The 144179-nt window shown below is 35.8% G+C and overlaps 3 protein-coding genes and 1 long non-coding RNA gene across 9 annotated transcripts; 1 reads left to right on the plus strand and 3 right to left on the minus strand.

Annotated features, from left to right (window-relative positions):
• Window positions 1–1289: 1289 nt before the first annotated feature.
• Window positions 1290–11842, minus strand: LOC131159876 (vacuolar-sorting receptor 1-like). Of its 2 annotated transcripts, XM_058115072.1 has the most exons (12): window positions 10875–11842; window positions 9540–10232; window positions 8800–8888; window positions 8621–8690; window positions 8453–8536; window positions 7764–7840; window positions 7577–7658; window positions 7154–7236; window positions 6936–7002; window positions 3203–3331; window positions 2668–2774; window positions 1290–1664 (listed from the first exon to the last, which is right to left on the minus strand). In XM_058115072.1, exons 1-12 carry the CDS (start codon window positions 11167–11169, stop codon window positions 1566–1568), a joined length of 1875 nt encoding a protein of 624 aa, XP_057971055.1. In that variant the 5' UTR covers window positions 11170–11842; the 3' UTR covers window positions 1290–1565. The 2 variants fall into 2 exon arrangements, with proteins under 2 accessions (XP_057971055.1, XP_057971054.1); XM_058115071.1 differs by lacking the exon at window positions 7577–7658 and having other exon boundaries at window positions 7154–7275; window positions 7733–7840; window positions 10875–11768.
• Window positions 11843–18062: 6220 nt separating this feature from the next.
• LOC131159877 (uncharacterized) lies at window positions 18063–28946 on the plus strand. Of its 2 annotated transcripts, XR_009137880.1 has the most exons (4): window positions 18063–18285; window positions 26830–26896; window positions 27964–28306; window positions 28440–28946. It is a non-coding gene; the product is annotated as an uncharacterized LOC131159877 (long non-coding RNA). The 2 variants fall into 2 exon arrangements; XR_009137879.1 differs by lacking the exons at window positions 27964–28306; window positions 28440–28946 and having other exon boundaries at window positions 26830–27136.
• A 17171-nt stretch (window positions 28947–46117) lies between these two features.
• Window positions 46118–51120, minus strand: LOC131160930 (uncharacterized). The gene is made up of 3 exons (XM_058116802.1): window positions 51109–51120; window positions 46873–47111; window positions 46118–46600 (listed from the first exon to the last, which is right to left on the minus strand). The coding sequence occupies exons 1-3, from the start codon at window positions 51118–51120 to the stop codon at window positions 46348–46350; spliced, it is 504 nt and encodes a 167-aa protein (XP_057972785.1). The 3' UTR covers window positions 46118–46347.
• Window positions 51121–61145: 10025 nt separating this feature from the next.
• LOC131159878 (uncharacterized) lies at window positions 61146–94272 on the minus strand. Of its 4 annotated transcripts, none has more exons than XM_058115074.1 (5): window positions 93869–94272; window positions 87195–88125; window positions 86657–86752; window positions 86373–86509; window positions 61146–61512 (listed from the first exon to the last, which is right to left on the minus strand). In XM_058115074.1, exons 1-5 carry the CDS (start codon window positions 94096–94098, stop codon window positions 61350–61352), a joined length of 1557 nt encoding a protein of 518 aa, XP_057971057.1. In that variant the 5' UTR covers window positions 94099–94272; the 3' UTR covers window positions 61146–61349. The 4 variants fall into 4 exon arrangements, with proteins under 4 accessions (XP_057971057.1, XP_057971059.1, XP_057971058.1 ...); XM_058115076.1 differs by lacking the exon at window positions 93869–94272 and adding an exon at window positions 93454–93716; XM_058115075.1 differs by lacking the exon at window positions 93869–94272 and adding an exon at window positions 88508–88630.
• Window positions 94273–144179: the final 49907 nt, after the last annotated feature.

Raw genomic sequence — 144179 nt, forward strand, 5'->3', positions numbered from 1 at the left:
AATAACTTACTCCAAATGGCAATGCCCTATTTTGTAAATTATTGGTTTAAGTAGACGTCCGGATTAGTAAGACTTTGTGATAATGCGTCTTGGGCGGGTTTGATTTTGCGCACAGATTAATTCTTGATTTATCAAAAAGAGGCTGTGGGTGGTAAAAATTCCTTTTTCCAAAGAAAGCTCCAAGAAGTTTTTATATTCGTATAAAAAATATTTACATTTAATATTTACGTTTAGAGGAATCCTTCAGCCCTAGAGAGAGGGAGAACTAATGGTAATGGGGCCCAAGTAGGCTTAGCCCACCAGTTCGAAGGCCTCTGGTGCAGGCTCAAGATTTCTTGGTGGTGTAAACTTAGAAAGCTTGTGGATAATTCCATGATATGATCCCACTTTGTATTTGTTTGTTTTGTTTTTTCCCCGGTTGCTGAAATTCAAAACGGTGTGTAATTTCATGACTATTATTAGAGTAGATGGTTAATCCGCAATTGTATTCCCTTCCTAAATCAATGATGACCCAAGTTCAATGTTCTCCAAGTCCATTCTATTGATCAAACCCTTCCTGTAATTTTATGACTAGATTAGATTGTTAATCCATCCGAAACTCCCAACCATTCCTTCTCCTAAGGCAGTGTTTTCTGAGTGCACCAAATAACCAAACTTCATCCTATTCTATTGATTAGTTAGTCTCAAGGTTGAATTGGAATCGCGATTCCTACCTGATTGTTTTCCAATGTTCAGGTACTACATATTCCTTTGGAATGAGCATTCCCCCTCAATGGAATGGGCGTTTCACTGGATTTTCAAAAGAACGACCATTCCTTCCTCTTTTCTTTTTACTTAAAATTTTGTTCATTCCATACCTCTGTTCCGCTCGAGGAGAAGCAGCAGTCTCGGCTCTCTCTCTATTTTTGGGGTAATACTTTTGTACAGACATTATGGTAAACTTCAAATAAACAATACTCCATTCTAGTTTTATTACATGCTTCATTGACATTTCATTTCAATCTTGGTTCATAATTAAGCCAAACATTGAAATGAACGTTTCATTCCCCAGTTCCATTTCTACAAGGATTCTATGCTCAAGTCAACCCCATTCCTCCCTCGATTATATTCATCAAACCGAACAAGCCATAGTTTGCTTCCACTTCTCTGGTTTGCTTCTTCTCCTCTTACCAGAACAGCAAAATCTTTTCTTTAATGCATTTCAGTCCACTTAAAACAATCACAATCACAATCCCGCTGACAACTCAAATTTAAACCTTAGGAGAGAAGGTTGGGGAATTGGGATCCAATTCAATCTTAAAACTACATCACATAGCAGCCATTTATCAGTTCCATAAACTACAAATTCTATGTGCCTGCATAATCCGATTCATAATTTACATAAACTGATGCACGAGAAACAAACTTCCCACTTCAAAATAAACAGTGTAAAATGCCCAAGAAAAAAGAGAAAAAGCCATTACACCCTTTACCAAAAAGTGGGGATATCAATTATGACCCTCAAATCTCTCTCTCTCTCTCCAATTGCGGGGGACAAGCATTTTGTAACACAGCGGTGGGCGCTTTCAAATATCACCATGGGAAACATGGTTAGGAACCTCTGCTTGGTTATCCAATGGCATGTACTGCGCCATGATTGCCCGTATTTCTGAATCCATGTATCTCTGCAAACAACGCACGGTAATGTTAGACCACAACATGCTGAAAATTATCAATCTTGCAAACCATTGTTTTTTCAACCTGCTCACACAATTACTAAAATAAATATGAATAAAAAATTGATCCCCTCAAATGGATAATTTAATGTAGTCCATGAAAGATCTGGGCACTGTTGATCAGTCCTTCGTACTACAATCAGAATTGATGTCATCTCCAGTGTTAGAAGGTGAAGAACTTGGAAATAAATATGAAGGCACAACACAAAGTTAATCAATGAGAAGCATTATGTTCCAATGTCTAATAGAATTGAAGCTTAATTTTACTTTAGAGGGCTTCTAAGCCCCAAATCTCCCAAAGTACGTACAATTAACTGGTTTGCAGTGGCCTGACATTATACTCATCCTGACACTCACCTTCTTTAGTTTATAGATTTTAGTCTGTTTTTCCAATCTTTATGGCTCCGCTTAGAACTTGAAAAATAATAAGAAAAGTAAAGAAAAATATAAGCAGATAAATTTTTACATTTTTGGTCATTGTAGAAAGTGAGGACAATAAAATAAATAATAAATATACTTTAGATGTCATTAACCTTTGATTTTATTAATTTTAAATCATGTTAAACAATTTTTCAATCTTAATAGTATTTGACACACAGAAAATATAATGAAAAATCAATTTCCTTCTTTCTTTTTTTTTCGTTTCCTTTTCTCAAGAAAATTCTGTGACCTAACTGGAGCATAAGAATAAAAAAGTTTTCTGTTCTTTTTAAAATTTCTTGCTCTTTTAGCAGTTCAAAACAACATTTTACTAAATAATGGGATTAAGGTGTCTGATAACATTCACATAAACAATTAGTTCATAATTTATCTAATCAATTAAAAAAAAAAGAGTGAATCAGTAAAGTTCAATCATCAGTATACCTCAATTAACATGAAATCTATTTAAGGGCATGATGCAAATAGCACCAGAAATATCTAAGACATTAAAACAAGGATAAAAAGAGCCTACCCGGATCCTGTACTTGTAAACTGCATAAGCCCCTACACCAGCAGCAGCCAAACCAAGAATTATAACCCAAATAAAGCTCCAGCTAACTGCAGTGTCAGCATCTTTACCTGCATCATTCAAAAGAAAGAAAATCAACATGGGCACAAAAAAGAAAAAATTGAAAATTGGGACAAAAGGCAGGTGAGCAATAACAAGGGGAAGTCAACTATACACCCAAAAAGGTAAAAATAAAAAAATCAGGATCTAGTGTACTGCAAAACTTCAATCCCAATGGCTATAATTTATCTTATAAGTTTAAGAGTAAACCAGAACAGCGACACTCGGCCAAAGCCAAACTCTTAACTAAGCCATGCAAATTACCAGTTTTAGCTGTTCTTGCCACTAGTCTTTGATGCAAACCTTGTATTTGGTTATTGGGACATGGAACAAGTTCAAAAATAAAGGATTGTGTGTTCAGACATTGTTTTAAGAAGGTTTTCCATTTTCTACCAGGGGTATTCATCGAAAAAGAAAATAGTGCAGTAAGGATACTCACTTATACAAGTGTCATGCTCTCGCATATATAATAAATTTCCAGAACAACTGCACTCATAACTGCCCCAGGTGTTCTTGCATTTGCAGCCTCGGCATTGACAGGCTGACTTATCTTTGCACTCATCCACATCTGCAGCACAAGCACCCCCCCACCCAGCGGCAGAGAAAAAAGGAATCAAGCTTGGGCACAATTGATAAAAGAATACAATAACTGGTTTAAAATTAATTATCCACTCACATAGCAGCAGTGCTCTATACCACACATATTAGAACATGAATATGTTGAAGGAATGAAAATCTGTGATTGACAAAAATATTCATGAATAAAAAAATTCTATAGAACTGCAAAAGATCTGGACCTAGTCATGCTATTACATTATAATAACAAAATTGTTCCACGCTGGCTTCCTGTCTTTAGGCTTGTAACGACAGCAACAATTAACAATATTTTGTGCTCCTTGATGGACGAATCCTCACTATCAGTTGGTTGTTATGACTGATTCAAATTGTTCTTTGTGCTTCATTGGTTTAGAGTGCACCACCTTGATCTCGACTCACTCATACTATGGCTCTGGTGGATTCCCTTAACTAAGCCACTGCCTATGAGTCGCCAGCTCATTCTTCAACAGACACCTGGTCAGAGCTCTGGACCCCTAAGTTTCTAATTTTAATCATACAATATCCAAAAGATGAAGCAACCTGAGGTCCTGAAGTACAATGCCATATCCTAACCTTTTAAACTTGTTTATATGAAAAGTACTCTAATTTTTTATATAAATATCATATTTGACAAAAAAATATTCCTTTTTCTTTAAAATTGTGTTAATACAAAAATACATTTATAGTCTTTTATGGGCTTACCTAAGGCGCTGATGCTATTATTATTATTATCCCATCCCTCAATGAAACAAATTTTTATCCTACATGAAAGGAACCTTCCTATAGGACCTTTATCAAGGAGACAGCCACTACAGCATTAAGATTTTAAAATTTTTTTGTGGGTGTCAAATTGAATATCTGAAATTAACTTAAACATCAATTAAGGAAAAAATTCTTTCACCAAAATGATCATTCATCATTCCAAAACAAATGAATCTCATTATTGGTATTTCAATGCAAAACTAAGTATATAAACTTAAATTATTTCACTGCAGTTATTTAAAGAGTACATTTGTAGTTGATTGTTATTGAAGTAGTTCAACATTATTAGTGCCACTATCTAATAAGAAATAGACTTGAGCATTAGGCAGGGGTCAGTAGCACGAGCATGCATTGTCCAAGCCCATCCATTTATATTTCTAAAAATATAGGAAAATATGCAAAATACATATATAATATAATACATAAAAATGAAAATGTATATTCTATACGCTTGTTTATTTTACTGTGGAAGGATTGGGCTAACCTGGCTGCGGAATATATGCCCAAGAGACTCCACTTTCAAACTTACGCTAGTCACCAAGGCCTAAGTAGAAATAAAATGATTTCAACAGTTGAATATTATTATATTGAAAGGCCAATTTAGGCTTTTCATTATCATCAATTGAATTGTGAAATCTAGTAAGGAGGAGGCATCAGTGCAAAAATATAAGAAACCTTGGGGGAGTTGTATGCACTTCACTCAAAATTCGATACTAACGTTAAAATTATCTAATTTTAAACAGTGGCAAACCTTTTTACCAAAATAGCCCAAATTTATCATGTGAGTAAAAATTTAGTGGAAGAAATCTATGAAGAAAGAGAACACCTAAAAAAATGGGTAGAGCTAGAGAAACGAAGAGGAAAAGGTAGAAAGTTGCTGCATAGAAAAAATAGTCATCAATTTTTAATATATTCAATAGCTTTGATTGCATGATTGAATAATAGATTTTGTCGGAAGGATGACTGTTTGGTCATGCATATTGAAGGGGATATTGTTGATAGGCAGTGATAATGATACAACAAATTAATGACTATTTTTTCTATGCAGCAACTTTCTACCTTTTCCTCTTCCTTTCTCTAGCTCTATCCATTTTTTTAGGTGTTCTCTTCCTTCATAGATTTCTTCCACTAAATTTTTACTCACATGATAAATTTGGGCTATTTTGGTAAAAAGGTTCGTCACTGTTTAAAATTAGATAATTTTAACTTTAGTATAGAATCTTTGAGTGAAGTGCATACAACTCCCCCAAGGTTTCTTATATTTGCACTAATGCCTCCCTTCTTACTAGATTTCACAATTCAATTGATGATAATGAAAAGCCTAATATGGCCTTCCAATATAATAATATTCAACTGTTGAAATCATTTTATTTCTACTTAGGCCTTAGTGACTCGCGTAAGTTTGAAAGTGGAGTCTCTTGGGCAATGGTATATTTGGCAGCCAGGTTAGCCCAATCCTTCCAAAGTAAAATAAACAAGCATATAGAATATACTTTTCATTTTTATGTATTATATTATATATGTATTTTGCATATTTTCCTATATCTTTATCTATATTTTTAGAAATATAAATGGGTGGGCTTGAACAAAGCATGTTCATGCGACTGACCCCTGCCTAATGCTCAAGTCTATTTCTTATTAACTAGTGGCACTAATAATGTTGACCTACTTCAATAACAATCAACTACAAATGTACTCTTTAAAATTGCAAGGGAGGTAAATGCTAATGTCAGAAATCTCAATTGGAGGGGCAGGCTTGCAATTTATTCAAAATTTCCATAATTTTGAATTGAACCAATAAAGGCAATAACATAAAAAAATATATTAAAACTATGTTTAAATAATATAAACAAACAATGTTTAAATAATATAAACAAACTAGAATATAATGTAAAATATGAATAATCTACAACTTATATGTTTTTATTTTTAATTTTAGCATAAATTTTGTTAAATATAATACCTAGAGCACATGACCCATGACAAATCGAGAGTCAGAAGGATAAGACGCACGCAACCTTACCTCCACACATGGGTAGGCAGTCTCCATGACTTCAACTTGTTACATTTTGAGCGTGAATATAACACTAATACCATGGGTCAAGGCCTGCCCCCACAATTAACTATTGAGTGGGAGAATTATGCAAAAAGGTTTAAATGTGTGCGCAATAACGATTTTCATTGACAAGTGGGAGCCATTAAAATTAAAAGGTAAAACATATTAAAAGAATATGTCCAAATATTAATATACGACAAATTCTACAAATTGAAACCACGGGTTCAAACTCAATTTTTTTTCCCTGCAAGTATGAACATCTCTCCAAAGAATTGAGTAGTAATTAACTTTATTAAAGCAAAGATCAAATTTACTTCTAGTATGGAATTTAAGTTTCTTACATAAATAATATTAATCCTTCTGTATATCATGTCATTCAATCACTGATTAACTACTAAACTTCAGATAGAGCATCCCCAAACCACAAGGCTCCCCACTTTGTGAGGGTAGGGGGAGGGTGCCTTGTTTGGCCTATACATGATCTTTTCTAGCTCTCTATTTGTCAAATTTACTATTTAATTTTTTTCCCATGTATTGAGAACTACACATGCAACTCACACACCTCAACTAGTAATAATAATAGGTTAAAAAATTATTCAAAACAAAAGATGAAATGAGAGATCTAGCAACAACAGGCCACGTGTCCTTGATTCCTAATTGAATCAGTGTCTCATGTCCCTGACTATCATGGATGCAAGATTACAACAGAGAAAACAATAATGATGCTTCTGGAAATACAAGAACAAGTACACAATACCTTCACAAGAATGGACCCCATCACCTCTGAATCCTGGTGGACAATGGCACCCCTTTGAATGGCCTTCCTGAGCAATATATGAGGGAAACAATTAAATCAGTACTCTCACAATGCATGAGTGAGTGAATGTGTGTGGTGTGTGTGTGTGTGTGTGTGAGAGAGAGAGAGAGAGAGAGAGAGAGAGAGAGCAAGTAGAGGTTATAGTTTGAACAACTCACATTACAAGCAGAGTGAGTCCTACCACCTTGAGTCTTCTTCCAACAGCCTCCATTGTTAATTGCACAGCGTAAAGCTCCAGAAGCTGTTAAAAAACAATAAACATGATTTACATCAAAACCATCTATATAAGTCGTAAATGTAGATAGCATTTCTTCACATAACACGGTTCTATGATTTTCTCTCCAATAAAAGAGTACCATGGGCTCTCACATGTTCTCGTGCCTTAGCCTAGCCAGGGGGAAATAAAAAGAGTCCTCATGCCCTAGAGTAGAGACCAGCCCATGTCTCTCCAGTTTATTTCAATTACTGATTCAAGCATCAAGCTGCAGGCATGATGACCTACTGTTTCTTTGCAGGAATGTGAATTGTGTTATGTGAAAGATTTAAACTAGAAATTATTATTGTTTTTATTGAATATTTACCTTCACAATGAGAATAACCGTCGCCCACAAACTTCACACCTTGGACAATAGGGCATTCACACACTCTCCCACGAAAAGTATCCTAGAACAAAATTTATTCCTATCAGATAAAAGTAGGATGATCTTGAAGCCAAATACTCACATAAAAAAAGCCACGTTGAGAATTTTTTAACAACATTAAAAGAACCTTGCATGCTGTAACATTTGCAGCCTTGTCTTGCCAGCATCCACCATTGTTTTCCATACACTCATTTGTTTCCATATCTGCAAAATAATTTATTAAAGAATATGAAATACCAACACTACAAGAGTCTGCAGCCATCTCAAACGAGTTGATATAAAGCGCCTACACATGAAGCTCCTCATCCTTGGACCCAAAACCAATATGCCCTGCTGAGAGCTGACATATCTAATTGGTGTGTTAAAAATGTTGCCCTGGATAATTATTAATTAGAACAGAATGCCACATATAAGTCGCAGGTACAATAAAGTAACTATTCACCCAAAACCAATATGGCCTGCTGAGAGCTGACACATCTAACTTGTAAGTTAAAAATGTTACCCTGGATAATTATTAATCTGAACAAAAATGTCACATATAAGAGTTGCAGGCAAAATAAAAAAAAATAAAAATTCACCAGTGTAGTGAAAAGCAAAGATGGGTTTGGGATGCAAAATGATAGATAAGAGATGCAGGCACAATAAAATAACTCTATTCACCCATGCTGCACCTGCAGTTCCTGTAACTGCCCAAAGAATGGCCCACATTCTAAAACATTCTTGCAACAGAGCATTGATTGACATCAATCGGAGAGATTTTTTTTCAGGAGCAACCCTAATATTGAATTTTAAAAAATAACACTCATAGATGATTACCTTCAGTTAAACAAATTGTAGGCTCAGTAGTCTCTTGGAAACCTGCACATATGGCTTTAAGAACAGCTCCTTTGTCCAACTTCCCTGAAACCAACCAGAAACATGAATTAAAGCTGCACATTCAAGTAGTTACACAGCATCTGAGATCTTCAACATAGCAACCCCAACCTCTATATTGTCTGTTGTTTATTACAAGTGTAGGCAATATAGTCACATCTCCGCGGGAGCCTTTTCCTATCTGAAACCCGGTTTGCAAGAAGAAGATAAGCAACACAATAAACAAGTAGTACTGATGTTGCCATAACAAGGTACAAGACATTGAAAACAGTGTCTCTGGGGCACCTAACCTGTGCATCCTGTTCAGCTTTAAGGACTGGGTTTTCCACATCTGCCTCAGGGTCTCCCACACATTTTTCTACCTCCTTGACATCAAGACCTTCAAAAAATCATGAGAAACACACAACCTAAATTAACTAAAGTACATAGATTAAATTCATCCTTACAGTGATTACCAACTGGATCATCAGAATTCAAAAAAAAAAAAAACACTCAATGACAACAAATTAATATTGCTTCCTGTTTTCCATGTAAAGACACAAAGATAAAAGCATGCAATAATTAGACGGCATGCATAATATTGGAATTCAATACTAAAAAAAAAATAAAGGTGAATGTGGGCGAGACTTAAGCAAGACAGATGCGGTGATTGCAGGGAAACATCAAGAGTTTCCGAACTAATAGTTGACAGTTTATTTAAGAATAATTTGAGAAGAGATTTGGGAAAACATAAGTTTGACAACCAGAATTAACCAGAATATCGTAAGCTTTCCATTCAACCCCAAAACAAACACATGTTTTCAAAATTATAATAATTTATGAATTGTTGATATAGTGTGCAATGAAAGCAAACAAATTTGTAGACGTGCATTTGGAAGAAAGTACTAACAAAATGTTTTTTTTTTTTTCTTCAAAAAAAGTAAAGAATTTTCAGCACCTCTGAGCTCTAACTAACATGGAAAATCTTGAAAAAGTGCATCCATTGATGTACAACAAATTGAAACATCCAGAAATATAAACTTTAACCAACCCAAAGAATGTATGACTTGTTCAGCACACTCTTTGTTGTATTTCTTCTCTTTCATTGGGCAACGGATTGCAAAGTCAGTCACATAGTCCCACCAAAGCCAAGGCTTTCTACTTTCATTAGCCACCTTAAAAAAGCAAGCTTCGCGTAAATTTTGAACCACAACATCCTTCCCATCATACCCTTTACTGAAATCCTGCTCAGGATCAGGAGCACAGTATCGCCCATGGTTGATGCACTGAGATTTGCATTGTTTGCTTAAAATAAAAGCTTCTGGGCAGTACCAAGTTATATAATGTGGAGTGAACAGTGTGTAACCATTCCGCTCAAGTATTTGGGCAGGCCCTTTGAAGGTCTTGACAAAATCAATCTGGCTGTCGCATTTTGGACCACACTCATCATTACTATTTGTCCAGAGCTCATACTCAACCCGCTCATCAGGATGAGGAAGGGATTCCCTCCAATCCAGATTGATGTTAACCATCTCCCCATTAGATAAAGCCTTCTTAATTTTATCCCCAAAAGATTTGCTAATAAGTGCAGAAGGAATCGAGATCTTTTGAACATAATCAGCTCCTGCATTTTCTTCTTCGGGGGTGTCCATAGTGATCAGAGGTTCAATCTTGTCATCTGCAACAAGAATAGCAGCAGCTCCAGCTTGTTGGGCATTCCATGCCTTCAAGGTGAAGTAACAATCTGCCAAAACGAAAAGCTTCAACATCGTAAGATTTTTGAAAAAAAAAAAACCAAAATGAAAACATATTGGAAAATCATTTAGATGCAGATGCAGTCCTCAACAAAAGTTCTAGCAACAGCTGTAGGGGGGCATCATCATAGCCGACCAGAAAAAAATAGTGAAACACCCAGTATTTGGAGAGTTTCTATCAGCATCTCCATTCTAAATTCTATCAGTTCTACCACGTTTATCATTTCAAGAAATCAAAGTATTCAAACGATCATAAAAAACCCAGAGTAATTTAATTTGAAGAAATCAAAAGCTGCTGAAGTTTAAAACCGAATAAATGAGCAACCAAACAAAGTATTAAATTATCATGCTTAAGGATTTCAGTAATGAAGACACCAGATTCTTCTGGCAAAGTACACATAGCAATAGTTGCATCTACACAAGTAAATTTTGCAGCAAACTTATCACCATAAATCAGATAGAAAAAGGATGAGGAACTAAAAATAAAGAAAAGGATACGAAACTAGCAACCATATTCTGAAAATTGTAATTCCTCAAAAACTGAAGTATGTATCAAGGAGCGAGTTGAACAAATCTAGTTAAAACAGGAAGTAGAAACTACATTTTAAATGCATGAAATCGAAGAAGCTCACCTCCACGATCGATGAGAATAAAGACCGGAAGACCTCCTGGTTTTGATTTTAAGGAAATATCAACGTCCTCGAAGTTCTTGCATGCCTTCTGATTGGCTTTCGGGTAAAGCGCCGTCCCAACCATGGTTCCTCCATACTGAGGAACACCGAAATTACCAATCGCACATTCATACACATCCCTCAACCAATCCGGTGAAGTCACTCTCAAGCTGTTCTTCTCCACCATGAACCTACCCACGCAGCACCCCCAGAGCATGCACCAGACGCACAACAAAAACCCTAGCTTTTCCCTCATCTTCCCACTCGTTTCACTTCACTCAGCAGATCCAAGGAGAAAAACTCAGATCACGGACGCACTGAATTTGATCCCTATACCCTCGAAAACCTCAATAACTAAAAAACTAAAAGGAAAACTCAGGTACCACAAGTAATTGCTATAAATACGACCCCAAATTGGAGCAATTGAAGCTTTTCCTCCAAACAGAAACACGATTCGCCGAGTACCCAGATCGAAATTACAATTGAAAAAGCAAAAAAAAATACGTTTTTTGGCGTGTAAATTTACTGGGTCCTCAGCTGAAGATTGACGGATGGTTGTTTGTTGTTTGAAAGAAAAGAATCGAGAAGAAGACGCAGAAAGAAAGTTCAAACAAAGATAAACGTGTCAGTTAAGTTCAGATTCCAAGGTTGAAGTCTATTAATGATAAGAAGAAAATCTAAATATTTAGGTTGCTTGGGAGCCCTATCAAAAGGGAAATAGGATCAGAAGCAACTCCCGACTCGTCTTCAGGAACAGTGGAAGATCTGAACCACCATTAATGAAGGCTTTAATCCAATTCTAACTCCGCTGAGTCTCTTTTTGTCGCGATATCATCAATTTGTCGAGATAATTTTGTGGCAGTGATGGACGGACGGCTGCTATTTGATTTGATGAAAAAATGGGCCCCATATCTTTAACAGCTGCGATCAAGTGGCGAAGATGCAGCTTTCGTATTTTATCTTCCCTTCCAAAAGTCGCAGAGTGTGGACACCGGCCTTTAGTGCGCTGGTCCCACCCCAGAGGACAGACGTCTGATAAGGTGCTATCAGCCGGCCACGTGTCCCTGATGCATGACAGTGGGCCCAGATTTCGCCTCTATTATGAGAACGTGCAGCCGCGTGCAGATTATCCATCACCAATTTCTTCTTTTTTTTTTTTTTTTTTTTTTATTTTTCCAGAAAAATAAATATTTGTTTCTTAAGGGTTAAGATAAGTTTTTTTTTTTTTGGATTGAAAACATTATCCTCCTCGCTTACCAACTTGATTCTCTCTTTTATTTTAATTTTTAAAATCCCTTCAATATATAAGATAAATTTATTATTTTTTTAAAAAATTCTTTCTAATATCTTTATTTTAATTCATGATAGCTACATTGCCGGTCAAATAAATAAAGTCAAGTTTTGAAATTATAATGGGTTGGCCGAATGCCCTATGGGGTCGGTAATAATGACTCTTGCACATTCATGTGCGCTGAACAGTGTTTTGAACAGTGAATTCGAAATTGCAATTGAAAATTTGAGTTGAAATTTTAACGTACACTATAATTGCACAATTGTAGTAACTGCAATTGGCAAAACCCCAAACAGTAAAACCAAGCTCCTTAGTGACATTCCGTCGAGCACTTGGAGCCCAATCAGCTAAACAATCCACACCATAATCAAAACAAACAATAACAAAATCACCGTCGTCAATGGTAGACATCTCTTATATCTCAATCTCAAACTTCAATTTGTCATTGCATTCACAATCCCATGTCAAAAAAATCCAACATGGGACTCATGGATTAACTGGGATACAATTGAATAATCTGAGTTTATAGATCCCATAGATGACACAGACGACATGAAAATAGTCTGCGAAATCTATAACACTACACGTTTATCTGTAGTTCCCTTTGCCGCAAATGATCGAATACTTGGTGCATACACGTCCAAACTCTTTGAAAAAAATCCATCCCGAGCCTATTTCGAATCCTAACTGATATTGAAAATACCAAAACTCACATCTTTAATCCCAATGAAATCAAAACTGCGAGAACCTGCCGAATTGAACATGTAACGATCCGAAGAATAATAGTATTTAAATAATAAAAGAAAGGGAATTGAAAATAGAAACAGAAGGAGGTAGTTGACTTTGTTGACGAACGCGAAAAGTTCGTCGACGACGTTGCATTTTGGATGGGATAAATCCGAGAAATTTTCTAAGCCTCGTTGACGAACATAGGGGTTTCTTCGACGAGGGTTTATCAGGATATCATCGACGAAGTTCCGTCTCGTCGACGAGAAAATCTGAAACCACCACGACGCTCCTAAGAAATTTCTCTACAAGTCCGCCAGAGGGGATCGTCGGTGGGGCTGAGTTGGAGAACATCCAAAATTTAGGGTAAGACTTTCTACTCAATATTTGCCTATTTGATAGTTATAGAAAGTGTTGTATGCGTAAAAATATTGAGCTTTAGTTTTAGGGAATGTTATTTTCAGGGTGTTGAACAAGGAACCCTGTGGGTGAAGGAGTATTTCTCTTAGGGGCTTTTCAGGACTCAGGTAAGGGGATAAACTAAGTTAGATGTTTTTATGAAAATTATAAGTATGATTTTATAGCATTTGATTTTAGAGAATATATATATATATATATTCATTATATTGAGAAATACTGTTGAAAACAATACCATGTTCTGATTATACAAAATACCCATTTTGTGTGGCATGAGTAGAAATTATAATGAAAACTTTTTTTTGGGAATATGATAAAGATTTGGATTTGTATAAGAGAAAATCGGCGTACGAGCCAAGATTTGTATATGTTTTGCCAGCGTACGGGCCGTGCTATGTGTATGATTTTCCCGTGTACGGGTTGAGCTATAGATATATTTTGCCGGCGTACGGGCCGTGCTATGTATATGAATTGCCGACGTACGGGTCGAGTTATGGATATGATTTGCCAGCGTACGGGCTGAGTTATGGATATGATTTGCCAGCGTATGGGCTGAGCTATGGTAAAATATGAAATACCAGCGTACGCGTCGATAATTTTCATGATATACGTATATATGCAAAATGATATGATTGATTTGATAATTAATGATATGAAATATCCATGTATCATAGTTTCAGTATATGTTATATGATATCAGAACCTGGTCGGCTTGGTCTAAGCTAACACTTGCACGGTACTGTTGCTATGTGTCCATGGTCATCATGATCATGATATTTGTGTTAACGCCGCTGTACGGAGTGGTGTGAGATTGGATGGTCGATGTGGTTTTTGAGAAGTGTGTGAGTGCCCCTGGTGTACGGACCAGGTCTGGCAGACCCACCAGATTTACAGACTGTACTTTTGACTTGACAGTGGTCGGCTAACCATTGTCAGGTCCCGCCTTTGGCCCACATAACCCAGTCATGTGGGGGTAATAAATGACAACAGTCAGTTAACCTACTAGGATTGTTTTTGTATTATTATTATTATATGAGATGAAATATGTTTATAAAAATGCAGTATGTTCTGCTATGCTATGATGATATATATGTTTTCCCAGATATGACATAACAGTTTACTAAATATGTTCTGTATGGTATATGTTAAACACGGAATACTTATGTTATCATACACTAGTATTAGTTTATCTCTCTTACTGAGAGGTGTCTCACCCCGAATTTTATAAAAATTTCAAGAGCCCTTGATAAGAGAGCGGGTAAAGCCCTGCTGATCTAGTACGGTTGATCTGCCCTTCCAAAAGGGTAAGTGTTTTGATAGGGTTAGATGTATTTTGTGGGATGGTCCTAAGATATCTTTTGGGTTGTGTACTGTGTGTATATAAATACAGTGGTTGTAGTACCTCTGGTATTGTAAAGTATGGTATAATGAGATGTATATGATTGTATGTTTCCTATTGCTTAGACTTCTGCTATATGTTTTGATATACCCTTGGTACTCACTAGTCCATGTGGACTATGATCTGCTGAGTTTTGTGATATTGTATTTATATTATGGAAAAAAAATATGGAAATTAAGCAGGTCGTCATAGAACAACCATCCCGATATCATAAATTACCAAAATGTTACTGAAGATATAGCCCAAAAGATATGCACAACTCAGTAGGAAAAGAAGAATCGGCCCAATTGATGAGCAACGCTCGTGAGGCCAAAAGATTGCTAAAAAAATGAGCACAACTCATTAGGTAAGGAAGAATCAGCCTATCTGATGAGCAACGCTCGTAAGGCAAGAAGATTGCCAAAAAAATGAATACAGCTCATTAGGTAAAGAAAAATCGGTCCAACTGATGAGCAATGCTCGTGAGGTCAGAAGACTGTCCAAAAAATGAGCACTGCTCATTATACAAGGAAGAATCGGCCCAACTGATGAGCAAAAATCGTGAGGCCAGAAGATTGTTTGAAAAATGAGCACAACTCATTAGGCAAAGAAGAATCAACCCAACTGACGAGCAACGCTCGTAAAGCCAAAAGATTACCCAAAAAATGAGCACAACTCATTAGGCAAAGAAGAATCGGCCTAATTGACGAGTAACGCTCGTGAGGCCTAGAAACGGTCCAAAATATGAGCATAGCTCATTTGGTTAGAAATTGCAAAAAAAGAAGAGCACGACTCATTAAGCCACAAGCAGCCCAAAATGCCTCAAGAAAAGCTGCACGACCAAAAAAAAGAAAAAAAATAAGAACAACAATTACTCTTAAACTTTGGAAGTCAACTTCAAAAATTTGAACCTAATGGGGGACAACTGATATACCTCAAATATATCACCTACCTAGAAAAGACCAGAGCGTAGCATCATGAGGGCAGTTACTGCCCAAGTCAATCGCTTGACTAGAGCAATTGATGCCTGCCTTATAATAAGCAGAGCGATTCACGCCCGCACCATAACTCACCAATAAATGACATTACACCCTTGGGTCAATCTCCGTCACTATAAATTGGGATTTGGATGAGGGGTTAAAGTATCTCATCCTAGTACACTTTACTGTTGCATAAAAATATCTTAAGCCCATCCCTTACTTAGGCATTGGAGAGGTCCCTCGGAGTTCACCCCAGGTCCTCCAAGCCACTTTTATTTGTTTCTTTTCAGGTGGTTGTGATTAAGGGTCAATTCATGAAGACTGTTCAATTTTCGGTTGCAACCTATACTTAAAAAATTGAAAAGAATCAAATCCTTTCTACTCTTTTTATAGAGGCATGAAAGTTCTTCCGAACCTACAAGTTTGCAATAAATTTTTTATTTAAATAAATATTTTTTTATATATTAATAAATAATATTTTATAATTCAATAATATGTTTTTTAAAAATTGTTAAAAAATATAATTAATTATTTCCTATAAAATATATATAAATAATTTTTTATAGTTAATAATATGCTTACATGCATTATCTGTTACTTATATATATATAATAAAAGGTATGGCAGTAAATAGTATTGCAAAAAAAAAAAAAAAAAAATATTGCAATAGAATTAGATTTTGTATTAATAATATTTTTTTAAAAGTAAAGCTTTTCATGACTTATAATTGATACTTCCTAATATCAATTTATAATATTTTTTATAACACTAGTTATTGTTGTTGCCAAAAATTAAATAGCTTTTATTGAACTGTCATTCGTTCGTAACCACCTGAAAGGAATTAAATAATAACGGCTTGAAGGATCCGATGTGTACTCCGGGGGGTGACTCCAATACTTAAGTTAGGGAATGGAAGGTTCAGATTGCAACAGTAAATGAAAAGTAAGCGAGAATGAGATGATTACCTCCTCACTGGATCTCTTTTTATAGTGGGGTAGGCAAACCCTCCTTTAACTTGACATTTATGAGTGTGCCATTATGCTTAGAGGCTTATAGGTAACTTAAGGGAAGTTATGCAAGACATTAATAGTAGCTCTCTCGTAATTGTACCATTAAACTTAGGGGGATTATTGGTAATTTAAGGGCAGCCACGTGAGACATCAAATGTTGGTTTATAGCTGTCCAACCCTATGAGCATTCCTAACAATTTTGGGCATATCGGTTATAAAATTAAAAAAAAAAAAGACATTTGATTTAATTAAAACATACAAGGTATAGTTTGGATGAAAAAATCGATATTATTATCAATTAATTTAAGAGGTTATAAATAATAATAATAATAATAATAATAATAATAATAATAATAATAATAATAATAACTCAAAAAATCAACAATATTATTAATTAAGTTAATTGTTTCAAGAAATCTTACCTAATATTAATTAGAAATTTTTTTTGCAAATGAAAGTTAATTTTTGCCAATTTCTTATTTTTAGCTAAATTCTATTCTCTAACTTAAGAAACTTCCAAAATATACAAAAAGTTAAATCATTTAAAAACAACTTAAATAAAATGTACAAGTTTTAAATTCTCCATTTCTTCACATTAGTTGTCTACTTATAATCTTTCCTATTCTCTTCTCTAACCCACTCACTTTAGTTAATTATTTAAATGTATTTTTCAGCGTTTTTTAGCGCATGCTCATTCTTTTTCGCTTATATATATATAAATTAACTTTTAAGAACACATGCTAAGTGTGCTTTTCATAAAATAATTATGAGTAATTATTTTTTTTTAAACTTTATATTTTACTTTGAAATGTCTTGAAATTTTTAAAATCAAATGAAAAGTTAAATTGATAGTAACTATAGACCACTTTTTTTCTTTATAGCATGTGGCCCAATTCATTATGTTGCCATCCTTAAATACATAAAATCATTTAATATAAAACACTTAAACCCTTTTGCATTAATTGAAAAATTTTAGATTTTATCTAAAAGTACTTTGAAAATTTTTTAGAAGTCATTAAAACTTAAATGAGTAGAAACTATCTTATATGTCATCCTCTTGTCATTTTCTTCCTTGATGGATGTGGTTGGTACTAAATGGAGTTTCTTCCTATTTAATATTTTTTAATATAAATTATTTAAAAATAATTCTACATGAACTTTATTTTTTTTCAAATTGACGTGTCTTAAAAAATGATGGTCCATCCAATGTATATTGAAAAAAAAAATATTAGATGAGCCATCTTTTTTAATTGAAGGATGATGTGACCGATTAAAAAATGCTTAGACGAAGTAGCATTTTTAGTACACGTGACTGATTAAAAAACATTATTTCATCTACCATTTTTTGAGGTGAAAAACGCTATTTGAACCAGGGTTTTTTTGTTGGTTAAAAGTTGTCTTCTTCCTTCCTCTCTGCGCGCACGAACATGAGAGCCAAGAGGAAGAAAACTTGAAAGGGCGATGGTGGAGGATCTCAAGTGGTAGCCGGACGACCTTTTGCAAGTGACCGTTCTGCCACACAAGTACAAGTTGAATGTTGGGAGACTATTATTTAAGGAACGAAAATGAGGTATGTTCTCCTCACATCCAAGCTTGTTTAAAACCCTAGATTTCTTGTAATTTAAAATTTCAATCAAGATTTTGAATTGTTTGAAATACAAATTATTTTCTTGTATATTGAATTGGCTTAAATTGAAGTCAATTTATTGATTTGAAGTATCATTGTGGAACCCCCAAATTGAGGTTAGGGTTCTTTTTCATGCCTAAATTTTTCATGTATGTATGATGAATTTGTAAATTTTATCATCAATTTGCATAAATATTAAATTTAGTTTTAATTTTGAAGTCATAAGATTTGAATTAGAAGTTGTTTGTGTTAGGATTTTACTAAATTTCATGATTATTTGAATGTTTAATTAGTAAATGTATAAATTTTTTAGGTTAGAGTTGTATTTAATCTTATATTTATTTGAATATACAAATGATGAATATGACATTATTATTATTATTATTATTATTATTATTATTATTATTATTATTATTATTATTATTATTATTATCAATTTGCATGATTATTAAAATTAGTTTCAATTTTGAAGTCGTATGCTTTGTATTGGAAATTTTTAATGTTAGGGTTTTTATTCAATTTAATAATTATTTGAATATTGAATCAGTTAACGTATAAATTTTTGAGGTTAGGGTTTCATTTCATCTTATGTTTATTTGAATACATAAATGATGAATGTGTAAATTTTATTTCAATTTGCATGATTATTAAATTTATTTTTAATTTTGAAGTCATATGCTTTTATTGTGGCGTTTGAAATAACATGAGGTAGAAGATAAATCAAATAATTATAACCTAATTTGATAATTTGTATGATTGGAGAATAATTATAGCATTTTCATTTAATAAATGAATGGAGCTTTGACACCTTTTTTTTTTTGGATCAGTAAATGATAAATTGTATTGATCAAAATGGATATGTATATAGAAACTCTAAGCATACCCGTGAGGATGGAGGCCAAAACCCCCAAACAAAGAAACATCAAAAGCAATTACACTCAACCTAGGCATACCCAGGAACGCAAAGGCCAAACAAAGCTCAAATAGCAAAACCAAAACATTAGAATAAAATTCAACATAACGATCGACCGAACAAAGTAGAATTGACAATGTTCAGGCGACCGAGTTCATTTTACCCAACAATCCAAAAACTCAGTCGACCGAACCAGAATTTAGGAGACCGAAGCTTCTCACAAAAAGACGGGAACATCTAGCAAAACTTGACGTACAACTAAATGAACATGTGTATTTTAAGAGTATTATTAAGGAAAAAAATGGACAACTACTAATTATTAGGTAAGTTAGCAAATCTAGTTCCTTAAAAAAAATTTACTTTTAAAAGAACTAACTATTATTAACTGGAAATAAGCTTATATATTATTTAAAAAGAATAAAATTTATTTACACATCTCAAGTTTTTAAAATAATTGATTTGCATATCCTTTCGTGTTTTTTTTTTTTTTAAAAAAATAAAATAAAAATATGTAGCCATCCACATACTTTCTATGAAATGTTAACACCAAGACCCTCCAGTGATAGTTAAACATTAAAGTTTATGATTTTGCTTTTATTCACATTTGATAATAAATTGTAAATCACAAGTGGAAAAATTAGACCAATGTAAAAAATGAAAAATAAAATGTGGAACAATCTAAAAATCAATAATTGCGTAGAGACTTTGTTAAAACATCAATTAATAAAACATCAAAATTGGATCAAAATATATCAAGATTGGAGAAGTAAAGGATGCAGTAAAATAAGATAAATAATTGGAAAATAGAGAGGAAGTTAAAAGAGAGGATAAAAGTGAAGGCAAACTAGGGCTGAACGCACAATACTCCAATAGACTTTCTGAGAATTAATATCAAATCCTAATTATTTAAATATAATTATCAAATCTAAAAATTAGAGCAACACATACTTGTAAAATATTTAAACCATAAAATCATTAGATACTCATAAAGACCCTAGATAATCTACTAGATTATTAGCTTATACAATTGTATTATAAAATGATGCAAAGATGGGAAAAAAATCCTAGAAATATGAAATTAAAGATTGCCAAAAAATTCAAAAATACCAAACATTTTCATTAGAGGCCTTGAAACTCATTTGCATTATTAACCAAAAGAAGAGAGCAAAAATGAGGACAAAACTCAATTATAGCCAAATGTTCAATATTTAAATCTACCTCTCATGGTTTCATAACAAGCCTGTATATAGCCTTTAAGAGTACACCTAAAATTTGAGCATTGCGCCAAATAGTTTGCACAAGTCATGAAGTTGTTTAGTAAAGGGCATGTAGAAGATGACCTAGATCAACCAGTTAGGCAGTTAATGAGTCCCTATGTTTAGTAGGGTTAGCCTAGGGCTTTCTTCCTGCTCTAGGAGCTCATAGAGTTTACGTTTAAGTAAGGTAAATTTGCGAGTTTAGCAATGTAGATTGTAGGCCCCCAACTTAACCCTAGGCATGGATCATATTCCCCAAAGTTTTGGGAGGACTATGGCAATATTACTAAGAGGAATATAAAGAACAAATAACAATGAAAAATTGCATGAGACTGACATCATCATCCGAATTGGTAGAAGTTGAAGGGGTAGCCAAACCCTTTCACATGTCCAAAATTAACAGTAGAAACATAGGGTTCTATTGTTAGCATCAAACATTTTTAGGAGAAGGCTGAATTTATGGCTTCAAAACTCTCTAATGTATGTAGTAATTGGAAGTTTTAATTTGACTATAATACTACATTTTGGTTAAAGATAGACAGTATATAGGTAGCAACATTGTGTCAGTTACATAGTAATTGAAAGTTTAATCGGTGAAATTGGCTAATTTTTACTTCTATTTGATGATGACTATGAACTTAATAGTTTGGTTTAAAGTGTTAAATTTTGTATGAACTTAAGCTATAATACTAGAGCAGTTGATGGTAATAATGTTGATTTGAAGTTAAAATTAGAAGTTTTAGCCTCATATAGACAAAAAAATTGTCATGTGATGACATTGTAGTTTAGGATCATTGCAGAATATTAAGGGGGGAAAATAGTGCGTTTAAGGTTGAATTCATGAGCTCTTAAGAGACAAATTAGAGTATCATGTATGTATATACTGTGAATATGGTTATCTTGATATGTAAGATAATTGATTATAGGGCAACCTGATGCACAAAGCTCCCGCATATGCCGGATCCGGGGAAGGAGTGGACCATAATGGGTCTATAGTATGCAGCCTTACCTTACATTTTTGTAAGATAATTGATTATAATGAAACAAATTCTAAGAGTTAGGGTTTTGTGTTTCTCATAAATATTTTTCATTTCGAGAGTACTACTCCAAATGGCAAGAAGTTCAAACAGTGTTTCAGTGATTGTACTATTGTATATGGGGAAATAAATACAAGAGTGGATGAAGTTGGTTATATCACTCAAACAGTTAGAGCAACTCGAATTGGAAATATGGCAAAATTAAGCAAATTATATGACAAAATATACAAATATCTGCATATTGATCCAAATCAATATGTGTTGTGGGTTACTGCGAGATATACTATGAGGGGAAAAATGATACAATATTATTCTAGATTGTTCCTATGTAGGATGATTATGATCTATACATCACCTTAGACCCATAGAGCTCATGCCCTAATATTTACATTGTAGAATTTTATATCGAAATCATTCCTTAAGCAACTATTCCGGAAGTTGGTGTCATTGATAATGGGCGAATGTCGACACTTGTCGAACCATTTTTTCAAGCATAGGAGCACACCCAATTAGAACCTCCTTTACTACATGTATATATGGTGGGGACGATATGGCTAATGTGGATTTGAACAAAAGCCCAGGAACGTCATTTGAGCCGCCTTCTGATTCTGAGTACGACATGAATGAGAAGCACAAGAGTGTAGATGTTCCCACTAATTTGTATGCAATTGTAAACATTGCATTGGACATGGGGATGAGCATCACAAATTATGTTGATTTATAGGATGAGGAGAACGTCAAGCAAGAAACTGTTGAAGGGTTAAATGACTTCGACGATTATGCAAACTATAATGTTAGTGCGGAATCACAACCCTTCCTCGATCAAATGAATGATGATGGCCACAATAGATGGTTTGTGGACCAACCTCCAATGTACACTAACATTGATGTGGAGGTTTGTTGATGTAATATGTCAAGTTAAGTTCCTTGTGTAGTTTACTCATTGGGATGAGTCATTCGATTTGTGCAAGGGGATGATCTTTGACTCAAAGGATTAGTTGATAGCTACGATGTCTATTTATCATGCTCGAATGCACCCATGGCTTCTATATGGTGCAGTCTAACCCACAATTATGAGTTTCTAACTGTAAGGAGGAATCTGAATGAAAATGCAGATTGCGTGCCATGTTGCGAAAAAAAACATAGTCTATTTGAAATCACTTAATATACAAGATCGCACATGTGCTTGAATAAAATGCCATCGCAAAATCACAACCAAATTACATCGTCTCTAATTTGTGGAGAGATGATGACTATGATAAGGGGAGATGCGTATACTTCAATCGCTATCTTGAAATAATTTTTAGATTATCATTTTGGATATTCTATATTGTACAAGAAGGTGTGGTTGAGAAAGCGTAAGGCTATTGCTCAATACTTCGGTGATTGGTAGATCTCGTATCATAATTTGCCGAAGTGGATGGAAGTCATGTGTGTGCACAATCCTGGTACTATAGTTAAGTGGAGGTGAAGTAATATTCATGAGTATGAAAATTAGGCCATGTTCGTATATGTGTTTAGGTCATTTGCAACATCGATAGAGGGTTTCCTTCATTGCCCACCCATTATATGTATAAACGGTATACACTTATATGGAAAGTATAAAGCAAGCTTTTGATTGCTACGAATCCTGACGCAAATGAACAAATATTTCCCCTTGCATTCGGCATTGTACAAAAGGAGAGTTTTGACACATGAAATTGGTTTCTCTATTGTCTTTGTTATGTTACTGACAAAGATATGCTCTGCCTAATAACAAATAGACATGTAGGTATAATAGCGACCGTGCAACGAAATCCTAACTGGCAACCATCGTGTGCCTACCACCAATTTTGCCTTCGCCATGTTGTCAAAAACTTCAACAATAAAGTTGGAAATGTCATTCTGAAGTGGATGGTGGAGCAAGCAGGGAGGAAACATCAAATAAAAAGAATTTAATAAGTGGATGGAAAAGATAATTGTCGAATGTGGGCAATGGACAAAGTTATTTTTTGATCAAATCCCTTCTCATATGTGGACTTAATGGCACGACGGTGGACGAAGGTATGTGAACATGACCACTAACCTTATTGAGTGTTTCAATGTTTTCTTTAAAGGAGCACGTAGTTTTCCAATAACGGTTATTGTCTAGTTGACTTTTTTATCATGTCACCAATTATTTCAATAGTTGATGGGAGACAGATTGCAAAGCAATTACCACAATGAATGCATTTACTCCATATATCATGTTATGCACCCATCATGTTATGCATGGAAAGAATAAAGATAAAGACCACTAGACATCGGGTGACAACATTCAACTGATCAAGAGATACCTTTAGCACAACAACAATACAACAAGGGTCACATAAAGAAAACAATGTTCAAACTCTGAGCATCCATGAACGACAATGCTCAAATAAGAAGTGACAAGATTTAAACTTTTCTTGCTCCCACCTATTAACTGTATGTGCTGAGATACGATTGAATCTTATGAGGTTCATTGACCATTACTACAGCAATGCAGAACACTATACAACGTATACAACTTATTTCAATCCAATCAAACATCAATACTATTGGTCGGAGCCAAGTACACCAAAATTGTATGCAGATCTTGCTTTAGTTTGACACAAGGTTCGTCCTTAGAGCTTACGTCTACGCAATGAGATAGACGTAAAATAGGGTAGGAAGAAGAACATGTCTAACATTTGCAATGAACAAGGACATAATAGCACGAGGTCTCTGAGAAGGACTATAGTTGGGGATGGAGCAGACCTACCACATTGATACATCATCTCCTTATTATGCCAAGTCAAATCGACAACGTCACTATAAAAAAGTGGGAAGTTGACGTCAATAATCTTATTTTTAACTTGAAACCCGTAGGTTGTATGATTCCAATTAGTTAGTGATATGTATTTGCCTTTTCTTCTTTACAATACCGATCCAAGATTGATCAGTCATTTTGACCTGATGTTGGGTAATCAACATTACTCAACTCAAGCCTGGGTAGACGGTCATGTAGAGTTGCTATACTATCGTGGTGGCAGTAGTTCATGGAGCGACTTTTTGATGCAGATCAGCACATCATCTAGTGGATACAAGCATCAGGGTTCTATGACTTGTACCGTATTGGCCACATCGAGCTCGATTGACATCTAATGGCCGCATTTGTCGAGCGAAGGAGGCTATAGGTGCACGGGTTTTACCACCCCCATGGTAAGGCCACAATCACACTACAGGACACGACTATTCTGTCTTACCTTCCTATTGATGAAATACCCATCACTGGTAATACAAGTGGACCAGCAGAATATGAGCCCGACTAGTAAGGACGAGTGACACTGCATTGTATGTGCCACAATCTATTAGGAGTTACCTCACTTGATGCATCAATTTGGTTAAAACAAAAAAAAGTTCAGTTCGAACTAATTTTAAATAATTTATAAGAAAAAAAATATTAAATTAGGAAAAAACTCTACTAAATTTACATAAGAATTTATTCATGTAAGGTACTTTTTGTAACGACCCGAAGAATAATGGTATTTAAATAATAAAAGGGAGGGAAATGGAAACAGAAATAGAAGGAGGCAACATGAACGACATTGCATTTTGAATATAATAACTCGGAAAATTTTTACATAGGGTCTCGTCGATGAACACAGGGAGTTCGTCGACGAGCGCATAAGTAGGTCTCGTCGACGATGCCACGTCTCGTCTGCGAGAAGATATCGAGAGGGGTTTTTGGACAATCTAAATTTCGTTGACGAAGAGATTGGGTTCGTCGACGAAATTAGTTAAGGACTCATCAATGAGGTGACGTGTCTCGTCGACGAATCCGGCCCTATGAATAGTAAAAACTCGAATTTTTAGCATTATTTGGCACAAAACACTCCCTTTTTCTCTTTCTATGTCCCTCTCCCCTTCTCTCTTCGATTCTGACTCTGTTTCTTGTCGGATTGAAGATCTGAGGCTACCACGACACTCCTGGAAAAGTTCTTTGCAAGTCTGCCGGAACTGATCGTAGGAGAAATTGGTTTGTAATTCATCCCAAATCTAGGACAAGGTATTTTATTCAGATAATGCCTTCCTTGTAGTTATAAGAAATGTTGTAGGTAAGAAAATACTGATATTTTGTTTTGGGGGATGTTGTTTTTAGGGTGTTGAGTGGAGAACCTTGCGGGTGTAGGGTTAGAGTTTAGTGAGAGGTTTTTCAGATTTAAGGTAAGAGAAATATGCTATGCTAAGAGTTTTAAGAATGTTAACAGAGATTTCATAGATACATATATACCAGTTTATTATACAGTTTTACAGAATATGAGTTTTAATGTTTGTGTGACCTGAGTAGATATTTACCTGATGTAGAATTTATACAGTGTTTCAGCATATCATGTTATATATATATACAGATATTCACAGATATTTAACAGACATATTTATACATATTTTATTCAGTTCAGTATATTATAGTATTTACAGAATACCATATTTTCCTAAATGCCATAACACAGTTTATATAGACAAATTATACAGACAGTTTATAAAGACAAATTATATAGTTATAGCATCAAGATGCTACAGCCACTTAGATATTACAGTATTTACAGTACAGAATCATAGCGTTATGACTATTTTGGAAACATGATGAAAATAGCAAATATATATATATATATATATATATATATATATATATAAATGTACTTATATAGTATCAGATCCCTGTGGAAATATTACAGATAGATACAATTTACAGAGCACGGTACCGTTGTTATATACAGATAGAGTGCAACTACATATCTCAGATAGTGTGTCAGTATCGTCTAATCGTGCTCAGAGATTATGCAGCTCCCCAGAACGCTGGGTTGAGGGGGCCGATTAGACGAGGTAGCAGCTAGTCCTGAGCTTAAGAGTGGATGCAGTTTGGCCGGACTGAGGTAGTGTAGAGTATGATGACTTACTTGGAGGGCCAACTAGGTTAAGTCTCGCCTATGGGCCGCATAACCCTGTCATGAGGGGTCAATCATGACATGCAGAATCCCAGGGAAAGAACACAGTTATGTATATGTATACAGTTTTACAACTTTTATTGTATATAGTATGTTATAGCAGTATAAATGATAGAAAATTCAGATGATACAAATGTTTTAAGCTACTACATATGTGTTTGACAGTTTTGCCAGATCTTGAAGTTTTAAATATTATTATTATTATAGTTTTATAACTCGGTCGCCACACACTAGTAATAGCATATTTCCACTTACTGAGCGTTGACTCACCCTTTTACTTTACCACTTTTCAGGTGAGCCAGTTAAGTGAGTAGATCAGACTCGCAGATAGGGAGTTGACTTGGCTACTCTAGTTATAGGGTAAGTTTTTATGTAGTATTTTGTATTTTTGGGATAGTTGACATTGGAGAGAGAGATGTATTATGTAGTTATGGTTGAAAATACTGAATTCTGGTATTTTATATATATATATATATATGTATGTATGTATATGTGGTTATGTGATTTATTTTTTTTGCTGCATAGGGGAGCTCATTGTATTCAGATATTGAAGTAATTTGCTAAATTTATATATATAAAAAAATGGAGAAATTTTGAGGATGGTACACTTCTACCTTTATTTTTGGTTTTATTTAAGAGATTAATTACGAAGAAGATGCTAGATAAAGAAGAGGTATGAATTAAAATATATATATATATATATATATATATATATGAAAATTTGTTGTGTTCATTTTTTATTTTTGTTTATTAATAAAAATAAAAAATTACTCTACTACGATTAAAACTAGAAAAAGTTAATTGCTTTTTTATATTAAAAAAATTAATTGTTAAATCATGGATAAAATCAAGTTTTTACTGTAGGCTATATACTTTATTTTTTTTCTTACTTTCTTTAATAACTAAACATAAAAATATGAATTCCTTCATATTTTTATTTCTTTTCCTTAATATTTTCAAATTCGAAACAAAACTTTAAAATAATTCTATATGATTTTTTCTTTAAATATACTAACAATATTTGTGTACTTTTAATAAAGAATATTAAGCTCTAAGATTACATTTGGTTCATGGGATAGTAATATAACGAGAAATTTAGAATAAATGTAATAGCTATTTTTATATATTTTTTATTATTTAATCAACATATAATAAGGAAAAAATAGACATTCTTGGTTGGTGTGATTGTAGGCATGATTGTAGGAGATAATTGTGGATAAATAGTTGGCGTGATTGTTGGAGGAAATTACATATAAATAAATATTTCCGTAATATAAACCCAATCATCTTGTAAGAAAAAAAAAAAACAGAAAAATATACAGAATTTTTTTTTTTTTTTTCATTTTCTATGATGGTATCAGAGCAGGTCATAGGACCTCTAATTGATTAATTTTTTTTTTTTTCTATTTATCACCTCATCGACAAAGGCATTCTGGAATCGGGTTACGATCACAGCAACGACAGCAGCCGATCCTGATCCCGGCTCTCGATCACTGCAATGGTAGCAACGCAAACATGATCTACTTCGACGGCACCACGATCCTGAACAACACGTACTGACCCTTCAGACGCTTCGACACCTTCCTGATCTACCTCGACGACACAATGGTCCTCAACAACAAGTCCTGACCATTCAGACGCTTCGGCAATCCGGCCACCAGATCATTGCCGTCGCTGTCGCGACCACGCTTCGGCACCGATCTCTCTAGTATTTGCTGTTTCGACTCCTCCGCTATGCGTGACTCGTCTTCCTCACACTCCACTGTGCAGGTATGATTACATCATCAATCATTCAATTTAATAATTAGAAAAAAGGGGCACACCTTCTGCAGCAACGTGGCTGGATTTATACCCCACTTATTTTTTTTAAAATTTTTTTTCTCGTTCCCTTACCCATCTGTAGATTCTCTGACAATCGCAGCAGCTTTGCCAACGAAAACTACCCGAACAACCTCTCTGTATAGTCCATATCCAGAACAGAGTCCGAAACCAAAGGACCAATGCTGCCGGTGAAGATCGGCGGTTTCTTGACCAACTCTGAACTCTGAACTTCCAACCTAGAACTTGTCAACAACTAATTTTGCTATTTTGGAGTTGTTTTCTTGATAAGGTTTTATCAATGGAGGACACCGGCGACCCCGGCAACTCTACGGCTACCGACCATATGACATTCGACTCCAATGATTTCTCACACACTTCTCGACCGCGATGCATTAGCCCGGTGACTTTGTCACCTTCTCTCACATTATCTAATACTTTATTGGTTCCTCTTTGTCTCATAAGTTACTATTTGTTAGACAAGTAACAACAGACTTAAATTGTACTGTACTCATTTATTCTACTTTTTGTTTTTTTTTTAGTGTAACACCCTAACTTGGGTCTATCAGAGAGCACTACATCACTTCTCCTTCACCTGGACCAAACAACAGGGGAACGGGCCTTATCGAACTAATGACTGGTATAGATACCCCCATTTTAACCAAGTTACCCCAATCAAACCTAGCAAAGCAAGACTTAACTTTGAGATCTAAATGACTCGGAATTTTAAAATTGAGACCCTGAGTACTCGTGATTTTCATGAAAAAGAGTCGAGCCCTTTTAATCTCCTTTAGACATCCTCAATGGAGTCCCTATAGTTCCTAAAGTCACTATAGCCTAGGCTTCATTGTCCTTCAATTTCAGAGTCAAAGTCCTATTCTTTAAGCTGTATATGTACTTTCAAAAAACCCAAAATTAGTTCAGGGTACTCATTTTGATCGAAAGTGATCCTTTAAATTTTAGAGTTATCGTTCTCTATGATAGACCTGGGTCTTATTCTCCAAGTTTTCAATTTTAATATCAAAATCCAAAAACTTAGTTTAGAATTCATTTTTCCTCATAATGAGTCTAGGATTTCAAAATTCAAAAATATCATTTTAGAGTCCTCATAATGGATCGAGTATGGACATTTAATTCCAAAATCATTTGTTGTGGTCCTCTAAGATTTAATTTCTAAGCCCAGGGATTAGTCTTAGTTAATAGAGTCTTTTAAGTTTCCATGAATCTAGGAGTTCTCAAACCTTGAATCAAGCTTTCAAAATCTTAGATAGTTTGAAATTGGGTCTTAATTTCAAAATCAATTTGTGTTTAGGTATTAAAGTTATATCTTGATGACTGCATTTGTTTGGTTGAAATTGGTCAACTGGTTTGATCAAAATTGGTTAATTTATTTGGTCAAGATTAGTCAACGTTGGGAGTTGTGACTTAGGAAGGGGTACGTTAGTTGTTCAACATAGAGAGCACATGTGCACATACACACATAGGCATTTAAACATACAAATGGGAAAGTGTAGAAATATACAAGATAAAGGAATTAAAAATAAAATACACACAAGGGAATGTTACAAATGATAGTTGCACACAAGGCAACTTGGGAGTACATGTACATACATACCTCACTCACAAATAAATACAAAAATACACCAAAATTCAAATGAAAAGTTCCATGCCATCCACTCTGGGGTTGCTAGCTGGACCTCCCCAGCTCACCTGCGTATAAGGCAAAAATAGTCTATTAGCAGCTAGAATCCAAAAAAAATAAAAACAAATAAAAATACAAAAATTCAAAAAGCAAAAAACAGATGCTGAATACTCCACTCCCGAGCTGCTAGCTGGAAGAGCCCTGAAAGCCCGCCATTCTTGTAATGCCACCTGGATCTCTTGAGCCACCTGCGCACCAAAAGGAATTAGTTGGTTAGAAGGAATTTCAAGAATGGAAATGGAAATTCACATGCGCAAGGAGGAAAGGACACCTAGAAAGTAATATTCCCTCTCTGTCATTCCGTTATGGGGAAATTAGTGCCAAATGGGCAGCCCAGCCTCCCTATAAATAGGGAGGTTCCCGCACTGTAGCAGACACCTTAGGGAGCACAAAATTACCTTGTGAAAATGAGAGAGAGAAAAAAAAAAGCATACAGAAGCCCTGCAAGAATTGGGAGAGAGAGAAAGCTAGAAAAGCGAGGTTCTGCCAAGATAGTGAATCAAAGAGAGGAGGTGGTTTCTGCTAAGTTGAAAGCAAAAGCTATGCACCATACGGTTTGGAGAGCAGAGACAGAATTCGAAATCACTGAGATTTAGAGACTCAGAAGCAGAACTAGGGAGCCAAACACTTAAGTCAGATCCACCCGGAGCTTAGGAAAAGAAGAAAGGAGGAGTAAGAAGGAGGAGGTAAAATTTCTAAGTCTCCTTCCTATTTCTTTGAATTCATTTGATGCTAGATTGAATGTGAATTGAATGTAGGTGCCCTTCTCCCCTCTCGGGTTTCTAACCTGAGCTCGGAACCCAAACTCGTTTCATTGAACCCTTCAAACCAGACCATGTGACCTGAACCAGACTTGGATCATATCCCGAACCTATCAAACCCATCAAGACCTAGTCCATATTTTGAAATACTTAGCCCACATAGGTTTTAAGTTCCCAACCTCACTAACCCAACTTTTAAAAACAAGCCCATTACCCAATTTTGAAAACCGGCCCATTTCCAAAATCCAGCCAACCTTGTTTTAAAATATTATTTGGGCCGACCTGTTTTTAAAGTCTTTTGGGCCCTGTTTTTAAAAGAGAGTAGGCCGGCCCATTTTAAAAATCAGCCAGACCTTGTTTTAAAAAAAGAACGAGCTGGCCCATTTTTTTTTTTAAAAAAAACCCAAGCCTTGCTTTAAAAAAAAAAAGAGAGTGGGCCGACTCTTTTTAAAAAAAAATCAGTCAGACCCCGTTTTAAGGAAATAAACCAAAGGCCCATTTCCAAACCAAGCCCATAGGAACTCAAAACCAGAACCGGGGCCCATCTCTATGACCAAGCCCACTGAACCCTTAACCGAACCTAAGGCCCAATTTCAAAACACATCACTAAAGCCCACTCTCCTAAGACTCAGGGTCCATACGTGACTGAAGACCTGACACGGGCCAAAACTCCACCTAGCCCACTTACACGTCCGGGTCAGCTCGTAGGGTGCAACTCGGATACGGGTCGTTGAGTTGACTCGCACGAGTGCGAGTCAACTCTGATGCAACTCAGGATTAGGTATCTGATGCGACTCAGATTCGAATCATTGAGTTAACTCGCATGAGTCAACTTTGATGCGACTCACCAAGTGAAGACAAGCCTACTTGTCCTCACACTCTAATCCTGAAACCCTAACCAGAGTCATAATCAACACACAAGCCAACACATCACACACATCACCAGTATTTTTCACAACAAATAACAAACAAAAGAATTAAAAAAAAAAACATAAAAAAAAAAAATTTCTTTCTGAGGATCCCAATCCCTTTCCACCAAACACGAGATCAATCTGAGGTGTCTTGGATCTTCCTTATTTTTTGATTACTAGGATCTCAGGCCTCATTTTGGCCTGCTTCAGGGAAAGGAGTAGAGAAGAGAGCAGGGAGAGTTGTAGAAAAGGGGGAAGAATAGGGAGAGTGAGAGAGTGAGAGAACAGGGAGAGTGAGGAGACAAAAAGGGCTTCTGTCTGAGAGAGAAGAGAAAGGGTGAGAAATTGAGGGAAACAAGAGCAAAGAGGGTTGTAGAGAGGGTGAGAGAAGAGAAAAACCCTAGGAGACAGAGAGGGTGAGAGAGGAAACAAGAGGGAGGGAAAGGGGATTCGAGAGAATGAGAAGTGAAAAATTAATGGAAGGAAAAAATTGGGTTTAAGTATCTAAAGCCCCGGAGCCACAAGATTCGAACATGTGACATTCCATCGATCGTTCGATCGAAGAAAACACGTGGCTCCCTTGCGTGCGTCCATCTGCATTGCCTATGTCGCGACTGAGTCGACAATGTTGAATATTCAAATCCCTGCTTTCCCGGGAGAATCGACCAGGGTGCACAAAAAGGAAGACATGGGAGTGACTTGGTTAACAGCAACAATCTTCTATGCAAGATATGCTGCAAAATTTCCTAAACTGTGAAACAAACTTTGTAAATCCTAGAGCCTATAAGTAATCGCTATGAACATGAACTCTGAGTTCCCTTTCGGCCTCTCTTAGGTTAGTGAGAGACCTAAGACGTCATTGAGAGCCAAGTTACAGTAGGAGTAGAGTAGATTTCAATTCTTGTTTCGGTGTGTGCACAAAGTGTTTGACGGCCTGTGATAACCGGCGGAATTTTTATAATCTCCGTGTATATTACATGATCATTCTCTTGTTCCTTCTGGCGTTGGTGACAGACGTACTGAATACAAAGGATCGATCTTTTACTTGTTTTCCCTTTACCGCTTTCTTTTACATGCTTTCCTTTACAACTTTTGATTTATTGCTTTGATGAATGATGAAAGGTTTTAATAAGGAATAGCATTACTATTGTTTCAGTCAGGATAAGTAGTTGGCTATGGATACGCGGAGGTGTTCGTGATCGTTGAGATAGGGTATACTCCGATTCCCAACCGTGCTTTGGACAGTCGGTGCACCCTTTCTACCCTGTGCCCTCGAATGACCCTCTCCCGCTTTGGCCTAAGATGGCTCAAGTTAGTACTCTTATGTATTCTTGGTTGAACGTAGTCAGAGGCAAGAAGTACAGCACCTGGTTCATAATCTCAGCACTGCTTTGTAGGAGTAGGGTAATATAGTTTTTACTTGCTTTCCTGTAGTTGGCTAGATTTCACCAATTGCAAAATATCATCTTTTTATCTTTCTTTTTACACAAGGCACTAATAAGCTGATTGAGAAAAGGTCTACAATTGCACGGTTTAGTCCTTGTGAATCGACACCCGACTTCCCCACTTTCTACTGAACTTGGGAATAGTTAGGTTTTATAAATATTATTTTTGGTAGTTAATGACTCAAGCCTTGGCGAGCCTACTAGACGTAGGATTGGTGCCCAACCACGTAAAAATATCGGTGTTGATCTTTCTCTACCTTTCTCTTTATTTTATTTATCTTGTGCTTGATTTACATTATATATATATATATATATATAGTGTGATATAATTAATTGAATCTTGCCAAGAGTTTTATTTTGTCGAGAAAATCTAAATACATGAAAAGAGTCCATTCACCCTCCTTTGACTCTACGTACTCCGCGGGGCGTTTAACAATGGGCTCTTGTGTCGTTGCCTAAAGGAAAAAGGGAAGTGGGGTGCAAATGGGTGTTCTCCATCAAACACAAGGCAGATGGATCTATCAAACGATATAAAGCAAGACTGGTGGCAAAGGGCTATACACAAACATATGGCGTGGATTATCAAGAAACATTTTCACCAGTAGCCAAGTTGAATATAATTAGAGTCTTGTTATCTCAAGCAGCAAACCTCGACTGGCCGCTGCACTAGTTTAATGTAAAGAATGTCTTTCTTCACGGCGATCTTGAGGAGGAAGTGTATAAGGATATTCCACTAGGCTACACGACAACCTCAAGGACTAAGGTTGTGTATAAATTACATCGCACATTGTATGGACTTAAGAAATCACCATGAGCATGGTTTGGGCGATTTAACTTGGCAATGAAGAAATATGGTTTTCAAAAGAGCAACTGAGACTATACAATCTTTCTGAAGCATCAATTAGGTAAGGTAACAACATTGATAATCTATGTAGACGATATGATCATTACAAGAGATGACCTAGAAGAAATAGCAAGACTTCAAGAGCAATTGGCGACAGAGTTTGAGATGAAAAATTTAGGAGGACTCAAATATTTTTTGGGAATTGAAGTTGCTAGGTCAAAGCAAGGCATATTCCTTTCCCAACAAAAATATATCCTACATTTATTATCAAATATTGGATTACTGGATTGTAAGCCTACGGATACACCAATAATCCAGACTCACAAGCTTGAAGAATACCAATACCAAGTGCCAATAGACAAAGGAAGGTATCAGAGATTGGTTGGGAAACTTATTTATCTATCTCATACGCGGCCTGACATCGCCTATGCAGTAGGTGTGGTAAGCCAATTCATGCACTGTCCAAGTGAAGATCATATGAATGCGGTGATTCGGATTCTCCGATACCTAAAGTCTTCCCCTAGAAAAGGACTTATGTTATGAAAAAACAACCAATTGAGGGTTGAAGGTTATACAGATGCTAACTGGGCAGGAAATATTTTCGATAGAAAATCCGCCTCAGGCTATTTTACGTTTGTTGGAAGGAACCTGGTTAGATGGAGAAGTAAGAAGCAAAAGGCGATAGCATTATCAAGTGCCGAAGTTGAGTTCCGTGGGATGGCTAAGGGTCTATGTGAGCTTCTCTGGCTTTAAAGATTATTAACCGAAATTGGCTTTGCCCCAAACTACGAGATGAACTTATTATGTGATAACAATGTTACTATTGACATTTCTCATAATCCAGTTCATCATGATCGGACTAAACATGTGGAAGTAGATTGACACTTCATCGAACAAAATCTTAAGGCCACAACAATTCGATTTCCATTCGTTAAGTCCGAAGACCAGTTGACAAATATACTTACAAAAGCTGTGTGCAGCAAGAACTTCTGCAACTCACTTGACAAGTTGGGCATTAGAGATATATATGCACCAACTTGAGGGAGAGTGTTGCCGTGATTGTAGGAGGGAACTGTGGATAGATAGTTGACGTGATTATAGGAGGAAATTACAAATAAATAAATATTTCTGTAATATATATCCATTCATCTTGTAAGACAAATATATATATATATATATATATATATAGCATTTTTTTCCATTTTTTGTCAATTCCCATGGTAATGTTTGAAAATAATTATTCTTTATATATTCATTGTTATGTAATCATAAAAATTTCACATTGTTATTTCATTTATGCTTACAATACGGTGTTATTATATATTCTTTGTAATAAATTCATAAAAAATTTCACATAGTTATTAGTTTTATGATAACAATATAGGACCGCACAAGCAGGAAGCCAGGAAGGATGTGAGAGGGGTAGTTGCACCTCTTCAAGGGTAAACTTGTCATAAAAAAAAATGAAAAGCCTACTAAGACTCAATAAAAGCATTTAATCAAAATAATGGAGGGAATACGATGTCTAAATATTAAATATTACATTAATTTTTTTATAAAATAATAATACTAATTTCATTTCATAAATTACAAACGTCAATTAAAATGTTAATTAACATAAACATTAACACTTTAATGGAAATTTTGAATATTGCCTAATTAAAGATGAATTAAAATTTTTTGATTAATATTTTCTAATTTAAATTTAATTAAATTCTTAATTAAAACTTCATAATTAATGTCTTTAATTAATAATTTATATTTAAAATATTTAATATTTAAGTTACTTCAAAATTTTTAATCTTTTATTTTATTAATAATTTATTATTTTAAGTATAATAATAGAATGCGATTATATAATATTATTGGAACATTGCTGTCCAGAAAGTCAAAATAGTAAGGATAATTTGGTGTAAAAAGTAACATTACCATGGGAATAGAATTCTCAAAGAAAATATTAGGAACACCGAGCATATATATCCAAACTAACATCATTTTATTGCGTATATGCGTTTTGACTAAATTAGGTAGTTATAATTATTTTTTTGATTTACGTAATAGAATCATGTTGGTTAGTATATACGTATGGTGTATTTAATAATTTCTTATAAAACTTATCCATGAAAATAACTTGGAATTGAATGTCAGCATTTTATAAGAATTCTTTAATTTTTAAGAATGTGAATATTCCTATTGTTAGGAATATACGAACAAATTCCCGAAACCTGTGAGAAACAAATAGAGAAAGAATAATGCCAAAGAAAAATTCAATCACACGCACAAGACAATATTTACGTGGTTCGGCAATTTTGCCTACGTCCACGGAGTTGCAGGGATTTCAATATTATCAGGAAGAAAGCACAGAGAGTGTGGCGATACAATTCTCTCGCTCTCGCTCTCTCTCGTGGATACAACCACTCCACACCTAATCACCCGAAAGCACCCTTTTTATATGTTGCGCCTAGGGTTCCGTTCCGAATGGGCTCCAAAAATTTTCCTCGCCCCCGGGCCCCCACGAGTACGGCTTGTACCGCTTAGTCCATGAGCATTGCGGCTTGGGCCGTGTACCGCTTAGTCCATGAGCACTGTGGCTTGGGCCGTCGCTCCATGGACTAAGCCTTAGGATAGAAATCTCTAATAAAACAAAGGTCAGGTCGTCATCCAAATTAAGACACAATTAGACTCCACAAAAGCCCAACAAATCTCCCACTTGGAGACTAGTTCAATCACCAATATCAATTGCAATCCTCCTGAAAAACAATCCCTCATCCTTGCAACTCAACCTCCTCTCCTTAAGCTAGAAGACCAACTGAAGCTGCACACAGCTTCAGTTTCTCAATAGTAACACCCTTAGTCAACATATCTGCTGGGTTCTTAGATCCACATATCTTTTCAAGTATTACCAGCTTATCTTCAACAAGGTAACGGATAAAGTGGTATTTTGTTTGTATGTGTTTCGACTTTGAATGAAAAGCCGAATTTTTGGCAAGAAAAATTGCACTCTGACTGTCACTGTGTAGAATGTCCGTCTTCTGCTTCTTACCCAGTTCCTCTAAGAAACCATGTAGCCAAATCATCTCCTTTCCAGCTTCAGTTGCTGCAACATACTCAGCTTCTGTAGTAGACAAAGTAACAATCTTTTGCAAATTAGAAGCCCAAGATATAGTTGTACCACCCAAAGTAAATACAAATCCAGTAGTACTCTTTCTACTATCATTATCACCAGCAAAATCATCGTCTACATAACCCTGCAGTTTCAAACTTGGACCAGTGAAGCAAAGACATGTATCTGATGAACTCCTCAAATATCTCAGAATCCACTTTACTGCCTCCCAATGCTGCTTTCCTGGCCTACTCATGAATCTGCTCACGACTCCCACTGCATGTGCAATGTCTGGCCTTGTACACACCATAGCATACATCAAGCTGCCAATAGCTGAAGCATAGGGCACCTTGCTCATATGGTCCCTTTCTTCTTCTGTCTTCGATGACTGTTCCTTGCTTAGTTTGAAATGACTCCCCAAGGGTGTGCTCACTGGTTTAGATTCATTCATGTTGAATCTGCTGAGAATTTTCTTCATATACTCTGATTGTGAAAGCTTCAATGTACCAGTAGCCTTGTCTCTAATAATTCTCATTCCAAGGATTTGCTTTGCAGCTCCCAAATCCTTCATTGCAAACTGTTCTGACAATTGCTTCTTCAGATTATTAATCTCCTCAATGCTAGACCCTGCAATAAGCATATCATCTACATATAACAGTAAAATGATATAAGAATTGTCAAAGAACTTAACATAATAACAGTGATCAGCTTCACATCTCTTGAACTCAATTTTATGCATAAAGCTATCAAACTTCTTATAAGACTGTCTTGGAGCTTGTTTTAGACCATACAAGCTCTTTTTCAGTTTGCAGACTAAATTCTCTTGTCCCTGGACAATGAACCCTTCTGGCTGAATCATGTAGATGTCTTCCTCCAAGTCACCATGAAGGAATGCCGTTTTCACATCTAACTGCTCAAGATGTAGATTTTCTGCAGCCACCATTCCCAGTACCAGTCTAATTGTTGATATCTTCACAACTGGAGAAAATATTTATGTAAAGTCAATGCCTTCCTTTTGCTGAAACCCTTTGACAACTAATCTGGCTTTGTAGCGCTTGCTACCATCATGTTCGTTCTTTATTTTGTATACCCACTTGTTATGCAGAGCCTTCTTCCCTGCTGGCAAATCAGTTAGTTCCCATGTCTGATTCCCCAACAAGGAGTCAATCTCATCCTTCATGGCTAACTCCCACTTGCTTGAACTCTTGTCCTGCAAGGCTTCATCATAACACTCTGGCTCACCACCATCAATTAGCAGAAGATAATTTAAAGCAAGTGAATAACGCTGTGGAGGTCTAGTGGCCCTGGAAGATCTACAGACCGCAGCTACAGGTGTAATTTGAATTTCCTGTAATTCTACATTCTCCCTATTATCTTCACCCCTTTCCTGGACAGTATTTTCAGTCAACTCATCTAAGTTAATAAACTCAGAATTTTTCTGATCTATCGCTGTGACATCTGACACTACAGTTGACCTATCCTTGTACATAACCTATTCGTTAAATATCACATTTCTACTTCTGATGATTTTCCTGTTTTGTTCATCCCAAAACCGATAGCCAAATTTCTCATCACCATAGCCAATGAAATAGCATATTTTGACTTTGCATCAAGTTTACTACGAGCATTAGAATCAACATAAACATAAGAAACACAACCAAAAACTTTTAAGTAAGAAAAATTTACCTCTTTATCGCTCCAAACCTCTTCAGGAAGTCTAAACTCCATGGGAACTGAAGGTCCTCGGTTTATCAGATAAGCTGCAGTATTGACAGCATTAGCCCAAAAAATTTTTGGTAATCCAGCATGTAGCCTCATACTCCTGGCACGCTCATTGAGAGTTCTGTTCATGCGCTCAGCCACACCATTCTGCTGTGGTGTCCCAGGAATGGTCTTTTCCATTTTGATTCCATGTGCAGCACAATACTCTCTGAACCCTCCATCTATGTACTCTCCTCCGTTGTCCGACCTCAAACACTTTACTTTCAAACCTGTCTCAGTCTCAACCATGGCCTTCCACTTCTTAAAAGTTTCAAATACATCATATTTATTTCTCAGAAAATAAACTCATACCTTTCTGGTTGAGTCATCAATGAAAGTAACGTAGTACCTTGAACCCCCAAGGGATGCAACAGGAGAAGGACCCCATAAATCTATGTGCACTAACTCCAATTTTTCAGCCTTCGGTGTTCTGCCACTTTTCAAGAAACTCACCCTTTTCTGCTTTCCTAAGATGCAGCTTTCACACAATTCAAAATCAACAAACTTCAATTCCGGCAGTTTCCCTCTTGACAGCAGCATCTTCATCCCCTTCTCACTCATGTGATCAAGTCTGCGGTGCCATAAGCTTGTATCAGTATTTGCTTCAGCAACTGCAATTGTATCTCTTGGACTTGACGTCATGTATAAAGTACCAGATTTCTTTCCACGAGCCAATACTCTGGCTCCCTTTGTAACCTTCCAAGTGCCACCAGCAAACAACATCGCATGCCCTTTATCATCAAGCTGTCCGACAGAAATCAAATTCCTTCTCAGGTCAGGAATATGTCGTACCTTCTCTAGTAACCAAACAGACCCATTTGGCAGTGACATCCGGACGTTTCCCATACCCACAACATCCAAGGCTGTACCATCAGCCAAATATACCTTACCAAAATCTCCTGCTACATAATTATGTATGATTTCATGGTGTGAAGTAGTATGAAATGAAGCTCCTGAGTCCAAAACCCAATCATCAAGTGGACTGTCTACTGCAAGAAGTAGTGCATCCTGTACCTCTTCTGTTACAGCATTAGCGGAATCATCCTCACTCTTCTTCTTAAGACTTTTGCATTGTCTCCTAAAGTGACATGTTTTTCCGCAGTTCCAGCATTGTCCCTTTTGGCCAGGTCTGGACTTACTTCTGTTTCGATTATAGTTTCTGGATTTTAATCTACCCCGATCTGAATTTCGGTCATTACCTCTGCCTCTGGTCTCAAGATTTAGGGCAGAGCCGGATCTTGAGGTTTCGCCTCCATCTCTTCTGCGAATCTCCTCAGCCAGAATTAAATCCCGTATATCATTATACTTCAGTTTTTCCTTTCCAGTAGAATTGCTTACTGCCATCCTCATTGCCTCCCAATTGTTTGGCAACGAAGCCAAAACGATCAGTGCACGAATCTCATCATCAAAATCAATTTCTACCGACGATAATTGATTTGTGATAGTATTGAACTCATTCAGATGTTGTGCTACAGATGCGTTTTCTATCATCTTTAAATTAAATAATTTCTTCATCAGATGTACCTTGTTATTTGCTGATGGTTTTTCATACATACCAGATAGAGCCTTCATCAAATCTGCTGTAGTTTTCTCCTTCACGACGTTGTGTGCAACAGACCTGGACAGAGTTAATCTTATAACTCCCAGTACCTGTCTGTCAAGGAGTGTCCATTCCTCGTCCTTCATAGTAGCAGGTTTTTCTCCTAGAAGCGATAGATGTAACTTCTTCCCATAGAGATAATCCTCGATCTGCATCCTCCAGAATCCAAAGTCTGTGCCGTCAAACTTTTCTATTCCAGACGCCCTTCCTACTTCCTCTGCCATTGCTCCCACTCGAACCTAACCTTGGGCTCTGATACCAGTTGTTAGGAATATACGAACAAATTCCCGAAACCTGTGAGAAACAAATAGAGAAAGAATAATGCCAAAGAAAAATTCAATCACACGCACAAGATAATATTTACGTGATTCGGCAATTTTGCCTACGTCCACGAAGTTGCAGAGATTTCAATATTATCAGGAAGAAAGCACAGAGAGTGTGGCGATACACCTATCAAGTCAAATTTTCATATTAAAATAAACATAAAAATAAAATATCGAGAATCTTAAGGGCCCACTTGAAACAAGGGTTTTGATTTGAAAAAGGAAAATAAAAAAGAAACCTATTTTTTATTTTCTTTTTCTTCTATACTACTAAAAACAAATTCTAATTTTAAAATAATTAATTTTTTAAAAAATATATATATAAATAGCATGTAAAATCATATTTTTGTTTGTTAATTTTATATTTCTTACTTGATAATCAAATATGAAAAGTAAATTTTTTTTTTCATATTTTCTTTTCTTACTCCTAAATTTTTAATGTTCAAATAAGCCTAAAAAGTATTGGGAACTACACGTCACTTAGCTGAAAAAAAGTGGTCATTGCACATTTAGGAAGCAAAATTTTGGTAGCAACTTCACCACTTCCAAAAAATGACCCGTGCATTAATATATATATATATATATATATGCTCAAGCCTATCTTAGCTGGCTCTTCTTCTTGGGCATTAAAAAAGATAACACGTGAAGCATGTGGAGAGCATCTTTTGGTGAGTGTGAGTGAGGGTGAGGATGGAGACAGCCAAATGTGTCTGTTTGTCAACCAATATTTATTTAAGGCCATTCATTTATACAACAACAGAGTGGATGATGAGGATGGAGATGGGCCCATCTTCTCTCTCCCCCTTCTCTCTCTCTCTCTCTCTCTCTCTCCACACAAAAAACACACAAAAGAAAAGGGTCATCACGTAGGCCCATTGTCTTGACATTTCATTTTGAGCGTGGGGAAGAGGGCATGCTTTTTTAGCCAAGAATTTCTCTCCTTCATAGAATGTGAAGCAGAAATTGGATATGTACTAATGAGAAATTGAATTTATAATAATGCTGATTTGAGTCCCACTTACACGAGCTGTTTTTCATAAGATAAATTCGTAAAATTAATAGAGTAAAAGCGAGCACCATCTCATTAGAATTGGATTCAAGATAAATATTTGGTATCAAAGTCACCCTAGAGTAGGTACTATTATGGCGAACCAATCTGTCGAGGAGGGCGTTAGATGTTAGACAGAGTAGAATGTCACAACCCCACACATCAGATGCTTATTAGGAAAATATTAAACTTAAAATGTTGCTTTGTACTCCAATTATGTAAAACAACTTTTATAGGATAAACCTATGAAATCAATAGATCAAACGGGTAATCCCTCACCGAAATTGGAATCCAAGGCCATTCCAATTGCCCTCTAATGCATATTTAAATAATATACTTATAATAATTTCATCTGCAGTCACTCGTATATCGTTTTTCATAGACGAATATGATATAAATATTTTATGCACACACAAAAACTGGTCATCTACGTCACCCACTAAAGAGAATGCTTAACCTACCCCTCCACTCCTCTTTTCCTTTTGGTACTATTTTTTTTTTTTTAAAATAGTACTAAAAAAATGCATATTAAGTGAATTGTGTTTTCACATTTTAAATTGTCTGAACATAGTATTGAATATAGAGCACGTAGTCTTTGATTCTTAGTGGTGGGTTAAGGTGCATTTGTTTCCCAAATTAGGATCTTACAAGACTGGATTGAACAAGGATCAACCAAATAACACAATTAGACTAAATTGGCTATAACAATTAGCCTAGCATGAGTTCCAACGTCAACTATAAAGAACAGACAGTAAATTTTTTACCTTTATCTTTGATTTTTTTTTTCGCCTTAAGTTTATGTTTAGCTTGGGCTCGAATATCAGCTTCTTCACCATCAAACATAGGCTAGACCTAGCCACTCTTAGCCCATGAAAAAACACACCTTTACACCCGCATACAATCGGGAAAAAAAAAAATAATAAGCTTCTAGGAGGTTGTGTTGTACTCCGGAGTCTCCCAAAAAGACACGAGGCCGATCCCACTAGTGTCAGCCCCACAAGGGTCTTTACGGGAGACTACTGGATACAATCTCTTAGAAAGTCAACCAAACTCCTAATAGAATTTCAAAAATATCTCATCACCATAGTTTTAAGTGCCACTATCATTTAAATTTGTACACAAACTTGTCGGAAACAAAATATAAAAATATAACATATTTTTAAGATCTATATAGTTTCAAATTTATGTATGATATAGGCTGCTAGGCCGTGTTTGGAGCCATGGCTTTTTAAGTTTTAGATATTCATCCAAAATTCATGAAAATCTGAAAACCTGAAATTTATCCTCTAGGTTAAGAAATTCTACAAGAATAATGTTGAGAATGAAATTGGAACACTACATAATATAAAGCAGTTTTACTTACTAGGTTGAACTCACACAGCCTGCTGATTAGATTAAGAGAGACCCAACTAACAAATATTCTTGCATTCAAGTGCAGTAAGGCAAAAAATTTTCTCTTGCTCCCAAAAATTATATTTCCCAAACTAAAATTGAAAATAATATCCTGCAACTCCAATGAAACTAGCTATCATCATCGACCAAATTTCATCCCCATGATACCAACATCAACACTAAAAGACTAAACCCTAGCCCAGAACCCAGAACCAAAACCCAGCCACCTTTTTTTTTTCTTTCCCTTGAGGGTCGTCAAGGCATCCTGCAAGCTGGTTTGATCGTAATGCAGTTATGTAGATGTTCTTTTTCAGCTTAAATTTGCGGGTTATGTAAATGTTCTACATCCTCACTAATTCATTTGGCTTACAATTCTCTTGAGAGGACATGCAGATGAGTATCATCTACATGCATATCTGTATGATGTGTGCATTATGAGTGATTGAACAATTAGTGATAAGTATATCTTTATATATTGACTATTTTGCATATCTGTATGATGTGTGCATTATGAGTGATCGAACAATTGGTGATAAGTATATCTTTATATATTGATTATTTCATCACTAGTAATTTGATCATTCATGACAGACAAGTACCATACGGATATACATGCAGAGAATGTTGTTCTGCACCCTTGCTAATGAGAGAATCCTGGGCAAAGTGTATCTTTTGGTATTGTTGTAGGAGGAAAATGTCTTAGCAGAAGAATGCAAGTACCATATATGCTCCCCTACATCACTAAAAAAATAACAAAATAAATAACAAAATCAAACACAATAAACCCTGGAAGTGATAAAGATATGTATGCAATGGATGGTCTACTGCACCTCTGCAAAAGAGAGAATCCTTAGGCCCAAGGAGGTTTTGGGGTATTGGTGTTGAAAGAACATTTCTTGGTAGAAGAATGCAAGTAACATATGGTAACAAACACAACACCCACTGGTCATATGAACATAGGATGGTCCTATATACACCTCCTAAAGGATTTTTTAGTTAGTAGAAGAATGCAAGTAGCATATCTACTCTCCCCTCATCACCAAAAAAAAAAAGATGAAAAGAAAAAACAGGCACAACATCCCTCTTCATACAGGTATGCAAAGGATGGTCCTCAGCACACTGCAGAGGAGAAAATCTTTGCCCAGGTGTATTTTTAGTCTTCATGCTGCAAAAAAATTTCTAAGTAGAAGAATGAAAATACTATATATTCCCCCACCCCACCTCCCGGCGTCCCCAGCTCACAAACAAAATCACTTAAAAAAATGGGATCAAACTGAAATCTCTTTTGAGCAGCCATGATCCAACTGAGTCACTGACATATAAGATACAAATATTAGCATATCCCTACAAATATTAGCATATCCCCCCATGAGCCATGATCTCCTACTGCAATTGTCAATAACAGCAACCAAAAACAACTGAAGGAGAAAATTCAAGGACCAAAATGATTGAATCACGCATGAATTCCAAACCAAAAATCAAACACCACATCAGTTGAATTAATTAAGAAAGAAGAATGATTGAAAAAATGACATTGATAACAACATAAGCCGCTAAAGGGCGTGTATATTTTTATCACACCTGAAGCACTACATCAGACAATAGCAAGCAAAGGGGGATGCATCTCCCATCCCCCAATATATATGAGAAATTAGGTACTACGAAACATTAGTGAAAACACTGAGGATCAACAAATTGGTTTAGCAAAATAATTCCATGCCCATGGTAACATTGGTGCTAATCCCTATGCTATAAATGTAAAAATGTCCCCAGAATCACAAAGTTTGAAAGGCTTTGAAAGCTTTCATCCTTAGTGCAAAACGGGGGGACTGTTCAACTACCCAAAATGTTATGTCCATAGCATCCCATTCTCATGTTTGTTTCCAGACCAAAAAAGTTATGCAAGCCCCAAAAAGAAAGAGGGAAAAATAAAAGACTCAGACATGTTATTACCAATATGTCATTCAAAGGGAAATCTTAGAGCCTGTTCATTTGGGAAAACAACTTTCATTTTTGCATTTTTAATTTTTCAAAGAATTACAAAAATGCGACTGTTCTTCAATTTCCCAACATTTGAATAGAAAACCTGAAAAGCAATAAAATGTTGTTTTCCATCTTTTCGACATAAATTTTCAAAAACTAAAAAATAGGTGGCATTTTTGTAATTATTTGAAAAACTACAATTGAAAAATAAAATTATTTTACAAAGTGAACAGGCCGTAAGGTACTGCAAACAATTGACACCCAGCCAAGTATAATAGCTTACTACCCATAAGATATACAATGGACGACCTTAAAATTTTGTGCCTTGGTTTTTTGAACATAAGATGGCTTCAATATAATAGCTTATCAGTCATAGAGGTTGTAGCATAGGCAATACAAGATTATGTGAAGGCAGGATGAGGTAGTCCTCTTCTCCTTTTTGGATTTTGACCAGGAGGGTTAACACCCAGATTATGTGAAAATTAAACCTGGGTTGCACACTGACAGATGCATGATTTTCTTTAATCTTCATAGTGGAAGCTGTCTTAATTTTCCCTGCCTCTAAAAATAATCAATCTCTAGCTAGAATGTAATAAAGCATTTGCAGCCTACCTACTTATGTTCTGTTGATTTGACAGTCCATGACACCACCCATAATCTTGCACTTCCACAAGAGATTTTAAATTGCACAAAAACGCAAGAACAAGTCACTCGTGATACATATCTCACCCAAATAAAATCAAAAGCAAGCCCCTCCTAAATGCCTCAAAGCTTCCTTCAATACATCCGTAAGCCCAATGAAATAAAAGCATCCAAAACCAAGAAAATTAGCACTCTCTGACTCTCTCTCCCACATAAAATAAGAGAAGAATTTTCATTCAAAAATATAGTTTTGAAAGAAAATTCACACGTTTTCGCTCTGTATTACTTGCAAATCAGTATCTTACATTACTTCCAATGTCCTGAAATGAGCCTACAACTCAAAAAACTAAAAATGACAATAAAAATATAATCCAATCTCCATGAATCAATGAGAACAAATCCTGAACAAGCTTAAACTTGAGAGAGAGAGAGAGAGAGAGAGAGAGAGAGAGAGAGGGATGACCATATTGGGATGATGTCAATAGACATGCTTGTGGTGGTGATGGTGGTGGCGCCAGTCATCCCATCCAAAGCACTGCATGAGAGGGAAACAAGCAGCAAATAGGCATCGCCCAATCCCTCGGAAGAAGGAGGAGACTAACAAACATGGGCAACAATAACAAGGCAACAAGCCATCATCGTACGGTCCATCTCTTCCCTGGTGATGATGGTGCTGGACCTGCTGGTGATGGTGATGATGATGGTGGTGATGAACCATGTTCTTTCTTGAGCTAAAACACAAAAACCCAACAAATCAAACCCTAATTCTAAGTTGAAAAACCAAAAAGAAAGGTAAACAATTAAGCCCAATAGAACCCACAATGGAAACCCATGTCCTAGATAGTCCCAAACAGAAAAGACGAAGATTTAAATCCAATGCTCAAACACCCATGTGACTACTGTTCTTGAAACATAAAGTATGTAATCAGGAGGTGTTGGATCAAGTTGAGGGAATCGAAGCACATGCAAATTATAAAATATAACGAATGAATAATTATCAAACCTCTGTATATCTCTGCAGCCAAAATGGCGAACAAAGGTAAATGCAAAGCACAAGTTAGGGTCTGAAATCAAATCAGACCCTTTGTGAAAATTTGACCCAGGAGAAAAACTGCGGAAGAAAGAAGTTTGTACTCCACTTCGCAAGGAAGGCAGCTCCCCAAATCCCGGAAGGTAAAGGCCGCGAGAAATTTTCGCTTCCAGGATTCTACAACTGGAAGACTTTCTGGCTACGCGGCTTCCCTACGGCGTCGTTTCGCTACCATTGCAATTGTCGTTTCACTTCTTCCATTTTTTCCTAAGATTATTTATTTCTTATTTAATAAAAATATTTTATATTAATATAAGAATATACTGATTATCTGTTAGTTTAGAAAAATAATTTTATTTTTTATCTTATATTTTAACAAAACAAATTAGTTAAATTTTTTTATTTTTGTAATATTTGTATGAAATAAATGGAGAACAATAGAACATTATTTACTTATGGAAATATTATAATTTTTATATTTAAATTTTCAAATACTTATAACAATGACATCTTGTTTTTTGATTTTCTATATTTATATGAAAAAGTTAGATAATATTTTTTATTATTTTTTAAATTCTTAGTTCTTACCTTGTCATGGAATTCGAACTTTAAACTTTGAGAATTGAGTATCGAGTTTTTACCAAGTCCTCATTAGTTTAAAATTTAAGTCCAAAATTTATATTCCCAAATATTATCTTGTATAATTTTTTTAAAATTAAAAAATAAATTATTTTTTTCATAATTATTTTAAAATTTGGAAATAAAAGATTTAAAATTATTTTACACAACTAAACAAATTCTTTGTTTTTGACCCTTTTTAATACAAATCTTGAAAACTAAAAAAATAAAATATATTTTTATGATTATCGGCAAAACTATAAAAATGAAATATGAAAAATATTTTTCACAATTAAATGGTCCTAATCTTCTCAAGTGATTTAGATTTTAGAACAATTTAACTTCCATCATCAAGGCTTTTATTTGGACCCACACAAGCCCCCTTAATAATTGCGCCAATATTCCGCATATAGTGGAAATGTCACATTGAATTGAAATACATATAACTAGTTGCAATTGGTCGAGACTCACGCTATTTTTCTCTTTACTGTGGAAGCACTTTACACACTTAAATTCTTATAACGCAATAAGAAAGTGTTAATATTAGTTAATTGATTTGAGATCATTTTAAATTTATTAGTTGTGATCACAAACTATATGTGCCTTTTTATTTATTTTTTAAATAGAGAGTTAAAGAAAATAATGAAAGTTATAAGAATTTGTTCATATTTTAAATTAAAAATATTTATTAAATTACTTATATATCCATAATTTGTAAATACTATATGTATAAGATAGATTGTAAATTAAGATTATTTTTACAAAGATGATTGAAAAAACCACAGAAAAGATATAATAGCTATAACAACAACAAACCAAATCATTTTATGGACAAATATTTTTTAACAATTTATTTATGGACAAATATTTTTTTTCAATAAGTTTAGGACTGTTAAATCCTTACTCACTATCTTGTTCCAAATTATTTTAAGTTTACCTCTACCTCTTCTACTATCCGTCACAATACCTAATTATCGCTTCATTACTAGCACACTATGTGACTTAGGTTGTAAGTGTCCAAGTTGTTAGCATTGGTGGCTACATGTTCTAAATTGTCTTATTTTAATGATAACAACTCATTAGTGGTTTTAGGTAAACTTATCTTTGCATAATAAGTTATGGTAAGTGAAACTCAATTGCAAAAATTCAGTAAATTTGTAATAGGTTAGACATTATAAAAAAGGGGGAGAATGTTAGCCTTGGGTGACTACATCATCATGTTTTATGTTTTGATGATATTAACCTATTTGTTGTTCCTAGTATTTTCCATCTTTGCAGATCATGTTTAGTATATGTTCAAGTGGCAATTACATGAAGTACTAGATCAAAGGCAAAGATTAGACCGAGTAGATGTCGAGAAGGAAAGATCAAAAGGACACTCACTCAAAAAGGACTCAAGCACACCAAAGGAAGTTTAATGTTATATTATATGTAATGGGGTGTGTGTTTGAGGTAGTTTAATTTGTAGCTCTTGCGGTTTTGTTTCTTGTATGATTTCTGAATAAGAGTTGAGCAAATTGCATATGCATATTAGGGTACATGAGTTTATAGGATTTCACTAAAGTCACAAACTCAACATTTATAGTTTTCAAATATAAAGAGTTTGTCAAAAAGATCCTAAACTCAAAATATGTTTTCCAAAGGGACAAGTTTTCAACATCTAGGTTTTATAAACATTTACTTAGTCCCAATTTTGCCAAAACATGTTTTACATCCTAAAGCCTCTAAGATACTAGCATATAAGATACCAAAATGAGGTTTCAAATATGTTTTCATAAATAAGATATCTTATATTCAAAATAAATTTCATAAGAACAAGTTTAAATTATATTAGTGTTATAATATTTTACAAACTTGGTCCTGGTTAGGTTTAAAACTTCAATTATGCACCTATCAAATTTCCTGAATACCTTTCGGTATTTAGGACATAACATTTTCTAACAAAATCCAAAAAGGACAATCTTGGTATCTATGAAAAGTTAAGAAAAAATTCCACAACTTTCATGTTGCTAACTTTTTCTAATTTGGGACACTAGTCGACGAGTAGGGGCCACCAGTCGACGGGTGTGGGCCACTAGTTGACGAGTAGGGTAGACTAGTCGACGAGATGCATTGTGAACATCGCAATAACAACTAGAAAATGGCTAGTTTCTTTTGAGATTTGCTCCTAACGGTCCAATAATGGCTAGCTGGGGTTTTTGACTATAAATACAAGTCCATAGACTTGTTTAGCATGATTTTGGTGATTTATACAAGTTTATCGTGAAAAATATTATTTTATACAAACTCTAGGCACTTTGCATCTTTGTTATTCATTCACAAGTGCTCAATCTCTCTTGCTCATTTATCTTTTTTTTTTTTTATTACGTCAGGTTCCTCTCATCCCTATCGCCACCAACGGACACTCCCCTTCGAGGCACACAACCTGGTGAACCACTTGGTGAAGGTTCTTGGTGAACCACTTGGTGAAGGTTCCGTTTTTTGTAAAGGTTCTTTGTGAACCACTCGGTGAAGGTTCTTGGTGAACCGAAGGCTCTTGGTGAGCATGGTAGGGATTTGTTCCCAAGTGTAGGGTTTGGTACCCGAGTTGTAAGGTTTGCTCCGTCGGTGAAGGAGTTTTATCATGGATTGTGGAATCCTTGGCTTGGTGCTAAGGCGTGGACGTAGGCTTGGTGCTGAACTACGTTAAATCCTGGTGTTAAGCTTTTCTCTCCCTACTCTTTATTATTTTTCTTGTGCATGATTTAGATTTTTTATATTGTGATTTAATTGCTTGAATCTTGCCAAGAGTTTTTATTTTGTATAGAAAATTAAAATACGCGAAAAGAGTCTATTAACCCCCCTCTGACTCTATATACTACTAGCCGGGTGGGACGATTAACACAAATCATTTGAGTCATCCCTCCTTTATCTTATCTTCTATAGAAGTTACACCAACTTATCCTAAATATATTCATTTCTTAATTTATCTTTTTTACGTTATGCTACTCATCCATTTTTACATTCTTATCTCAATAATATTTACTTTTTGGATATGTTGTTTCGTAGTCGCTCTACATTCTGATTTATATAGCTTAATTGGTCTTACAATCATCTTATAAAACTTTCCTTTCAATTTTAATGATATTTTGTAATCCCAAAGCATACTCAAAACACTTTTCTATTTTATCCATCCTGCTTTAGTTTTATACATCTTCTTCAATTTCTCTTTTAGCTTGCATAATAGATCTAAGGTACTAAAATTTACTATTGCTATTGATTTCTTCATCATCGAGTTTAACTTTGTCACCGATATTCCTCCTACTATGACTGAAATTACATTTCATATTCTACTTGTCATAAAACCTCTAGATTCTAAAGTTTCTCTGCATATTTCTTACCTCGATTCTACTTTACTCCTAATTTATCAATTAAGATAATATCATCTGCAAGCAACATATATCATGGAACCTCATTTTGGATACTTTTAGTCAGTCATCCATTACTAAAACAAAAAGATAAGAGTTCAAAGCAGATACTTGATGTGAACCTATTGTGGTTGGAAATTTCCTAGTCTCTATACTTATAGTCCTAACACTTCATCCTACATACCATTAAAGACATCAATACAACTATTACATGCACCTTTTTTTTTTAACATCTTTTTTCTTTTTAAAATTTTCATGTTTCCACATTTTTGTGATGTTCTATACAAAATTCTTTTTATCTTTACACTTTTTTGAACATCTTGATCCCACCATTAATTTTATTTACTATTCGAGAATCTTCCTCTTGATTCACTTAATTTTTTTTTTTGCTATTTTTTTTAATAGAACTAATTATCCTACTCCAAAGAGTGTTTACGTCTACGCTATCCTCTATAGTTAATCAACATCCCTGATCATTTTTATCTTTAAATTTTATTATATTTTCTCCCTTTAAGTTCACCACCTAATTCTCTTGCACTAATTTATTTTAACCTTTCTCTTTCATTTTTTAGTACATACATCTAACACTAAAACTCTATATTGTGTGATTAAACTTTCACTTGGGATAACTTTATAATCCTTACACAATAAACGATGTTGTCTCTTAATTTTTTTTATATAAAAAAGATCTATTTGAAGGCTATTTAATATTCTTCTCCCTTCTTAAAACGAGTATTTATTGTTATAAAATCATATGACATGATGAAATCTAAAATCATCTCCGAGAGTTATTTTTGTCTTCATATCCATATCCTTCATGTGTCTTCTCATAATCTTTATTATTCATTCCAACATGTCTATTTACGTATGTTCCTATGAATATTTTCTTAGTCCTTGATATCTTTAATATAAGACTATCTATATTTTCCTAAAATTATTTCTTAAAGTTTTCTACTAAGCCTACTTGACGAGCATAAGCACTAATTATATTTATTATCTTTTGACCTAAAACCATCTTGATTTTTTTAATTCTCTCTTCTACCCTTTTGACATTTACAATGCTATCTATTAAGTTTTTGTCTATAATAATTCTTACCCCATTCTTTTATATATATATTCTAGTGTACAAAAGTTTAAATCTTGATTTTTCAAATTTTCTAACTTTCTCCCCTACCCACTTAGTTTCTTGAAGACAGATTAGATTAAAATTTTTTCTAATCATTGTATTCACAATTTCCATACTTTTATCCTAAGTGTTCCTATAGTTCAGGTTGCTAATCTAATCTTAATCTCCGGAACTAACTTCTTTATCCGCTCGCATCCAAAATTATGTGAGAATCCTCACATGTTGGACATTGCATTCAGTTGCCAATGCGACGCGTTGCTTCAAGACGACAACCTAGCCCATCGCCCACTTTTCATTACACCCGGATGGTATAAGTGCAATGCATTACTAGTAGGGAATGCCCCAATGAATAATTGATAACGATTCATGGCATATTAATTTGACAAATTTTACGGTAACTATCAATTACCTAACCTTAATGTTGTGACAAGATTAGGACAAAGTGCATTATTGGTGAATTTCGAAGAGATAATAGCTCAAGTTTGATTAAAAAAAATATTCTAATTAATTGAGTTTCTAGTTTCTGTTCTTTAGCTCATTTGTTATAATTCTATGTGACTAAAATTTAAAAAATCTAACTAGCCAATTGCAAACAAAGATTTGTTATCTTATTCATTTCCCCTTTATTTGTAATGAATTCGAAAAACTAAAATTTCTTGTTTGAATTTTAAAATTTATGCTTTCAAAAAATCTTAGATATTTTTAACTTTCAATTTACCCATTACTATATTGGGAAAAAAATTATCCCTGTGGTGCCGGACACCCCACTTGGGCCAAACACCAATACTACAACTATTGTTATTGAATATATAAGAAACTAAAGTAATGCAAAAACTAATAATAAAACAATAAAAAGAACAAGACAAGAAATTAACGAGGTTCGGTATGGAATTACCTACGTCCTTGGACACTGACGATCAATCCACTACTTCTTAATAAGTACAACTTTGAGGTGTGTTTTACAAATGGAGAGTTGAGCTCTTTATATAGTTTCAACCTCAAGTCCAAAAAACACTTCTCTCCAATATGGGACAAATGATACAAAAAATTTAAAATAACTTTTTATACCAATGTGGAACTATTCTACCAATGTGAGACAAAAAAATAACAAATCTTTACTTTGACGATAAATTCAACAAATTTTGTAGTTACCAACATTTTCTGGAGTTCCACATCATCGACGCCTTCCAAAAATATTCAGACTTGTAGGATATTGATAAAGTCCAAACAATGTTTGAACTTGATTGTTGTCACAATCTTGGTCAACATATCTGCAGGATTTTCAGTTGTAGCAATCTTCTAACCATTTCACAGCTTACCAATGTCCTTTAACCAAGATTGTACATATACCTGCTCACCATACTAACAGCTTGTGAAATATCAGGTCTAGTACAAACCGTTGCATACATCAGACTACCAACATCACTTGCATAAGGAACATGTGACATATACTTAGGTTCCTCATCTGATTTAGGAGATAAAGCCACACTAAGTTTGAAATGAGGAGCAAGAGGTGAACTTACTAGTTTTGACAGCTAAGACATGCCAAAACTCTGTACTACCTTCTTCAAATACTGTTTCTGAGACAAACTAACTCTTCCTCTCATTCTATCTCTGTGAATCTCCATGCCAAGTATCTTCTTTACTTCACCAAGATCTTTCACCTCAAACTCTTGATTTAACTGAATTTTCAACTTGTTGATTTCTTCCCTATTCTTTGAAGCTCTCAACATATCATCAACATACAAGAGTAAATATATAAAAGATCCATTTTGTAGTCTGCGAAAATAAACACAATGATCATGTTTATTTCTGATGTAATTCTGACACATCATAAACTAATGAAATCATTTGTACCACTGTCTTGGAAACTATTTTAAACCATGCAACGATTTACCCAATTTACATACCCAATTTTCTTTTCCAACAACCTGAAATCCATGTGGTTGAGTCATATAGATTTCCTCTTCCAAATCACCATGTAAAAAATGCAGTTTTTACATCGAGTTGAACTAGTTCAAGATCAAATTGCACTACCAAAGCCAACAAAATTCGAATGGAAGAATGTTTAACAACTGGAGAAAATACCTCATTATAATCAATGCCTTCCTTCTGTGCGTAGCTCTTAGCTACCAATCTATCTTTGAAGCGAACATCATTTGCATTTGGAAATCTTTCTTTCTTTACATAAACCCACTTGTAACCAATTGCTTTCTTACCCTTGGGTAGCTAGGCTAGCTCCCAAGTCTAATTCTGATGAAGAGACTGCATTTCTTCATCCATCGCTCTTTTCCACTTGTCTAATTCAGAGTTCCTCATTGCTTCTTTGAAAGTGTAAGAAACATTATCATCCACAACTTGAAGTGCATAGGCCACTATATCAGTATACCGAGCAAGTTTTCGAATTTCTCGTTTTGACCTCTGAGAAACAATTGATTCTTATTGCTGTGAAGATTCTCGAATTGAAATCTCCTTTTTTTGTACACTATTCTCCACCGTAACTGGAGAGTTACCTTGTGCAGTCTCATTTCTCACCGGGTTTCCCAAAATTGTCTCAACCTCCGCCTGTTATTGAGTACCACTGGCCTTTTCTTCAACTCGTGATTCCTTGCATATTGTTTTCTTCATCATCGCAAGTTTATCAAAAGTCACATCCCTACTTAAAATCATTTTTTTCGTCTCTAGAGACCAAAGATGATATCCTTTGACTCCTGCACTTATCCCCAAGAATATTGCTTTCTTGGCCTTTGGATCCAACTTAGATTCTTTAACATGATAATAAGCCATAGTACCAAATACATGTAAAGAATTATAATCACTAGTAGGCTTTTCAGACCATACCTCATAGGGTGTTTTTCCCCCTATTGCAGATGATGGTAGACGATTGATGAGATGACACGCATATCTAAAAGCCTCAGCCCAAAACCTTTGGTCAAACCCAACATTAGACAACATACATCAAACTTTCTCTAGCAAAGTCTGATTCATGCGCTTTGCCACTCCATTCTACTATGGTGTATCTCGAACTGTGAAGTGTCGAGTAATACCTTCATCCTGACATACCTTTATAAACGGGTCACTCGAGTATTCACCACCATTATCTAATTTGAGCCGTTTTGTAACGACTTGCTTAATTTACATACAATTTTTTTTGCTTTTAAATAATAAAATACAATATCAACATATCGAATCCAGTAGGTCATAAACAACATGAACCCGTGGGTAGCAAGGACATACCAAAAACACAATACGAAAGCCTAAGCAGCAGTAACATAAAATCTTAATATCATAAACATAACACCATTCATTTCAGTACCAGAGTTACTACATCCATTGTATTTATATATACATCCCAAAAATATTCTAAAGCCACTTCTTACCCAAACCATATGGCCTTAATAAAATACTTACCCTTCTAAAAGGGCAGGTCAGCTGAATTTATCCCGACGGAGCTTTATCCGCTCTCCTATTAGGGGCTCTTGAAAATTTCATGTAATTCGGAGTGAGACACCTCTCAGTAAGAGAAATAAACTAATACTAGTGTGTGTCAACATGAGTATTTCCATTTTCTATGTAAAATCATACATAAACATATCAGTATAACTATCTGTATCATATCTGGGAAACATATATTCTCATATCATGACTGAACATACAAGATTTTCATAAGCATAATTCATCTCATATAAATATAATACGAAAACAACTCTGGTAGGTTAGCTGACTATGTTGTCATGTATTACCCCCACATGACTAGGTTGTGTGGCCCGAAGGCGAGACCTGACAATGGTTGGCCGACTACTGCCAAGTCAAAAGTACAATCTGTAAGTTCGATGGGTCTGTCATACCTGGTCCGTACACCAAGGGCGCTCACACTTCTTAAAACCACATCGACTATCCGTCCTCACGCTATTCCATACAACAGCGTTAACACAATATCATGATGATCATGAATACATAGTATCGGTACCGAGCAAGTGCTAGCCTAAACCAAGCCAACCAGGTTCTGATAACATATAGTATATATTCAAACTGTGATACATGGATATTTCATAATATTAATTGTCAAATCAATATCATCACATAATTTTGCATATTTATATACATCATAAAATCATCGGCCTGTACCCTGGTATTTCATATTTTACCATAGCTCGGCCTGTGCGCCAGCAAATCATATCCATAGCTCGGCCCGTGCGCCGGCAAATCATATCCATAGCTCGGCTCGTATGCCGGCAAATCATACCCATAGCTCAGCCCGTACGCCGGCAAATCATATCCATAGCTCGCCCCGTACGCAGGCAATTCATATCCATAGCTCAGCCTATACGCCGGCAAATCATATCCATAACTCGGCCTGTACGCCGGCAAATCATATAAAATTCTCGGCCCGTATGCCAATTTTTCATTATAAAAATCCATATCTTTATCATAGTCCTAGAAAACAGTATTTCATTATAAATTCTACTCATGCCACATGAAATAGTTTTTATACATATTTAAACATATCATCTTTTACAGCAGTATTTCCCAAACATAAAGCATATATAAAAATATTTATTTTCCTAAAATCAAATGCTGTAATAACATACATACATTTTCATAAAATAATTAGTTTAGTTTATCCTCTTACCTGATTCCTGAAAAGCCCCTAAGAAAAACAGTCCTGCACCTACAGGGTTCCCCGATCAATACCTTGAAAATGACATTTCCAAGAACTAAACTTCAGTATTTCTACGCGTACTATGCTTTTTACAACTGTCAAGAAGTCAAATATTGAGTAAAACGCCTTACCTTAAATCTGGAATGGATTCCGAACTAGACCCACCTATGATTTACTCTGACAGATATGTAGAGAACTTCTCCAGAAGTGTCGTGGTGGCTTTAGATTGTCGAACCAGCAGAAGATCAGCCCGAAATCTTAAAGAGAAGTTAGGGAAAACGAAATGAAGAGAGAGAGAGAGAGAGAGAGAGAGAGAGAGAGAGAGAGAGAGAGAGAGAGAGAGAGAGAGAGAGAGAGATTCCCACAGGTTTTTTGGCCATAAAATGAAGGTTAAACATATTTATATACTAACCTTCGTCGATGAGCCACGTCACCTCATCGACGAGGTCAAGTAAACAATTTTTCGACGAACTCTTACCTCGTCGACGAAATTCAGAGATGCCCAAATCATTCTCTCGGTATTTTCTTGTCGACGAAATGCCCCCTCGTCAATGAGCCCCTCTTGCTTTCTCGTCGACGAACTCCTTGAATTCGTCGATGAGGCCCTACTTTCCTATCCCTTTTTCCCCTTTCTTTTATTATTAAATATTATAATTTCATCGGGTAACTACACGTTTAATCTTTCTGTCAGTTTGAGTTTCAACTAATTTTTTCCACTTAAGGAAAATATCACACACTTCATTTTTATACTTCATAGAATACACCCTAACTCTTTTGGAAAAATCATCAACAAAAGTGACAAAATAATGCATACCACCCAACGAAGCTGTTTTTGTGGGCCCCCATACATCTGTATGGATGTAGTCTAAAATACCTTCAGTATGGTGGATTGTAGTGCCAAATTTCACTCTAGTTTGTTTTCTCATAATGCAATGCTCACAAAATTCAAGTTTGCACATCTTTGCACCCTTTAACAAACTTCGCTTGGCTAATTGTTGCAAAGATTTTTTTTTCTGCATGTGCTAATCACATATGTCATAACCTGATTGTATCTGAACCTGCATCTTTCTTAGAAACAATAGCTGTTGAACTAATAACTGTACTACCTTGTAAATAATACAAGTTATTTTTCCTTATTCCTTTCATCACCACCAACGCACCTGATTTAATCTTTAAGGTTCCATCTTCCAAAGTGATAGTAAACCCTTTAGATTGTAAGACACCCAATGAAATCAGATTCTTCTTTAGGTTTGGAACATACCTAACATCAGTCAAGGTATTAATAGTTCCATCTTGACATTTCAACTATATTGATCATATTCTAGTTGTTTTACAAGTATTATTATTTCCCATAAAAACAACCCCACCATCTAATTCTTCAAAATTAAAAAAATCATTCCTTATTAGGACACATGTGATAGGAACAACCAGAATCCAAAATTCACTCACCAAAATAATGTGACGAAAATGTTCTAACAAAAGAAAATTTTGACTCTCTTCCATCATCATTGGCTATATTGGCATTAAAATGTGCTTTACCTTTATTCTTCTGTTGTAATTTAGGGCAATCTTTCTTCCAATGCCCTCTCTCACGACAAAAGGCACATTCATCTTTAGCAGGTCTCCCATGAGATTTACTCCTTTTTCTAGGCATACGACTATGAGAACGTCCCCTTATTGTTAGTGCTTCTGCTGTTTCCTTATGGACCATCTGATCCTTCTTTCTGCATTCAGTACTAATCAATGTAGTACAAACAACATCATAAGTAACTTTGTCTTTCCCATACAAAAAAGTGCTGGTCAAATGTTCATACTCATCAGGGAGAGAATTCAGTAACAATATGGTTTTATCCTCATCTTTTACCTTTTCATCCAAATTTAACAAATCGGCCAAAATTTTATTGCAAACATTTATGTGGTCATTAATCGAAATACCTAGTTGATACTGGAAGCGAAACAATTTCTTTTTCAAATAGAGCCGATTTTCCAGACTCTTGGTCATAAATGTATCTTCCAATGTCTTCCACAATTTCTTTGCAGATGTCTCCCTCATAACACAATATTTCTGATTTTTAGCGAGACACTAACGAATCGTACCACATGCCTAACGATTGATCTTTTCCCAATCTCTGTCACCCATATTTATTGGTTTATCATCCAAAGCAATATCTAGTTCTAACTAATACAAGATATCCATCACCTCACATTGCCACATACCAAAATTATTGGTACAATCAAATTTCTCCACCTCAAACTGAGCATTAGCTATCATCTTTGATAATGATGTCAAAGCCGAAGGGGTTGGAGTTCGTGTGGACAGAGTTTCTTCTACTGCTACACTAGTTTCTGTCATCTTCTATATATTCAATAACAATCAACAAAGCAAAAGGCCTAGGATGAATGGTACGTACCAACTGTGTCTACTCTGTTTTATTCTATGAAATTCCACTTTGACTAGGCCGACCTCTAGGGAGCGACTGAGTCACAATGGTCTCTGAGCACTAGCTTAGACAAGGTCTTTCTTAAGCATCAAACATGAAATCAAGGATCCTAACAAAGGAACACCTCCGTATCAACACTATTCAACATAACTCTGATACCAATTGTTGTGCCGGACACCCCACTTGTACCAAACACCAATATTACAACTATTGCTATTGAATATATAAAAAACTAAAGTAATGGAGGAACTAATAATAAAACAGTAAAAAGAACAAGATAAGAAATTAACGAGGTTCAGTATAGAATTACCTATGTTCTTGGGCGCTGACGATCAATCCACTACTTCTTGATAATGTACAACTTTGAAGTGTGTTTTACAAATGAAGAGTTTAACTTTTTATATAGTCTCAACCTCAAGTTTAAAAAACACTTCTTTTTAATGTTGGACAAATAATACAAAAAATTCAAAATAACTTTTTATATCAATGTGAAACTATTCTACTAATGTGGGACCAAAAAACAACAATCCCCACTTGAAAACGAATTACACTAAAAACAAATTACAGAAAATAAAATATCATCTAATGATCTAACTACTAATATTTTGAGGTAGAAAAAATATTTTTTACATTTATAAATACTTTAAAATTTTTGAATTAAATTTCAGGTCTTATGTTTAAGGCATAAAAAATTTTTAGTATCCATTTTGTGGCAAAGAAATTTCATTTTTTAAAGAGTTATAGAGAAGTTGACTAATTTTTTACTTTGAAAACATTCATATTAAAAGATGAAAAAAAAAATTCAAGTAATTATAAAAATGTCATTTTTTTTTCCAATTTTCTAAATTTATATTGAAAAAGATGAAAGAAATTATTTTATTCTTTTCTAGATTTTTGTGTTTGAGAGTATGAAATTCATATCATACACTTAATTTGCGTAAAGTGTGATAAGACATAATATATAATTGTATTAAGTTTCTTTCAAATTCATACAAATCCATATTGAGATCTCAGAACCAATGATCTTAAGATATTACTTTATATATGTTTTTTTTTAAAAAATTGAAAAACAAGTTTTCCTTTTTGTCTAGAAATGAAAAATAAAAAATTATTTTACATAGTCAAACAAGCTCTTTATTTTTTTACCTTTTAAATATGAATCTTGAAAATTCAAAATAAACTTTAATTTTTTAAATTCATTGAAAAACTAAAAATAGAACATGAAAAATGCTTTCTCCAACTGATGGCCCTTCGTATTTGAAAGGAATACAGATTTTCCCTTGAGATTTTTCTTTAAATTTATTTTTACTAATCTTATTTCTTATAAAATAAAAAAATTTCAAACCTTTTTGTATGCATATTTATATTTTTTTAATTATTAAAAAAATGATTAACCATTATAAACCTTTGTGTAAATAATTAGGATGTTTACATATAAGTTCGAATAAACATTTTGGTTGTATGATTGTATGTTTGGAAATCCAGAGTTCAGACTTTAAATTTCAATTGTGTAAATTTGAACAAAATGTCATACAAATTATATTAAATTTTATCTCACAAATTCAAATTCAAACTGAAACCCACACTCTAAATATGACCTAAGTAAATGCCCCTTCGATTGAACAAAATTCACCCTTCAACCATGGAATAAGTGAATAGTCATTCCTATATTAAATATACAAAACGATAACTTACTAAGAACTATCATCATAAAACAAATCACAATACAAAAATTTGTATTATTCCGCCATGTAGAATAAAAAAATAGGAATAAATATCCCTATGGTGAAATTCTTAAATAACCATTATTTATCTATTTAATATTTGGATCAATAAATTCTTTTACATTTTCATTTGTTTTAGGATAACAGTTTTTTGTTTTTTTTAACTTGTATAGGCTATCAAACTCCTATAGGAGAGTCGATAATATTCCTAGAAAGAAGCATTCGTCGAGTAACCTGAATATATAGATTAGACTTTAGAGACTAGAATGGGTTAAATTTCTATTTTAGTATTAACATTACAGTTCAGCTTTACAAATCGATGTATTCATACCGTGCTGTTTTTCCATAGTTGATGGTCACGTATCATTCACAGGCTTTCTGTACACAGAAACAGAAGTTGCACAACTTGGCAAAATCCCAGCAAGCTTGGCATAGGAATACAATTCTTCAGTACATGGATGGAGTAACGCTTCATTCCCGCTTATCCTCCTCGGCATCTTCGCTGAGCCCAAACTTAAGATCTGGTGCACTCGACCTCTCCTTCCTCTCCAGCTTAGCTACAGTCTCCCTGGCGACCGCTGTCAGTGAGATACCCTCCTCGAACTCCTCTCCAATCTCATCTGAGTATGCATACCTACAATGCCACACCACAAATTGGTTACTCTTGTAATCATAAAGTGCACAGTACAGTGATGTCTTTCATTCCTTCTCCTTGCTTTTTTCCTTTTCCCTTTCACACTTGAAGGGGTGTTTTGGAGAGGGAAAAAAGCACTCCTACTACCAACAATATACCTGTTATTGGTACAACACTCTAGTGGAATTGATTCTAGTTAACTCCTGTGAGCAGAAAATAGTTTATATATAGTCAAAGAAAATCGACTACATAAAATAAAAAAAATGTGAATAATAACTTCTGAGGGAAGTGTATTCCCTATGTCTAAACAGTGTGTCTATACTGTATAAATGGTCTCGTCTCGTCTCCCATATAATGATAGCATTCCGTTGGTGAGTTAATACAATGCAAGCTTCATACAACAGTAAGTAATGATGCATGTAAAATTATCAATTAACAATCAAGAAAGGCGAAATTCATATAAATAATATTCTACTCATACAACACTTGATAAACATTGCATTGTAATTATAAAATTAGTGCTAGTTCAGAAATTCAAGTAATTGTAATTATCAACCATTTTGGTAAGGAAATTCAGTGCCAAAAAAAAATCATAAGCGGGATGTGGAAAATGGAAATAGAACCATCACCTCTTGCTTTAAATATAATTGGAGTTAAAAAATTTTCACTTTTTTTCACTGTGTTTAGATAGAATTCATTTTCGTTTGCAGCCTGTAAGATCGAGTGCCAACTACAGCACCAAAAGTTATAGCTGACAGCAAGAGTACTACTACTCAAATCCCTTCTACAGTAACTCAAGCACCATGTTTCAATCGTGACTTGACATACACTGGGCCTTCATCACGTGAGCTCATTGCTGCTAGACCTTGTCCAACAATCTCCCTTGGCAGCTGCCCGTTGGTGCTCACATGAACTCGACTTTCACACTTTGAAGGACTACTAAGTGCTTGTTGCTATAATAGAAGTTATAGTTGATAGTGAGAGTGCTACTCATGCCTTAAACTAAAGCAGCCAAGGCCATGTTCGACTGTCACTTGACCCACATTCTGATTGCCCAAGTAGCAACCCAACAGGGTACACACCTTGTCATTCAAAAATTGATTTCAAATCATTCATATCAATTCAAACAATCAAGCGCACACAGTTTCAAATAATGCTACAAATGACTGAGCGAGGATAATAGGAACATAACTGTCTATGTGGGGCCCAAACACAGTGCCTACGAAGATCCCTCTTGAACTTTGTTCTAACCTTATTCATGATGAAGATCAAATTGCCTTTACAAGAATAGTTCTCCACACGGTCACACACGAGGTATCTAGCCTTGCACCGATGCATGGACTACCCATCCTTGTACATCCTCTCACCCAAGAACAAAATTTCACACATAAAAAAAACAAAGAAGCAATAATTCAGCTCAAGGACTTCTTGTCCAATTACAAAAGAGCTTCACTATGATAGATAAAATATAATAAAGCACAACAGAATTGAATAAGAAAATTAAGGAAGCTCAAAACTGAGTGTAGGATAAATTTCGTGCAATGATATTGTTAGAGGTTATATATGTCTTTTAGTATTATTATTATTGAGTGTGTTAGCATGTTAATTAGTGAGACTTCATAAGGGTAATGTTGTCATTAGAATGTATTTAAATTTGTATTATAAATAGAGGGAGAGACCTATCTTCAAGTCAGGTCATTCATTTTTAATCAAATCTTAACATGGTATCAGAGCATGATCCTATCTAACCTTATTTCCCTGAGCTGTGGCTGGAAAACACTATTCCCACAGCTGTTCTTCCCTAATCCACCTCAATCCCATACTAAATCACAAAACCAACCATATATACCCATAATCACCCCCCCGGGCAGGGGACGACCAACTCCACAAAACCCCATAGCTGGAGGGGCCCCCCATGCGCCAGCCAAACGCCGGCTGGGCCGACGCCACGCGCCAGCATGTGAGAGCAGTTCTGGCGACTTTTTTTTTTTTTTTTCTCTGCCATGTTTGATTCCTTCTTTAGACTATATTATCAAGCTGTTAGGCCAGTTTTTTGCTAAAAAATTCAACCTTTTTCAACCATGCACTCGCGATATTCCGTTAATTTTTGTGAAGGCTTCCTTATGACTTTTTTGGAGCTGTGGCAGCGTTCGTATGTTCAGTTGTTCAGTTGTGGCAGTGCTATATCCATTGGTGATTTGTTCACCTTGCCTGTGGTTGTGTCGGTGCTTCACATGGTTTGTGATTGTTCCAATTATTGATTGTTCTTCTTGTTTTTGGTGTGGTTGCTGTTTGTGAGTGCTGTGGCAGCGTTATATCCATCGGTGAGTTGTTCACCCCGTCCATCATTGTATCGGTGCTTCACATGGTTTGTGATTGTCCCGATTAGTTTCGATTGTTCTTCTGGTTTTTGGTGTGATTGCTGATTTGTGAGTGTTGGGATGGAATCCCAAAAATTTGTTTCCTACATCGCTGCTGCAAATAACAACTCAAAAGTTGTATAGAAAGAACTATGTTCAATGGTCTAAAGCTGTTCAAATTTATTTAGCAGGATTAGGAAATCTAACCACCTGCTCCGATTCGAGTCTTCTGATGAGAAGAGAAAAGACGAGTCGGTTTAGGAAGATGCCTTGATTGTTTTCCTCTTATGGAATTCAATGGAGCCACAGATTGCACGGATGTGTATGCAGCTAGATACGTGCAAGGAGATTGAGGATTATGTCAAACTTCTTTGCTCCAGTAACATTAAACGTATGTATGATTTATCTCAGGAGTACTTTCAGTTACAACAAGGAGGTAGGAGCATTGCAGATTATCTTGGAGAGATGAAGCGTATTCATGAGGAGCTTAACGTCATGCAACCTATAACTACCGACGTTCGTGAGATGCAGAAGCAGAGGGAGCAGATGACAGTTCTTCGTATTCTAGCAGGCTTGAGACCTGAGTTTGAGGCAGTTCAGTCCCAGATACTCAGTAGTGTCGAGCTGCCATCATTTGATGATGTCTATTCTCGTGTCCTTCGTGCTTCCTTTAGCACACATTCTCCCATTCTTGCATCTAGCTCTGAGAGGACAGCCTTCGCTACACAGAGTGATTCTAGTTCTCTACCAAACAATCGCAAAAGTTATCGCGGTGGTTTGAGTAGTCTTAGTGGTAGGGATGGATGAGGCAGAGGTGCTCCTCACAAGTGCACTCATTGTGGACGAAATGATCATAGTCTTGAGCAGTGTTGGGATCTTCGCACCAGACTTTCTTGTGTTGCTAATGCAGCCACCACTGGCTTCACACCTTTGGGGGCAGCCAATGCAGCCACCACTGACTCCTCACCTTTGGGGTCGAGTGGGGGGCAAAGTATTGTCTCTATGTCAGAGGAAGAGTATTCTAAGTTCCAGCAGTATCAAGTGTCAGAAGAAGCTTCTCTTCTCATTGCATCTCTTGCTCAATCAAGTAAGCACACAATATGCCTATCATCCAATACTTCTTGTCCTAGTCCTTTGATCATAGACTCTGCTGCCACTAATCATATCACAGGTATACCTAGCTTTTTTTCCACTCTTCAATATCCTGCAAATTTACCATGTGTTACGCTTGCTGATGGATCTACTACTGCAATCGAGGGAATTGGGAATGTAAATCCCACTTCTATTTCTCTTCCATCAGTTTTATATATTCCCAAATTTCCTTTCAATCTTATGTCCATTAGCAAAATTACTAAATCCATGCATTGTTCAGTGACTTTCTTCCCTGATCTGTGATTTTTCAGGATTTGAAAACGAGGAAGACAATTGGCAGAGGGCGTGAAGTTAGTGGACTCTATTTGAGCTGCTATCTCCTTCTACCGCCTGCACTACTACTGCCACACCTTTCCAAATTCATTGTTGTTTGGGTAATCATTGGAAAAGTTAAAATGTCTTGTTCCTAGTTTGAGGTCTGTGTTTAGTCTTGATTGTAAGTCTTCTCAGTTGGGAAAGCACCATCGTGTTTCTTTTGCTTCCCGGGTCAATAAACGAGTTGTAAGCCCTTTTATGTTAGCTCATTCAGATGTATGGGGTCCTAGTAGGGTCGTGTTCAAGTTGGGTTTCCAGTACTTTGTAACCTTTATGGATGATTATTCAAGAATGACTTGATTATATTTAATGAAATTGTTTTTGAGTTATTTCATGTATTTTGTGTCTTTTGTTATGAAATAAAGGCTTGCTTGAGCTAGAGAAAGAAAATGCAAAGATTTAGATTTTGTGAAATGTATAAGGGACAAGAATGATAATGTCTTAATTAGAGAAGAAGACATGAAGGAAAGGTGGTAGAGATACTTTGATAAGTTGTTCAATGAAAACCAAAATGAAAGATTGAACTTGGAAGTGGCAAATGAAGAGAATATTAAAAAAAGAAGATTTATTCATAAAATTATAATCCTTGAAGTTAAGATGACACTAAAAAAGATGAAAAGTGAGAAATCTACCGTACCAGATAAAATATCAATTGAAGTTTGGAAATGTTTAGGAGATAAAGGAATTATTTGGTTAACTAATCTATTCAATAATATTATAACAACCAAGAAAATGCCAGAAGAATAGAGTAAAAGTATGTTAGAACCTTTGCATAAAAAACAAATGCGACATTCAAAATTGTAATAACTATCATAAAACTAAGATTATGAGTCATACAATGAAATTATGAGAAAGGGTAATTGAACATAGAATAAGATTAGAAACAAAGATTTTAGAAAATCAATTTGTTTTTATGCCTGGGGGATCAACAACAGAAATTATTTATCTTTTAAGAAGTTTAATGAAAAAGTTCAAAAAAAAGGACTTGCATATGATTTTTATTGTTATAGAGAAAGCTTATGATAGACTACCTAGGGATGTGTTTTGGTGGGTAGAAAAGAATGAAGTTTGTAGTAAATATACAGAGATCATTAAGGATATGTATAATAAAGTAGTGACTAGCGTCAAGACCGTAGGAGGAGAGTCTAGAGAGTTCCCAATCTCAACAAGTGTTCATCAAGGTTCTACTTTGAGTCATTGTCTTTTTACTTTAGTAATTGATGAAATTACTAGGAATATCCAACATGAGATCCCTTGGTGTATGTTGTTTGCAGATGATATTGTGTTGATTGATGATAGTAAGAGCAGAGTGGAATCTAAGCTAGAACTTTGGAAAGTCACATTAGAGTGTAAAGGGTTTAGAATAAGTAGGAATAATTATATGAAATGTAATTTCAGTAATGTAAGGAGTAGCAACAGAAAGAAGATTAAACTGGATAATCAAGAGATTAATAACATTGATAGATTGAGATATCTTAGATCTATTATGCAAGGTGAAGGGGAAATTGAAGAAGATGTAGTACATAGAATTAAGATAAGTTCGGTAAAATGGAGTGCATAGGTGTGTTGTGGGATCGTAGAATACCCTTAAAATTAAAAGGACAAGTTTACAAGACGGCTATAAGGCCAGCTATGCTTTATGGTTCAAAATGTTGGGCAACTAAGAAACAACATATACAAAGAATGAAAGTTGTTGAGTTGCATACCTAAGGTGGATGAGTTGTTTAACAACATTAAAAGAAAAGGCAAGAAATAAACATATACACAAAAATTTAGGCATTGCATCGATTGAAAATAAGATAAGGGAGGGGCGACTTAAATGGTTTGAGCATTTAAAATGCAGACCTAGTAGAGCATTTTTGAGGAGTGAGCAAATTATGGTTTCTAGCATGAAAAGGAGTAGGGACAGGCATAAAATTACTTGGAATGAGGTAGTGAGGAAGGATTTAATAGCCCTTAATCTAATTGAGAAAAATACTCTGGATCGGGTGAATTGAAGGAAAAGGATCCATGTAGCCAACCCCATCGAGTGGGACTTAAGGCTTGTTGTTGTTGTTCTGAAATAAAGACTCAATTTGGTTTGACAATTCGAATACTTCAAAGTGATAATGCTAAAGAGTTTTTCAATGCACAATTCACTATTTAAATGACTCAGTTTGATATTGTTCATCACTCATTTTGTGCCCACGCTCCTCAACAAAATGGGGTTGCGGAGCGGGAAAATAGACATCTTGAAATCACTCGCACTTTACTTTATCAAATGCATGTACCTAAAGTGTTTCGGAGTGATGTTGTACTTACTAATTGTTATCTAATCAACAGAATGTCACCCTATGCTCTTAGGGGTAAAATTCCCTACTCCATTTTCTTTCCTAATTCACCATTATTTTCTCTTCCTCCTCGTATATTTGGGTGTGTCCTTTGTTCATCAACTAACTCCTAAGGTGGATAAGTTGGATCCTCATGCTATAAAATGTGTCTTTTTGGACTACTTGTATACTCAAAAGGGATATCGTTGTTAGAGTTTTGTGTTGCATTGCTTCTTTGTTTCTACCGATGCTACCTTCTTTGAGCCTACACCTTACTATACTCAGTCATTGAGCATTTCTGAGCTCAATAAGTCTCTTCCTTTGCCTAATATTCCAGATTCTACGTCGCTGTCCTTGCCCAACCAACCATCTGAGTCTCCATGTAGTTTGAGTCCTTCTCATTGCCTTGATCCTCCTAACTTGTAGGTGTATTCACGACGGCGGCTCTAAGGAAGAGAGTTCCCTCTAGCTTTTACTACCATGCCTTTGGTTTCCTTGTTTGTCGATCATACTTCCTATGATGTTCATCCTCCTATTGTTGTTCAGAAAGATAAACGCAAACGTACTCAACACCCTATTTCCAACTATGTTTCTTATGACTCCTTATCATCCTCCTATTATTGTTTTGTCACTACTTTGTCATCTACTACCCTTCCTAAATCTGCTTTGGAAGCCTTAGCCCATTCAAGGTGGAGGGATGCTATGGTTGAAGAGATGATTGCTTTACATGACAATGATACTTGGGACTTGGTACCTCTTCCTCCTGACAAGTCTGTGGTTGGTTATTGTTGGGTTAACACTGTAAAAGTCAACACTAATGATTTTATGGCTCGTCTAAAGGCTCGTCTTGCTGCTAAGGAATACACTCAATTGAATGGTCCGAATTATTCTAATACTTTTTCTCCGGTTGCCAAACTTACATTAGTACGTCTGTTCATCTCCTTGGCTACTACTTGTCATTGGCCTTGACATCAGTTAGATATAAAAAATGTCTTCTTGCATGGTGACCTTGAGGAGGAGGTTTATATGGAGCAATCATTTGGGTTTGTTGCTTAGGAGGAATCAGGCTTAGTGTGTTAGATCAAAAAGGATTTATATGGTTTAAAACAGTCTCCTAGAGCATGGTTTGGCCGTTTCAATGCTGTAGTAAATGAGTTTGGTCTTCGACGGTGTTGTGGATCATTCCGTGTTTTATCATCATATTTCATCAAGTAAGATCCTTCTTGTTGTTTATATGGATGATATTGTTATTACAGGTGATGATGACAAACATATTCAAAGTCTCAAACTTTTTCTACAGACTAAATTTCAGACCAAAGATTTGGGACCGTTGAAGTATTTCTTGGGTATAGAAGTATCGACATCTTGTATTGGAACTATTGTGTCACAAAGGAAGTACCTTCTTGGTCTGTTAGATGAAACTAGCTTGTTGGGGTCTAAATCGGTTGATACACCCATGGATCCTAATAGCAAGTTAATGTCGGATATGGATGATTTGCTACCTAATCCAGGACAATATCAGAGATTTGTTGGAAAGTTGAATTATCTTACAGTTACTCAGCCGAATATATCTTTTGCAACGAGTGTTGTGAGTCAATTTCTATATTCTTCGTGGACATGTCATTGGGACGCAATAATTTGCATCTTGAGATATCTCAAAGGTATACCTAGGAGAGGTCTTTTATATCGTGATCAAGGTCACACTTATATCCATGGATATACAGATGCTGATTTGGCTGGATCGCCTTCCGAGTGGAGATCCACCACCGGGTATTATATCTTGGTTGGTGGTAATTTGGTTTATTGAAATATTAAGAAACAAACTGTCGTGGCAAGGTCAAGTGTTGAATCAGAATATAGGGCAATGACTCACACTGCCTATGAACTTGTCTGGTTGAAGAACATGTTGGAAGAATTGGATTTTCCGCATTCTCAGCCCATGAAGTTAATCTGTGATAATCAAGTTGCACTTCACATTGCCTCCAATCCGGTCTTTTATGAGCGGATGAAGCACATTGAAGTTGATTGCCACATTATTTGGAAGAAACTTGTGCAGAAGCTCATTACAACCGCTTATGTGAAGTCAGACATGCATCTTGTGGATTTGTTTACCAAAGCATTGGAGGGTTAGATTCATTTGTAATAAGCTAGGAACTTATGACATTTATGCTCCAGCTTGAGGGGGAGTGCTAGGTTATATATATCTTTTAGTATTATTATTATTATTGAGTGTGTTAGTATGTTAATTAGTGAGAGTTAGTAAGGATATTATTGTCATTAGAATGTATTAAAATTTGTATTATAAATAGAGGGAGAAACCTATCTTCAAGTTAGGTCATTCATTTTTAATCAAATCTTAATGGATACGTCCTGCGCTCAAACATCCAGCACCATATATAAGCCTCTGAAATGGTCGTTAAGCTCCACTGTTCAATTTGTCAAAGCAACGCATGGAAGGACTCCATTAATCAGATTTTTTGAACAGCAAGAGGTAAAATAGATTAAAAGCATTCGCCTCAGATGTTGTCCGTAGATATACCAGTCTGGACAAGAAAAACCCCAGAAAATTCTCAATCAAGTCAGCAAATCAACTATTCACTGATTGAACGGATGATTCAACCAAATTCACATTTTCCATGGAAGAAGATTTGGGGATCCAAAATCCACAAAATACTACGGCCTTTTTTGGAGGATTTTCCTACAGATGCCCTACCTACAAAGGCTACTCCTAAGAGAATTGAAAGCATTGACCCCAATTATGCACCATGTTGTAAAAAGAAACATCTAAACAACTACTTTCCGATTGTCAAATAGTTAAGATAATGTGCTGAGGTGTTAGAACCGATGAAGTAGAATATGGAAGCCCATTGAACAGGCTAGCTGGACAATTTAATCCTTGTGATTTTTTCCACATTGAGGAATTGGAGTTTGATGACTTCCTTCTTCTTGCTGTTGCAATGCGCATACCATGGGATCTGACACCTTGACACAGGATGGCGCGAGATGAGAAATTTGTGTCTCAAGATTTGTATATGGTGCCAACACTTGCAGTAGTTCTTTCTAATAAAATCCGGAGTGCAAGAAACAAATGAGTTTTTGAGAATGTAGAGTTGAACCACAACTGGGTATTAAACTAGGAAAGCATACAGTATCTGCTTAAGAGCTGTTACAGAAGGTAGATCTTCTCAACCCAGTGTTTCCAATATTGCATCTCTAATTAGGATGTTCCAATATCTCATCCCCTACTTGGGTTGGTCCCCCAACAAGATCGGATTAAAACTTTGATGCTACAATTTTTGAATGGTAGAAATTTTGCAGCTTGTGCTGTGAGAAACCATCTGGGTCTGCCTCCTCATGGCTTAACTCTTCCCGCCACTCTGACAGCACCATCTTTGTGGAGAGTTTTTCTGTTTTATCTGGCGGTTACATGGTCCACCTCAAGGGTTTTTTTGATGGAAATGCAAAAGTAGTAATTGATTCCATTAATAGTTGACACTGCCAAGGGCATTGGGGCAGTATGTCCCTTATCCAAGATATTATTTGTCTCAGGAATTGTACTGCTTGTTCTTCTTTCTCCTTCTCCCTCAGGTCTAGTAGTCAGGCAGGCTCATGAACATGCTCGCTGTGCTGCAAGAATGGAGCTGACAGAAAAATGCACCTTCAGCACAAATAACCTTCCTCCATGTATGCAACTGGTAGTTCTTCTGATGGAGGGTAGTTGTTAATTGGTGTTGTGGACTCTAAAATACTGTATTTATTCCATCTTCTGAAAGGATAGAATTTGAATTTTCTTTGATTAAAGAAATTAGAGAATCAAATCTCTATAAATATCAATTGATTACATGATTTCGTCAAAGAAAAAAAAAATCTCAATATAAATATAAGAAGAAAATTAAATAGCATATTGTGGAAACTAGTTTAAATTAATGAGAAATACAGGCTCAGTAAAAGAATTTTAAAGGTCAAACTTAATTTGAACTTAATAACAACGGGAATCATTTGTCATTATGTGACTTCAGAGACAACCAAACATAGATATTACAATTGGATGTAGTCAAAATAGGTGAGATTCACCAAGACAACAGTAATTTTAAAGTTCAGTCAAAGGGAGCATTTTTTACTGTTACACAACTTTAGAGACAACCAGCCATAGATGATAGAATGGGGCATGATTAAAAAAGAGTGGATTCACTAAAAGAATAATTCAACTAATGGAAGCATTTAAATTTGGGGACATATCAAAATATAAGAGGTTCACCAAGAGAGCAATTTACAGTAGAGACTATAGAGATTCCATAATGCTAGGTAAAATTCATTCGAACAAGCTTAGATGGGAATAAGGTAAGAATTAGCGGGTTCACCTATTTATTTTATGTAGCATTTATGATGCAAAATAAGATTTAATAAATTCTATTTTGAAAGCCTATACAATAGAGCAATGATATTCAAAACATGCTTAGGAAAAGTGCAGTAATAATAGCAACTACAGTACAAATGAATGTCCCCAAGAAAAAAGTTGGTGGCATAGTAGAATTCTCCAAAAGGAGAATGCAATAAAGCGAAAGAAAGTTATGAGTGTTCAAAGGAGCGGCCATAGGGAGGAACATTGAAGCCATAGAATCATAACCAACCATTCAGTGAGAAGAGGATGAGGAATGATGGAGCAGGAAACCTCATATGATCTTTGATGGCATCTAACCTTGAAGTAGTAGTGTTCACTTTGTCAGAGAGACAGTCAGTGGGTCTCAATGGCTTTCATCATCAGAGTTTCCAGGGGAGGGCATGTTAACAGTAACTGGCGCAATGGTGGATTTCTTCTTCCAACCACGGGTCCCATGCTTTAAAAAGCATGTTGGTCAAGTGTTGCTAGTTGTTGACGTTTTTGTCGCAAATGCCCCAACTAATTTCATCCTCCGAATAGACATCTTAACTTCGAAGTTTGACTTTGGCAGTCAGCACCATGCATTACCAGTTACCATACAGGAGACAAGTACGTGTAATGTCTAAAGGACTTTGTGTGGTGCACAATATACAAAAATTTAAGGGCTGCCTGTGAAGTGTGTAGCATGAGGTTTGAGTCTTCTTTGGTGATGCAATCGTTGTGGCCCCTTCAAAGCACCAATGATGCAGGGAAAAATTCACCACTTAACTGTGAAAGTTGGCATTCAAGGGACTTTTTTTAAGGAAGGATTATGAGATAAACTTCAAAAATTCATGTTTATTAAAACAAAAACAGGGTGTAGTACCAACAATTCCAACAGGTTGCTGAAATGAAAACAGAGGTTAGAAATTCCTCATTGAGTGTCATGGTGATGATCATGGTTTCAAATCGCGGTAGCGGGTAGCGTAACGTAACGGTAATGAGTGTAACAGGAAGTGGGAGTAGCGGATGTTACATAACGGGAAGCAGGTGTAACGGCTGTGAATTTTTTTGAAGCACGCACAACCTTGTGCATACTAGCATACTTGCATGTTTTAAACTTTTAGCCCTTCTTAGAAAGAGTTCTAGTGTATTTTGGATCTTTTAGTTCGTGTAACTAAGTTATTTGGTAAGGGCAACAAGTTTACATTTGTTTTAAACCACCATTGATAGAAAAATTACGTGTGTGTGTATTTATGCTTCTCATTGTTCTTATCTATGATAAATTCTTATGTGTGCTAAATTAATTAATAAAATAAAATACATTATACACTCCATTAATTTATTAGACACAAAAGACATACGAATAATACAAATATAAAATAGCTAGAAAAGAAAGAAGGTTGAAGTTGAAAAATATAGAACATAAATATCACATTACTAATATTATCAAAATAAAATATTTTCTTAACAAGTAAGCATTTTCAAATTGTTAATTAATGCATCTATTGTTAGTATTTAAAGAAATATTAAATTTTGTATCATTGTCATCCTCGTTATAATCTTTTCCCTCTCTTGCCATTAGGTATATTGAGAATGATATATGAAAAGCGGGAAAAAGTGAGAAAAAAAAGTAAAAAATAAAAGAATTCTTTGGTGTAACAATCTTGTAGCGGTTACGTAACGGCCGTAGTGGCCTTTACATAACGGTCGCAGTCCGTAACGGCCACTACGGCTGTGATTTTTCTTCCCACCAATTTCGCGGTGTGTAATGGTATTAGTAACCCAAAAAACCGTTACGTAACGCCGTTACGTAACGATCGCGGCCTTTATTTAAAACCATGGTGATGATGAAGTTTAGAAACTAATTTTGCTGGAAAGAATTCCTTTAAAAAACATGCTGCAAACAATCAAGATCAAATTATGCAAGCATCAGCAAACAAATTTTTTTTTTTAAGCCAAAGAAAAATAATGAGCAAGGCACGAAATTAGACCACTTTGTTTCATGCTCATTTCCATTGTGATCTCCCTCCTAATTGATCATGAGATATTCCATAAATGAGAGAGGAGACGAATCAGCTAGAGAGGAAGGGAAATGCATATCGTCCAAAGGAATTGCACATGCCAAGATCATGTTGAATAATACAAAACTTCTCAGCACACAATAGTTTAGTGAAAATATCAGCTAATTTGTGCCCTGCATCAACAAATACTAAATTTAAAATACTTTTTCAAACACAATGCTTAATGAAGCGACACCCTATTTCAATGTGTTTAATGATGAGTGGAATTTGTCATGAAAATTATTGCACTATTGTCATCACACAGAAGTGATTAATATGCAATCCAAAGTCTTCTAATTGGTGTTTGGTCCAGTCATTGTGTACAGCAACTACCTACTGAAAAATATTCTGCCTCCACCACAGATGTTGAACAGAGGTTGCTTCTTACCACGCCAAAAAAAACAAGGACCAAGAAACTAACTTGCACACTAGTTAGTATGAGTTCAACTTTTGCATTTTGAGAAGTCCACATTGGAGCACCCTTTCTCAGGTCCTTGCGTACCAAAACTCTAGATTTTGGGCTCCAAGGAAGTAGGTTCCCTGGCGGCAATTAGAATTTCGCACATATATAGAAAGTAGAACCCATTGACCTCCAATGTGGATGTCACTTCTTGGCAAGTCAATAGTTTCTTCATATAGTGAAGTACAGGCCTCTGTCACAACTTCTATGTCAAAAGCCAAATATGTTACAGCAGGCAGTTGCTGTGCATAACTACTCTAAATCAAACACCAAGTACAAGACCTTGAATTGCATGTTAACCGTATCTATATATTATATGACAATACTAATGCAAAAGGATTAGTGAAAAATCCGCCATTCAATGCTCTCACAAAACACATTGAAATCTGCTTTGCTGCATTAGGGACCATCTTCAAAAAGGCAAGAAAAAAATTAAAATTTGTTGATACACATGCATAATTAGATACTTTCACTAAACCATTATGCAAATACTGACTTGATCTCGGCAAGGGGCAATCCCTTTGAATGACACAGTTTTTCCTCTTAGTTTATCAATGGGATCAAAATGGAAATATTCACAAGACAAAGTGCTCTAATGTTTATGCCCTTATGAAAATTCATACGCCTGCAGACCACATGCCTCAATTTTATTTTTCCTTGCTCTAAAGAAGAATGTTTTTTAAGCTTGCAAATGTCAATCTAGATCTATGTTTGGTAAAAAAAAAGAGTAAACTTTCCAACAAAGTTGGTTTTTTAGTAGGGGTATTTTCCAAAAAAAATATTTGATTTTCTTCAAAATAAAAGAGTTTCTTTGTGTGTGTAATGCCCTTGCAAAATTTTATCACACAAAATTGAGCTCAAATCTCCATTGAGCCAACCCAACATAAGCTGGGCAACTTGATCCCCTACTTATAAAAAGGACCTCTACTCGAAAGCCAGTAACCCAATTTTTTTTCCTTCCCTCCTCTCCCAAACCCTAACGTTCTTCCCTGCCAACAATTTCCTCACACAAGCACACACCATGCACACAGTTGCGCCTTGCCACCAGCCATCTCACCGTCTCCTTTTTATCCTTTCCTCCACCTTTTGGTGTGTCATTGCAACATGTAGGTACAAGCTCTGCCCATCAACCTTAACTTCTGCCAGGGGCTTGACCTCTTGGTCCTTTTCCTTCATTGATCTCACAATGAATGAAGGTCATGAAGACTATGTCACTGCCCTAACTTCTTCCCCTACTTCCAGAAGCCACAAGAACCCTTCCATCTTCCATGACCACTCTGCCTTAGCTGTTGCCCCCAGTATTGTTACTATCCTAGCCTTTGCTCTCATTACTCAGCATTCCCTTACTCATAATTTAACTAAGGTACAGTGTGCCTCTTCCTACATCCTCTACTTTCACTATTATACTAAGGGTCTGTTTGGTATCATTTCTGTTTTCGTTTCTGTACAGTGAAGAAACAAATTATGACAACTCGTTTGTTTACGTTGCCATTTTATGTTTTTGTTTTCATTTTTCAGTTATTTTTGACAAAACTGAAAATTGAATCTTATGGTTTTCAATTGTTTTAACAACCCGACTCTAATATCTAGAATTAAATTTTGTAAATTGAACCATTCATTTTATGCATGATTTTTAATTAAAATTAAAATAACCATGTGCATTTAAAACATAATTAAAATAAAATATCCATAAAATCTTTACAATTTTGAAAAAGGATAATAAAATCATGTTAAAATATTTTTACGTTTTTTCAATAATCATGTACAACAAGATTTTTATTGTAGCACTAAAAAGTGAGTTTTGAAAAGCAATAATTAGGCAAAATAATTTTAGTTTTTTTATTTTATGCTAATATTTTTTTTTAATTCGTAATTTTAAAATTTTATAATTTTAATCATACTTTTTAATTGTTATTTGATTCAAGACAAAAAGGATCATCTGTTCAATCAACCTTTTAATCTCTTTTAGTTTTAGAAATAGGTCGCTGGTTTTAGTTAGTTTTTAGTTTTCATTTATGGTTTTTTTTTTTTTTCATAATTTTTGGCAGGGATGCCAAACTCCCCTTAAGCAATTTCCATATGCAACTTGATATTGCAAAGTGTCATATTGTCACAAGGCTGATGTTTCAAGAACAAAAAATTCCATTAATTTCCCTTCTTCAAAATATTGGATTGTTAGATCTTGTCACAATGGACGATCCAACATTGTCCACTACCACTTCTTATGGGGCATTTTTATCTAGATCTACCCAAAGAACCCAATCATCCCAGCCTTGTCATCAAATCCTTGGGTTGGAGAGTATGCCAACCATATTTTTAATGCCTTCAGGAAGAATGATGCACCTTTGGGACCAACCATTAATTCATTTTAATAAGATACAAAAATTAAAGAACCTATTAAATAAGGCACAACTGCCTACTTCTCTGAACGAAGAATCAAAGACCCCCTCCCTTTGAGAAGTATTGCATCCCTCTGTCAATCTTCTTCGGTATCTTCAGCGAGCTCCTTTGATGGGTCTCTCTCTCTCTCTCTCTCTCTCTCTCTCTCTCTCTCTCTCTCTCTCTCTCTCTCTCTCTCACACACACACACACACACACACACACACAAAGGATGGTGGTAGTTGATGAGATGAGTGTTGGGGCAGCCAAGAAGGCCAGAATGATGGGCAGCGAGAAAGAAACTATCTTTCTGTCACACAGGTTCAGAGCAAAACAAACACTATAGGGCAAAATCCTTCTATCCTTTATGGGTCCTAGTCTTTGACTAGAACTTTTCCGGCACTGCTAGTGATAATGCAAACCTTTTTGATCCATCTCATTGATGACATGGGCTTGAAACCATGTTTCTTCATTGGTCACCTTTTGTCCAGTATTATTAGATGCATTGTTTCTATTAAGCGGCCTCAGCTTTTCAAGAAGCTCATCTTACCCATAGGTCTATATACGCATCCACATACACAAGCACAGACGTAGCAAAATGGATAAAAATCTGTTAATTCTGAGTTCTAACCAAATTCGATCTGCTAAACTAACTCGTATTCAGCCCGCACGTTAAAAGGATGAGAATTGCAATTTGCTAATCCAATTATCTGACTAATCTACCATGGATAATCCAATTCAATCCACTTTGCAGGGTCTATGGTGGATGCTATTGATGTGATGAATCAAAACACTACAATTGGTTATAGACTTATGGTTTAAATTATTGAGAAAGATTCATTGATGAAGTTGTTTAAGAATTAATTTTTAGAGCAGTTATTGTCTCTACATTTAAATTTATATGGAAATTTACATTTTGAATTGTGGATTTTTGTCAATTTTTTAGAATTACGCTTTAAGAATAGTTATGCTTTCTATTTAAATTTAGATGTTTACTTTTATGACTATAGCTTTAGAAAAATTATGTTTTCTATTTATAAATTCAAATAAACTTCAATTATTCTGTGACAAAAAAATTAGAGATCAAATTAGGAAAAAATTTCTTAGGGATAACAGATTATCCACCAAAGCATTAGGTTATACAATCTGAATTGCCACTTAATTGAGTGAGATGTGGAGATAATTTGCTCACTAGAAATTCTGCCTAATCCGCCGCAAATTATCTAATCCAATCCGCTTTGCCAAGTCTAAACACAGACACATGCTATGTACATAAGTTTCGGAATGCCTAATGAAGTATGAGACCCACATCATTGAGATCCAAACCGAAACATCTCTCTTGCTGGTATGGAGTCAAGTCCTAATGTTCATACGTTTGTATTTTTCATGATTAATTCTTCCCCAATGTTATATACATGTGTGCACGCATGTGTGTAGGTGGGGTATGCTATGTCATTTGCCACCATATTCCATAGCCTTAGAAGTTTAAGCGTGTTGTGTGTCCTTTTGACCAGTTGATCAACCAAAAAGAAATGGCAGGGGGTGTAGGTGCATTGTTACATGCATCACACCCCAGTCCATTACTTTTTTTATTTCCCCAAAAGTGATCTAAATTGAACTACTGGATTTGCTTCAGCCTTTTCACTGCTCAAGAATTAATTCACATTATTTAAAAAAAAATTAAACTTTAAAAGGCTAATGCCTCGCCTTATTTGGGGTAAAATACCTAGCCTTGCACCTTTGCCTTTTAAAACACTGATATAATTTAGTTAAGAACAGTATTTTTTTTTTCTATATTCTATATAGTGTCTTAAATAATAGGGCAAAAGACATTGACCTCCCCTGAGAATTGGCAAAAAGACAATGACCTTCCCTGAGATTTCAAAAATTATAGGGACCTCCCCTGAGGTTTCAAGAATTCCAAGAACCTCTCCTAAGGTTTGCCAAAAAAACACAAACCTCCCCCTTGTATTTTGTAAAAAGATAAGTTTTTTTATGAGAGGTTTGTGTCTTTTTGGAAAACCTCAAGGTAATGTAGCATTTTTGAAGGCTGAGACGGCAGCCAACAATGTGGCTGTAGAGTTTGCCCAACTAACGGAATGTGCTAAAGAATTGGAGGGATCACAAAAGCATTAACAAAGTTCGATGGTGGAAATTTCAAAGGACTTTCACCACATCGTGTAGACCTTGCAAGCTCAAATAGCTAATCTAACTACAAAGATGAATGTGATGGTTCTTGCAATGGGAGATCACCCTTGCATGGTACAAGTCGTTGCAAAAAAAGGAGACGATGAGAAGTTCCTTTCATCCATGCAACTCAAGAAGAGATTGAGAAGGGGTGAACATACATATCTCGCCACGGTGGTGGTAGAGGAAGAAGTAGGCCAAGAGCTGGTGCCTACGACCATCCAAGCTATGTTGGATGAGTATAAGGAGGTGATGTCAGATAAGCGGCCTCACAATTTGCCTACACAACAGGGTGTGGAGCATGAGATCGAGTTGTTCCCAAGAGTGAAACCACCTGCTAAGAGACCATATCGGATGGAACCTCTAGAGCAAGCACAGTTGAGAAAACAACTTTGATGATTTGTTGGAAGCGAGATATATTCGCCCTTCCAAAGCACCATTTAGAGCACTAGTGTTGTTTCAAAGGAAACATGATGGGAGCATGCAGATGTGCATAAACTACCGCACGCTCAACAAGGTGACAGTGCGCAACAAGTATCCTATTCCGTTGATTGTCGATCTATTTGATCAACTAAGCCATGCCAAGTACTTCACTATACTTGACTTGAGGTCAAGCTACTATCAGGTGAGAATTGTGATGGGAATGAGCCGAAGACAAACTTGTGTGACACAGTATGGGGCATATGAGTTCTTGGTTATGCCATTTGAGTTGAAAAATGCACCTGCTAGATTCTGTACCTTGATGAACCAGGTATTTCGTGAGTACCTTGACAAGTTTGTTGTTGTGTACTTGGATGATATTGTTGTCTACAGTTCCACTCAGGAGAAACATAAACAGCATCTAGGAAGGTGTTCAATAGGTTGAAGGAGAACTTGTATGTGAAGAAAAACTTGTGTGACGCGGTATGGGGCATATGAGTTCTTGGTTATGCCATTTGAGTTAAAAAATGCACCTGCAACATTCTGTACTTTGATGAACCAGGTATTTCGTGAGTACCTTGACAAGTTTGTCATTGTGTACTTGGATGATATTGTTGTCTATAGTTCCACTCCGGAGAAACATAAACAGCATCTAGGAAGGTGTTCAACAGGTTGAAGGAGAACAAGTTGTATGTGAAGAAAGAGAAGTTCTCTTTCACTCAACGGAGTATCAAATTCCTTATTCATGTCATTGACCAAGGTTATATCAGGATGGATATGGAGAAGGTAAGAGCTGTTCAAGAATGGAAGATCCCAACGACAGTGAAGAAGTTGTGTTCCTTTCTTGGTCTTGCCAACTATTATAGGAAGTTCATAGAGGGGTACTCAAGGAGAACTGCTCCTTTGACAGAACTATTGAAAAAGGATCAGGGGTGGAACTGGATAGAGAAGTGTTAGGAAGCCTTTGATGACTTGAAGGATGCCATGATAAGAAATCTGGTACTTGCCTCTTCCAGACACCATGAAACCCTTCAAGGTACAAACAGATGCATCAGACTACGCCCTTGGAGGAGTCTTGTTACAAGAGTGACATTTGGTTGCATATGAGAATCGTAAGCTTAGTGAAGTGGAAAGAAAGTACACAGCTTAGCAGATGCTAGCGGTGATCCATTGTCTCCGTGTGTGGAGGCATTATCTACTTTGGGAAGGTTCGTGGTCAAAACAGATAACTTGAGTGTTAGCCATGTCTTCACACAACTGAAGTTGTCACCCAAGTAGGGGCGATGACAGGAATTTTTGGCAGAATTTGATTTCTCATTTGAACACAAGGTGGGGCGGGTGAACCAAGTTGCTAATGTAATGAACAGGAAGGCCGCGCTAGCGGCCTTACAGATGATAACACACTTGACGCTGAGTACTATTACCACAATGATGTGGGAGCGTATCAAGGACAATTTAACCAAAGATTCAGTTGGGCAGAACCTTATGAAGCTGATAGAAGAGGGAAAAACGCGCCAGTTTTGGATGGAAAATGGACTGCTGATGATCTATGATAGACGGCTATTTGTACCACAAGCTAGAGATTTGAGGAAGACACTGCTGAGAGAGTGTCATGATACCATGTGGGTCGGACATCCAAGATGGCAGCTCACTTTAGCATTACTAAAATAGAGGTATTATTGGCATCACAATCGTGATGATGTGGTTGATTAGACCCAGACTTGTCTCACCTGCCAACAAGACAAGGTGGAGCAGAAGAAGATTGCAGGGCTGCTGGAGCCCCTACCAGTACCATCCAGACCGTGGAAAAGTGACTCACTAGATTTCATCACCAACCAGTCCAGAGTGGGAGATGTAGGGTCTATACTGGTAGTTATAGACAGGTTTTTGAAGTACAGTACGTTTATACCCGTACCGAAGTATTGTTCATCAAAGGAAACGACAGAACTATTTTTTAAGAATATTGTGAAGTATTGTGTCCCAAGATATTGTCAATGATCGAGATTCAAGTATCATCGGCAACTTTTGGACATAACTTTTTAGAATCCTCGGTTCACAACTTGACATCTCTTCGAGCTACCATCCACAAACAGATGGACAAACAAAGAGATTCAATGGGCTACTAGAAGAGTGCTTGCGCCATTCATCAACGCCAACAAGAAGAATTGGGTGCAAGTACTATATGTGGCTCAGTTTTATTTCAATGCCCAAAAGAGCTCAACAACCAATAAGAGTCCTTTTGAGCTTGTTACAAGCCAGCAGTCGCTGTTACGGCACACCGTGGATGAGTCGTACAAAGGAAAGAGTCCTAGAGTGTACATCTTTACCAAAGAATGGAGACAAAATGCATAGATTGCCCGAGCCTACTTGGAGAAAGCTTCTAAGCAGATGAAAAGTGGGCAGATCAAGAAAGAAGACCACAGCACGTCACCTACTTGGTGCATTTTAAGCTCAATCCTAAACAGATGAAGTCACTACGGGACGAGATAGGAGACTACTTCGTAAATATGAAGCACCAGACTGACCAGTCTCCATCTTGGCCAAAGTTGGGAAGGCCCTCTTACAAAATTGGCCCTCTGGTTTGGATGAAAGTGCATCCGTTCAACGCCAACACCAAAGATCCAAGAAGCAGTCAGTCAACCAGAGCATAATTGAAGACAGTGCAACCCAAAATACAAAAAATTAAAGACATCCTTGTAGACAAAGAGTTCACATCCTCAAGGAAGAAGCAGTAGGAGTTCTTAGTGAAGTGGAAAGGTCTTGGCGACAAAGAATTTGGGTTTTTGCGGAATATATGCAACTATTTGTCGACAAATTTGAAGTGTACCTAGTGTCAAAGTCTACGAAGACGTTGACCGCATAAGTGGGGGAGCGTCACGAGCCAAGCTTGTTCAAGGCATTATGCTTGCCTATGATCGCTTTCTCGTACATTTGAATGGGTTTAATACTAGTGTAGGGTTATTTTTCAGAAATAGTTTTTCCCTAGGCTAAAAGGGGAGTATGACTCCTCGGTCATATTGATGTTTCTTAGTGCCAGAGTAAGAATGGCATAGAAAGCTCTTCAGGTGAGGGTAAGTGTTTATCAACTTGTAAAACTCACTAGCTATTGTAAACGTATTTAGCCTACTTGCACCTCTCGCTAGACACATGTTAACGAAGGTGTTGATAATGAATTATGTTGCTTCAATGTTTACTACTTAAGTGTCATTGCTTTCATAAGTTGCTTATTGCTTCTGCTTATATTTGCTTGAACGACAATGAAAGTGTTCTATTGATGAATTGTGGTAAATGCTAGACTGAATAGTTAAACAAGAGGGCTTTAGCTAGTGCAGCACGGTCCTTTCACAAAGGTGTGAAAAATTCAGCCCATTACACTAGGGGGTGCGGTATGACTAGTAATATAAGATTGTTAGCTCTTTCATTTAGGATGGTGAACTTAGCGATATTAATGTGAAGAATGGTCATTTTACTTGGGTGGATTCAAGAGGTAGGAAATTGTCTTCTCATATTGATCATTTACTGTTTACAAATGATTAAGAAGATTTTTTTTTCCCAATGTCACTCGAGGGATCCTTGTCAGGCCGACTTCAAACCACTTTTTCATGTTGCTGGATGCTAATCCCATAAAATGGGGTCCCACCCTAGTCAAATTTCAAAATATGTGGTTGATGCATGCTTCTTTTGGGAGTGCATTAAGACTTGTGGAGAGGGGACAATGTCTAGGGCTGAGCAAGGTTTAAATTTATGAAAAAAAATTGAAGTTGGTGAAAAAGTATGGAATAGAGATGATTTTGGTGATTTGAAAGACAAAAAGAAAATGATTTTGGATGAAATTGAGTGCTTGTATAGATGGGAAGAGTGTGGTTTGGCCAATAATGAGGATAGGGCTAGAAAGGGACCAAAGGGTCAACTTCGAAACAAATTGGATATGGTCCTTTTTCAGGAAAGTGTTAGATGGGGAGAGAAGTCTAGAGTTGAGTGGGTAAGGGAAGGGGATTGTAATACAAAGTTGTTCCATAGGGTGGTGGCCAATGGGAGAGAGAGAGAGAAAACTTTATTAAAGAATTGAAGATAAATTCAAGAGATGCAGTGATTTGACTTTAAACATATTTGGAAGGAGATTGCGAACTTTTTTAGGAGTTTGTACACTGAAAGACATGAGCATAGTTTGATCATAGAGGGCTTTGATTGAAGCCCAATTGGAGCAGACTAGCTCCATGGCTCCAATACCTGATGGCGTTACTAGGGGTTTTTTTTCAAAATGGTTGGTAGGTTATCCAGGAGGATATTATGGATTTCTTTCATGAGTTTCATTGGAATAGGGTGGTGGGGAAGAGTGTTAATTCTACTTTTATTGCCCTTATTCCTAAGAAAAAAGCAGTCTAAAAAAGTGTGAGACTTTAGGTCAATCAGCTTGGTTATTGGCCTTTATAAAATTCTAGCTAAGGTTTTGCGTTAGAGGCTCGAAGAGGCGTTTGGGAGTACAATTACATTGGAGCAATCTACCTTTATCAAGGATAGATAGATTTAGATACAGTTTTGGTCACTAATGAAATGTGGAGAATGTGAATAGGAGGGGACGAAAGGGTGTTTTATTTAAATTGGATTTTGAAAATCCCACGACATGGAGAGTTGGGAGTTTTTGGATCATGTGATGGCTAGGAAGGGGTTTCGAGAGGAGTGAAGGGAATGGGTTAAAGGGGTTTATCCTTGGTAACTATGTCCAACATTGTGAATGGTCAATCGAGGAATGGTTTTTAATGATTCTCTGGGGGTTGAGACAAGGGGTACCGCATCCCCTTTTTCTCTTTACTCTAATTGTTGACATGTTAAGGTCATTTATTGAGACACGCTCAAAGCCTTGATGAGATTTAGGGCCTTAAGGTGGGAAGTCATAAGGTCGTGGTTTCCCCATCTTCAATTTGCTTATGATATCCTTCTCTTTCTTGAGAATAATTGTGTGAAATTTAATCTTACTTATTTTATGGGATTAAGGGTTAACATGTCTAAAAGTGGGTTGTGGTATTGAATGTCAGATAAGATGGCCTTGAGGTATTCGCTAATTTAGCTTACTGTACTATTCTTGAGTGGCCTCTTACTTATTTGGGTCTTCATTTAGGTGCTAATCCCAACTCTTCTACTTTTGGGGATCTGGTGGTGGCGAGAGCAAGAAGCAGACTAGAAAGTTGAAAGAGATCATATTTATCTTCAAGGGGTCGCATTACTCTCATTAGCGTTGTTTTGTCTAATATTCCCATTTACTTTCTTCCTCTTTTTAGGGTTTCAGTGGGGGCGGTTGATGCCTTGGGGAGGATTATGAAAATTCTTGTGGTCAAGTATAGGAGAAGAGAAGAAAGATCATCTTGTTCATTCGGAAAAGGTTAGGAGACCTAAGTATAAAGGGGGTTTGGGCCTTGGGAATTTGGTATACAAAAACATCTCGCTAGCTAGAAAGTGGTTGTGGAGGTTCCCTTTGGAGGTTGGTTCTTTATGGCACATGATTATTAAAAGTATGGGTTGCATCTAAATGATCAAGATGCTAAAGGGAATGGTGATGTTTCTCATGCAATCCCTTGAAAGTTTATTTCCTCGATTGCTCACTTCTTTTACCCTGTTACTGTTTTCATGTGGGGAATGGGATTTGGTTCTAGGACAATGTTGGGTTCTATGGTCCCTTGCTTTTTTAGACTGTCTACCATGCATAATGCACCAATTAATGATTTCTATTCTTTTGAGGATGGTTCTCTCTCTTGGGATTTTCATTTTTTTAAGAATCTCAATGAGAGAGAGATTGATGATTTTACTATTCTATTGAGTGTTGGAATCCTTTATACCTCGATTGGAGAGTGACTTGAGGTCTCGGTCTGGGGATACATCTGGCTCTTTCTCCACAAAATCCTTTCTTTCCCAGTTGAAAATTCTGAATCCTTTGTATTTTCCCCCTAAACCTATTTATTTGGAAGGGTATGGCTCCTCTGAAAATCAGGACGTTTATGTGAACTAGGGCTCTTAATAGGCTTAATACCAATGATTTGATGCAGGTGAGAAGCCCTTTTAAGGCTCAGTCTCCTCTGAAAATCAGGACGTCTATGTGAACTGGGTCTCTTAATAGGCTTAATACCAATGATTTGATGCAGGTGAGAAGGCTTTTCAAGGCTCAGTCCTGATATTTGTGTGAATTTGGAGACAAAAGAAACTAGCAATCACTTATTTCAACATTATTGAGTGGCTAAGCAACTTTGGTTTAATCTTTTCTCAGCTTTTGAGGAAAAATTTGATGATACCACAAACTGTTGAAGATTGTTTGATGGTGCAATACAAGGGTTTTGGGAGGAGTAATAAAGGATAGTCCTTTGGAGGTGTGGTTTTTGTGCTCTTTTGGATGGTGTGGAATGAAAGGAATGCAAAGGCCTTTAAAGACAAAACAAAACCGTTACTTGTTCTTTGGATAGAGTTTTTTTTTTGGCTTTCTTTGAGCTCATTCTTCAGGTTTTTTTCCAAGGAAAGTTGTTATTACTTATTAGACATCCAATAAGATTTGAAAGGGGCTCGCATGTAATTGAGTCTATTTTTTTCTTTCTTTTGATTTTTTTTTTTTATTTATTTATGAGGATTACCTATCCTTCACCTCTTCTATGCTTCTTTCCTTTCTCTTAACGAACTACTTTTTCTATCAGACAAATGTATATATATATACATATACGTATATTATATTATATATATATGCATAAATATATAAATGTCAAAAAAAGGTTATTGATGTTAGGAGAAGCCATCAACACCAGAGGAAAAAAAAAAAAATGCAGAATATTAGCTTATACCGAAGAATAATGAAATGGCAAGTCAAAGGAATACCTAGTTTGGCTAGATGAAGGAGCCCAGAGAATGCATATCACTACCAAGAGAGCATAGGAAAGTAGACTCCAGAAAGCTGGAATGATCCAAGCAATTTGCCAAAACTCACTTAAAGGATCCGTTGCCTTGAAATACAACTAAGCCAAACACAAAGGTTTGAATGATCAATATTTTATGAAAGAAAATATAAATAAAAATAACCGACTAGACTCTCTGCTGTTGTCAAGGAAGATGAATTAATGATTTGGTAACAATTATTTCAAGTAAACCAAAAAAAGTACTACCTCATAGCCAATCCAAGCAATGGAAAGCAGCACAGATACTGCAAGGGAATTGGTAAACTTTCGATAGAGCTCTAGTTTAGCCATGCTTCTCCGCATCTGCATTGAGAAAAAAAATGGAGGCAAAACAAGATAAATTAATTCAATTGTCACAGAGATAAAGACACTACACCAATTAATTCAACAGTCACACCAATAAAGAAAATATGTAAAGTGATGCACAAACTAAAAAGTTAATCCCTTTTGTGGAGGGATACATAAAATTACACAATTTTAAGTGGTCACCTTGTTTATGCAACAAATTTATTGATTAAACTAACCTCACAAAAGAAAGGCTGCACTCAATACTTATGGACATGCATGCATTTTATTACTTCATACATCCACAGAAACAATTGTACACACGCATATACTATGAATGTATTTGCATATACATTGAGCTACAAGTGCTATCTATGAGATGATGACAGCTATGTATTGTTGAATATAAAAAACAAAAGAAGAAAGATACCATGGTTAGAAGTTATAATAAAAAAGTTACCTGAAGTTTTTCTAAAGTTTTTGATAATGATGCAAAAATCCACAAAATAAACCATGTATCCAGGATAGCAACGGGTAGCACTAAAAACAACTTTGTTTTTCCAGAAAAGTCATTGATGTTTCCCAAATGTTCAAAGAGCTCAAGTGCTTCCGAGGCAATCAAATATATCACACCAAGAAGAAGTACTTTAGAGGTTATACCACCAAGTGTCGGCCTCACAACACCATAACCCATTGAGACAACTAAAAGAAGGAGACGAGAAACAGTCTTTTTCACAGTGCTAATGGTTACTGCCCACAATGTAATGCCCATTGGTCTGCTGCCAGTGGAATTCAAATTTGCATATTCAAAATACCAAAGTGCCATTTCACACATTCCAAGAGCAATGACAGCTGTGATGTGGTAATGCAACTGCATAATATCCTTCCAGAATTGGACAAAACGTATAAACCAGATTAGACCAAGGACAAGGTATGCCAAAGACATGAAGCCAAAGAAAGTCATCAAAGGAGCCATCTTTCCAGGTAAATAGCCATCAGGATTCCTCCATACAGTTCTTCCTCTAATTAATGTGCCATTAAGCTGTGGATCACAGAACATGAAGTAGAGATAGTACATTCCTGTACTATCTATTTCAACAGATTCTGAAAGCATTTTAGCTATTTCCTTTTTTCCTTCAAAAAAGGTTTGAATGCGTTTTGGCCATTGATTGTCTGGATTTTTGTGAATAATAACTTCTCCTGTCTTACAGGATCCATCCTTGGAAAGACTTGGGGTGCAGCATGTTGCATTAGAATTCAAAAAAGAACCTCCAATCCTTTCCTTGTCTTTTATCTCAACAATAATAGCTTCCACCAATCCAGTGTTTTTCTGCATATCATTCTGATGTTTAGTGGATTCTTCAGTCCTTACAAAGGTGATAGATTCAAACCTGAAGGCACAATTAGTAAAAGAGAAAATACAAGTCTAAGCTCCAGAACACAAAAATGGAACTGTTATCTGCAAATTAAGAAATTTCCTAAATCAAAAGCATATGAAATAGAAGACCATAAAATTTTTATTATTTTATTGATAGGAAAAAAAAAACACTTCGTTGAGAAGCAAAAGAAGAAAAAAAAAAAAATTTCAAGAGAGAGAGAGAGAATGAAGTCCTTAAGAGAAAAAAGAAATAAAACTACATCATCTCAATGAAGCATTCTAGTCTCTGATAACATCTTGAAAATAGAAACCCTTATAACAGACTTCACCATAAGCCCTAAGAGAAGCCAACTACTGAATCCTATCACAAAGAAATCCAACCCATAATCTCTTACCAGAAAAAATTCAAGCATATCTTTCCAGGAAAATTCCCCATAACACAGAAAAAGAGCACATCTCCACAACCTTTTAGCATCCTTGCCTTCCCCAAACCCAGCAAAAAAGACAGTCAACAGATCTTCCACTGAATTTGGACAAACCCACAATTCACCAAGCACCCCAAAAAGATATGAGTAATTAATCCATACCAAATCCATCAATTCAATTCATTTGAGAAAAAATTGACACAAATAGGAAGAAATAAAGTAGATGCAGTAATTTATAATATCAAATGACAGAAGACTGCACATAGATATGTGCCCTTTTTCTTATATCCAATAAAAAAGCTGAGCCTCATTAGGCTGTTATATTTAGTTGTGGGGCATTAAGACACTGACTAAGAGGGAATTAGGGAAACAAAATCAGAAAGGCAACTGAGTTGCCTCTTCAGCATTTCTCCCTCGTTAAATATATACATATAAAAAAAAATTTAAAAGAGAAAAAGGAAAGCCAGCTCAGAAAAATGAGTGACATAGGACAATAAGCCTAACCATGGGTTGAACCTTGTTGGAGATTAATGGAGAAGAATTGGACAATGGTTGTTGTGTTTAATCAATTAGTAAATTATGTGTGTTTAGTTTAAATTATGTGTATTTGAGGGCTTGTTTGTAATATTTGGGTATTTTATGGGTGTGTTTGTAATTTCATGTTTATTACGGGTATATGTGTAATTTTATGTGTTAGAGGCTTTCTTATAAATACTGTGTGAAAGCCAGATAGGAGGTAGTTGTTGGTGAATTTGAATTGAGAAGTGAATGTGTGATTTCCCCCTTGTATCTCCTCCTCTCTTCCTTATTCCTTCTTCTTCTTCCTTTCTCCTCTCCTACATTCTCTCATGGCTGCAGATTCTTGATCCGGTCCCGCATCATTTGGAATCAGAGCCAAACTACAATCTCCATTCTTCCATTTTCAGTCCCCCATTTTCCTTCAACTTCTTCTTCCTCCTCCTTCCTTCTTCATCTTTCTTCTCTTTTGTTCTCTAATTCTCCATTCTGCCTGCAGCAGTCTCTATCCTCATCTTCTCTCCCGCTCCTTTCTTATTTCTTCTTCCTTCTCTCAATTCTCTTCCTGTCTCTCTCCCTTATTTCTCTCTGTTTCTGAATTCCATAATTCTTGTTCAGTTTCCCCTGTCTCCCTCTGATTTCTGATTTCCACTGGCTGTTTTACATCAAAATTGATGCAAATCAGTTCCAATTATTGCCAAACTTGCTTCAAACCAGATATTTCCAACAAGTTTGCTCAGAAAATGCAGGAAAATCCAAGAATCTGTAACTTCCAGAAATTCAAGTTAAGCACCTCAATTTTCTAACACCTCTTTCCTGGAATATTTTTTTTCGCAACACCTCCATCACCATCAGAGACAAAGCCCCTCAAACTCTTTTCCCCTTAAATTTTTCATCACCTTCTGGCCAGCAGTGTGGCCCCACGGGCCGGAGAAAAATCCCCCAGCCATCATCCCTTGGAAATCCCTAAGTTCTTGGGATTATTTCTACACGCTACCACCACCACTGGAATATGCACCCTTCAATCTATCACCACCCAGAAATTCATCCCCAGAGGACCCTCACTTGGTGCCCCATGCACCAGTGACACACGTGTGACTGAACCCAGACTCTGCATTTTCCAGTTTCACAATATATGGCCTCCAGCCACAATATTTGGGTTTCTTCCATGATATTTTGATTTGCAACATGATATGTTGAGTTTGGACCTGATATTCTGCAAACAAATGTGATGATTTGATACAAAAGCAAGAAATTCTCTGCCAGCAGCAAAAATCAGATTTATTGCTGCATTTTGTGAATTTTCTAAATGAATTTGTTTCATTTCTGCACGACGCTCCAGATCAAAGGCAAATTGAAGATAGTTCTTGGAAATTGAGAGTCAAATTTGTGGTTTTGCATGATTAGATTGAGAATTGCAAGCAATGTGTTAATGGCTGTCAGTGATATACAGTTGCAGTCCAACAATATCATGCCAAATTATCAGAAAAAGGAGTGATTCAAATTTGTGGTTTTGCATGATTAGATTTAGAATTTTGGGCAATGTGTTAAGGGCTGTTGGTAATGTACAGTTGCAGTATATATCTGTATAAATCCAACAATAAGGCGCCAAATTATTGGAAAAAGGAATGTCATTTGTCAAACTTTGGGCACAAGTTCAAGTTTTTTCACACCTTTCTCAAGTATGGGAAAAAGTCTGCAAATTAGTCGCTCATATGCAGCTTCATCCAAGAAACGCCCAAAGCCTTATGACATATCTTGGATTGATGATGCCACTTTACATATTTGTGAAAGATGTTTGGTCCCTTTCCACATGGGTGACTATTTTGATCATGTTTGATGTGATATCATACCCATGAATATTGCCCATCTACTCCTTGGTCGGATGATATGGGTGTGACTCAAGGACATCAAAGCACATATGTCTTCCACTATAATGGGAAAAAAAATCATTTCGAAGCCTGCTCTACAAACAACCAGGACAAAGAATGTGAGATTATTGATCATGTCAAAGTTATTCACCTTGAAGACACCACAAGCAAAGAAATGCATGGGTTTGAAGACATCCAAAGTCTCTCAAACATTCCTATTGTTGAGTTTGTTGTCCTTGGTATGTTCAGTGATGCAAATTCTCAATTCAAGTCTATGATGCTGCCAATGGAACGTGCTTTCTTGTATCACTCACGCACTGGATTTTGAAGAGTCCAAGTTTGCTTCTTACTTCTATCCTCCAACATTTCAAAATTTGTGGCCAAATTTCTACTAACCAGGGGAGATTTGATGTAGGACAAGAAGCCAAACCATGGGTTGACCCCTGTTGGATATTAAGGGAGAAGAATTAGACAAGGTCTGTCGTGTTTAATTAATTAGTTTATTATGTGTGTTTAGTTTAACTAGTATCGAGCTATGTGTATTTGTGGGCTTGTTCGTATAATTATTTACTTTAGGGGTGTGTTGTAATTTCATGTTGTTTTAGGGGTATATGTGTAATTTCATGTGTTAGGCTTTCTTATAAATCGTGTGTGAAAACCATGTAGGAGGTAGCTGTCAATGAATTTGAATTGAGAAAACGTGTGATTTCACCCTTGTATCTCCTCTCTTCCTTCTTCCTTCTTCCTTCTTCCTTCTTCCCTTCTCCTCTCCTACATTCTCTCCTAACTACAGATCATGGATGTTGTCCCACATCAAGAAGAGAAGAAAGTAAAGCACATGTCGGTCTTTGCCAAGATGGAAACAATACAAGCATCGCAAAAAGCAACAGCCACATATGAATGAAACTCATTGTACAGACTTGCAACATTTGCCTATTCCTTCTCAAGCCTGGAGCAATACTTCTACGGGCTGTGTGGAGAGCCTTGATAAATCAGAGGGCAGAGATTTAATTCTTCTTGTAGTGGGGGCTAACAAAATATACCCTCTTTACATATTTGAATCCTTTGAAGTCTAAATTTGTCATTGTTTCTCAACTTAGTTTTCTAATTACATGGTATGTTTGAATATGTTGTGCCGGACCAAGATAGAGTTTCCACCGTGTTCTTTGGCTTGAATTCTTCAAAGCTGTAGGCAAAGGCACTACTCTTAACATGAGTTCTTCAAACCATCCACAAACTGATAGTCAAACTGAACAAATGAATCAGTGTTTGTAAAATTATTGGCAGTGAGTGGGCAGTTCTCAGCCTAATCATTGGCATCATGGTTGTCATCGGATATGTTATCAAATAAATTCAAATTTTTCAAACTTCTACTGGGAAACCCTCTGAGGCCTTGTATGGTTAGCAGCCATTACAAGTATTATTGGGGCCTTATTTCCAATTATCTGTAGTATCAGTGGAACTGCGGAAGAATGATTATCTTTGTGCCATCATGTTATTTTACATCTGTGTGAAAATTTATAGCATGCTCAAAATTGTGTGAAGCACAGACAAGAAGAGATCTGAGAGGCAACTTCAGGTCAAAGAAATTGGCATGTCTGAAGCTAGAGTACTGTAAGCAGAACTCTTTAGCTACCCAATGCCATTTAAAGCCTTCTTCAGAAACTGTATACCCACTTCGAACCCAGAAGAAAAGATTGTGTCACTAATGCTTTAGTTTCATATACATTGCACGATGATGTCACCTTTTTCATCCTTGCATCGTCAAGCTTCACATTTGTTTCTCCTACTAATAATGTTCACAATTTTAGTCACAAACTAACACAAGAATCTTACTTTCAGGCTTTGGCCAGAGTAACTCGGAAAATCTTTACGGTACCAATAGGCACTTCGGCATAGCATTGCATATCATAAATCAAAGTGTTTGCATACTTCCTCTTGTTTTTCTTTTTCAAATTACTACAGGATTAATGCCTTGTGTTCGCCATGCTTTAAATCTTGGAATTTTACATGTAAATGTGTCCGACATTAATGATCACATGAGGGTGTATGTCTATGTATAAATAATTAATTAAGTTATATCTTAATAATGAATAGAAAATAGCTACATTGACCAAAGTCATGTACTATATACTCAGTGATGTACAAGATACAATGACCAAAGTCAAGTATCCTTAATGAGTGGTGAAAATTCTCCCAAGATACATTGGAATAATGGAGATGCATTGGCCAAAGACGTGAATCTCATAATCAACATATCATTAGGATGTATCACATTAAATTAACAGCACATTCATCTTAGATGAAGGAAGGAAAAAGCAATGTATACATTAATAACTCTTTGATAGATTGAATCACTTATGAAACTATATATAAAGGGTTCTCGGTCCCTCTCACCACTCAAACAAGTTTGGTAGAATTTCCATCACTAAACCAAACATAAAAGTGAGTAAGGGAAGAGAAGATGAAGTAGTTTCCGCATAATTGAGGCTTGATCAGAAGGAATAGAAAGAAATAAGAGATACTTACATCAAAGTGTGCTTGTCAAAATGGAAATGGTGCAAGGTATATCATGATTTACTTTATCCTTCCTTAATTATGGTTCACAAAATATGCCGAAGATCCTTCTTATGGAAATTTTCTTACATTAAAATTCACCAGGCTAAAGAAGAATTGCAGGAATGCAATATATTTCACTGACAAACAGAGATAAATCCTGAATCGTATCCACAATTTGATTTAAACCCCTTAGGTGGATTTGCTTCTGGACAATCTGTCTTTCTTTGTTTTCCCTGTATATCGAACTGTATTAAGGGGTTTATCAACACAAAGGACTACTAACTCATAGAACAAACAAATGAAACAAGCAAGTAAAAATGGACAGAACATCAACATAAGCAAGCGACTGGGTTTATTTCCTTTGAGACCGGGATAAGAAATTTACTTGATGAAGGACTTCCCCTTGTGTGATTTATTGGATGAATCGTGAACCTTCGAGGCGTAAAGTCCCTCGCTACCGCCATGGAAGAAGAAAGAATTGGAATGAGGAGTGAAAGCTTCGTTCCTGTACTCGTGAATCGCAGCATCGGTGTGTGTGATCGAGCTCCATCCATACACAATGCATAGTAAAAACCCTAACCACCTTCTATCGCGAAGAGGGGCTTTGTGCCGCATCTCTCTCTCTCTCTCTCTCTCGCGCGCGCGCGCGATGCGACGAACGCAAAAGGAGGCCGGGAAGCGGAGCAACGGACACTGACCGGGTGGAAAGAGCGCGTCTGGGGGGGCCGCTTGTAGGTACCCCGGTTCGATTCCAGCTGATGCTTCATGGAGCCAGCAGTTGGATGGTAAAGCAATTTACTGTGGAGACGTTGTGGATGGAAAAATGATTTGTGCCCTCGGGTCGGGTCGGGTCGGGTCGGGGTATCTGTCGGTATAATCATGGATTCCATTTTTTCCACTTGTATTGTATGACTACGATTAACGTTTTACGATGGTAGACGTGGGATTAGTCTGGTATAGAAGTGGATTCAATAGAACTAAATGGAACAAATTATAAAAATTATCCTACCTCATATTTAATTTGTCGTTTATAAAAGATATTATAATAACTTGGTAGTCTATCAAAAGACAAAAATACCCTCAACAAAAGCTGCAATTCAAAATCACCATAATTTATAACTCGATGAAAAACGGCTTCCTTATCCCCCTTTTTTTCCTTCTTGAAATTCCACAAAATCCCTCAAAGAGTGTTCGGTAGCAAATTAAAATTAAGTGCAGAGAGATTATTACCGACGAGCAAACAAGGTAAAAGTTGATAGACATTGAGATGCTCCTTACAATACAAAACTAGAATAATATAATTTTTTGGTGAATTGTAAAATCTACTCCAAGATCTTAAGGATTGACTCATTAGACTAAAAACATGCTTATATTCGTCAAGATTTGAAAATTTTTTTGTTGGAATAAATGTTGAATGTTGAAGGTTTAAATTTTACAATTTAAAGTATAGAAGAGGTTTATTTTGGTGTGTACTACATGCCTACTTGTCTTTTGGATGAATTAAAAAAATTTCTATTTATGCAGTTGCAAATATAGAAAACAATTTCTTTGAATATAATGTGTTTTTATTTCTAAATATTGTTAAAAAAAAGAAAAAAATTATATGATATGAACTGTTCTAACCAATATTTATTCGTTTTAGCATCCTAAGAAATGTTGGTACTCGAAATTTTTATGTTGCAGCAGTCAAATTTGAATCTTGAAAGGGGTGGAAAGACATAAAATAAGAGATCCGTTATATCATATTATGTAGTTCGAGTGTGGTATGAACTTTCAATTAACCAAAAATTACGTTAGTTTATTTTTATTTGATAGTGATGAAAAAATGTTACCTAATATTGTTAAAGAATTCATCCTCAAAACTTAAGTTTTAAGGAGTTAATAATATCTTATACTAGCTTTGGAACTGTTCATAGAGGCGATGTGGGACTGAATGGATATTAATACTCTCCCTCAAGCCTATGGAGGAAATGAGGCAATGAGAACCCATGGAAGGGGGAAATGAGGCGAGGAGAAGTCCAGCCCACGGAGGAGCTAAGCAGCTCAAGACCCAGCTGTGATACCATGTTAGAGGGCTCATCCTCAAAACTTAGGTATTAAGGAGAGAGAGTTAAGAAGATCTTTTACAAGCTTTGAAATTGTTACAGAGGCGATGTGGGATTGGATGGATATTAATAAATATATTCTCAATTTTTCTTTTGAAAAAAAATTATTAAGCCTGAAAAATGGTTTGCTATCTTTATTATTTTTGTCAAAGATCTAACAAGGATGGTACAACTAGGGTAGAAATAAAAAATAAAGAATTTGCTTAATCATGAAGATTAATTTTATTCTTTAAATAAGTATTAAAACACCATTTTAATTTTTGACTTTCTAATAATTATGCAAAAAAATGAGAAGAAAAATAAAAAAGAAAATTTCATCTTTTTAAAAAAAAATAATGCAATATTTCTACAAAAAAAAAATTGGGAAAAAATTATTTTTCAAAATTGAACAAGATGGGTAAATAAAACCCTTTTTGGAACTCAGAAATGAAAATTCATATAAAAAACACGATGGGGCTGACTGGCACAGCCCAAAAAGATTTTGGGCCAGCACTACCAATAGAGAATTTGGGCCTTCGCCCACAGGCAGTGCCCGCCTACCTATCTAGGTGGGTCTTCTTTTCTGTTTTCAGTTTTAAGCTAAACCATGGGCCCTCAGGCCTAAAAAATTGGACTTTTGTATAGGCATGGGCCTCACACTAGGCATTGGGAGAGTCGGTGAGATAAATTTACTTTTAGGCTACGGTTGGAACTCAAAAAATATTATAGGAAAGGAAAGGAGAATATTAAAGATTCTACATTCCATATTTGATTATTAAAAATAATGAAATATATATATATATATATATATATATATACCAAATTTATGAACAAAAATTTAATTTTCACATAATTGATATTTAGTTTTTCTTAATTTTTAGTTATATTAAAATAAATTTTTTTATTTTTGATAGTGTTTTATGTAGAAGGAAAATACACGAGAAAATAAATTTCCTTCTTATTTTCCTTTCATTTCCTTTCCCCAAACAAAATTTTTGATCTAAATAGACCCTTATTATTTGGTTCGCATAAACTTCCAGTATTTGTAGATATCACATTCACTCGTTTGTTTTGATATTGGAATAAGACGTGACAAGAATCTCACATATCCTTGAAAAGAGGCTTTTCTAAAAAATTTCTATGTTCTCATTGAGTAATTTTTGTGAGAATTCATTTCCACTAGATTCTTGTGTTCTTGGACTAAATTGCCCCTAATTATTTTGGCCGGCTAGAATTAGTTCTCCAGTAATATAGTATTATTATACACTATTATTATATTTTGTAATGATAAAATATAATAAAACATAGGAATAAATAAAAATAATAACTACCACTAGGCTATAATAATTAAACAAAAAAGTTAAAATTTCAAAATCATATTGTCCTCCATTACTTCAATTAATTGAATTACTAGGCTGAATTTTTTCTATTCATGATGATAGAAATTCTTAAGACTCACAAATTTAATTTTCTATATATTTTAAATAATTTTTTTATATTAAAAATATTGTGATATGGATGAGATAATTAAGATGCACAGCGGAATAAATATAACAAGTAAATGAAACACAAACCAGAAAGTGATAAACAACAAGAACAACAACAAAATTTACATGGTTCAACAAAACCTACATCCACGGAAGTAATGACACAAGAATTTTACTAAGGAAATTACAAAGTACACAATACACTTCTCAAATGGTCACCCACTCTCTTAATACATGCCTAGAACGACATATATAATGGTGTTTTGGAGGTTTCCCCCCAATTACCCAACCACCCTAATGTTCAAATTCAAAATTCAAAAAGCTGCTCACAACCCAGACGCATTCATCGATGAGTACAGGGATTCGTTGACGATCCATAGAAAACCACTCGTTGATGAGAATAGGGCATTCCTCGATGAGTCCAGAACTCTGAGATTTTCTTGTTCTCAGGATCTACTCGTCGATGAGCACATGGCTCTCGTCAATGAGTCCCTACTGTGTTGCCCCTTTATGTTTTTTCTTCTTCCTTCTTTGTTTAATAAAATCAAAGTATAAGAGTCAAACCTCAAACAACAATCTGCACCTTGGCGCCCCTTAGGAGAATCCCAAAAAATAAGTCTAACTACTCCACCTTAAACTTGAAACACTTGGTTGGGTTTGTCTCCCTTCTATCAATTGGAGACATGGAGTAAGTCCAAGCAATGCTTGAACCTCTCAGAAGTAACTGATTTCGTTAGAATATTCGTTGCATTTTCAGACGTGTGAACTTTTTCCAACACAAGCTCACCCGAAACAATCAATTCCCGAACCCTGTGGAACCTCACATTAATATGCTTGGTTCTAGCATGGTATATCTGATTCTTTGCCAAATAAATGACACTCTAACTATCACAATGCAACAACACTCCATCTTGTTGTAATCCCAGCTCTCTGACTAAACCAATAAGTCATAAAGCTTTCTTTGCAGTTTCAGCAACTGCCATATATTCCGCCTCAGTCGTGGATAATGCTACCAGAGACTATACCATGGATCTCCAACATACCGGTCCTCCTACAAGGGTAAATACATATCCTATTGTAGACCTTCTGTTATCTATATCTCTAGTATAATCAGCATCAACAAACCCCATAACTGAAGGACAACCTTGTTGCTTGCCGAACATGATGCCATATCTTGATGTACCTCGTAAGTATCTGAGTATCCATTTGACGACTTCTCAATGCTGCCTTCCTAGATTAAAGAGAAACTTACTAACTACACTCACCGCATGAGCCAAATCTAGCCTCATGCACACCATGGCATACATTAAACTCCTCACGTCACTAGCATAGGGGACCTTTGACATGTCTTAAATTTCCTTATCCGTACTTGGGCAATCTGTAGTAAACAACTTGAAATGATTCGCTAAAGGTGTACACACTGGTCTTGCATCAGTCATGCTAAACCTTTCTAACACCTTATGTACATAACTGCCCTGAGATAGGTATAATCTTCCTACAGTTCTATCACGACAAATTTCCATCCCAAGTATTTTCTTGGCCGAGCCAAGATCCTTCATGTCAAATTCCTTATACAACAGGTCCTTTAACTGATTCACCTTAGTTAAATCTTTTGTGGCTATCAACATGTTATCGACATATAATAACAAAAAAATAAGAGAACCATCCTCAAACTTGTTCACATATATGTAGCAGTCATACTCACACCTTTTGTAGCCAATCTTGATCATGTACGAATAAAAATGTTTATACCATTGCCTTGGAGATTGTTTCATCCCATAAAGAGATTTCTTTAACCTACAAACAAATTTTTCTTTTCCTGGTTCAATGAATCCCTTCGGTTGTACCATATAGATTTGTTCCTCCAAGTCACCATGAAGAAACACCGTCTTCACATCCATTTATTTTAAATGAAGATCATAATGGGCTACCAATCCCAACACAATTATGATAGAAGCATGTTGGACCACTAGAGAAAAGATTTCATCATGATATATCCCCTTCTTTTGTGACTATCCTTTTGCCACCAACCATGCCTTGAATTTCTCTCATTCCTTTTCTGAAATTGCCTCCTTCTTCCTATATACCCATTTGCAACGTATCGATCTCTCCCATATGGAAGCTCCACCAAATCCCAAGTTGGATTCTTATGTAGCAATTACATCTCCTCAATCATCGCTTCCATCCATCTTTCTCCTGGCCATGCACTACGTCTTGGAATGTAGTTGGATCGTTGCAACTAGTAAGGAAAGCATAAAGTACTAACTCTTCAAATCCATACATTGGTGGACTTCTGATAGTGCGTCTGGATCTTCGTATAAGAATATCGTTGACTTGCTGGTTTCCCGAGTTAGAGCTCCTTACAGCCATAGGGCCATGATCATTGTCGTTGCCTTCAGCTTCCAACTCCACCTGCACAGCATGTTCATCACTGCCCCAGTTTTCTGGCTCCTATTTCTGTTCATCACACTCTCAAGACGCTTCAACATAACCTGCTTATCAAAGACTACATCCTTATTGATCACCACCTTATTTGCCATTAGGTCACATAGTTTGTACCTTTTTACACCCTCTGGATATCCCAAAAAGATGCAACGATGAGACTTTGGGTTAAGCTTAAACCTACCCTCACTAGATACGTGAACATAAGCTGGACCCTTGAATACCTTCAATCTGGAGTAGTCTGCTGCATTTCCCATCCAAACCTCTTCTACAACTCTACTCTCTAGTGACGCCCTTGGTAATCAGTTTATCAGAAAACAAACCATACTCACTACCTTGGCCCAGAAGTTCTTTGGTAGCCTTACATTTAATCTGAGACATCGAGCCATTTCAGAAAGAGTTTGGTTCATCCATTCTGCCACACCGTTTTGCTAAGGTGCCAACGAACTATAAAGTGTCTCTTGATGCCCTGCTCCGCACAAAACTCCATAAACCGAGTATCAGCGTACTTGGTCCTATTATCCGACCTTAAGTATTTGATTCTCCTCCCTATTAGGTTTTCCACTTCAGCCTTCCAAATCTTAAACCTGGCAAACATATCTGATTTGTGACGCATAAAGTAAACCCAGACCTTCCGTGAGTAGTCATCAATGAAACTCACATAATAAACATGTCCACCCTTTGATTCAACTCTAACCTAGCCCCCAAACATCTGAATGCACATAATCAAGAATACCCTTTGTCTTGTGTATAGCTAATCTAAACCTTGCCCTGTTTTGTTTTCCACGAATACAAATCCTGCAAAATTCTAGCTAACATGATTTCAAGCCCTTCAACAATTTCCTCTTGTGTAGTTCTTTCATGTCGTGTTCCCCCATATGCCCAAGACGTATATGACATGTGACAGTTTCATCTGATTCAGTATCTATAGCTGTAATTCCACTTACAATGGTAGTTCCCTACAATGTGTAGATATTCCCATCCAATTTCTGCCATTTCATTACAATTAGATTACCTTTCCATACCGTTAGAACTCCACTTTTGGAGTTGTAATTAAAGCCATTACAATCCATAGTTCCAAGTGATATCAAACTCTTCCTCAATTCTGGTATATGTGTTACATTACACAACGTTCTTACAACACCATCAAACATTTTTATCTTTACATTTCCTATGCCAATGATTTTGTAAGAAGCATCATTACCCATAAGAATTGATCTAGAATTCACTAACTTGTAAGTGTTGAACCACTCATTGTTTCGAGTCATGTGATAAGAACATATCGAGTCAAGTATTAAAGAGTCCGTTAGATTATCTGACCCCGCTGAAATTGATAGAACATCACCATCACTACACACTGAACCTCTTTCTTGAACAACATTCACAGATTTTGAAGTAGCTTCATGTTTCTCAGAATTTCCCTTCTTCCAATCTAGACACTCCGGTTTCACATGCCTCTTTTTACCACATTTATAACACCAGATTTCTTTCTTTTTCTTGGATTGATTTTGGGATTTCTGACTTGATCCATGTTTTGATTTTCCTTTGCCTCATTCATTATTACCCTTTACCATAAGTCCTTCTCCTTCATCACATATCTTCAATCTTTGATGAAAATTTAGCAAAACACTTGTTACCTCTTCAAGATCAAGAGTTTCTTTTCCCCACGTAAGAGTGGTCACAAGATTTTCATAGGTATGAGTCGAGGTTAAAGAGTGAAATAACATCAAAGCTTTGTCATCCTCATCAAACTTAACATCAACTCTCATCAAATCACTAATTATTTAATTGAAGGCATTAATATGTTGATCTAAGTTTGATCCTTCAACCATCTTACACCAATACAACCGTTACTTAAGAAAACGTTTATTATTAAAAGATTTGGACATGTACCGGCTCTCTAACTTTTGCCATATAGCTGGAGAATCCTTCTCCATCACCCGACAGATTACTTCGTCGGCCAAATATAAGCGTATTGTAGAAGCGGCCTTTGCTTGCAAATCTCCCCATGTTGCCTCATCCATTCCATCCGGTTGAACACCAAGTAATGTCTTTCCCATTCCTTGTTGTATAAGAATATCTTTCACTCTCCTCTGCCATAAACTGAAGTTCCCGGTTCCATCAAATTTGACGATGTCAAATCTTGAAGAAGACGATCTCGATGCCATAACAACAATCTCTCTAATACCAATTTGTTGTGATAAGGATGGGATAATTAAGATGCACAGCGGAATAAATACAACAAGTAAATGAAACACAAACCAGAAAGTGATAAACAACAAGAACAACAACAAGATTTATGTGGTTCGGCAAAGCCTACATCCACGGAAGCAATGACACAAGAATTTCACTAAAGAAATCACAAAGTACACAATATACTTCTCAAATGATCACCCACTCACTCAATACATGCCTAGAACGACATATATAATAGTGTTTTGGAGGTTTCCCCCCAATTACCCAACCACCCCAATGTTCAAATTCAAAATTCAAAAAACTGCTCGCAGCCCAAGCGCATTCACTGACAAGTATAGGGATTCGTTGACGATCCATAGAAGACCACTCGTCGACAAGAATAAGGCATTCATCGACGAGTCTAGAACTATGAGATTTTTCAGCTCTCGGGATCTACTCGTCGACAAGTCCCTGCTATGTTGCCCCCTTATGTTTTATCTTCTTCCTTCTTTGTTTAAGAAAACCAAAGTATAAGAGCCACACCTCAAACAACAAAAAATATATTATTCTTCATATATATTGTTTATAATTTTATACAAAACTTAAAGATGTAACTTAAAATATCTTTTAAGTGTCTCATGACTTTCGTATTAAATCAAACATTAACATAAAAATATTTTTTATATACATTCATAAAAATTACATAAAATAAATTAAATAAAAATATTTCATGAATCCATTATTCCTTTCTCTATAACACGATTCTTGAGAATGCTAGTGACTAGTCTACACGAATATTTTTTTATTTTGTAAACCAAACCGAGAAAAGGGAATTCAAAATTTTCTTTGTTTATTGCAAAAAGGGGTGACCAATGGGCCTGGAGGCCTTTCTTTTGTTGGGCCTAGCCTGGCCCATGGTAGCAGGCATAAGTTTAAAATCATCGGCTGAAAGTTGTACTTAAATCCCTCGAAATTCTTGTCTTTTTGCAAAATATAAGGAGAAATTGAGTCTTTTTTAGCAAACTTCAAGGTAGGTCCCTGAGTTTTTTGATATCCTAGAGGACATTATTGTATTTTTGCTAAATCTTAGGAGAAATCATTATCTTTTTCCCATTATACTTTACATCTTGTTTTTGTAATTATAGAAAGTTTCAAATATGTTCCATACACATATGGATAGTTCTTTTTTCACTTCATTTGAGGTTCAAATTAGGCATTGGTCACTAGAGCATATGACAAAAGTTAGCTTATCCAATACCTTATACCCTTTTCCCTCACAATATTTAAAACTAAAATTTTTTAAGATAAACGTTTCAAATTTTGGCCAATTTGAGATTTCTTAAATGGCGAAGATAGATGACTAGTATGGTACAATAGTGGACCTTATTGTTTTATTGACAAACCAATACTAAGAATATATTAGCACATACTTTGTCATTAATTTCACTAAACATGTTCAAAAACTCTGTGTGTGTGTGTGTGTTTTCATATCCAGTGAACTAAAAAGCTCTCTTGCACACAAATAAAACAAAAAAAATGGAAAAAGATTCTACCAAATTTCGATTTTATTGAGAAAGGAGTAGAAAAATAGCTTATGTAAACCTTCACCAATTTTCAATCAATTCCCTTATTAGCATCTAACCTTGATTTGTGAGTCATCTTCTTTGTCAACCAAATCCTCCAATAGTGGAGGGTTGAGTGTATGTTTCTCAATTAAATTAATGCTTTATATCAGTTAGTTTGGATTTGGTTTGCCATTTAGATGGACAATAAAGAAAATGAAACTAGATATTTAACATTGTAATCACATAGAAGGTGCTTCGACAATTAAGGAAAACAAAAACCAGAAAAGGAAATCACAATTTTAAAAATTAATCTTGAAAAATCATATATAATTCAATTAGGAATTTCTCAAAAATACTTCATATAACTTTGGTTTTCCTCAAATGTGTGCACTGCTGATCATGAATTGTAGTAAGAGATATATGCAATGTATTTTGTGGAATGGATATAAGCTCCTTAGTTTTTTTGCCTAAGCGTGGGTTAGGACAGCGTAATCCCTCCTCACCATACCTTTCTGTTGAGAAGGTCCCAAGTTTTCTCACTTGTTGTTTGCACCAGCGATGTACTTATTTTCACCAAAGCTTCGTAGGGCTATTACTGTTGGTTTTTTGTCTCATATTGGTGGGAAGGTTTTTTAAACTTCCAGTTTAAGGGTATATAAGGAGCTTCCCTCATTATTTGTAAACACACCTCCTATTTGTAGAATTACAAATAATATTTGTACTCTAGGGTATTTCTAATTACTATTGGTAATTTGAAATTTACCCAAGTTGTAATTTTTTGGAAGTAGTGGACTGATCGTCGGCACCCGAGGACGTAGGTAATTCTTTACTAAACCTCATAAATTCTTGTGTTGTTCTTTGTTGCTGTATTTTATTATTAGTTTCTACATTACTTTAGTTTTGTTATATATTCAATAGTAATAGTTGTTGTATTGGTGTTTGGGGCAAGTGGGGTGCCCGACACAATAATTGGTATCAAAGCTTGGCTGGATAGTGTTGATACGAAGGTGTTTCTCTATTAGGATCATTGATTCCACTTTTGATTCCTAAGAAAGACCTTATCTAAGTGAGTGCTTAGAGACCGTTGCGGCTCAGTCACTCCTTGAAGGTTGGTTTGGTCAAAATGAGATTCCATAGGATATACAGACTAGACACAGTTGGGATAAGTGCGGTATTATTCATCATAGGAATTTGTTCTATTGGTTTGCTATTGGATATATAGTTTTGGAAGCTGGCAAAAACTATGCCTGCAGCAGTAGAAGAAATTCTATCCACACAAACTCCAACCCTAACAGCTTCGTCATCATATTCAAAGGCGATAGCTAATGCTCGGTTTCAGGTGAAGAAATTTGATGGTACCAATAATTTTAGTACGTCGCAATGTGAGGTGATGGAGATCCTATACCAGCAAGAATTAGATATTGCTTTGGATGATAAATCAGAAGACATAGGTGACAAAGATTGGGAAAAGATCAATCGTCAGGTATGTGGTACAATTCGTTTGTGTCTTCCTAAAAATAAAAAATATTGTGTTTTGAGGGAGACATCTGCAAAGAAATTATGAAAGACATTGGAAGATAAATTTATGACCATGAGCCTAAAAAATCGGTTCTATTTGAAAAAGAATTGTTTTGCTTCTAGTATCAACCAGGTGTTCCTATAAATGACCGCATAAATGCTTTCAATAAAATTTTGGCTGATTTGTTGAATTTAGATGAAAAGGTCAAAGATGAGGATAAGACCTTATTATTACTGAATTCTCTCCCTGATGATTATGAACATCTCACCACCACTTTATTGTACGGGAAGGATAAAATTACTTTTGAGGCTGTTTGTACTGCATTGATTAATATTGAATGCAAAAAAATAGTAGAAGAAGCACTAACGATAAGTGGACGTTCTCAGAGTCATAAACTTGGAAGAAGGAGTAAATCTCGAGGGAGACCTGCTAAAGATGAATGCACCTTTTGTCATAAGAAAGGACATTGGAAGAAAGATTGCCTTAAATTGCAGTAAAAGAATAAAGGCAAAACACCTTCTAATGCCTATATAGCCAAGTGTGATGGAAGTGAGTCAGATTTTTCTCTTGTTGGAACATCTTCGATACTGTAGTGAGTGGATTTTGGATTCTGGTTGTTCCTATAACATGTTTCCTAATAGGGAATGATTTTCTAATTTTGAAGAATTAGATGGTGAGCTTATTTTTATGGGAAATAATAATACGTGTAAAACAACTGGAATAAGTTCAATACGGTTGAAATCTCAAGATGAAACTACTAAAACCTTGATTGATATTAGATATGTTCTGATCTCATTGGGTGCCTTAAAATCTAAAGGGCTCACTATTACTTTGAAAGATGGAATCTTAAAGGTTTAATTAGGTGTGCTTGTGATGATGAAAGGTATTATGACAAATAATTTGTATTATTTTCAAGGTAGTACAGTTATTGGCTCAGCAGTTGTTGTTTCTGAGAAAGATGCAGGTTCAAATACAACCAGGTTATGACATATGTGATTGACACATACGAGTGAAAAATATTTGCTACAATTGGTTAAGCGAGGCTTGTTGAAGGGTGAAAATGTATGTAAACTTGAATTTTGTGAATATTGCATTCTGGGAAAACAAACATGAGTTAAATTTGGCATTGCAACCCTCCGGACTAAAGGTATTTTAGACTACATCCACATAGATGTATGGAGGCCTACCAAAATTACTTCATTGGGTGGTATGCATTATTTTGTCATTTTTGTTGACGATTTTTCCCAAAGAGTTTGGGTACATGCTATGAAAAATAAAAATGTTGTGTGATATTTTTTTTAAGTGGAAAAAATTGGTTGAAACTCAAATTAACAGAAAATATCAAATGACTCAAATTAGATAATGGTGGTGAATACATGAATGATTCGTTTATGAAGGTATGTCAAGATGAAAGTATTGCTTTACACTTTACAGTTAGAAATACACAATAATATAATGGGGTGGTAGAGCATATGAATCAGACTTTGTTGGAGAAAGTTTGATGTATATATATTGTCTAATGCTAGGTTGGACAAAAGGTTTTGGGCTGAGGTTGTTAGGTATGCGTGTCGTCTCATCAACTATCTACTGTCATCTGCTATTGTGGGAAAACACCCTATGAGGTATGATTTGGAGAACCTACTAATGATTATGTTTCTTTACATGTATTTAATACTATTGCTTATTTTCATTTTAAAGAATCAAAGTTGGATTAAAAAGCCAAGAAAGCAATATCCTTGGGGATTAGTGTAGGAGTTAAAGGATATCATCTTTGGTGTCTAGAGACTAAAATAATGATTCTAAACAGAGACTTGACTTTTGATGAACTTGCGATGGTAAAGAACACAATATGTAAGGAGTCACTAGTCGAAGAAAAGACCAGTGGTACTCAACAACAGATGGAGGTTGAGACAATTTTGGGAGACCTAGTGAGAACTGAGGCTACACGATGTAACTCTCTAGTCATAGTGGAGAACAGTGTACAAGAAGAGGAGATTTCAATCCAAAAATCTTCACAGCAATAAGAATCAATTGTTTCTTAGAGGCTAAGAGAAGAAATTCAAAAACCTGCTCGATATGCTGACATGGTGGCCTATGCGCTTCTAGTTGTAGATAATGATGTTCCTTACACTTTCAAAGAAGCAGTGAGGAACTCTGAATCAGCCAAATAAAAAAGAACGATGAATGAAGAAATGTAGTCTCTTCATAAGAATCAGAATTTGGAGCTAGCCTAGCTGCCCAAAAGTAAGAAAACAATTGGTTGCAAATGGTTTCATACAAAAAAGAAGGATTTCCAGACGCGATTAATGTTCGCTTCAAAGTTAGATTGGTAGCTAAGGGCTATGAGCAGAAGGAAGGTATTGATTATAATGAGGTATTTTCTCCAGTTTTTAAACATTCTTCCATTCGAATTTTGTAGGCTTTGGTAGCACAGGTTGATATTGAACTAGTTCAGCTCGATGTAAAAACTGCATTTTTATATAGTGATTTGGAAGAGGAAATCTATATGACTCAGTCAAATGGATTTAAGGTTTCTGGAAAAGAAAATTGGGTATGTAAACTTGGAAAATCATTGTATGGTTTAAAATAGTCTCCAAGGTAGTGATATAAATGATTTAATTACTTTATGATTAGTTACAAGTACATTAGAAATAAACATGATCATTACGTTTTTTTCACAAGCTACAAAATAGATCTTTTATATATTAACTTTTGTATGTTGATGATATGTTGATAGTTTCAAAGAACAAGGAAGAAATTAATAAACTGAAAGGTTAGTTAAATAAAGAGTTTGAGATGAAAGATCTTGGTGAAGCAAAGAAGATACTTGGCATGGAGATATGCAAAGACAGAACGAGAGGGAGAGATAGTTTGACTCAAAAACAATCTTTAAGGAAGGTAGAACAAATTTTTAACATGTCTAAGTAGTCAAAACCAATTAGTACTCCACTTGCTCCTAACATCAAACTTAGCGCATCTTTATATCCTAATTTAGATGAGGAGCGTAAGTATACGTCACAAGTTCCTTATTCAAGTGCAGTTGATAGTCTAATATATACAATGGTTTGTTCAAGACCTGATATTTCACAAGCTATTAGTATGGTGAGCAAGCATATGCACAATCTAGGTAAAGGACATTGACAAGCTGTGAAATGGATTTTACAATAAATTATGAATACTATTAATGTTGGTATAGTATTTGAGAAAAATAACACTATTGATCAACGTGTTGTTGGATATGTGAATTCTGATTTTTTAAGTGATTTGGATAAACGTCAATCAGCTACTGGATATGTATTTACATTTTCTAATGGTCCAGTGAGTTGGAGGTCTACCTTACTGTCTACTATTGCTTTATCTACGACAGAAGCAGAGTACTTGGCAGCTTTTGTTCAGAAGCACATTACTATGTTCTGTGATAGCCAGAGTGCTATTCATTTAATAAAGAACCAAGTCTACCATGCACGAACGAAGCACATTGACTTTTGATTTCACTTTATACGGTACATAATTGATGAAGACAAAATACTTCTTTGGAAGATTGCTACAGTTGAGAATCCCGCAGATATGTTGACCAAGATTGTGACAATAATCAAGTTCAAATATTGTTTGGACTTAATCAATATCTTGCAAGTCTGAATATTTTTGGAAGGCACCGATGATGTGGCACTCCAAAGAATGTTTGTGATTGAAAAATTTGTTGAAATTATCATCAAGGTGGAAATTTGTTGGGTTTTTATCCCACATTGGTGGGAAGGTTTTTTAAACTTTTAGTTTAGGGGGTATATAAGGAGCTTCCCTCATCATTTGTAAACATTCCTCCCATTTTTAGAGTTACAAATAGTGTTTGTACTCTAGAGTGTCTCTAATTACTATTGGTAATTTGAAATTTGTTCAAGTTGTAATTTTTTGGAAGTAGTGGATTGATCGTCGACATCCGAGGAGGTAGGTAATTTTTTATCGAACCTTGTAAATTATTGTGTTTTTCTTTATTACTATCTTTTATTATTAATTTCTGCATTGCTTTAGTTTTGTTATATATTCAATAGTAATACTTGTTGTATTGGTGTTTAAGACAAGTGGGGTACCCGACATAACAGTTACTTGTGCTCTCAACGAATTTTGTGTTGCTTTAGGATTAAAATGGGTATAAAAAAAAAATTTAAAGGCTATAGTCCCCTTTTTTTTATTACTCTTGAGGGTTAGAGACAAAATATTCCTCACTTATAATATTCAAGTTAGTAAGGATCTTTGGAATTATTTGTGTGATCTCTATTGGTAAAAGGAAAAAGGATCCTTAGCAATATATTGTGTGCAAGGTACAGAAGAAACTCTCCAATTTTAAAGATAATATAAATTTGGTAGGTCGGGTGACATAACTTGCTTGAAACACTTTCTATTCCAATTTAGACCATGCAAATTGCCTAGCTTCCTTAATAAATTTGTGACCATTGACAAAATGTCTAGAAGTTTCATCTGAAACCCATCTAATGATGGACAAAGCATGCATTTTAGTGAACTAGGAAATGCAAATGTTCCAAAGGACTTAAGGGTCTAGGTCTTAGACATGCTTAATATATTGCTATTTTTTTTTTATGGGAGAAATTAATGTGGGAAATCCTACCTGAGGTTGATAAACTTTGAATTCACTTTGTGAGCAAAAAAATACTTGAAGAAAAAAAAAAATCGTGTGCTCATACACCCTTGGCAAATCCTTCTTAAGCTTGGAAATCAATTTTCAAGAGTTTGAATGTCTTAGAAAGGGATTTAATTTTAGGGTTGGAAATAAATTTTTTTTCATTGTTGCATAATTCTTGGACTGATATAAAATCATTAAAAGTCCATGTTCATAATGTTCAAGAGCATGAGATAAAGTTAAAAAGGCCCACAATATCATCTCTTCATCGAGGAATTGGTCCTTAATTTAATAACACCTCAATGAATACTTCTTCAAATTGAAAGGCTAAGATTAGGGCCATTACACTAGCAACATGGCAATAGTGGAGGATGTCATTTTTTGGTCCTCAACTACTAATAATGTACATTGCCAAAAATCTACTTATCTTTTGTTAGATCAATCTTCTTATATTGACCGGGAAGTATTAGGAGTGTTATGAAAGGTCAAAGCCTTATAATAATTCAAAATATTCATTTGGTTAGTTAATAAAGTGAGACCGCTAACAAATGATACGCGTTCAAGAAAGGGTATTACCAATTTTGGGAATCATGGTAGTGTGGAGGTGGTAATGAAGACAGGTGATTCATCTTCTCAAAGATTGTGCAACGACAAAAGAGATTTGTTTGGCTTCCTCTTTGTAAAAAAAAAAAGATTTCTTCTTGAAACCTTTAAATGAATGGTCCAAAGGGGCCATCATTGTTGCTTTAGGCATAACCATGGCTTCCAACAATTAATTGTGCTTCTTTATCACATGCTCGTTGATATTGCAAAAAAGAAATGGATAGGTGATAGAAAGACAATATCCATCCATATCAACTTAGATTGTTGAGATAAAAGATTTGGCTATAAATTGCAAAGAGGCATTTAACTTGGGTTTTTGAGTTTCGATAACCTAACCTTCATGTAAGATATACCAAATGGCTTCAGCCTCAAAGTGGATGGATGAAACTTAATGTTGATGGAAGTTTAGTAGGAAATTTGAGGCGCACAAGTGATAGAGGATTTATTCACAATGATGAAAGTGAGTGAAAGATTGGATTCTCAAATTCTATTGGGTTGGCAACTAACATAATGGCAGAATTAAATACTGGGAGATGTGAGCTTTAACATGCATGTCATTTGTATTATTAGTGGGTTATCCTTAGTCTGACTCCTTTGAAACCTTACATCTAATTTGACAACTACTTAATTAACTCACTCTCATCCCTTTGGATTTTACTAGAAATATTTTACTAATAGAAAAACCTGATTTGCACTCATCTTTAGGCATTCTCTTCATGAGAGTAATCTGTGTGCAAACTTGCTAGCAAAGTTTGTGGTTCAAAAATAAAATTTTCAAATCTCAAACATGTTGAAATCTACAATTTTCTTGGAGTCTATGCTCTTGTAAAATCTCTTCGGAGTTGTTATTTGTAATATTGACCTTATTACTAAAAAAACCCCATATAATCTCTTAAAATGACAAACAAAAATACATGTTACAAAAATTGTTATATTCAATCAAGTCCAAGCCTATTGATTGGTTAATTTTAATCCAATAAAACCATATCTAACGAAATAAACATGTATATATACAGTTCCACAAAAATCACTCCTTATCATGGCACATTTTCAAACATACACATCATATGAAAACATTGATGATTTTTTAAAGTTCAGAGTATAATAAACCCACTGTTGTAATAATGATTGGATAAAGGATGTATAGAGAAATAAGTAAAACAACAACAAGCAAATGAAACACAACTAATAAATGAGAAACAACAAGAATCAACACGAGAATTGACGTGGTTCGGTAAAGCCTACATCCATGGAAGCAATCGGCGCAATAATTTCACTAAGAAATATTAAAGTACACAATACACTTTACAATGATCTCTCTCTTTTGTCAATATACGCCCAGAAGAACATAAAGAAGACTCCCTAGGAAGTTTCCCTCTGAATTCCCAACCACCCCAATGTTTCAATTCAAAATTCAAATATTTTTTTGCAGCCCAAGCGCACTTGTTGACGAGAAAAGGAACTCGTCGACTAGTACGACCACTCGTCGACGAGTCCCTTATTCTACTCTCGATATCTCAGAAACTCTGAATTTTCCTTACTCTCGGGATCTACTCGTCGATGAGCATAGGGCTCTCGTCGATGAGTCCCTACTGTGTTGCACCCTTATGCTTTTCTTCGTTCCTTAGTTTATGAAACCCCAAGTATAAGAGGCACACCATAAACAAAAATATCCACCTTGGAGATTATACACCCCTTAGGAGAACCCGAAGAACATATCTAACTGCTCCACCTTGAACTTGAAATGTCCTGATGGGTTTGTCTCCCTTCTATCAATTGGTGACATGGAGTAAGTTCAAGCAATGCTTGAACTTTTCACTATTCACCAATTTTGTCAAAATATCTACTGCATTTTCAGACATGTGAACCTTTTCTAATACAAGTTCACCCGAAGTAATCAACTCCCAAACCCGGTGGAACCTCACATCAATATGCTTGGTTCTAACGTGGTACACTTGATTCTTCTCTAAGTAAATAGCACTCTGACTGTCACAACACAACAAAACTCCATTTTGCTGTAATCCCAGTTTTTTAACTAAACTGGTAAGCTATAAGGCTTCCTTTGCAGTTTCGGCAATTGCCATGTACTCAACTTTGCTTGTGGACAATGCTACCAAATATTGAACCATGGATCTCCAACGTATAGGTCCTCCTACAAGGGTAAAGGCATAACTCGTTATAGACCTCCTATCATCCATATCTCCTGCATTGTCAGCATTAACAAACCCCATAACTGAAGGACAACCCTGTTGCTTGCCAAACATGATGTCATATCCCGATGTACCCCGTAAGTATCTAAATATCCATTTAACAGCTTCCCAATGTTATCTTCCTGGATTAGAGAGAAACTTACCTTGCTCACAACATGTGCCAAGTCTAGCCTCGTACAGACCATGGCATAAATTAAAACTCCCCACACCGCTAGCATAGGGGACCTTTGACATGTCTTCGATATCCTTATCTGTACTTGGGCAATCTATAGTAGACAACTTAAAATGACTCGTTAGAGGTGTACACACCAGTTTTGCATCAGTCATGCTAAACTTCTCGAACACCTTCTGTACATAATTGCCCTAAGATAACCATAACCTCCTTGCAGATCTATCTTGATGAATCTTCATCCCAAGTATTTTCTTGGCTGAACCAAGATCTTTCATGTCTAACTCCTTATGCAATAGTTCCTTTAACTTATTCACCTCAGTTAATTTTTTTTCGGCTATCAACATATCATCAACGTTCAATAACAAGAAAATAAGAGAACCATCATCAAGCTTGTTCACATATACGCAACCATCATACTCACATATTTTGTAGCCAATCTTGATAATGTAGGAATCAAATCTTTTATACCATTGCCTTGGAGACAGTTTTAACCCATAAAGAGATTTCTTCAACTTGAAAACTAAGTTTTCTTTCCCTAGTTCACTGAATCCCTCTAGCTGTACCATATAAATCCGTTCCTCCAAGTCACCGTGAAGAAATGCAGTCTTCACATCCATTTGCTCCAAACGAAGATCAAAATGAGCTACCAACCCCAATACAATCCTAATAGAAGTATGTTGGACCACAGGTGAAAAGATCTCATCATAGTCTATCCCCTTCTTCTGTGAGTATCATTTTGCCACCAACTGTGCTTTGAATTTCTCTTCTTCCTTTTCTGAAATTTCCTCCTTCTTCCTATATACCCATTTACAGCCTATCGGTCTCTTCCCATATGGAAGCTCCACCAGTTCCTAAGTTTGGTTCTTATGAAGTGATTCCATATCCTCAATCATTGCACCCATCCACCTACCTTTCTCCTGCCATGCATTGCCTCTTGAAATGTAGTTGGATCGTTGTAACTTGTAAGGAAAGCATAAGACACTAACTCTTCAAATCCATACCTTAGGTGAAGGTTTGATAGTGCATCTGGATCTCCGTATAAGAATATCTTCGACTTGCTAGTTTCCTGAGCTAGAGCTCCCTGCAACCAAAGGACCATGATCATTATTGTTGCCTTGAGCTTTCAGCTCCACCTGCACAAAATGTTCATCACTGCCCCAGCTTTCTAGCTCTTGTTTCTGTTCATTACAATCTTGAGTACGCTTCACCATAGCCTTTTCATCAAAAACTACATCTCTACTAATCACCACCCTGTTTGTCTCCGGATCCCACAACTTGTACCCCTTCTGTAGTAACCCGAAAAAAAATTAAATTAAATTAATTAATTTGATTGATATATAAGTATACATATAAAAATATGGATTAAGTAATGTGTGTGTGTCTATATATATAATATAATATAATATAATATAATATTATTAAGTTATACTAATATATATATATATATATACTAAATCTTTTTGAGGAAGATTTCTTCCTCAGGAAATAAGCAGAGAGGCGTCCAGCAATCTCACTCTCTCTCCTCATGCCCTCTCTCTCTCTCTCTCTCTCTCTCTCTCTCTCTCTCTCTCTCTCTCTCTCTCTCTCTCTCCTCAATTTCCTCAGCCAAACATGCACCGATCGAAGAATAGAAAATATCCCTGGGTTCCATTATCGGTCACCAACATTTTAACTAGAGTGGATTTGTGATTAGAGCGTCATAGGCACTACTCTTGGGATAAGGTAAACTCTCTCTCTCTCTCTCTCTCTCTCTCTCTCTCTCTCTCTCTCTCTCTCTCTCTCTCTCTCTCCTCTATTTCTCTCAAATTTTCAGCTAAATTGACGATTGAACACCACCACAGGATCCTAGTTTCGATCCTTGTCATTTTAATTGGAGTAGATTCATGGTTTAGGAATCCTAGACACCACTCCTAGGGTGAGGTAAGGGGAATAAATTATGTCAGGAATTTTTTTTATAATTCAACCGCTTAAATTTGTGATTCCAAGAATTGATATGTATGTTTTCTAGGTATTTAGATTTATGGAAATTGGATTTTAAATTATTATTATTATTATTATTATTATTATTATCATTATCATCATCATCATTATTATTATTATTATTATTATTATTATTATTATTATTATTATTATTATTATTATTATTAATTGATTAAACTAGCATTGTGAGTCAAGGGATTTTATAATAATTATTATTTCCAAAATTAATCGATTAAATTTGGGTATAAGGCTGCAGGATTAAAGTAATGAATTTTCTGAAAGATTTGGCTGGTTGAAATTACTAGTTTGAGTTGTTGAACATGTTTTGTAAAGGATCAAAGTGAGACCATCTCAGTTTAGTAAATTATGATTTAATGTTTAAATCGTGTGGCATGAAAATAACATTTTATAATTAAACTGATTGTAATTGCCGTGGGTTATGAACATATATGTGTGTGTAAGGTTTATTTGTTAAAGCTTTGTGTGATGTGAAAGTCCTTGTGTGGGCCACGTACTGAGAACGATGGGGAGGGATGCTCAGTGCGCAATTGTGTGATGTGAAAGTCCTTGTGTGGGTCACGTACTGAGAAGTACGTAGTGAAAGTTCCTGTGTGGGCCACGTACTAAGAACGATGGGGAGGGATGCTCAGTGCACAGTTGTGTGATGTGAAAGTCCCTGTGTGGGCCACGTATTGAGAAGTACGTAGTAAAAGTCCCTGTGTGGGCCACATGCTGAGAACGATGGGGAGGGATGCTCAGTATGCAATAAGGAGGCCGAAAAGTAAAGGTGTGATGCAGAGATGTGCTTTTCAATTATGGATGTGTGTGCATGAATGTGAATTGATTGTATGGTAATTGTGATGTGATGTGGTAGACATGTATGCAGATTATGTGGTATGGTTGATATTGAATGTGTGTGGGTTCTAGTTGGCAAATGAAAGTTAATTATAGCAAAGTATTAAATGAAATTTTATACTGTGGCATTATGTATGATTGAAGCGAGGTAAACTCTCCACCCGAGGGCTTACTGAGTAAGGCGAGTGCTCTGATAGGTATCAGTTGTAGCTGCACCCAGGCTAAATGGGCAAAATTACATAAGGTATTAGAGCAAAGACGTATTACATGTATGGGCATGTAAAATCCCCAATCCTCGGGAAACTCTTGCTATAAATAATAGTGTATGTAAATTGAATGCATCGTGATTGTGGATATGTTGTGGTGTGATTTGTGATGGTGGATGTACTATGGTAATACGTGTGATATATGTGTATGCGGATTTCTGTGTTATGAATGATAATATATGTGCGAGTACTGTCTGCAAGTGTATGTTCAGTTATTGGTGAATAATTAAACTGTTATATTTTGTATACACTAAAACTCATGTTGCCACACCCTGATAATAATTTATTCCATCCTCACTGAGAAGTGTCTCACCCCATTATTATCAAATATTTTTCAAAAGCCCTATGGAGTATGACAGGAATCATAGTAGCACAACGGAAGTGTGGGTGGGGTTAGAAATAGTAATTTAGATTAATTATTAAATTTATTATTTGTGGTTTATCTTGAAATTCCTAAGGATGTATTAAATTGATATTAAAGATATTATTGATATTTTATTTAGGTTTTGATGTGTTGGGAACTTTATGGAGATACGAGATGGATTTAATGTTATATTGGGATATTTTAGTTACTCTGGTAATTATTATAGAGATCTTCCGCTGTTTTATTGTATGGTATCAGAGATTAATTTTAAATAACACTCCGAACCCCAATTTCGGGTTTGGGGCGTTACACCTTCACTCCCTTCTAATATCCTAAATATATGTAATGATGAGACTTCAGGTCAAGCTTAGACCTCTCCTCACTAGTCACGTGGACATAGGTTGGACACCCGAATACTTTCAATTTGGAGTAGTCTATTGCATTTTCCGTCCATACCTCTTCTCCCACTTTACCCTTTAGTGATGCCCTTGGTGATCGATTTATCAGAAAACAAGTCATACTAACTACCTCGGCCCAGAAGTTCTTCGGTAGCCCTGCATTAAGCCTGAGATACCAAGTTCTTTCAGCCAGAGTTCGATTCATTTTTTCAACTACACCGTTTTGTCGAGGTGTCCGGTGAACGGTAAAGTGTCTCTTAATGGTCTGATGCTCAAAACTCCATAAACCGAGAATCAGCGTACTCGGTCCCATTGTCCGACCTCAAGCATTTGATTCTCCTCCCCATATGATTTTCCACTTTAGCCTTCCAAATCTTGAACATGGAAAATGTATCAAACTTATGCCGCATAAAGTATACCCAGACTTTACATAAGTAATCGTCAACAAAACTCACATAATACACATGTCCACCTTTTGATGCAACTCTAACTGGGCCCCAAACATTGGAATGCATATAATCAAGAATATCTTTCATCTTGTGTACAAATGGTTTGAATTTCGCTCTATTTTGTTTTCCAAGAATACAAATCTTACAAAAGTCTAGCTGGCATGATTTCAAACCTTTCAAGAGTTTCCTCTAGTGTAATTCCTTCATACTATGTTCCCCCATATGGCCAAGACGCATATGCCACAAAATGGTCTCATCAGATTTAGCATCTACGTCTGCAGCTCCACCTACAATAGTAGTTCCCTGCAATGTGTAGATATTCTCATCTAGTTTTTGTCCTTTCATCACCATTAGATTTCCTTTCCATACTTTCATAACTCCACCTTCAGACTTGTAATTGAAACAATTACAATCCAAGGTGCCAAGTGATATCAAACCCTTCCTTAACTCCAGTATATGTCTTACATTGCTCAAGGTTCTCATAGCACCATTAAACATTTTATTAGCTTTACCGTGATCCCAAGAGGGGGGGGGGGTGAATTGGTATTTTTAGAATTTAACCCCTAGGTGTTCCTCATAACAGCAGTATGTTCACAATCCTAGGGTCAATCTAATGCGAATAATGTAAATATATTAGAAATTAAATGAAGCATTTTAATTAATCGCACAAGCACCAGAAAGCAGTAAATGAGGGGTGACATGTAGATATGTTATCGAGGTTCGGCCAACTACCTACGTCCCCGCCTTGGCTAACTAGCACAAGGATTATCACAATAACTTGCTCACTTAAACGAGTGGAGCGTCACCTATATAAACCAGGTCAAGTTACCACAGGGCTAACCTCAACCTTTATACCAATCCTTACCGGGCTGGATTACCGCCCCCTCAGGCCACGCCTGGAATCTCTCAGATATACAATCAAACGGTACAATATATGAGTGCTTTCACGTAAAGCAGATTTGTACCACAAATGCGCACAAACATAAACACCACAGATGATTTAAAATGTAAGCTCTGTGTGGTCCAAATATTTCAACTCTCAACTATGTTTTCTATCAGTGTAGTACGTACGTGAGAGTGTCAAACAAGCAATTTGTGTATCTCAAGGTATTTCAATCAAATGTGTTCACACAGAATATCAGATAAACCTCAAGAATATCAATCAATAGAATATCTCAATCATGGAAGTATGTATATGCTTGGATAGCAAAATATATAGGATCTTTGTTTTCAGCAAAAATATTTGAGTGAATAAATATTGCAACAAAGATGTTTCACCTCAAACACAAATATCTCATCAAATGATTTTCAAAATAAAGAGCAATAGATATTTGTAAATGATTTTGAAAATATATCGCAACCAAAAGCAAAAATGGACTTCTTAAGATATTGCTACAAATATGCAATCTCAGAAGACCTAATAAAGTCTTCTTAGGATGAACTTATTGGCTAAGTACTCTAACAATCCTTTTGGTTTAGCTCTCAATAAAATTATACCAATCTCACAACCAAGAGAGAGTAAACCTTCCTATCAAAGCACTCAAGAACACTTACAAATGATTTTACGAGTATTGAATGTAAGCTAGAGTGTATTTGGAAGAGTATGAGCAAATGGGAATCAAAAGAAAGTATTTTTGCTTGAGAGAGATTTTCTTAATCTTTTTGCCAATCGATACTTAATTCACCAAATGAAAGAGTATATATAGACATACCAAAGTTTTTGACCTTTGGGGACCTATTAGGGATTGTTAGAAAAGATTAATGACATTTAAATCAATTTAACCCTGTTTAAAAATATTTAACCTGCGGTAAAAATTATGACAACCCGAGAGGTCCGGTCGACCAAAAATGTTTCGGTCGACCAAGTCTCAAATGGTTCGGTCGACTAGGAAATATTGAACTAAGGTCTTGGTCGACTAGGAGAGGGCGATTTCCCAATTTTCTGAGTTTCGGTCGACCAGGGCATTTTGAACTGCCTGGTTCGGTCGACCAGACCGTTGGCAATTCTCCCGAGGACCCTTTGGTCGACCAGGTAGTTGGAGAACAAATGTTCTTAGTCGACCAGATGGTCAGCTGTTGACCCAGGAGGGTTTCGGTCGACCAGGGCCTTTTGAACTACCATTTTCAGTCGACCAATTGGTCAAACTTTTGACCCCAGGGAGTTTCGGTCGACCAGGGCCTTTTGAACTACCTTTGCTGGTGGATCGGGTGGTCAAACTTTGACCCAAGGGAGTTTCGGTCGACCAGGGCCTTTTGAACTACCTTTGCTGGTCGACCAGGTGGTCAAACTTTGACCCAGGGTGTCTCGATCGACTAGGCCAAAATGAACTGGCTTGGCTGGTCGACCGAAAGTGCATCGTGTGTGCATTTCGGTCCCGTATTGAAACAAACAAGCCCTATTCAAGTGCCTAACCAATATATGTGAAAGTGTGAGTGTCTTAGGGGCACTTGGGGTCCAATTTGAAGACACCGAAAAAGTCCGGTGTCGGTCGACCGAAAGGAAAACCCTAAGGTCTTTCTATGGTTATTTTTGGTTTGTATCTGGTTTGAGCTTACAAAATAAACCATGCATGTGATGTATGTGCTTATTACAAACCGAATACCCTAATTACCATTACAGACAAATTTCACTAAAAATTATTACAATTAAGAGCATGAGTTTGTCTGCAAGCTTTGAGCTTTCACGTGCCATTGATGATATGCTAATATGAACCTGCACATGAACTAGATATTTATTAAATACAAGAGTATTTGTCATTATCAAAACTAGGGCGTGACCTATAAAGTCAACACATTTTTATCTTAACATTTCCTATGCCAATGATCTTACAAGAAACATCATTACCCATAAGAACTAAACCTAAGTTCACTAACCTGGAAGTGCTGAACCACTCCTTGTTTGGAGTCATATGGTAACAACACGCCGAGTCAAGTATCCAAGAGTCCATAAGGTTATCCGATCCCGATGAAACTAAGAGAACATCACCATCACTACAAACTGAACCTCCTTCTTGAACCACATTCGCTGATTTCGAAATCCTCTCATGCTTTTCAGCATTCCTTTTCTTCCAATTCGAACACTCCGGTTTGACATGCTCCTTTTTGCCGCATTAATAACACTGAATTTCCTTTTTCTTCTTGGATTGAGTATGAGATTTCTGACTTGACCCACTTTTAAACTTTCCTTTGCCACACTCATTGTTACCTTTTACCAGAAGTCCTTCTCCTTCATTATATATTTTCAACCTTTGATGAAAATTTAGTAAAACACTTGTTACCTCTTCTAGATCAAGAGTCTCTTTTCCCTATGTAAGGGTGGTAACTAGATTTTCATAGGTATGAGTCGATGGTAAGGAGTTTAGTAACATCAAAGCCTTTTCATCTTTATCAAACTTAACATCAACTCTTATCAAATCACTTATGATTTGATTAAAGGCATTGATATGTTGATCTAAGTTTGATCCTTCAACCATCTTAAGCCAATAAAGACGCTGCTCAAGAAAAATTTTATTATTGAGAGATTTGGATATGTACTAGCTTTCTAACTTTCGCCATATAACTACTGGAGAATCATCCTCTATCACACAATAGAGCACTTTGTCGGCCAAATACAAGCGTATTGTAGAAGCAGCCTTTGTTTGCAATTTTCCCCATGTTGCCTCATCCATTCCATTTGGTTGGACACCTAGTAAAGCCTTTCCCATTACTAGTTGCACAAGTATGTCCTTAACTCTCCTATGCCATAAACCAAAATTTCCGGTTCCATCGAATTCGACAATGTCAAATCTTGCAAAAGATGGTCTCGATGCCATGACAACAATCTCTCTAATACCAATTTGTTGTAATAATGATTGGATGAAGGATGCACAACGAAATAAGTAAAACAACATCAAGCAAATGAGACACAACCAATAAATGAGAAACAACAAGAATCAACACGAGAATTAATGTGGTTCGGCAAAGCCTACATCCACGGAAGTAATCGACATAATAATTTCACTAAGAAATGTTAAAGTACACAATATACTTTACAATGATCTCGCTCTTCTGTCAATACATGCCCAGAAGAACATAAATAAGACTCCCTAGGAAGTTTCCCTCCAAATTCCCAACCATCCTAATGTTTCAATTCAAAATTCAAATATTTTTTCGCAGCCCAAGCGCACTCGTCGATGAGAAAAGGAACTCTTCGATAAGCTAGAGAAGGCCACTTGTCGACTAGTATGACCACTTGTTGACGAGTCCCTTATTCTTCTCTCGGTATCTCAAAAACTCTGAATTTTCCTTACTCTCGGGATCTACTCGTCCACGAGCACAAGACACTCGTCGACGAGTCCCTGTTGTGTTGCACCCTTATGTTTTTCTTCCTTCCTTTGTTTTTGAAACCCCAAGTATAAGAGCCACACTATAAACAACAACCACTTGATTGTGTGTTTTTGAAACTACTAGTCAACATTTTATATTAAAAATTAAAAGCTATTTTAGAATGTTGAAGAGTTGCTTTCTTTAATTAATGTGTCTATTGCACAACTTAAAAATAAGAATATGAGCATCAATTTCTCTAAAATTGAAATGATGAAGCTTATAGAACTTTACTACTTTTGTCACATTTCTTTTAATTTCAAGTCATTTTCGTCACATAAAGGGTTGTGTTTTTATAATATCGATAAATGATTTTTGACATTTACTACAGATAATCAATGCACAAAATTCAATATTATCATGTTAAACATATCATTTTCTTTTTTATTATTATTTCATTTATTTTCAAAGATAAATAACATTTCCCTTAAAATTATTTAAAATGTGTTCCGCTTCCATATCCTATCTAAAAAGCATAAAAATTATATGAAAATATATTTTCTAAAAAAAAAAAAATTCTTTTTTTTGCGCTTCTGTAGAGCTACAAAAATAATTCAATTTCTTTTTATGAGATAACATACACTTATATTGAGACTTGATATAAATAATTGTAGGTAATATAACATTTCCCACATCCTATGATGCAACATGTTGGACAAACGTATTAGATTCTAGTAAGCATTAATTTGGAAAAATCACAATATTTAACCGAATCATTAATCATTAGTAGTCTTATTAATTGGCTTGATGATAGTATAACTTTAATACATGGGCTGATTTTATGTCGATCAAATCTTCCAATAGTGGGGGGCAAGAAGGTTTTACTTGATAAAATTAGCAATGTTCCATTCTTCTACCTTCTCCAATAATTTTTATGTCCATTCATTACTTGGGTTTGCAGTTAGAATGGGAAAACAAGAAGGAGAGATTTAGAAAACTTTAATTCTTTCTTTATAATCATGAGTTTTTGGTTTTGGTAAGTATATTTGTTTTAATTCGATGAAGTTTTTTAAATAAAATTCTTTGAAAGTTCACAATATTTGTTTCAATTTAGAAAAATTGAAGAAAAATGAAATTTCCTTGAGGAAAGAGAAGTGTTTTAAATTTTTGAGTTTTTGGAAATTAAAATCAAAGGTACGTTTTGCCCAATCGTAACATGTTCTATGTACATTCATACTTCTAATATTATAATACATCATTCTTTTTATCATTATTTAATTATACACATCTGTTCATATTCATGGCTTAACATTGCATTGTATTTTACTCTAAGTGACTCTTTCCCATTTTACATTATTCACATTTCACATATCATTTCTATTTAATTCATTTCCCTTTTCATTTCATTTCATTTCATACCCAGCATCTTTCAACTGTTATACATTTGCCCAGCCACTTTCAGCTGTTTCACATTTACCCAGCCACTTTCAGCTGCGACACATTTACCCAGTCACTTTTAACTGTGACACATTTACCCATTCACTTTTAGCTGTTTTACCCAACATATTTCAACTGTTTACCCAGCATATTTCAGCTGTTTACAAGATTGCATTAACACACACAGACAACATTGTCCATATCATATATTATTTTCATGATTTTATTTACTTAACCTGCATCTTATATATTTAACATATATTTGAACAGATTCTCATGCCACACAATTTAACAGTAAAATTCATACACTGCCTGTAAAATAAGCCAACCAATATTTAATGTTTATATATTAAAAATACCTTTCATGTCTTACATAAATATTCTGAAAATATTTTTTCACTTTCATTAGTTCATTTTCACACATACATATCTAATAAACAGCCCTAAACTTGAAAAAAATACAATTTAAACAGTTGAAATTTTACCCATACTGAAACATATACACGTACATATAACACAGTTTATTTTTCCATTAAATTCATAAAAATTCTGATTTAATATATATTTTTCCCCTTACCTGGTTTCTTGAACTACGCCAACAGGGACTCCGAAAAATAACTGCGGCGCTCACCCGGACCCTGAAATTAAATTCTTAGTTCCAATAAATTATTCTTGAAGAAAATATTATTTAATACTTCATAGGTCCTTAAATATCCAATAAATAATTATCTCCTTAAATTTAGCCAAATTCTCAAATCCCACTATCGCTTTGGAGTAGGGCCTAGAAAACCCAAATTGGAAAATTACAAACGCCAAAATGATGATGACGACGACTAGGACCCCGTGGTGGTGTCCGTTCGTTGATTTAACCACATATTAACGGCGAAATTGAGAAAATGAGGAAAAATTACCTTTCCCCAAGAGTAGTGCCTAAGTCTTTTCCATGAAAAATCTGCTCCAGCAGAAATGTCGGCAGCGGAATCAGGAATCCAACGGCACCTTCCGTTTCCCGATCCATCGCAAACTCACCGAGTAATTGAGAGAAGAAAAGAGACGGAGACGAAGTGGCTGGCACACAGGAAAAATATTCAGGGGAGGGGGCGTGTTTGCTTCTTCTTTCTTCTTTCTTCTTCTCTTCTTATCTCATTCTTTTACTTTACTTTATATATATATATATATATATATATATATATCATTTTAATTAATTTTAATAATTTTTTTTAAATCTAATGTAAAAATATTTAATTTAATAACTAATTATTTAATTATTTAATTTATCTTAATTTAATTTAATTTCTTTATTTTAATTTTTTTTCTTTTCCCACGTCATTCCTTTTATTTATTTATCTGTTATTTTATTTATTTATTATTAATTTTTTTTCAAATTATTTTAATCCTTTTAAATTTCCGGATCTTTACATTGTTATTACAAATTGAACCAAATAGACATCATATGAACAATACAAATTGATTATGTAGAAATAATGGTATATTTTAAAGTTAGGAATGCATGTAACCCACTTGATAGAGTGTCTTCTAAACTAAAAATTATGATTTTTATAAATAAAACATATTTTTAAAATATGTTAGAGTCTCTTTCTTGGAATATATAGCTTCTGGCCTGTAGCTAAGTATATAAGCATGAATTTCATTTCAAAAATTGAAATAATTAAGAACATAAAACTTATTACTTTTGTGTCTTTTTTTTTTTAAAAACTTTTAAGTCATTTTAATTTCTTAAAAGTGTTATATAATTAGTGTAACGACCCGAAATTTCCATCCATTTTTTTTCCTTTCTGTATTAATACATGATTTCTGATGCCTTACATGAGCATAGTTGACATCATCACAGTCTGAAGTGGGACTGTGGAATTCTGTGCATTTCATATAACACCTAAGTAGTAGAAGTACATACATATCCAATATATACCAAAATACAATACTAGAGTACCATATACCTAGCGGTACACATACACACACATATACATAACATTTCCCAAAAAATCCCAAAACACTGTGGGCTCCCCAAGAGCAGCCCAAAACTCACCCCAAAAACTATGCCGACTCTACACCAACTCTACCTTTGAACCGACCCTGCTCGTCTCTCTAGATTACCTGAAATGTTTAATAATTTTGGGGTGAGACACCGCTTAGTAAGGAGAAACATGTTATCACCAGTGTGTGGCATATGAGTTAGTTGACAACATATCATTTAATTTAATTAATAGTGTATACGATATACATCAAGAAAAACATTTGTATAATAACACATGCTTATATCATATAGAATATGAAAATTTCTGAGTTATCTATTTAAAAGTACTTCTATCTATAATACATAATCTCTACTTTCTGTGTGTACTATACATAACTATATATCTGTAAACTTCCCCTTGGCTGACTATATGTCATGACTTACCCCCTCATGACTGGGTTGTGCGGCCCATAGGCAGGGCTAAACACTGGTTGACCCTCTAGTGCTAGCCTAATTATATGTGTAGAGACTCGAAGAATTATAATAATTAAATAATAAAAGAAGGAGAGAAAAAAGAAATTTCTTAAAGGATTTCAACAGGGATCTCGTCGACGAGTGAAGAAGTGCTCGTTGACGAGAAGGATTCTTAGGCTCGTCGATGGGGATTTATTTCTCATCGACGAGAAGTTATTGAGAGGACTATTTTAGACTCTAAAACTCGTCGTCGAAGAGAAGGTGTTCGTCAACGAGCTCCTTCATTGACTCGTCGACGAGAAGGATTCTTGGGCTCATTAACAGGGACTTGCGTCTTGTCGACAAGAAGTTACCGAGAGGACTGTTTTAGACTCTAAAACTCATCGATGAGGAGAAGGTGTTCATCGACGAGCTTCCTTCATTGACTCGTCGACGAGGAAATGTGACTCGTCGATAAGGCCACGTGGACAAGCTTTCTATATAAGCTCAAGAACCCATTTTTGCTGCGAAAAATTTACAGAATCTCTTTTTCTTTCTCTCTTTCTCTCTCTCTCTCTCTCTCTCTCTCTCTCTCTCTCTCTCTCTCTTTCTCTCTCTCTACTACGAATCTCTCCCCATTCTCTCTAGAAATCCAGCCTGTTCTTCGCCAGTTCGATGATCAGAAGCCGCCACGTCACTCCTGCGAAGATTCTCTTCAAATTTGCTGGAGTGATTTGTTAGTTAGGCTAACTTGGGAACCATCTCAAAATTTGGGTAAATTGATTATTTTAATATTTATTAAGGTATTTGGTATTTTTGGGTTGAGAAAGATATTCAATGTGTTTATACTGTAGTTTTGTTGGGGGAAATGTAAATTTCAGGGTGTTGAGCTGGGAAACACACGAGTGTGATTTTGGAGTAATTTGTGGGGTTTTTCATAAGTTAGGTAAGGGGATAAACTAAGTTAGTATTTCCATGAAATTATTTATTAATATTTAGCTTTTATTTTCAAGGAAATTATGTATGTTATAGAACAGAGTTTGGAAATACTTTTGTTAATAGGAATATGATTTTAATACAGTTCCACAGGAAATATGATTCTGTACAGATTTATGAATAGAACAATATTCACATTTGTGTGGCATGGGTATGAAATTATATGATTTTACATAATAATGGAATATTATGTTTTAGAATGAGCATGTTATTACTATTTTCAGGAAGATATTAAAAATGGTAGGGGAACTATGTTTAAAATATGGTATTGAAATAGTACAGATATTTCAAACTATGTATGTTAAATATATGCCGGCGTAAGGGCCATGGTTTAATATGACATGCCAACGTAAGGGCCGCGATTTCCATATGATATGCTACGGGGGTGTAAGGGTTGTGGATTTCATATTTTACTATGCCGGTGTAAGGGCCGTGATTTATAAGATACAAATTGCCGGCGTAAGGGCTGTGGTTTATATGTTATGATATGCAAAAATTCATGAAAATATTATCTTGGCTGATATTATTATGAAACATCTATGTATCTTTATTTGAGATTTATTATATGTTATCAAAACCCGGATGACTTGGTTTAGGCTTTTACAAAGCACGATACCGTAGCTATATGATCACGATCATATATATGTTAATGCTACCACTTGTCATCAGGGGCATTGGGAGATTGACAGTCGATGTGGTTTTATGGTACTGCAAGCGTCCCTCTAGTGTCTAGACCAGGAGGGGTAGACCCATCGTACTTATAGACTTATGTTGATCTAGCGTGATCAACCAACTATAGCTAGGTCTCGTCTTCGGGCCGCACAACCTAGTCATGTGGGGGTAAGACATGACACCTGCCAGCTATCCATCCACGGTGTTATTTCATATATAGTTATATATGATGATTTCACGTATAGAAACTCAGTACATTATATCATGTTATGATAAATCATGTTTTAAATAGATATGAAATAGACAATTTGATTAGATATGATTTATGTACTATTATATGTATAACACAAAAATACTCATGTTGCCACATACTAATGTTAGTTTATTTTCCTTACTAAGAGGTGTCTCACCCCAACAATATAAAAATTTCAAGAGCCCCAGATAGAAGAGTGGATAAAGTTCCGCAGCGTTAGAGGTCGATTGTCTTACCCTGTCAGAAAGGTAAGTTGTTATGCTAGGGTCTGATGGATTTTTGAATTGTGACCCTAGGGCACTTTTTGGTAATTTTGGGATATGTGTATGTATATAATAGTTGTAGTAAAACTCTGGTATTGTGTTGGTTGGATGATTTGGTATGTATACGATTTTATGTTTCCAACTGTTTAAGTGTCAGAGTTGTATTTTAGGTATATCCCTGGAACCCATGGGTCCAGGTTGATTATGTTTTATCAGGTTTATTATGTTTTATTAAAATTTATGATAAAATATGCAGGTCGTTACAGTATGCATATCTAGATGCCTATAGCACGAAAGACTCGCTCCACTTGGTCCGGACGCCAGGGAGCTAACAACTCTACTTGAGGGCACAATCGACTGTACCATACTCTATTTAAGATGTATGATTGCACTGTCTATACTGTATCGCAATGGTACCGTGCTCTGTAAACTATTGTATTCCATTGGGGTCTGATACTGTATAATAATATTTCTTTATAAATCTAATTGTTTTATCATGATTCTGTATTTATGTAATAACCATGATTCTATATCAACTGTATAGCTATGACGTTGTAATAACTGTATATCTGTATATTTGTATATTCTGTAATACTGTAACTATAATTCTATATTTTGTATGTCATCGCTCTGCATTCTGTATAATCTGTATTTTTGTATATCATGGTTCTATATTTTGTAAATCATCATTCTATAAAATTCTGTATAATCATGGTTCTATATTCTGTATATCATGGTAATAAAACACTGTATAATCACTCTGTAAAATACTGTACAATCATGCTCTGGAATATACTACATAATCATAATTCTGTAAAATACTATATAAGCATGATTTTGAGAAATATTGTATATCATATAAACTGTATTTCTGTATAATTCTATATAGTCGTAGCTTTGTATATAATCCTGTATAAGTTATGTTTTATAGTTCTCTAGACTCTATAATCATGCTTCTATAAAACTGTATAAAATATTCTATAATATTCTAGTATTTCTCATGCCACACAATTCAATACAACTCTATAAATATGTTCTGTAAAACTATATAATTTTCATGCTCTGATAAAATACTATAATATACTGATAAAATGTCTAATAATGTTGGCATAACATGTATTCTCCTTACCTGGCTCTAGCTACTATTTAGCAATCTTACGCATGCAGCGTTTATAATTTCCAGCTCCCTGAAATAACGCCCATATAATTTCCAGTCACACAATTTGTTTTACCATAATAATTATCACATTCTTATTTTCCCCAACTCCACATATTCAACATTTCTAAACTATAATTTACTCGAGCTCCTAGAAATATGCTCGCTGGGGTCCTCAACCCATATCTGCAGGGTCCTAAAAACATCATAATCTTGAAAACATGATACCCCTATTTTATTCCACAAAACACTAGTATATTCCCATACAACACAAAATGTAAACTCAGATAAGCTTGGTAATACCGAAAATACCCTAAAAATCAACTTACCCTGGCTTTGGGATGCCCAAGTTGGCCTAACCAACAATTTACTCCAAAAGATTTGAAGAGAATCTTCCCAGGAGTAGCGTGGCGGCTTCCGATCATCGAACCGACGAAGAATGAAGCCGGAATTGTAGAGAGAAGGAGGAGGATACGAATTCTAAAGAGAGAGAGCGAGAGAGAGTAATTTTTGCATGAATTTCTCACTAAAAACCGAGTTAGGCCTATTTATAAAATGTGAATTCGTCGACGAGACACGTCACCTCGTCAACGAGACATGTCACCTCATCGATGAGTCCATGAAGGGAATTCATCGACGAACTTCAGGCTCTACTAAACCCCTCTTGGTAAGTTCTTGTCGCCAAGACACGTGTCCACGTCGATGAGCCCAAGAAGTATGCTCGTCAACGAGCACCCTGCATTCGTCGACGAGACCCTATGAGTTCCTTTTGAAATTCCCTTTTCCTCTTTTTTCTTTTATTATTTAATTACTATAATTCTTCAGGTCACTACATTCTCCCCTCCTTATAAAATTTCGTCCTCGAAATTTGCTATCTGTATTGAACACCATCCATTGAGGAAAACGGGCTACTTATTTTATTAATTTCCCTCACTTATGGCGGAGGAATACCGTGGTTACATAAGAAGTTCTGGGAGAATGCAATTATAACCATAAAAGAAAAATTTTTCTCAAAACCAAAATTCTATCTATCCTATAACCTAAAATACAACTATACATTTATCATTCTATACTAAATAAAATAAAACTGTCGTTATTTGAACAATATTGACTATTACTGTATTCCACTAAATATGTGTGGGTATTTCTGTCTAATTTCCTCCTTAAACTCCCATGAAGCTTCCTCTATGGCATGATTCCTCCATAGGACTTTTACTAACTAAATTTTCTTGGTGCACAATTCTTGTTCATTCTTGTCTAGAATCTCTACTGGCGCTTCTTCATATGATAGTGAATCTCTAAGCTCTATTTCCGCATAACTTATCATGTGAGAAGGGTTTGGAACGTATTTCCTCAAAATGGAAACACGAAATACGTTGTGCATTCTAGACAGAGCTGGTGGTAGAGCTAGCATGTAGGCAACTGAACCCTTTCTCTCAAGTATCTCAAATGGACCAATGTACCTAGGGTTCAACTTATCCTTCTTCCCAAATCTCATGACTCCTCTCAGTGGAGGTACCTTTAAAAATACATGATCTCCCATGTCAAACTCTAACCCCTGGTAGCGAGTATTTGCGTAAGTTTTCTTCCGACTCTGAGCTGCACTAGTTTTGTCTTTAATAAGCCAAACTTTATTGTATGCTTGCTGTACCAACTCTGGTCCCAGTACTCTCCTTTCTCCCACTTCATCCCAATATAATGGAAAACGGAACCTCCTACCGTTTAAAGCCTCATACCGTGCCATCCCAATGCTGGCTTGATAGTTATTATTGTACGCAAACTCGACCAGCAGCAAATACTGGGTTTAACTGCCCCTGAAATCCAGTACGCACGCTCGCAACATATCCTTAAGTATTTAGATCGCCCTCTCTGTCTGCCCATCTGTCTGAGGATGAAAAGTGGTGTTGAATTCTAAATTGCGATCCCATAGCCTTCTAGAAGCTCCTTAAAAACATCAAAGTAAATTGGGGGTCTCGGTCTGAGACTATAGATACTGACAAACCGTGAGAGCGCACTATCTCTTGAATGTACAACTCTGCCAGTCTGTCCATAGAATAGTTAACGTTGATAGGGATAAAATAAGTGTCTTCATCAGCCGATCTACAACCACCCATATGGCGTTTTTTCCCTGCCGCGCTGGCGACAACCCTGTTACAAAATCCATGGAAACGTGATCCCATTTCCATTTAGGGATGTAGAGTGGCTGCATGTGCCCTGCCGGTCTTTGGTGCTTAGCCTTTATCTGCTGGCATGTCAAGCACTATTTCACGAATTTAGAAATCTCCCTCTTTATGCCGCTCCACTAGAAGGATTATTGAAGATCTTGATACATTTTTGTGCTACCCGGATGCACAGTGTAAAGGGATCTTTGAGCCTCCTCTAAGATCATCCTCTTGATCTCGATGTCTACAGGAACACATAGTCTAGAACGGAACCACAAAACCCCATCATTTGAAATACTGAACTCTTCCTCATGTCCGTCTTGTACTTTATTTATTAGTTCTGCTAATTCTGGATCACTCCTTTGGGCGGCTTTAATTTTTTCTTGCAAGGTAGGCTGTACCACTAGGTTGGCAATAAATGCCTGGTGATCACCTTTTATCAGCTCCATGCCTAACCTCTCAAAATCCATTTGGATAGGGTGTTGAATCTCCACTGCTGACAATATTGCTCCCACTGACTTTCGGCTTAGTGCATCAGCTACCACATTTTCTTTTGAAATTAGGAATGACTTCCCAAGAAGGGGGGGGGGGTGAATTGGAATCTTTTTATATTTTGATGATTTTTAATCTTTTTCGTTAGATACTGAAGAAAGCACAACAAATAATTTATAAACACACTTTAGAATACTTGTAATTTAAATAAACAAGACAATCAATAAAGCTAAAATAATTCAATCACTCAATCAAGGATAATAATGCTTTTGTTGATTTACCTGTGAATATTTATCACCTTCTTTGAATTAACTTTTAATATGCACTTCTCTTGATTAAGATTTCCGCAGATTAACCAACGTACTCCCTTTTGGGTTTTCGCAAACGGTTAATCGAAACGTACTTTCTAAATACCAAGAGTCTTTGTTTCTTTCTCTTTGAAACTTGTTACCTGCACTTTGAAATCATACAACACAGTAAGTATAGTATATAAAATAGAGAGAAAGACACAAGATTTTTTACGAGGTTCGGCTTCAACAAAGCCTACGTCCTCGCCCTTGGCAAAATACCAAAGGTTTCCACTATAGCAGTTCCGTTATCGGGTGGAGTAACGCCTATTTACAACCACTCCTTTGGTCAAGGCTAGAGCCTGCCTTCTCCAAACAATATGCCCTTGCTTGGTCAATGATCCAACAGCTTGGAATCGTCCAAAATCTACAAGAGAAATATCAAAATCTGGTGTATAAGAGAAGCTCACACAAAGAGCAGATTAGTGCAAATCAAAACTATGTACTTCAAAAGATAAAATATCAAGAATGAAATAAACTTTTGAAGCTTTTCAAAGAATTCACCAAAATCCTTTTCTCCAGATAAGAAATTAGTAATTCTTCAGGATTTGATGACAAAAGATCAGAACAATAATACTTTCAGCTTTGCAAGAGATTGAGTAAAATAGATTTTGAGAGCAAGAGAGTTTTGATAGAATTTCAATGCTTGGGATGAATTTTTGATTCACAAGAACCATGTATTTATAGGCTTCCAAGTAGGTTTCCTTGTCGCAAGAGTTTCCTTAAAGAGTTTCCCAAGTTGTTAGAAAATTTGGGTTTCAAGCAGCTACAATTTAAAAATAAGAGTTTTAAAATTTTTGCCCATTGAACAGTGTTCAGACGTTGGAAGTGTCGAGGTCAGTTGTCTGAAGTTCCTTAAACCCTTAAAAAATATAACTGGATACAGGGTCAGATGTCTGAAGTCAGGGTTCAGACGTCTGATGTCGCAGGTTCAGATGTCTGAAGTCGCAAGTTTAGACGTCTGAACTTGCTGCTGCAACTCTCTGCCTGTTCTGGAAATTCTTCAGACGTCTGTACTTATTCTTCAGACATCTGAACTTAAAGTTCAATCATATGAAGTCTCTACATCAGTCATCTGAACTGAAAAGTTCAGTCATCTTAGCTTATTAAAATCTGCTTTAACAAAAAGCATTCTCTAAAACTGTTTTGCTCTCCCATGAATTTTATAAAAACTTAATTCAATATATTTAAATAGGTTTTTAAACCTTGATAATCTCTTAGAAAAAGCTTCAAAATATATTTCAAATATATTTTGCCTTTTGAAATACTTACAAATATGTTTCCTAAGCCTTCATGCTTAAGTTCTCTTTGCTCTTGAGATTCTTTGAACAATTTGCTTGAGTTTCAAATATGTTAGACCCTCTTTGGATCATTGAGAAGTTATCTTCATACTTGAATTATACTTATTCTTCTCTTAAACCACACTTGAGCTATATTTGAGCTTTGCTTTTAGCCAAACTTGATCCATATTTCCTGAAACACCAAAACTCAACCTTTTTCAAGTCAAATCATCCTTTGTTTGTTATCACCAAAACCAATTGAAAGACCTTGTTAGGCCAACATATTTCTCTGAGTGATAGATAATAATGCAGTCATAATCTTTAATGAGTTCCAGCCATCTTTTTTGCCTCATATTCAGTTCTTTCTAAGTAAAGAAATATTTTAAACTTTTGAGGTTCGTGAATATTTCACATTTTCCTCCATAAAGATAGTGTCTCCAGATCTTGAGGGCATACACCATTGCATCTAGCTCTCAATCATGCACATGATAGTTCTTCACATATTCTTTAAGTTTCTTGGATGCATAGGCAATAGCTCTCCCGTGCTACATCAACACACACCCGAGCCCCTTCTGGGACGCATCACTGTAAATAATAAATCCATCTTCTTCTCATGGAATAGCCAACACTGGGGTAGTAACCAACCTCTGTTTAAACTCCTGAAAACTCTGCTCACATTAATCAGACCATTCAAACCTCGCATTCTTCCTCGTGAGCCATGTCAAGGGATCTGATAGTCTGGAAAACCCATCCATAAAATGCCGGTAATACCCTACTAGTCCTAGAAAACTCCTGATTTCTTGAACATTTCTCAGCCTCACCCAATCTTCCGCTGCCTTTATCTTGCTTAGGTCAACTGCTATACCATTCGTGGATATCACATGCCCTAGAAAAACAACCTGCCTCAACCAAAATTCACATTCTTGAATTTCACGTATAGCTTTATTTTTCTTGATACCTGCAAAACCAGTCTCAGATGATGTTTATGCTTTCGTCAAACCAAATGGCATAACGAGAAACTCGTAATGCCCATAACGGGTCCTGAAAGCTGTCTTCAGAATGTCCTCTGCTTTAACTCTCACCTGGTGATAACCTGACCGGAGATCAATCTTGGAATAGACTTTAGTCCCCTGGAGCTGATCAAATAAATCATTGATTTTGGGAAGAGGATATTTATTCTTTATCGTCACTTTGTTTATTTCTCTGTAATCAATGCACATCCTTATGGTCCCATCTTTCTTCTTTACAAATAAAATTGGTGCTCCCCAAAGCGACACACTAAGCCTGATAAAACCTTTTTCTAACAGCTCCTGCAACGAATCTTTTAACTCTTTTAATTCTGCTGGAGCCATTCTGTAAGGTGCTTTAGATATTGGTGTCATCCTTGGAAGCAGATCAATTGCAAATTCTAATTCTCGATTAGGTGGTAAGCCAAGTAACTCCTCTGTAAAAACATCTAAAAATTCTCTAACCACTGAAAATCTGTAAGCTTTAATTCTCCCTTTGGCTTCTCCTTTACACAAGCTACAAATCCCAGACAACCGCCCTGAAGCAGCCTCCTCACCTATAAAGCTGACACTAGCTGCGGTGGGGTGCGCACACACAATCCCACGAATCTAAATTCCTACTCTCCCGAGGGTCTGAAAATCGCTTCTTTCCGATGACAGTCAATGCTGGCATGATTAGCTGCCAACCAGTCCATACCTAATATCACGTCAAACCCCTGCAGGTCTAGTACCACAAGATCAGCTAGCAGTACTTTCCCTTGAATGGCCACTGGAAAATTCTTAAACACCTTTCTACACCTCACTTCAGATCCAGTTGGCATGACAATAGACAACTCTACATCTAATAGTTGTGGCTCAATTCCTGACAATTTAGCATAACCCGATGATACAAATGAATAGGTGGCACCTGTGTCAAACTAAACAATAACTTTATACAATAAAATAGTAAAAGTACCTATCACGACGTCTGCGGCAGTCTCTGTGTCTCCTGGCATCAAAGCATAAACCCTAACCAGGGCTACATTCCTCTACTGGCCGCCACCCCGGGGTGCCTGATTATGTCTCTGGATCTGTCGAGGGGCTAGTGCTCTGTTCAGTGACCACAGACACTCTCGTGCTACGTGTCTAGGTCTTCCACAACTGTAACAAAAATTACTCCCCAACTGGCATGCTCCTATATGCCTCCTACCACAAACGGAGCAAATAGGGTATGCCTGCTCACCCCGATACCCGTGATCTCCTCCTTCCTATCTATGAACTCAGCCAGATATATCACCCCTCCAATGGCCTCATCTAAGACTCGCCTGAAATCTCGAAGATGCAGGCCTCTTTCTCTAACTCGAGGTCCCTACATCCCTCTAGTTTGGTACTCCTGCATCTTTCTACTTGTTCTCCTCTGCTATAGTGGCCCCGTCAACCAGCTCAGAGAAGTCCTACAACTTTAAAACCACCACTTTTTTTTTTTATAAATATCCCATCTCAAACCCTTCTCAAACATCCTAACCTTTTTCACCTCATCTAGAACAATATAAAGAGTGAAGTGCGACAGCACAATAAACTTCGCTGCATACTGCTGGACTGTAAGATTCCCCTAAGTCAATCCTATAAATTTAGCTACCTTCGCCTCCTTAACGGTGGCTAGAAAATAGTGATCAAAGAAGATTTCTTTAAATCGGCACCATGGCATAGATACTGATACCTGTCTTTGTTCCTCCAATAATCTTGTAGCTTTCACCACCTTTTGACTTCACCTGTAAGTTTATAAGTAGCATAAAGTACCCTCTTCTTGTTGGTGCAATGGAGGACCATCAGTATTTTCTCGATCTCCTGCATCCAATTCTTAGTCACTGTAGGATCGGCTCCTCCTAAAAAGGCCGGAGGATTCATCTTCGTGAACTTTTTAATAGTATAACCTTGCTTTGTCGATGGTCCTCCCTGCTTTCTAGAGTTACGTGCAATCTCAGCCATAACCTGTTGAGCCACACTACGTAAGACTACATCTGAATCCCCACCACCCGCACCAGAGGGGCCTTCCCCATCATCCCCACTAGCATGAGCGCTACTCCCTCCATGGTTCATCTTGAAAAGGAAAAAAAACCTAATCTGAGGTGTAATGACTTGCTATTTAACTGGGGTTTTTTTTAATACTCTGATATTTAACATGCTATGATACCATACTGGATTAAACCCAATCATCAACCTAAGCAACGCGAAGCAGAAATGAAATAAACATAACCATATATGGTTATATACAATACCAAAGTACTAAATTGTTTCCCAAAATGTACATATATAACTGTTCCCCAGAAATATCCTCAACTGGCTAAGGCTATATAAAAATACTCCCAGAAATACTCACTCTACTATCAGGGCAACACTGAGGCCCCTCTATCTGCGAGCCTGATTTGCTCGCCTACCTGGATCACCTGAAAAATGTTAAAGTAATTGGGATAAGCCAATGCTCAGTAAGACGAAATATGCTATTACTAGTGTGTGGCAAATGAGTTACAATATTATGAAAATCTGTTGCTATATAATCATGTATAACTGAATCTGTAAATGCAGTACAAGTAATAGAAACCATCCCCTTTTCCCATTTTGCTTAACATATCAGTAATTTAGGTTACTAGTCAAAATACTTCTATTGTACATAAGTATATTCTCTGTCTTTGTTAATCTGTACATACATAATAATAACTGAAAACTTTCCCTGTGGATAACTGTGTGTCATGATTTAACCCCTCATGACAGGGTTGTGCAGCCCATAGGCGGGATCTACCCTGGCTGGCCGACCAGGGTAAACCACTATACTCCCTCGGTCTGATCTGCCCTCCTCAACCTATATCTGATGGGCACTATATGATCGACCTACTACCACATATTATCTAAATAGGTGGTTGCACTATGTAAACTGTATGTAGCTACGTACCGTGCTCTGTAACTGTATAGTCCAATAGGGTCTGATACTATATAATACATCTCTATATACAACTATCTAATTTACCATGATTCTGAAATAACTGTAATAACCATGATACTGAAATGAACTGTAACTGTGTCAACTGTATTTCTAAATTGAACTGTAATCTGTAAATCATGGTACTAGGAACTGTATAATCATGGTACTGTAAATTATATAATCATGGTACTGAAAACTGTATAATCATGATACTGAAAGCTGTATAATCATGGTATTCTGTAATTACTATAAAACATAACCATTGGCTGTATATTCTGTAAATCATATCCTGAAAGTACTGTAAAAATGTTTCTTTACTATACCCATATTCTCAAGCCACACAGAAATTTTAAATATATTATACATAAATAATAAACTGTATAAATTTCTATCATGAATAATCATCTGATAAAAATATATAGTTTATACTGAAACATAGAAAAATTGCCTAGCATAGCATATTTCCCTTACATTAACTCTGAAAAGCCCCTACTGTAACGGGTCCTACACCTGCAGGGTTCTCCACTCAACACCCTAAAAACCACATTTTTCAGAATAGAATATCAATATTTATTGGCCTACATCATTTCCTACAACTGCCAGAAGGCCAAAAACTGAATAAAAGACCTTACCCTGAATTTGAGATGAATTCCAACTTCGTCCCACCGACGATCTGTTCCGGCAAACTTGTAGAGAACTCTGCCAAGAGCATCGTGGTGGCCTCATATCATCAATACGGCAACTAACGGGGCCGAAATCGAAGAGAGAAGAGGGAGGAGCCGTAGGGGTAGAGAGAGAGAGGGTTTACGACAAATTTCTGTGATTAAAATCAGCTTAGGGCTATTTATACTGCGGGATTCGTCGACGAGCGACGTCATCTCGTTGACGAGTCCTTAAGGAATTTCGTCGACAAACCTTACCCTTCGTTGACGAAATTCAGAGTAACCCAAATTCTTCTCTCGGTATTTTCTCATCGACAAGACGGAACCTCATCGACGAGGTTCTGAAGAACCCTCGTCGACGAGGCCTGGAAATTTCTTGAAATTATTTTTACCTCCAAAGTGCGATGTCGTTGATGAAGTCTACTGCCTCCTTCTGTTCCTGTTTCCATTCTCCTCCCTTTTTATTATTAAAATACTATTATTATTCGGGTCACTACATGAGGACCCTATCTGTATAACATAACTAACATATTCATCTACTTGAAATCTTATATCACTAGTTAATCTATCGTTCTTACTCTCAATTTAAGATTCAGTCCAGTAATTGAGAAACACAACCCGACTATAGTTTACTACGACTTTCTTGAAATCGTCACTCCAATAAAGACACAGAAACTACAACAGAAATTCTGCTTCCCGATCACTAAACAAAACCCAAAATACTTATCTTCATTTCCCATACATTGATTCACTAACTTCCTAATCTATTCTTATACTTTGGTATTGTTTTCTGCTGCACTCTATAGTCTATAGAACATAGCAACCTAGGCTCTGATACAACATTATAACGACTCGAAATTTCCATCCATTTTTTTTTCCTTTTCAATATTAATACATGATTTCTAATACCATGCATGAGCATAGCTGACATCATCATGGCCTGAAGTGGGATCGTGGAATTCTGTGCATTTCATATAACACCTAAGCAACAAAAGTACATACATATCCAATACATACCAAAATACAATATCAGAGTACCATATACTTAGCGGTACACATACCCACATACACATAACATTTCCCAAAAAGTCCCAAAACACTGTGGGCTCCACATATCAACCCAAAACTCAGACCAAAAACTACGCCAACTCTACACCAACTCTACCCCTGAGCCAACCTTGCTTGTCTTTCTAGATTAAACTTAAATGTTTAAAATAGTTGTTTGGGGTGAGGACACCTCTAGTATGAGAAAACATGTTATCACTAGGTTTGACATAAATATAGTTAGTTGGTAAACATATCAAAAAGGAGATAAATGGAAATAAAATAAAAATGTCAAAATTAATATTGTAAAAAAAAGTAAAAAGGTCAGATCAAGAAAAAACATCTGTATCAAAAATAACTCATGCTTATAAATACAAAATAATCAAAACAACAAGTAGAAAAAATACTAATAAAAAAACGACAACTTTCTAGTCAAAAGTACTTAACTATCTAGAAATAGTAATCTTGCGCTGTGTTTCACTATAAAACATCACAATACAATAAGATTTGTAAACTTCCCCCTAGACAATGGCCATTATAATGTCCCATGACTATATAACACCCCCTCTTGACTAGGTTGTGGCGGAAAAAACCCACTAGCAGGGGGTATTAAAAAAAACAAACACATGGGATAATGGTACCAAACCAAGGTTACATAACAGCACTCAACAAGAAGGAAATAGAACATAAAAGCATAATGCCGATACACAAAGGCACGTATCGAACAAAAATCACAACATGGAGTACGGCCGGACGCCAAGGACGAACAACTCGACTGTCGAGGGCACAATCGGCTATGCCAGTACTCTATTTAAGACGTATGTTGCAACTAGCGTACTGTATCACAACGTAACCGACTCTGTATAACTGCGGTAGCCATTGGGGGTAATACTATACGATAATATTTTCTATATAAAACTAAACTATTTTAACCATGAGTTTTATATACATTGGATAGCCATGACGTTGTAAATAACTTAATCTGTTCGATCTGTAGATTCTTGTAAGTTGTCGCTGTAATTCTGTATTCTGTATGGCATGACTCTAATGTGCTGTAGGATCTGATTTTGTATCATGGATTCGAGAATTCCTGATATACATCACGATCTATAAATTTCTGTATAATCATGGTTCTATATTCTGTATATCATGGTAATAAAACACTATATAATCCTCTATAAAATAACTGTCACAATCATGCTCTAAAATATACTACTAATCAAATTCTATAAAATACATATAAGCAATGATTGTGAGAAATAACTCTATATCAATATAAACTGTATTTCTATATCATTCTGATAATGCCCTAGCTTCTGTATATAATCTTGTATAAGTTCTGGGTTTCATCATTCTCTAGGCTCGATAATCATGCTTCTAATAAATTGTATCAAGAAAACTAATTCTATAATATTCTAGTATTTCTCATGCCACCCCAATTCAATAAACTCTATAAATATGTTCTCTAAAATGGGTAATAATTAGTGTCATCCTCTGTTCACAGACTATAATATAATTGATAAATGTCTTAATAATTCTGGCATACACATGTATTCCCATTAACCCCCCCGCCTTAGAACCTGACTCCTAGCTACTATTTAACACTTAAATAAAAACATGACATGGCATTTCATAGTTTTCCAACTCCCTGAAATAACACCGCATATAATTTCCTCCTTTTCCCGTCACACCACTAGTGTTTTTCCTATAATTATCACACTTCTTATTTTTTCCCCAACTTCATATTTTCAACATTGTCTTAAACTTCCTTTACCTGAGCTGCTTGAAATCACCTGTTGGGGTCTCAACCCATGCTCAGGTTCTCAAAAATACCCTAATCCTGAAAACATAATACCCCAATTTTATTCCATAAAATACCAATATATTCCAATATAACACAAAATCTAAACTAATACCCCAAAAATCAACTCACCTTGGTTTTGGGATGGTGCCCAAATTAGCCTGGTCAACAATCTACTCTAGCAGATTTGAAGAGAATCTTTGTGGGAGTAGCGTGACGACTTCCGATCGTTGAACCGACAAAGAATGAAGTCGGAATCGTAGATAGAAGGAGGAGGAGATGAATTCTAGAGAGAGAGAGAGAGAGTAATTTTTGCATGAATTTCTCGCTCAAAACCGAGTTAGGCCCATTTATAAAATGCGAATTCGTCGACGAGACACGTCCACCCGAAGGCAATCCAGGAGGAGACCAGTCGTCGACCGAGGTCCATGAAGGGGTTCCCTTCACACGAATTCGTATCCTTTGTTGACAAAGGAACTTCAGGAGTTTGCCAAACCCAAACTCGTATGCTAAGAAAGTTGCTCATCACGATAATTGTGTCCACGTTGACGAGCCCAAGAAGTATGCTATTCGACGAGCGCCCTGCATTCGTCAACGAGACCCTGTGAGTCCCTTTTGAAATTCCCTTTTCCTCTTTTTTATTTTTTTTATTTAATTACTATAATTCTTCGGGTTTACTACAATTAGAACATTGATCAACTAAAAAATAAATATTATCCTGATTTGAAAAAAACAATACACAAAACTAATATTAAAAAGAGGCAACAAATGATATTGCATTTCATTAATGTGCAAGTACACTAGTTTGTAAGGATGGATTTGAAAATAAGTCAAAATATTGAGATGAAAAATAATTATAATAGTAACATGCTCTATATATGTTAGCTTAACAAGGCTTATGAATCTTATTTTGATGATAACAAATCAAGGGAAATTAACATGTTTTGGATGAAGTGATGATGTTTAGGAATCAAGCATTAAAGTCAAGATCAAGAGTGCATTGATAGCCTACATTCCACATAAGAGATCAAAAGAAAGATCACCGAACAAGATCAGTTTTGTCAATCTTATGAAAGTCTTAAGATTGTGAAGTTTCAAGTTAAGATGGGAGACTCAAAGCAGATATACATAGAGACCGTTACCACTTAGAGAGATTTAAGTCTTACAGTAATTCTTATGTAAGTACTAAATCAATTTTAAAAACATCATACGGATGCTTTGAATTCCTTTAGGAATGAATACGGACTAGAGAACCAAATGAATTTTTAAAACCTTGGGAAACTAGTTGTCGAAATTCAAAATAACACAAAAGATAATACGCATGATAAAATAGAATAAACTCAAAGCGACAACAATACAGAAATAATAGAAGAAAATCACAATCAAAAAATAACACGAAAATAATCGGTAATAAAAACAAAAAATGGCCAAAAAATACAATTGCAAAACAACAAACTATAAGTGAGCAAAAACGAAACTAGAACAAATAAGGTTTCGTCCAGGCGACTGACAAATAATAGGGGTTATCTAAGAAAAAAGGCAACAAAAATTGGTGACAAATGCCCTGACAAAACACTCTCAGGTGACTTATAGAACATAGTCCGGATGATTGATAGGGTCACTGACTTTTTGAAAAATGTGAGGGTTTTAAACGTAAGACAATGCGACATATATACTTTTTGGTCGGCGACATGACGTTATAAATTTTTCAAATAAGCAAGCGTTGACAGTCTTCAAAAATTTTGCAAAATTGGCTCCAACTCTTTGTAAATACTTTGGGACTTACTCCCAATTAAACTTGGGCACAAGGGAATTACTTTAAAACTCTATAAATAACAGGAATAACAAAGGATTTTATTCATAACAAAACTACAAAGTCATCATCAATTAAAGTCTTTAATTCTCAAAGTACTTTCTTGCTCTACTCACACTTGTTGGATAATCTGATCCTTGTTGATACACGCAACAAAATATCGGAGTCTTTTGTGTTCTTACCAAGCTTACTTTCAATTCTAAAAATCAGAAACCACACCGAGTGATTAAATTTCAAAAATGAGCTTCAAAATTCATAAATCTTTAACATTGATATTTAAATTATGCAAGTCTATTAGTAACTATCTCATAACTTAATGCAATCAGCTCTAATGTGAAAGATGTAACAACATTTGTAACACAGCTTTGTTTCTGTTTGCGGGTCATAGTTGGACGCTTAGGTTGTACAAATCATGGGACCAAAAAAAAAAGAGCATGAAAGTGGATACAAATCACCTTGGAGAGGAAGACTCTATCCTATTTGACGAGAGTGTATGTAGAGGTTTGCTCTGCTCGTAAAGGAGTAGTATAGTGGAAATCCTTAAGTTGTTTGCTAGGCCAGGACGTCGGGCCGGGTGGAACCCGAACCCGTAAAATCTTGGTGTCCTCTCTTCCCTACCTAAACTCTGTAAAATATATACCAGCTCTTATAATGTTGGGAATTAGATGAACTTAAATATAAGGAGCCAAATATTACAATTGCCTTGGGAATTGTGAAAACCATAAGGGGGCAACGTTGATGATTGATCTAATATTTTGTCTGGCGGCAAACCACAACATAGTAACGTTGACAATTATGATTAATAACCAAAAGCTATAATATTTTATTGGTAAAGTTACCTTACTTAAGAATCAAGCCTACTTATTACAATAATAAACAATTTTTAATTTTGGTAGTTTGTTGATTTTCATCTCTTTCATTCATTGCAATATCAAGCTTACTTCATTATTGGGTTGAGTGATTGTGCAGGTGAGTGTTTGAGATTACAAACTAACTAATTGAAAAAGGGGTTAATAATTGACTATAAGAATTGTATAACAAGAAGAATTAAAAATAAAAATGAAAGTTTTTTTTGAAATAGATCCAATAATAACAAAACAATACAAAATATCAAAATCACCCCCCCCCACTTTGAGTAACAACTTAAAGCCTTCTCAATATAAAGATTCAGATCTTGATGGAAAGAGAAAGCTCATACTGGCACACAACAGAAAACGAAAAAAATGGAAAAAGCTTCTAAAACAATTTACGATTAATTCAGAAGGGAGTAGAAAAACAAATCACTCATAATAGGTAACACCTTCATCCGTTTCAAAATCAAAATCCCTTAAATTAGACATCATAACACTTGATATTTGTGAGCCATCTTCTCTATCAACCAAATCCTCTAATAGTGGACGGGTAAGTGTATGTTTCTCACTTAAATTAAATGAAATTCTAATATCTAATTAGTGAAATATAACTAACACATAAAATGATTGGAGGTTTGTCATTTAATCTGGAAATAAAAGACATGAACTCTAAAGACATTTAAGATTGTAATCACTTAGAAGGTGCTTCGGCAATTAAGGGAAACAAAGATAAGAAATTAAGGGAAATCTCAATTTTAAAAATTAATCTTGAAAAAACATATGATATTCAACTAGTAATTTCTCAAAAATACTTCATATAACTTTGGCTTTTCTCAAAGGTGTGCTATTGGAATTGGTGTGATTCCAAAAAGGGGGGGGGGGGTGACTTTGGTTTTAAAATATTTTGGCTAAATTAAACATTTAAACTGATTCACCACAGTTCATATCCCATTCATTATAATAGCGTATATGAAAAATGATGAAGCTATAAGTTCAAACATACACGTGCGGCATATCTCATTTACTCAATGTGTGCATGCAAAAATTAGGACAGTAACTAACAGCATACACAAGGAATTAAAGTGTAATTGTAAATGAGAGAGAGAGATAGAGAAACATAGAGAGATAGAGAGAGATAGAGAGAAACAGAGAGAGACATAGAGAGAGAGAGAGAGTAAAAAAAGAGAGAGAGAAATATTTGTTTATTGAGGTTTCGTAGCCAAACCAGCCGCATGTCCCCACTTGGGCATACCCTAAATGATTCCAACTATCCCTCCCTGCTCACTTTAAAAACGGCGAACTAAAGCAGCCGTTACAAACAACATACACCCAACAAACCAAAATACAACAACATTTCACTTTATGGGCAAGTAAACCCTAACTCAATTACAAGGTTGAGCCCAAATTGTATCCCTTACAAGGCAGAGACTCCCCAGTTCAATTTTGCTGGGGCTGCAAACTGACCGGTCTCGCTTAACTTAACACAGGGTTGAGACTCAATCCCCCAGTTTAACAATTTAACGGGATTAGTAACACAGCCTGACAGACATTAAAAATATTTTTCGT

The sequence above is a fragment of the Malania oleifera genome, chromosome 7 (assembly GCF_029873635.1).
Source record: "Malania oleifera isolate guangnan ecotype guangnan chromosome 7, ASM2987363v1, whole genome shotgun sequence".
Lineage (NCBI taxonomy): Eukaryota > Viridiplantae > Streptophyta > Magnoliopsida > Santalales > Ximeniaceae > Malania > Malania oleifera.

Coding starts and splice junctions, on each gene's coding strand:
- LOC131159878 (XM_058115074.1), bottom strand. CDS start 94,098: ATGCGGCACAAAGCCCCTCTTCGCGATAGAAGGTGGTTAGGGTTTTTA. Junction 88,126..93,868: donor AAGGGGAAGTCCTTCATCAA/GTAAATTTCTTA, acceptor TTGTGCCTTCAG/GTTTGAATCTATCACCTTTG. Junction 86,753..87,194: donor AAACTTTAGAAAAACTTCAG/GTAACTTTTTTA, acceptor TTCTCAATGCAG/ATGCGGAGAAGCATGGCTAA.
- LOC131159876 (XM_058115072.1), bottom strand. CDS start 11,169: ATGAGGGAAAAGCTAGGGTTTTTGTTGTGCGTCTGGTGCATGCTCTGG. Junction 8,889..9,539: donor ACAAGTCATACATTCTTTGG/GTTGGTTAAAGT, acceptor GATTTTTTGAAG/GTCTTGATGTCAAGGAGGTA. Junction 8,537..8,620: donor AAACAACAGACAATATAGAG/GTTGGGGTTGCT, acceptor GGTTGGTTTCAG/GGAAGTTGGACAAAGGAGCT.
- LOC131160930 (XM_058116802.1), bottom strand. Junction 46,601..46,872: donor GGCTGCAGAGATATACAGAG/GTTTGATAATTA, acceptor TTTGTGTTTTAG/CTCAAGAAAGAACATGGTTC.